General features: G+C 37.7%; 1 protein-coding gene across 1 annotated transcript; it reads left to right on the top strand.

Moving 5' to 3' along the window:
* Positions 53420 to 122970, top strand: LOC100523114 (suppressor of SWI4 1 homolog). The gene is given in 5 exon segments (XM_021083173.1): positions 53420 to 53721; positions 53724 to 53964; positions 53966 to 54150; positions 59136 to 59236; positions 114389 to 122970. Coding segments are annotated over 5 exon segments (840 nt in total). The 5' UTR covers positions 53420 to 53531; the 3' UTR covers positions 114512 to 122970.

Genomic DNA, 144179 nt, shown 5'->3' with positions numbered 1-144179 from the left:
GAAGAAGAGTATCTGTAATGAGAGTGGAGAAAAGATCCTAAGTTCTTAATAGAAAATGAGGATGTATCAGTCAGGACATTGTCGACTACATGCTGGTAACAAACAACCCCCCATATCTCAGTGTCTTAATAAAAGTTTATTTCTCTCTCCTGTCCAAGATGGGTGAACAGGATGGTCTGCTCATTTAGGTCACTCAGTACTCAGGCTGATAGATACGCCTGATTTCAAAAGGGGAAGGGAATCAAATCAAATGCCCAGGAGATGAACTCTAAGAAACATTTGGTGAACAGCACTAATTACTACTCCAGAGCATAATGACAGTATCTAGTCCCAAGGGTTTTTGTGTGTATTTAATGAGATCATGCTTAGCGATTACCAGTCACATAGTGTTAGCTATTAACGATAGTAATAAGCAATCCTCTTTTCTCACAATTATTTCTCTTTCCTTAAAGAGGAAAAATATAATAGAACACATTATACACAGCATGTCAAATTGCAGCCCAGGCTGATCCAATTTAATTGGTGAGTGGAAGTATTATCCCCAGGCCTTTTAACACAATTATAAATTGATTCTTGGCTGCTGTGGACAAAGTTTTTAAAAACGCCTAAATAATATCATAATAAATGTACCATATTTGCTTGGTTTGAGGTACTTTAACATTTTAGTATTTCTTAGTCTGTGTTGTATTTTATAATCAATTGAATGTAAATATGATATTCTTTTTCCACTAAAATTATTTTGCTCCTGAAAAGCTGCTAATGAATGATTGGTGTATCTGAAAATTTTTGAGGGGATAGTTCTTGCACTAAGAAAAAAAGAGCTGAAAAAAATAAGTGTCAATATCAAAAGAAATGAAATAGCTTTCACCACAATGCTTCTTATGAAATGGTAAGCCCATACAGGATTTGGACTTCAGATGTATAACTATTTGTGTTTGATCATTCTTCCCCTTCTTGTTATTATACCAGGTTTCTTTGTCTGTTTCACAAGAAATGTGATGCAAAATGGTTATTTTTGCCATACTGAGAAATGTCTCCCAGTAGAATTTTCTTAAAAGGTAGCTATTGCGTTCTGAATCATTAGCTGACAGCAATACAACTTTGAGTGCAGCAAGGAAACAGCTTCCTCTCACTGGTGTGCAAAAAGGAAACAGCAGGGATTTCCATGTGCAGTGTCAGTCTAGGTAAATGACATCTGTTATAAAACTGTGTCTGTGACCAAGACATCCATTAATGGATGCAGGCACACCTTGACTACAGAAGGCAGCTGCCTTATACAGCAGCAGGGTTCACCAGCAACAACCGAATCAATAATAGCAGCAATTTATAAATCACATCAAATTAAAACTACATACCTTGTGGCTGACTTAGAAGGTTCTTTAATATGCCCTAGCTTGAATTTTCTCACTTTTACTTGATTGAGGAAACACTGAAGGGGCTGACCTGCCCAAAGACAATCCAAATGCATAAACATTTATTTACTAGGGCAGAACATCTAACCTGGAAGATACCTAAGCAATGGATTTCCTCTATGGGTAAGATGAAGGCCAGGTAGCCCCACATCAGGGGGGGTTACTGACGAGGGAGACATTACCAGCACTTCTGCTTGTTGCCTCACTGGGAAAGAAAATTTTCTGAGACTTAAATTTCATTTAAGTCTTAACCCTAGGACAATGAATCTCAAATTTTGCTGCGCAAAAATATTATTCTGGGAAATTTGTTAAATTTCCCAGGCCCTATCCTTGGACATTCCAATTCATAGACACTAAAGTTGATTCTTGTATAGAAAGCAAGTGAGCCCTTCTGTGATGAATAAGGCCCCCACAAACAAATTTATTAGCTCTTGAGTGGGAAATCAACTGTGAAGCTAATTAAAATTGTACCTATTTTGGCTCGACCCATAGAAGGTCACAAAATTCAGTGGGTATAGCCATCTGTATTTTATAAAAAATGCAATGATGATTCTACTGCACACTTTACAAGGGCTAGTTATATACTAACCATCTATATTATAGAACTAAATTATAATTACCTCATGAAAGATCATTAAAGGCATGGGATATGTGATATGAATCCTTATAGAACAAATAAAAAATCAGCTAGTATTATTGAGGCTCAGCTATCTATTTCTTGGTTGGCAGCGTAGTGCTATAATTAGGGAAGTGGATTGCCTGGATTTGAATGCTGGCACTATTATGTTCTAGATATGTGAATATGAGCAGGAAAGGTCTGTTTGCTTTATTTTCCCCATGTATAAAATGGGTATCATAGGGTAACTGTATTAAGAATGTCAACCAAGAAAAACAACTGAAACACACCTATGACAGAGCAGATGCTCAATGATTCTTTTTCCCCATTTTATAGTGCACCTGCAGCATAGGGAAGTTTCTGGGCCAGGGGATGAATCGAAGCTGAAGCTGTGGCCTATAACACAGCCACAACAACACTGGATCCATGCCACATCTGCGACTATGCCAGAGCCTAGGGTAATGCCAGATCCTTAACCCACTGAGGGAAGCCAGAGATTTATCCCATATCTTTACAGAGACAACATCACATCCTTAACCTGCTGAGCCACAATAGGAAATCCTGTTCAATAATTCTTAGCTACTAGTATTATGTGCCAGACACTTGATTGTGTCATTGAATTTGTAACAATTTATAACGTAGAAACTGGTGATAGGCCAAGATGGCAGAATAGCAAGACCGTGAGCTTACCTAATCTGGTGAGCACATCAAAATCACATCTATCTGCAAAACAACCATTGATGAAAAAGACCAGAACCTCCCGGAAAAGTTCTTCTACAACTAAATATATAAAAAGGGATGGCAAAGAGATGGGTGAGAGAGGTGGACTCTAAAGTCCCATACCTCCAGGTGGGCCATCCACAAACTGGAGAATAATTACGTTGCAGAATTTCTCCCACAGGAGTAAGAGTTCTAAGCGTACATAAGGCTTGCAAGCCTGTGGATCCTGCACCAGGAATATAGGTCCCCAGAGCATATGGGTTTCAGGGCCAGTAGGGCTTAATTTTGGGAGTCTCAAAGGACTGGGGGAAATAGATACTTCATTCTTTTTTTTTTTTTTTTTTGTCTTTCTGCCTTTTCTAGGGCCACACCTGCAGCACATGGAGGTTCCCAGGCTAGGGGTCTAATCGGACCTGTAGCTGCTGGCCTATGCCAGAGCCACAGCAACGTGGGATCCGAGCCGCATCTGCAGTCTACACACAGCTCACAGCAGTGCCGGATCCTTAACCCACTGAGCAAGGCCAGGGATCAAACCTGCAACCTCATGGTTCCTAATTGGATTCGATAGCCACTGAGCCACGACAGGAACTCTGATACTGCATTCTTAAAAGGCACACACACAATCTCACACTCTTCTGGAACCAGGGGAAAAACAATAATTTGATTAGCGACTGGACCAGACCTATATCTTGGAGAGTTTCTGGGAGAGGCAGGGGGTGGCTATGACTCACACTGGGGACACAGACACTGGCATCAGCCATTTTGAGGAGCTTATTCAATCACATGGACTCTAGCGCTGGTGGCCACCATTGTGGAATTTTCCTTCTAGCTCATTAGTACCAAAACCTAATCCTGCCCAATAACCTATAGGTGCCAGAGTTGGGACGCCTAAGGCCAAGCAACTAACTGGGCAGGGACATAGCCCCAACCATCAGCACACAGGATGCCTAAAAATCTCCTGAGCCCACAGCTGCCTCCAGGCACAGCTCAGCCTACAAGAGGTCCAGGACCCAGCTCCACTCACCAGTGGACAGGCATTGGTCATGCCTTCTCGCCTCTTGATTGGCCTCACACACCCAGAGGCAGACACTGGACACAATATAACCACAAACCCACAGCCTGAGGACCCAGCTTGCCTGCAGAAGGCCAAACCCTGCTCTAGGACAAGCTGGGTCACAGCCCTACCCACTAGCAGGCCAACAAGTGTTGGACATCCCAGCCCCAAACCCAACTATATCAGGAATCCCATCCCCAAGCAATCTGACACCAGCTCTCCCATCACTAGGAGATTGTCTGGCACTAACTCTAGGACCTGGATTCACCCAACAGTGGGCTTTCAACAACCCTGAGTCTTCTGGACCCTCACTCCACCCATAGTGAGCCAGCACTAGTCCCAGAGTCTCAAGGGATTTCTGCAGTCATCTTTCTCATGATCAGGCCATACCAACAAGCAGCAGGGAGACTCAGTACAAGGCAGGGTCTGCCAATCAACCAGAGCAGGGTCCAACCAAGCCTACCAGACTGCCCATATAGTCAGCATGCCACAACAGAAGTGCCTATGCAGTCCTCAAAGGAGAAACACAGAGAGCATACAGCTTGGGAGTGCACTGATGGGACACACAGGACATCTCCTATAGAAAGCAACTTCTCCAACATGGAGAATGTATCTAACCTACACATACATTTTATAAAAATAAAAACAGCAACTTAGGCAAAATGAGGCCACAGAGGAATATATTTCAGATGAAGGAATGAAATAAAGCCCCACAGAAGGATTACGTAAAAGGGAGATAGGCAATCTATCCAAGAAAGAATTCAGGGTGATGATTGTAAAGGTGATTAAAGAACTCAGAAGAATGCACAAATAGAGAGGTCAGAAGTTTTTAACAGAACTAGAAAATATAAAGAACAACCAAGCAGGGATGAAGAATATAATACTTGAAATGAAAAATACACTATAAGGAATAAACAGAACACTAAAATACAGAGGAATGCATCAGTGAGCTGGAAGACAGTAGTGGAAATCACGGACTCAGAACAGAAAAAAAATGAATAAAAAGACAGTTTAAGAGATTTCTAAGACATCATCAAGTGTATACTAATATTTACATTATAAGGATCTCAGAATAAGAGAGAGAGAGAAAAGGGCTGAGAACATATTTGAAGATATAACAGCTGAAAATTTCTCTAATCTGGGAAAGCAAAGAGTTGCCCAAGTCCAGGAAGCGCAGAGTCCCATATGGATTAACTCAAGGAGAAATAAACCAAGGCAAATTATAATTAAAATGACTAAAGATAAATAGAAAATAATAAACACAACAAGTGAAAAGCAACAAGCAACATACAAGGCTACCAGCAGAAACTCTGTAGGTCAGAGGGGAGTGGCATAATATATTTTAAGTGATAAAAGGGAAAAATCTGAATATCAAGAATACTCCACCCAGAAAAGCTTTCATTTAGATTTGATGGAGAAATCAAAAGCTTTACAGACAAGCAAAAGCTAAGAGAATGTGGCACCACCAAACCAGCTTTACAATAATGGTAAAAGAAATTTTCCAGGCAGAAAAGAAAAGGCCATGATTAGAAACAAGAAAATTATGAAATGAAAAAGGTCGCTGGTAAAGGCAAATATGTAGTAAAGGTAGGAAACATTAATCACCCCACTAATAGGAAGGTTAAAAAATAAAAGTAGTAAAATCATCTGTATTCACAATAAGCAGTTAATGGGCACACAAAACAATTATATATGAAATATTACATCAAAAACAATAATCATGAGGGGAGGAGAGTATGGATGCAGGGTTTTTAAAATGCATATATACTCTGTTTATGATTTAAAATACTACTATATTAAAAATAATATCTATCTATATCTCTTGATGCTATGTAAAAATCTCATGGTAACAACAAATCAAAATTGATGACACAAAAAAGGAAAAAGGAATTCAAAAATAATACTAAAGAAAGCCATAAAGTCACAAGAGAAATGAACAAAAGAAGGGGAAAATATATCTACAAACACAACCACAAAATAATTAACAAAATGGCAATAAGAACATGTTGATAATTACCTTAAATGTAAATGGACTAAGTGCTCCAATCAAAAGACAGAGAGTGTCTGAAATGATACAAAAATAAGACCTGTATATATGCTGCCTACAAGAGACTCATTTCAGATGTGAAGACACACAGAGACTTAAAGTGAGCAGATGGAAAAAGGTATTCTATGCAAATGGAAATCAAAATATGGCCAGAATAACAATGCTTATTATCAGACAAAATAAACTTTAAAATAAAGACTTTTATAAAAGACAAGGAAGGACACTACATAATAATCTAAAGCTTAATCCAAGAAGATATAACAACTGTAGATATATATGCACCCAGGATAGGAACACCTAAATACATAAGGAAAATATTAAGGGACATAAAAGGAGAAATTGATAGTAACACAATAATAGTAAGCGGCTTTAACACCCCACTTACATCAATGGATGTATCATTCAGATAGAAAAATCAGTAAGGAAACACCGGACCTAAATGATGCATCAGAACAGATAGACTTAATTGACATTTATAGAGCATTCCATTCAAAAGCAACAGAATACACATTCTTTTCAAGTGCACACAGAACAGTCTTCAAGATAGATCACGTGGTAGACCACAGAACAAAACTTAGTAAATTGTAAAATCTGAAATGTCATTAAGTATCTTTCCCGACAAAAAATACTATAAGACTAGAAATCAGGTATATGGAAAGCTGCACAAACCACAAACACATACAGGCTAAAAATATCCTTCCAAATAACCAAAGAGTTATTGAAGAAATCAAAGAGAAAATAAAAAAATACATAAAGACAAATGAAAATGACAACATGTCAATCCAAAACCTGTAGGACACAGCAAAAGCAGTCTTATTGGAATTTACAGCAATAAACAAGAAAAATCTAAAAAAATCTAACCTCAGGAAACGAGAAAAATTTAAAACAATCTAACATTACACGTAAAGGAACTAGAGAAAGAAAAAATGAAATTCGAAGTTAGAATCTCATAAAAATCAGGGCAGAAATAAATGAAATAGAAACCAAAAAAACAGAAAATATCCATGAAACTGAAAAATAGACAAAACTGATAAACTTTTAGCCAGGCTCATCAAAAATAAAAGGAGAGGATCCAAATTCATAAAACTAAATAATAATAGAAAAGAAAAACTTACAATCCATATCACAGAATTAAAAAACCAATGGGTCAGTAAGGAAATCAAGAACAAAATTAAAAAATACACCAAGACAAATGATAATGAAGACACAACCATTCAAAATCTATTGGATGCTGCAAAAGCAGTGCTCCAAGGGAAGTTCATAGCAATACAGGCCTTCCTCAAAAAAGAAAAATCTCCAATTGACAACTTAACCCAACACCTAAATGAATTAGAAAAAGAAGAACAAGCAGAACCTAAAGTCAATGGAAGGAAGGAAATCATAAAGATCAAAAAGGAAATCAATAAAATAGAGATTCAAAAAATAATAGACAAAATCAATCAAACTAAGAGCTGGTTCTCTGAAAGCGTACACAAAATAGACAAACCTCTTGCTAGACTCACCAAGAAGAGGAGAGGAAAAAAACCCAAATAAAATCAGAAATGAAAAAGGAGAAGTCACAAAGGATACTACAGAAATACAAAAAGCCATAGGAGAACACCATCAACAATTACATGCCAACAAATTCGACAACCTAGAAGAAATGAACAACTTTCTAGAGACCTAAAGCCTGCCAAAACTGAATCAAGAAATAGATCAATTGGAGAGACTGACCACTAGAAATAAAACTGAGTATGTCATAAAAACACTCCCTACAAATAAAAGTCCAGGATCAGATGGCTTCACAGAAGAATTGTACAAAACATACAAAGAGCAACTTAACCCATTCTCCTTAAACTTTTTCAAAATGTTGAAGAAAGAACACTCCCAGAGACATTCTATGATCAATATATAAGGAAAATGATCATCTCAATAGATACAAAAAAGCATTTGACAAAGTCCAACATCCATTCATTGTAAAAACTCTTACCATAGTGGGTATAGAGGGAACATTACTCAACATAATCAAAGCCATTTATGACAAACCTACAGAAAATATAATACTCAATGGAGAAAAGCTGAAAGCCTTCCCACTAAATTCTGAAACAAGATAAGCATGCCCACTCTCATCACTGTTATTCAACATAGTACTGGAAGTCCTAGCTTTACAGCAATCAAAAAAAAAAAAAAAAAAACAAACAAAAGAAATAAAAGGCATCCAAATAGGAAGAGAAGAGGTAAAACTGTCAGTGTATGCAGATGACATGATACTATATATGGAAAACCCTAAGGACTCAACCCAAAAACTACTTGAACTGATCAACAAATTCAGCAAAGTAGCAGGATATATATTAACATTCAGAAATCAGTCACATTTCTATACACAAAAAATGAAATATTAGAAAAGGAATACAAAAATACAATACCTTTTAAAATTGCACCCCCAAAAATCAAATACTTGGGAATACACCTGACCAAGGAAGTAAAGGACTTATATGCTGAGAATTATAAAACATTAATCAAAGAAATCAAAGAAGATGTAAAGAAACAGAAAGATATTCCATGCTCCTGGGTTGGAAAAATTAATACTGTAAAAATGGCTATACTACCCAAAGCAATCTACAGATTCAACGCAATCCTTATGAAATTACCCATGATATTTTCCACAGAACTACAACAAACAATCCCAAAATTTATTTGGAACCACAAAAGACCTAGAATTGCCAAAGCAAATCTGAAGAACAAAAATCAAGCAGGAGGCATCTCTCTCCCAGACTTCAGGCACTATTACAAAGCCACAGTCATCAGACAGCATGGTACTGGCACCAAAACATATATACAGACCAACGGAACAGAATAGAGAACCCAGAAATAAACCCAGACACTTATGGTCAATTAATCTTTGACAAAGGAGGCAAGAAAATCAAATGGGAAAACGACAGTGTTTTCAGCAAGTATTGCTGGGAAACCTGGACAGCTGCATACAAATCAATGCAACTAGAACACACGCTCACACCATGCACCAAAATAAACTCAAAATGGCTTAAAGACTTAAATATAAGACAAGACACCATCAAAATCCTGGAAGAGAACATAGGCAAAACATTCTCTGACATCAACCTTACAAATGTTTTCTCAGGTCAGTCTCCCAAAGCAACAGAAATAAAAGCAAAAATAAATCAATGGGACCTAATCAAACTGACAAGCTTTTGCACTGCAAAGGAAACCCGAAAGAAAACAAAAAGACAATTACAGAATGGGAGAAAATGATGCAACTGACAAGGGCTTAATCTCTAAAATATATGAGCAACTTATACAATTCAACAGCAAAAAAGCCAACAACCCAATGGAAAAATGGGCAAAAGACCTGAATAGACATTTCTCCAATGAAGATGTGCAGATGGCCAACAAGCACATGAAAGAATGCTCAGCATCACTGATTACTGGAGAAATGCAAATCAAAACTACCAGATACCCCCTCATACCAGTCAGAATGGCCATCATTAATAAGTCCACAAATAAGAAGTGCTGGAGAGGGTTTGGAGAAAAGGGAACCCTCCTGCACTGTTGGTGAGAATGTAAGTTGGTACAACCACTATGGAGAACAGTATGGAGGTATCTTAGGAAACTATATATAGAAGTACCACATGACCCAGCAATCCCACTCTTGGGCATATATACAGACAAAACTTTCCTTAAAAAAGAAACATGCACCTCTATCTTCACTGCAGCACTATTCATAATAGCCAAGACATGGAAACAACCTAAATGTGCATTGACAGATGGTTGGATTAGGAAGATGTGGTATATATACTCAATGGAATACTACTCAGCCATAAAAAGAATAAAATAATGCCATTTGCAGCAACGTGGATGGAACTAGAGACTCTCATACTGAGTGAAATGAGTCAGAAAGACAAAGACAAATACCATATGAGAGGGCAGAAGACATGAGTAGACATTTTTCCAAATAGGACATGTAGCCAGCCAATAGGTACATGAAAAGATGCTTAACGCTGCTACACATTAGGGAATTAGAGATCAACCCATTATGAAATATCACCTCATACCTGTCAGAATGGCTGACTCTAAAAGAACATAAATAACAAATGTTGGTGAGCATGTGGAGAACAGGTGCCCCAGTGCCAACTTACCACTAGGTCTGGGATGAACATAATGGAGAAACAGATGGAATATTGGGTTGCATCTGGACAAAACAGTGGATGCCTGAATGGGCAGCTCATAGGTTTGCTGTGACCACAGGGGCCTCACTTGCTTCAGAGCTCACTTCTTGGGGACAGAGAACAAACTTAGGGTAATAAAGCCTTAGTGAACCTTATCCTCAGGGCTTCTACTCCAACAACTGGGGATCAGACCCCACCCCCAACAGGAATATGACAGGCACAGAGCAAAGAGGAGGTCTTACCCAACATCCAGTGCACACTCTGGTCACCACAACATCAACCATATGTATTATCAATGGTATAAATGCCAGCACAATCTGAGGACAGACATGGCAGGAACCCATACTAAAATCAGTCTTCACACCAAAAATAGTGGACTCTCAGTTTACACAGTGATGCTCCCATATAAAAAGAGTCCTTCAAGACCACAACAGATAACTGTTTCCCTAACTTCATAGTGATAAGGAAAAAACATCATTTTTAAAATGAAAAAGAGGAACTACACCAAAGTGAAAGAACAAGAGAAATACCCTGAAACAACAAAAAATGAAATAGAGCTCTCAAGTCTACTAGATCCTGAATTCAAAAAACATGTAATAAAAATGCTAAAGGAATTAAGAAGATACAGATAACTTAAATAAGTAGCTAGAAAAACTATAAAAAGGTAACAATCAAAAAGATAACTATTGAGATTAAAAAACCAAGGTAGAGGGAGTTCCTTTTGTGGCTCAGTGGGTTAAATATCCAACCAGTATCCATGAGGATGCATGTTAGATCCCTGGCCTCACTCAGTGGGTTAAGGATCTGACTCTGCTGCAAGCTGCAGTGTAGGTAACAGATGCAGCTCAGGTCTGGCATGGCTCAGGCATAGGCTGGCAGCTGCAGCTCCAATTTGACTCCTAGCCCAAGAGCTTTTATATGCCACAAATGCAGCCCTAAAATGAACCTTTCTTCCCAAAAGAACAAGGTAAGTAAGTGAACAGCAAGCCAAGTAATGCAGAAGAATGAATAAGTGATTTGTTAGATAGAATAATGGAAATTGCCCAATCAAAACAGCATACAGAAATACAAAAGAAAAAAATTAAAGGAACATAACAGGAATTCAACACCCCATTAACCACAATGGATAGATATTCCAAAAAGAAAATCAATAAGGTAACAGAGATCCTAAATTACACAATGGAACAGCTGGACTTAACTGATATCTACAGGACACTACATCAAAAAAAGAAAAAAAAATACAGAATACACAGTATTTTTAAGCATGCACAGAAAACTCCTTAGAATAGACCACATTCTGGGACACAAAACAAGCCACAACAGATTTAAGAGGATAGATATTGTTTCAAGCACCATTTCTGATGATAACAATATAAAAATAGAAATCAATCACGGAAAGAAAAACAGAAAAAAAAATGAATAATGGAGATTAAACAGCTTCTAAAAAACCAGTGGGTCAACAATGAAATCAAAGAATAAAGAAAATACCTCAAGAAAAATGACAATGAAAATACAACCTTACAAACTTATGGGATGCTGCAAAAGTAGTTCTAAGAGGGAAGTTCACAGTGATATAGGACTTCCTCAAGTAACAAGACAAATCTCAAACAAACAACCTAACATACTACATAAAAGAATTTAAAAAACCAAAAAAACCCAAAGTCAGCAGAAGGAAATAATAAAGATTAGAGAGGAAATAAAATAAAGATCACACTAACAATAAAACTAAGTGGTAATGTTTTGAAAGGATCAATAAAACTGATAAACTTCTAGGCAAATTCATCAAGAAGATAGAAAGGGGATAAATACGGTAAGAAATGAAGGAAAAGAGAACTTATAGTTTGGTGAACCCATGGTAGCTCCAAGGAGGCAAGGGGCTCACAGCTCTGCTCATAGTCTTGCCCAAGCATCTTTTATCATAAACTGAGGTTCTGAGTTTGGAGACAAGATGTTGGAATAGAAGGGTTAGTTTTCACTTACACTCAGGAAAATACCAAAACCAAACTAACTGCTGAATACCCATCCATGAAAAAGCCTCAAAGCTACCAAAAAAGGTATTCTAAATCCAATGACAAAGAAGAAACTAGAACAAAGTAGTAGGAAGGGTACATTCACGATATAATCAAGTTCCCTACCTGCTTGGTAGGCGACCTACAAACCAGAAACTAATTCTATCACAGATGTTCTCCCACAGGAGTGAAGAGTTCTGAGCACAATGACAGGCTCCCAGATGGAGTGTTTGGCATTGGAAGGAAGAGCCTGCAGAGCATTTGGTTTTTAAGGCCAGAGGGGCATGAACTGTAGGAACTCCACAGGACTGTGGAAAACAGAAACTACACTCTTGAGGGTATACACAAGGTCCTGTGGCAACAGGACCCAGGGAAAAAACTGATTTCAAAGATTCCTGGGAAAGACCTGCCTGCTGATCTTGGAGGGCCTTCTTGGGAAGTGAGGGGCAGCTATGGCTCACCGTGGGGATACGGACACTGGTGGTAGACATTGGGGAGTACTCAACAGCATGAGCTTTCCTAGAGGCTGCCATTTTGACACCAAGACCTGGCCCTCCAGCAGCCTGTAGGCTCCAAATTGGGATGCCTCAGGCCAAACAACCAACAGGACAGGAACACAGCTGCACCCAATCAGCAGACAGCTTCCAAAAGTCTTCCTGAGCTCAGGGCTACCTTGAAACACAGCCCTGACATGGTCCTGCCCACCAGAGGTGGTTGCAATGACCAGTGGGCGGGCACCAGTGCCTCCCACCAGTAAAGGTGTATAGGTCTCTAGCACAGCCTCACCTACCAAGGGCAGACACCAAAGAAAGAGGAATTATGATTCTTCAGCTTGTGGAATGGAGACTGCAATCACAGAAAGTCTTCCAAAGTGAGATAGCAGCAGAATATTTCCCAGATGAAGGAACAAGATAAAATCCCAGAAGAACAACTAAGTGAAGTGGAGACAGGCTATCTACCTGAAAAAGAATTCAGTGTAATGATAGTCAAGATGTTCAAGATCTCAGAAAAAGAATGGAGACATAAACTAAGAAGATACTATAAATGTTTAACAAAGAACTAGAAGATTTAAAGCAAAAACAATTGAAGAATATAACTGAAATGAAAAATATACTAGAAATCCATAGCAAAATAAATAAGGCAAAAGAATGGAGAAGTGAGCTAAAGACAGAATGGTGGAAATCACTGCCTTAAAACAGAGTAAAGAATGAAAAACAATGAGCACTGTTCAAGAGATTATGGAAAAACATTTTTTTTTTTTTGGCTTTTGTCTTTTTAATGACCAGACCTGTGGCATATGTAGGCTCCCAGGCTAGAGATCAAATTGGAGGTGTGGCTGCCGGCCTAGGCCACATGGGATCCGAGCCGCATCTGTGACCTACACCAAGCTCACAGTAATGCTTGATCCTTAGACCACTAAAAGCAAGGCCACTGATTGAATCTGCATCCTCATGGATGCTAGTCAGATTCTTTTCCACTCCTGGAAAAACACTTAATGCAACAACATTCACCTTATAGGTGTTCCAGAAGGAGAAGAGAGAAGGGCCTGAGAAAATATATGCGATAACAGATAAAAACTTCCCTAACATAGGAAAGGAAACAGATGTCTAGGTCCAGGAAGTGCAGAATCCTGCATAGAAAAAAGACCAACAAATACAAATCCAAGACAATGAACAAAATGGCAAAAAGAACATATAATTAACTTAAATGTAAATGAATTAAATACTCCAAGAAAAAGACACAGACTGGTTGAACAGATTCAAAAATAAGACCTGTATATATGCTGCTTACAAGAAACCCACCTCAGATCTAGGGATCCTACAGACAAAGTGAGGGGATGGAAAATGCTATTCCATGGAAATGAAAATCAAAAGAAATCTGGTGTTGAAATGCTCACATTAGACAAAAAGACTTTAAAGATAGTTACAAAAAACAAAGAACTCTACATAATGATCAAGAGATCTTTCAGAAAAGACAGAACAATTGTCAATATATATGCACTGAATATAGGAGCACCTAAATAATAAGGCAAATGTTAATGAACACAAAGAAGACATTGACAGTAACATAATAAAAATAGGGGACTTTACCACCCCACTTACATCAATTGGTACAGCATCCAAATAGAAAATCATTAAAGAAACAGACATTCAATAACATATTCAGCCAGATAAATTTAATAGATATTTACAGAGCATATATAGCATTCCATGCAAAAACAGCATAATGCGCATTATTTTCAAGTGCACATGGAACATTCTCCAGGGTAGGTAACATGCTAGGCCACAAAGCAAACCTCTGCAAATTTAGGACAGTTGAAATCACATCAAGAGTCTTTTTTGACTACAATGCTCCAAGATCATAATTCAACTATAAGAAAAAACTGTAGGAAATCCAAACATGTGGAGGCTAAACATATGTTATTAAAAACCCAACAGGTCACTGAAGAAATCAATGAAGAAATATAAAAAAATACATTGAGGAGGCAGGATCAAGATGGCGGAGGAGTAAGACATGGTGCTCAACTTTGCCCACCAACACACACACACAAAACCTATCTACATCAGAATGATTTGCACAGAATATCTACTGAATGCTGGCAGAAGACCTTAAACCTCCAAAAAGGACAAGAAACCCTCCACATAACTGGGGAGAACAAAAGGCAAAAGAGAGAAAAGAAACAAAAAGAATTAGGATGGACCAACACTACTGAGAGGGAGCTGTCAAAGAGGAAAGCAATCTACACCCCAGGGAAGCTGCCTAACTGATGGGGAGATCAGCGGAGATGGAGGGACCTCAAAGTACTGAAAAAAGGCACAGCAGCCAGACTGAGGAGGGTAAAGCAGAGAGAGCTGCATAATCCATTAGTAGCACCTCCCTGGACACCACAGCCTGAGATGCTCAGGAGGAGGCATGGGGCATGAGACTCAGGATCCAGAGGTCAGTTCCAGAGAGAAGACTAGGGTTGGCTGTGTGGAGACAGCCCAAGGGGCCATGGGCTGGGTGTGGCCTGCCATCACTAGGGATCTGTGAACAGGCACGACCTATGGCCCCAGTCGCTTCAGGGATTGGCACAGAGGAAGGCACTGCAACCAAGCACTTCCCATTGTTGTTCTCACTCATGTGGGAATGCACACATTCTGCTGCTGCCACTGCCAAACACTCCAGGTGCCACCTACACCTCCATGTGGGTCGCTGGCACTGTCAAAGGCTCAGAAACCAGGCACTGGCTACTAGCTTTTCCCATTGCCTCCATCTGCACATGCAGGCCATACAGGAGGCATAAGGATACAGCCTGTACACACTGCGGAAAGAGTAAAGATAAACCAAAAGCAGCCCTCACACTGAAAAAAAAAAAAAAAGTAAGCCCTCACAAAATAGCCAGGGGCACTCTCACATATAAATAGTGTTGCAACTACAACAGTTTTCCCTAATTCACAGAGTAAGAAAAATATAAGCAAAATGAAGACGCTCAGGAACTATATCCAGTTAAAATAACAGTAGAATTCACCTGAAGGAGCAAACAATGAAATAGACCTCTGCAGTCAGATGCTGAATTCAAAAAGGAGAGAGTGAAAATACTAAAGGAATTAAGAGCAAATATGAAGGAATTAAAAGTGGTAGGAACAGTAATACAGATAAATTTAGAAACGAACTAGAAAATATAAGGAGGAGGCAATAAAAATTAGAAAATTCATCTGCAGAGATGCAGTATGAGTTAAAGGCACTGAAGAGCAGAATAAATAATGTGCAGAAATGAATTAGTCATTTGGAAGATAAAGTAATGGAAATCATCCAATCAGGACAGCAGACAGAAAACCAAATGAAAAAAACATGAACGCAATATTAGTGGTCTACGGGATAACATGAAGTGGGCCAATCTATGGATAATAGGGATTCCAAAAGGAGAAGAAAAAGAAAAGGGGATAGAAAATATATTTGAAGAAATCGTGGCTGAAAACTTTCCAAACCTAAAGGAAACAGATATCAAGATACAGGAAGCACAGAAGGCCCCCCCCAAAAGTTGAACCCAAATAGACCCACACCAAGACATATTATAATAAAAACTGCCAAATTTAAGGGACAGGATTCTGAAGGCAGAGGAGAAAAAGAAAGAGTTAATTATAAGGGAACCCCCATAAGGCTATCAGCTGATTTCTCTACAGCCTGTACACACTGCGGAAAGAGTAAAGATAAACCAAAAGCAGCCCTCACACTGAAAAAAAAAAAAAGTAAGCCCTCACAAAATAGCCAGGGGCACTCTCACATATAAATAGTGTTGCAACTACAACAGTTTTCCCTAATTCACAGAGTAAGAAAAATATAAGCAAAACTGTGCTTCCCAGTGCATCCCCTCCCCTAACCTCCGCCAACCCCTACACGCTCACCAGACCTGGGGCTGCCTTCCATCCGGGAGGCTGTCCACAACAATTGCCTGAAGCCTACCACCACAGGGGCTGTCCCTGCACAGGCCTGCGTGCCCTTTGGAGGGGCTACACTTCCACATAGCAGCACCAAACACCACCAGCCCCCGAGAAAAGGCCTGCAGCCCAGAAAAGCTAGAACAAGCCTAGCCAGGCCATGAATAGATCTGCCTAATTCTCAGACACTTAATCTGAGTCAGGCTGCCCTGGGGAGGAGCCTCTTGGGATTTCAGCGTCCCTGCTACCCGCCCAAGACCCCAGGGAGTGCCGAGACCTAGCAGATCAGCTGCATAGGACTGCCAGCTCCAGGCAGGACCCCCTGCAGCCCAGAAAAGCTGCAACAAGCCTGCCCAAGTCGGGAAAAGATCTCAGACGATTTTTCTGAGTCGGGCTGCCCTGGGGAGGAGCCTCTTGGGTTTTCAGCGTCCCTGCTAGCCATCCAAGCCCTCAGGGGGTGCCCCACTCCCGTGGAATAGCTGCTCAGCACCCACAGCCACCGGGAGGACCCCCTGCAGCCCAGAAAAGCTGCAACAAGCTTGGCCAGACTGTGAAAAGATCCGCCTACATTCTCAGGCCGTCCTTCTGAGTTGGGCTGCCCTAGGGAAGAGCCTCTTAGGTTCTCAGTGACCCAGATAGCTGCTCCAGCCCCCAGGGGGTGTTGCACTCCTGAGGAACAGCTGCCCAACACTGCCAACTCCCTGCAAGAACCCCAGAGCCTAAAAATACCAGAGCAAGCGCTGCCTGACCAAGTGAAATCTGCTACCATCGTGGTGTGGACCTCCCAGTCCTGTCTGCCCTAAGAAGTCCTCCTTTGCTTAAAAGAGACCCTGTTAGCCCCATCAACACTCCAGAAAAGCCACACTGCCTCAAAAAAGATTGACCAACAACGCCAGCCCTCAGGAAATATTCCACTGCAGTGACAAGGCAAACACTGCCCGATAACGGAGAGTACAACTCCCTCAGGAGAAAGAAAACAACAAGCAAGATGAAGAAGCTGAGAAACCACCCCCAGTCAAACCAACAGGAGAACTCACCTAAAACAGTCAACAATGAAACAGATCTCTGCAGTCAGACAGACCTGGAGTTCAAAAGAGAAATAGTGAAAATACTGAAGGAATTCAGAGAAGATATGAACAGTAATGCAGATACCCTCAGAAAGGAACTAGAAAATATAAGGAGGAGCCAAGAAAAACTAGAACATTCATTTGCAGAGATGCAAACTGAACTAGGGGCAGTAAAAACCAGAATGAATAATGCAGAAGAACGAATCAGTGATATGGAAGATAGAATAATGGAAATCACTCAATCTGGTCAACAGACAGAAAACCGAATCAAAAAACTGGAAAGCAATATAAGAGACCTATGGGATAATATAAAGTGGGCCAATCTACGCATAATAGGAATTCCAGAAGGAGTAGAAAAAGATAAGGGAATGGAAAATATATTTGAAGAAATTATCGCTGGAAACTTCCCAAATCTCAAGGATACTGGGTTCAAGATACAAGAAGGACAGAGGGCCCCAAACAAACTGAACCCAAACAGACCCACACCAAGACACATCATAATAAAAATGGCAAAAGTTAGTGATAAAGAGAGGATCCTAAAGGCAGCAAGAGAAAAACAGAATGTTACGTACAAGGGAACTCCCATAAGAATATCAGCTGATTTCTCTACAGAAACACTACAGGCCAGGAGGGAATGGCAAGAGATATTTAAAGTGCTAAAAGGAAAAAATATGCAACCTAGAATACTCTATCCAGCAAGAGTATCATTTAAAATAGGAGAAATAAAAATTTTTCCCAACAAACAAAAACTTAAAGAATACAGCAACACAAAACCCAGGTTAAAGGAAATATTGAAAGGGCTTCTCTAAACCAAAAAGAAAGGAAGGAAAGGGAAGAAAAAAGAGAAGAAAAAAAAAAAAGAAGAAGAGGAAGAACTAGGACTGAGGAAACCACAATCAGAGAGCAGTCACTCAAATAAGCCAGCATACAGATTTAATCATGAACATGCATCAAACAAAATAAAATTAAAAAGAAAAAAATAAAAAAGAGTCATCAAAACCATAAAATGTGGGCAAGGGATGTTAGGAAATAAATAACACTTTTTGTTTGTTTGTATGTTTCTCTTCTTAATTTTAATATATTAATGAAGTGTTTGAACTTACAGGACCATCAGGCTAAAACACACAATTATGGGAAGGGGTTAGCATACTTAAAAAACAGGGCAACCACAAGCCAAAACCAAATAGTGCATTTGCAAAAAATGAAAAAAAAATACACTCAAGCAGATAATAACAGGAGACCATCCAACCAAAAAAAAAAAAAAGAAAGGAAGAATGGAGAACCATAGAATCACCTGGAACACGAGGTTCAAAATGGCAATAAATAATCATCTATCAATTATCACCTTCAATGTCAATGGACTGAATGCCCCAATCAAAAGACACAGAGTGGCTGAGTGGATAAAAAGGCAAAAACCTTCAATATGCTGCCTACAAGAAACTCACCTTAGGACAAAAGATACAGATAGATTGAAAGTGAAAGGGTGGGGAAAAATATTTCACACCAATAGACATGACAGAAAAGCAGGAGTCACAACGCTCATATCAGACAAAATAGACTTTAAAACAAAAGACAAAGAGACAAAGAAGGACACTACTTAATGATTAAGGGATCCATCCAAGGAGAGGATGTTACTATTGTCAACATATATGCCCCCAATATAGGAGCACCCAGATACATACAACAAATATTAACAGACATAAAGGGAGATATTGATGAGAATACAATCATAGTAGGAGACCTTAATACCCCCCTCACATCAATGGACAGATCCTCTAGACAGAAAACCAATAAAGCAACAGAGATCCTAAAGGAAACAATAGAAAAGTTAGACTTCATTGATATCTTCAGGACACTACATCCAAAAAAATCAGAATACACATTCTTCTCAAATGCTCATGGAACATTCTCAAGAATTGACCACATATTGGGACACAAAGCGAATCGCAATAAATTTAGGAGCATAGAAATTATCTCAAGTATCTTCTCTGACCACAATGCCATGAAATTAGAAATCAACCATGGGAAAAGCAAAGAGAAAAAACCTACTCCATGGAGACTAAACAACATGCTACTAAAAAACCAATGGGTCAATGAGGAAATCAAGAAGGAAATTAAAAACTACCTTGAAACAAATGAGAATGAAGACACAACCTCTCAAAATCTATGGGATGCTGCGAAAGCAGTGCTCAGAGGGAAATTTATAGCAATACAGGCCTTTCTCAAAAAAGAAGATCCCAAATTGACAACTTAACCATCCACCTAAATGAATTAGAAAAAGAACAAAAAACCCCTAAAGTCAGCAGAAGGAAGGAAATTATAAAGATCAAAGAAGAAATCAATAAACTAGAGACTCAAAAAACAATAGAGAAAATGAATGAAACGAAGAGCTGGTTCTTTGAAGAGCTAAACAAAATTGACAAACCCCTGGCCAGACTCACTAAAGAGAGGAGAGAAAGAACCCAAATAACCAAAAGTATAAATGAAAAAGGAGAAATCACAACAGATACAGCAGAAATACAAAAAACCCTAAGAGAATACTATGAACAACTATACGGCTACAAGTTTGACAATCTGGAAGAAATGGACAATTTTCTAGAATCTTACAGCCTGCCAAAACTGAATCAAGTAGAAACAGACCAACTGAACAGACCTATCACTAGAAATGAAATTGAAGAGGTCATAAAATCACTCCCTACAAATAAAAGTCCAGGACCAGATGGCTTCACAGGTGAATTCTATCAAACATATAAAGAGGAATTGGTGCCCATCCTCCTTAAACTCTTTCAAAAGGTTGAAGAAGAAGGAAGACTCCCAAAGACATTCTATGAGGCCACCATCACCCTCATTCCAAAACCAGACAGAGATACCACCAAAAAAGAAAACTATCGCCCAATATCATTGATGAATATAGATGCAAAAATTCTCAACAAAATCTTAGCCAACCGAATCCAACAACATACCAAAAAAATTATACACCATGACCAGGTTGGGTTCATCCCAGGTTCCCAAGGATGGTTCAACATACGCAAATCAATCAGCATCATACACCACATTAACAAAAAAAAAGTCAAAAATCATATGATCATCTCAATAGACGCAGAAAAAGCATTTGACAAAGTTCAACATCCATTCATGATCAAGACCCTCGCCAAAGTGGGTACAGAGGGAACATTGCTGAACATAATCAAAGCCATTTATGATAAACCCACAGCAAGTACAATCCTCAATGGGGAAAAACGGAAAGCCTTCTCACTCAAATCTGGAACAAGACAGGGATGCCCACTCTCACCACTGCTCTTCAACATCGTTTTGGAAGTCTTAGCCACAGCAATTAGACAAACAAAAGAAATAAAAGGCATCCATATAGGAAGAGAAGAGATCAAACTGTCACTGTATGCAGATGACATGATACTATACAAAGACAACTCTAAGGACTCAACCCCAAAACTACTTGAACTGATTAATAAATTCAGCAAAGTAGCAGGATATAAGATTAACATTCAGAAGTCAGTTGCATTTCTGTATACCAGCAATGAAATATTAGAAAAGGAATACAAAAATACGATACCATTTAAAATTGCACCTCACAAAATCAAATACCTCGGAATACACCTGACCAAGGAGGTAAAGGACCTATATGCTGAGAACTATAAAACTTTAATCAAAGAAATCAAAGATGTAAAGAAATGGAAAGATAATCCGTGTTCCTGGATTGGGAAAGTCAATATTGTAAAAATGGCCCTACTATCCAAAGCAATCTACAGATTCAATGCAATCCCTATCAAATTACCCATGACATTTTTCACAGAACTAGAACAAACAATCCAAACATTTATATGGAACCACAAAAGACCCGGAATTGCCAAAGCAATCCTGAGAAACAAAAACCAAGCAGGAAGCATAACTCTCCCAGACTTCAGGAAATACTACAAAGCCACAGTCATCAAAACAGTGTGGTATTGGTATCAAAACAGACAGACAGACCAATGGAACAGAATAGAGTACCCGGAAATAAACCCTGACACCTATGGTCAATTAGTCTTTGACAAGGGAGGCAAGAACATAAAATGGGAAGAAGAAAGTCTATTCAGCAAGCATTGCTGGGAAACCTGGACAGCTGCATGCAAAGCAATGAAACTAGAACACACCCTCACATCATGCACAAAAATAAACTCCAAATGGCTGAAGGACTTCAATATTCGACAGGACACCATCAAACTCCTAGAAGAAAACATAGGCAAAACACTCTCTGACATCAACATCATGAATATTTTCTCAGGTCAGTCCCCCAAGGCAATAGAAATTAGAGCAAAAATAAACCCATGGGACCTCATCAAAATGAAAAGCTTTTGCACAGCAAAGGAAAGCCAAAAGAAAACAAAAACACAACTTACAGAATGGGAGAAAATAGTTTCAAATGATGCAACCGACAAGGGCTTAATCTCTAGAATATATAAACAACTTATACAACCCAACAGCAAAAAAGCCCATCAACCAATGGAAAAATGGGCAAAAGACCTGAATAGACATTTCTCCAAAGAAGATATACAGATGGCCAGGAAACACATGAAAAAATGATCAACATCGCTGAATGTAAGAGAAATGCAAATCAAAACTACCATGAGATACCACCTCACACCAGTCAGAATGGCCATCATTAATAAGTCCACAAATAACAAGTGCTGAAGGGGCTGTGGAGAAAAGGGAACCCCACTGCACTGTTGGTGGGAATGTAAACTGGTACAGCCACTATGGAGAACAGTTTGGAGATACCTTAGAAATCTATACATAGAACTTCCATATGAACCCGCAATCCCACTCTTGGGCATCTATTCAGATAAAACTCTACTCAAAAGAGACACATGCACCCGCATGTTTATTGCAGCACTATTCACAATAGCCAAGACATGGAAACAACGCAAATGTCCATCGACAGAGGATTGGATTCAGAAGAGGTGCTATATATACACAATGGAATACTACTCAGCCATAAAAAAGGATGACCTAATGCCATTTGCAGCAACATGGATGGAACTAGAGAATCTCATCCTGAGTGAAATGAGCCAGAAAGACAATGATAAATACCATATGGTATCACTTATAACTGGAATCTAATATCCAGCACAAATGAACATCTCCTCAGAAAAGAAAATCATGGACTTGGAGAAGAGACTTGTGGCTGCCTGATGGGAGGGGAAGGGACTGGGAGGGATCGGGAGCTTGGGCTTATCAGACACAACTTAGAATAGATTTACAAGGAGATCCTGCTGAATAGCATTGAGAACTTTGTCTAGATACTCACGTTGCAACAGAATAAAGGGTGGGGAAAAAATGTAATTGTAATGTACACATTTAAGGGTAACTTGATCCCCTTGCTGTACAGTGGGAAAAAAAAAGTTAAAAAAGAGAAATATCAACAGATACTGCAGAAATACAGAAAAACATAAGAGAATACTATGAACAAGTATATGCCAACATATTTGACAACCTAGAAGAAATGGTCAACTTTCTAGAGACATATAGCCTTCCAAAACTTAATGAAGAAGAAACAGATCAACTGAACAGAACTGTCATTAGAAATGAAATTTAATATGTAATCAAAAACACTTGCTACAAACAAACGTCCAGGATCAGATGGTTTCAGATGTGAATTCTAGCAAACATACAAAGAGGAACTTATACCCACATTCCTTAAACTTTTCCAAAAGTTTGAAGTAGGAGGAACACTCCCCAAGACATTCTATGAAGCCACCATCACCTTAATGCCAAAACCAAAGATAGTACCAAAAATGAAAATTGTAGGCCATGATCTTTGATGAATATAGATGCAAAAATTCTCAACAAAATTTTAGCCAACCAAATCCAAAGACATATAAAAAAAAGATCATACACCATGACCAAGGGGGGTTTGCCCAAGTTCAAAAGGATGGTTCAATATATGCAAATCAATTAGTATCATAGACCACAATAACAAAAAAAAAAGTCAAATACCACATGATCATCTCAATAGAGGAAGAAAAAGCATCAGAAAAAAATTCCACATCCATTCATGATAAAAACTCTTACCAAAGTGGGAACATACTTTAACATAATCAAAGCCATTTATGACAAACCCAGTCAATATAAAACTAAATGGAAAAAAGCTGAAAGCTATTCCTGCTAAAATGTGGAAGAAAACAAGGATGCCCACTCACACCACCTTTATTCAACATTAATACTGGAAGTCCTAGCCAAAGCAACCAAACAAAAGAAATAAAAGATATCAAAATTGGAAGAGAAGAGTTAATATTGTCACTCTATGAAGATGACATGACGCTATATATAAAAAACCCTGAGTACTCCACAGAAAAACTATTCAAATGAATCAATGAATTCAGAAAAGTAGAATACAAGATTAACATTCAGAAATTGGTTGCATTTGAAATATGCAACAATGAAATATTAGGAAAGGAATATAAAAATACAATACCTTTTAAAAATATCACCAAAAAATTAAATACCAGGGAATAAACCTGATTAAGAAGGTGAAAGACTTATATGCTGAGAACTATACAACATTCATCAAGGAAATTAGAGGATTCAAAGAAATGGAAACATATTCCATGCTCCTGGATTAGAAGAAATAATACTGTTGAAATGGCCATAATACCCAAAGCAATCTACAGATTCAATTCAATCCCTATCCAACTACCCATGACATTTTTCACAGAACTAGAACAAACAATCCAAAAATTTATATGGAACCACAAAAGACCCAGAATTGCCAAAGCATTCCTGAGGGAAAAAACAAAACAAAACAACCAAACAAACAAAAAACAAGCAAGAGGTATAATTCTCCCAGACTTCAGACAATATTATAAAGGTACAGTAATCAAGACAGTGTGGTACTGGCACAAAGAGACATACAGATCAATGGAACAAAACAGAGAATCCAGAAATAAACCCAAACACCTATGGTCAATTAATCTTCAACAAAGGAGGCAAGAATATAAAATGGGAAAGAATTTCAGCAGGTGGTGCTGGGAAAACTGGACAGGTACATGTATATCAATTAAACTCCAACACACTCTGGCACCATGCACAAAAATAAACCCAAATGGCTTAAAGATTTAAACACAAGACAAGAAACCATAAAATTCCTAGAAGAAAACATAGGCAAAAAATTCTCTCCTATCAACTGAACAAATATTTCCTTAGGTCAGTCTCCCAAGGCAACACAAATAAAAACAAAAATAAACCAAAGGGACCTAATCAAACTTAAAAGGTTTTGCACAGCAAAGGAAAACATTAAAAAAGAAAATGAGGAGTTCCTGTCATGGCACAGTGGAGATGAATCTGACTAGGAACCATGAGGTTGCGGGTTTGATCCCTGGCCTTGCTCGGTGGGTTAAACATCCGGCACTGCCATAAGCTGTGGTGTAGGTTGCAGACACGGCTTGGATCTGGCATTGCTGTGGCTCTGGCGTAGGCTGGCAGCAATAGCTCCAATTAGACCCCTAGCCTGGGAACCTCCATATGCCATGGGTGTGGCCCTAGAAAAGACAAAAAAAGAAAAAAGAAAAAAAGAAAATTTAAAAACCCTAAAAAAACCTATGGAATGGAGAAAATAGTTCCAAATGATGCAACTGACAATGGCTTAATCTCTAGAATATACCAACACTTATATAATTCAAGGGCAAAAAACCCCAACAATTCAACTGAAAAATGGGCAGAAGACCTGAATAGACATTTCTACGTATAGAAATGTATGTATGTATACATTCTTTACATATGCAAATAATTTGTGTGTGTCTGTATATACACACACAAACACACACACATACATACATATTATGACTGGGTCTCTTTGCTGTGTAGCGGAAATTGATAGAACTTTGTAAATCCAATATAATAAATATATTTAAAAAATAAAAAAATACAAGGAGACAAATGAAAATGACAACAGAATGATCCAAAACCTATGAGATGCAGGAAAAGCTGCTTTAGGAGAGAAGTTTATAGCAGTAAAATCTTGTCTCAGGAAATAAGAAAAATCTCACATAAACAAACCTAGATGTAAGGTTATTAAACTTAAACCAATTAAAAAATGAAGGACGAAAGAAGGGAGTTAGTTGAAGGAAAGCAATCTTACACATCAGAGCAGAAAAAAAGGACATAAAGATGAAGAAAACAACACAATATATCAATGAAACTAAAAACTGCTTCTTTGAAAAGATAAACAAAATTAATAAACTTTTCTCTATACTCATCATAAAAATATGGAAAGGAGTCAATGTAAAAATTAGAAATGAAAAAGGAAATGTTATAACTGACCCCACAGAAATACAAAGGATTCTAAGAGACTTCTATAAGCAACTATATGCCAATAAAATGAACAACCTAGGAGAAATGGACAAATTCTTAGAATGTTAAAATCTTTGGCGACTGAACCAGGAAGATATAGACAATATGAATAATCACAAGTACTGAAATTGAAACTCCCAACAAACAAAAGTCCAAGATTAGATGGCTTCAGAGGTGAATTTTATCCATCATTTAGAAAGACATTAACATCTATCCTGTTGCAACAATTCTGAAAAATTGCAGAGGAAAGAATACTGCCTAATTCATTCTATGAGAGCATCATCATACCAAAAACAGACAAAGGTTCAGCAAGAAAAGAAAATTACAGGCCGATATCAGTGATGCACTGAGACACAAAAATCCTCAAAAAAATACAAGAAGCCAAATCCAAAAATACTTTCAAAGCATCATACAAGATAACTGAGTGGGATTTATCTCAGGGATGCAAGGATTCTTCAATATCTATAAATCAATGAGTGTGATAGACCACATTCACACACTGAAAAATAAAAACCATAGGATCATCATGATACAGAAAAACTTTTGAAAAATTCCATGCCAATTTGTGATAATAATTTTCAGAAAGTGGGTATAGAAAGAATCTATATTAATAAAGGCCAAATAGGATAAACCTCCAGCTAACATCATTTTCAACAGTAAAAAGTTGCAATCATTTTCCCTAAGCTCAAGAATAAGACAAAGATGGCCACTCTCACCACTTTTATTCAACACAGTTTTGGAAGTCCTAGCCTCAGCAATCAGAGAATAAAAGGAATGAAAATGAATCCAAATTGCAAAATAATTGTCACTGTTCACAGATGACATGATACTATATATATAGAAAATCCTAAAAATGGTACCAGAAAACTACTAGAGCTCATCATTGAATTTGTAGGATACAAAACAATAACACATAAATCTGTTGCATTTATCTGCACTTAGCAATCAAAGATCAGAAAGAGAACAATCTCATTTACCACTGTGTCAAAAAAAAAAAAATATCTAGGTATAAAGTCACCTAAAGAGGTAAAAGACCTGTATTCTGCAAACTATAAGATGCTGATGAACGTAATAAAAGGTAGTAGCACAAACAGATTGAAAGATATATGAGGTTCTTGAATTGGAAAAATCAATACTGTCAAAACTGATTACCACCCAAGCCAATCTAAAGATTTAGTGCAATCCCTAATCAAATTACCAATGGAATTTTTCAGAGATCTAGAACAACAACAACAACAATAAAATCCTAAAATTTGCATGGAATCACAAAAGACCCCAAATAGCCAAAGCAATCTTGAGAAAGAAAAATGGAGCTGGGAGAATTACAGTCTTTGACTTCAGACTATAGTGCAAAGCTACAGTAATCAAAATGCTAGGGTACTGGCACAGGGACAGACTTATAGATCAATGGAACATGACAGAAAACCCAGAAATAAACCCATTCGGTCAATCAATTAACAAAGAAGGCAAGAATGTGCAATGGAGAAAAGAAGCCTCTTCAACAAGTGGTTCTGGGCAAACTGGACAACTACATTTATAAGAGTAAAGCTAGAACATCCTCTAACACCATTCACACAAATAAACTCAAAATGGATTGAATACCTAAATGTAAGACTAGGACTATAAAACCCTTAGAGTAAAACACAGGCATAACACCTTTTTTAACTTTCTGAAAAATAAAACTGGAGTACAGTTGACTTACAATGTTGTATTAGTTTCAGGCATACAGCAAAGTGAATCAGTTATACATACATTCATATCCATTCTTTTTTCCCATATAGGTTATTATAGAATATTGGATATACTTCCCTGTGCTATGTAGTAGGTCTTTGTTAGTTAACTATTTTATTAACAGTAGTGTGTATATGTTAATCCCAACCTCCTAATTTATCCCTCCCCCTACCCACAGTTTCCACTTTGGTGACCATAAGTTTGATTTTAAAATCTGTGAGATTGTTTTATAAATAACATGCTGTGATATATATTACAGCAATATATTTTTGGATCCACCTCCTAGAGTAATGAAAATAAAAACAAACAAATGGGACCTAATTAAACTTAAAGCTTTTGTATAGGCAAGGAAACCATAAACAAAATGAAAAGATAACACACACAATGGGAGAAAATATTTTCAGATGATGCCACCAACAAGGGATTAATCTCTAAAATATACAAACTGTTCATGCAGCTCAATGTAAAAAAAATCCAATCAAAAAAATAGGCAGAAGGTCTGAATGGACATTTATACAACGAAGACATACAGATGGCTGAAAAGCAAATGAAAAGATGCTCAACATAACTGTTTATTACAGAAATGTGAATCAAAACTGCAGTGAGGTATCATCTGACACCAGCCAGACTGGCAATCATCAAAAAGTCTATAAACAATACATACTGGAGAGGGTGTTGAGAAAAGGGAACCCTCCTATAATGTTGTAAATTAGTACGGCCACTATGGAGAACAGCACGGAAGTTCCTTAAAAAAACTAAAAATAAGGCCACTATGTGATCTAGCAATCCCACTCCTGGGCATATACCCAGATAAAACCACAATCTGAAAATACAAATGCACTCCAATGTTCCTAGCAGCGCTATTTCCTAGTTCTTAGTAGCTAAGGTACTGAACCAATCTAAATGTCCATTGATGGAGGAATGGATAAAGAAGATGTGGTACATATATACAATAGAATATTACTCAGCCATAAAATAGCATGAAATAATGCCATTTGCAGCAACACAAATGGGCCTAGAAATTATTATACTAAGTGAAGTCATACAGAGGAAGACAAATATCACATGCTATCACTTAAATGTGGAATCTTAGAAAAAATTATACAAAAGAACTTACAAAAGAGAAACAGATTCATAGACTCATAGAAAAAACTTATGGCCACCAAAGGGAAAAGATGGGGAGGAATAAAATAGGAATTTGGGATTAAAAAAATAAACAATACTGGGAGTTTCCATTGTGGTGCAGTGAAAATGAACCTGACTAACATCCATGAGGATGTGAGCTTGATCCTTGGCCTTGTTCAGTTGGTAGGGGATCTGGCATTGTCATGAGCTGTGGTGTAGGTTGCAGATGCAGCTTGGATCCCCATGTTGCTGTAGTGTAGACCAGTGGCTACAGCTTCAGTTCAACCCCTAGCCTGGGAACTTCTATATGCCATACCTGCAGCCCTAAAATAAGGCAAAAAAGACAAACAAACAATACCATATATAAAATAGATAATGAACAAGGACCTAATATATAGCACAGAGAACTCTACTCAATACTCTATAATAACCTATATGGGAAAATAATCTGAAAAATAAAAGATATACATATAACTGAACAATTTTGCTGTACACCTGAAATTAATACAGCACTGTAAATCAACTATACTCCAATGCAGAATAAAAAAGAGAAACAATAATTGATACTGTAGAAATATAAAAAATAATAATACAATAAATAGTTAATATGCCAACAAACTGGGTAATCTAGAACAAAGTTTGTAGAAACAGTCTATCAAAATTGAGTCAAGAGGAAACAGGTTATCTGAACACATGGTTAATATCAGTGAAATGGAATTAAAAAAAAAACACTAAACAAAATTCTAGGACTAGAAGGCTTCACTGTGGAATTCCAACAAACATACAAAGAAAAACTTATATACCATATTTCTCAAACTCTTCTGAGAGAATGAAGAGGAAGTCATGCTATGAAGCCTCCATCACCCTAATAACAAAACCAAAGACACTATAAAAAAAGGAAATTACACGCCAATATCTTTGATGAATATAGATGCAAAAATTTTCAACAAAAATTTAACCGAGTCCAACAATACATAAAACATATATAGCATGATGAAATCATATTCATCTAAGGTTGCAAGGATAGTTCAACATACATAATATCAAAGTGACATATCACATTAAGGAAACAAAAGCCCCCAAACATGTAATCATCTCGATAGACACAAGAAAAGAATTTGATAAAATTCAACAACCATTCACAATAATAACTCACACCGAAGTGGGTATAGAGGGAACATATTTCAACATAATAAAAGCCATTTATGACAAACACACAGCCAACATAATACTCAAAAGCTGAAAGCTTTCCTGCTAAACTCTTGCAAGTCCTACCAACAGCAATCAGACAGACTAAAAAAAGTTATACAACTGGAAAAGATGATGTATAACTGTCATTATATGCAGATGATATGATACTCTAGATAGAAAACTGAAAGATTTTAAAAGTATTAAAAGTAATAAATGAATTCAACAAGATAGCAAGGTATAAGAAAAATATACAGAAATCCATTGCATTTCTTTATACTAATAATAAAATAGCAGAAAGATAAAGCAAAGGAGTTCCCTTGTGGCACAGCAGGTTAAAAAATCTGGCATTGTCACTGCAGCGACTCAAGGGTTCAATCTCTGGCTCAGGAACTTCCACATGCCATGGGTGAGGCAAAAAAAAAAAAAAAAAAAAAAAAAAAAAAGTTAAAGAAAATCCTTTGTAAAAATCATGTCAAAAAATTACACTTAACCAAGGTGAAAGATCTATATTCTAAGAACTATAAAACATTAATATAGGGAACTAAAGTTGATTCAAAGAAATAGACATCTGATTATATCCAATTAGAATGATTAATACTGTTAAAATAGCCATAGTACCCAAAGCAATCTACAGATTTAATGTGATCACAATCTACAGATTTAATGTGATCCCTATCAAATTATCCATGAAATTTTTTACACAACTAGAAACAATCCAAAAATTTATATGGACCCACAAAGGAGCCAGAATTGCCAAAACAATCCTGAGGAAAAAGAACAAAGCTGGAGACATAACTCTTCCAGGTTTCAGACAATACTTCGAAGCTACTGTATTCAAAACAGCATGATATTGGCACAGAAACAGACATATAGTCACTGGAATGGAATAGAGCCCCAAATAAACCCATACCCCTACAGTCAATTAATCTTAGACAAAGGTAGCAAGGATATACAATGAAGAAAAGTAGTCACTTTGGCAAACGGTGCTGGGCAAACTGGATGGCCACATGTCAGTCAGTGAAGTTAGAACACTCTCCCACAGCACACATGAAAAATTAACTCAAAATGGTTCAAAGATCTACATGTAAGACATGACATCATAAAGCTCCTAGAAAGAAGAGAGGCAAGATATTCTCTGACATTAATTATAGCACTATTTTCTTAGATCAGTCTCTGAAGGCAAAATAAATAAAAGCAAAAATAAACAAATGGTGCCTAATCAAAATTTAAAAACGTTATCATAGCAAAGAAAATCACCAGCAAAATGAAAAGACAACTTAGGGAGTGTGAGAAAATATCTGCAAAAGATGCCTCCAATCAGGGATTAATTTCCAAAATACACAAATGGCACATACAACTTCAGTATCAAAAACCCAAATAACAGAATCAAAAAATGAGCAGAGACCTAAATAGACGTTTCTCCAAATAACATATACAGATGGCCAGCAGGCACAAGAAAAGCTGCTGAACATCACTAATATTAGAGAAATACATAACAAAACCACAGTGAGTTATAACCTCAAACTGGTAAAAATATCATCAAAAAGCACAAATAATAAATTCTGGAGAAGGTAGAGAGAAATGGGAACCCTCCTACACTGTTTATAGGAATGTAAATTAGTGCAAACAACTTATGGAAAACAGTATGGAGGTTTCTTAAAAATCTAAAAATAGAGCTACCATATCATCCAACAATCTCACTCCTAGGCATATATCTGAAGAAACCACTAATTTCAAAAGATACAGGGAGTTTCCGTTGTGGCTCAGTGGTTAGCAAATCCAACTAGGAACCATGAGATTGCGGGTTCAATCCCTGGCCTTGCTCAGTGGGTTAAGGATCCGGTATTGCCGTGAGCTGTGGTGTAGGTCACAGATGCAGCTAGGATCCCGTGTTGCTGTGGCTCTGGTGTAGGCCGGCAGCTACACCTCTGATTAGACCCCTAGCCTGGGAACCTCCATATGCTGTGGGAGCGGCCCTAGAAATGACAAAAGGACAAAAAAAATAAAATAAAAAATAAAAAGATACAGGCACCCCAGTGTTGATAACATCAGTATTTACAATAACCAAAACATGGATGCACTGTCTATTGACAGATGATTGGATAAAGAAAATGTGGCATATATACACAATGGAATACTACTCTGCCATAAAAAGAATGAAATATTGACATTTGTAGCAACATGGATGGACTTAGAGAATATCATAGTAAATGAAGTCAGACAGAGAAATATAAACATGATGTCACATATACAGATTCTAAAAAAAATACAAATGAACCTATTTACAAAACAGACTCACAGACATGTAAAACATACTTAACGGTTACCAAATGGGAAAGGGATGGGGGATAAATTAGGAATATGAGATTAGCAGATAAACACTACTATTATAAAACAAAGAAGTAATAGTGATTTACTGTGTAATGTAGGGAACAACATTCAATATCTGGTAATAATCTGTAATGGAAAATAATCTCAAAAAAATATAACTGAACCACTTTGCTATGCACCTAAGTGCAACATTGTAAATAAGCTACACCCAAATTTTAAAAATGAGGTATAGAGGCAGAGAAGGGCAGTTTGAGAACCCATGTGACAGTAGAGACAATTTAAAAATAACTGCTAAGGTTCCTGATAGCTTTCTATTTGCTCTTCCCCCATTGTGACACCTACCTGAATACTTTTTACTAGACCGAGTTTGCAGAATGTCTTTAACAACTTTCATTTTATGCCCACACTCGTTGAAATGAGTTCCTCTACTTTGATACAAAATAAGCCTGGCTAAAATAGTGACCTATGAAGAAGAGGAGGAAACCAGTACTTGTTAAGCACTTCATTTAACTTTAAAAGAGCCATGAAATATAGGTATTGTTATCCATATTTTAGTGGCTAAGAAATTGAGATTGAGAACATGGAACTTGTTTATGGTCAAATTTCTCTGTGTTATAGAGTCAAAGGTCTTTGTGACATCATATGGTATTTTCATTACCACCTACTATGTAGAAAAATTCCTTATACCACATAAACAATGATGTGCTAAAATAATTCAAGGTCATCTGGGGAAACTGAGAGCAAGCAAAGGTCACTATATGTAGGAATGGTCTAATAAGGATATCATTACACAACAAAGAATATTATATGAAGTTTCTAATGAAAGGAAAGGTCTAAAAATACAAACAAACTCATTGAAAAAATATACGAAGACAACGTAGAAATTTAGAATGAAAAGTTCCTGGTCTTCACATTGTTCTCAGGAAAGTTTTGTTTTACTTTGTTTTCCTCTGAGGAAAATGAAAACCTGAAGATTTAACTAAATATTTTAACTTAAGAGTCCTTTACCTTTTCTTTTCAAAAGAAAATTACAAAACATTATCTAGTTTTTTAGTTTTGGGATGTGTGTGTGTGTGTGTGTGTGTGTGTGTTTAATTTAGAATTTCTTTAAAACAGTTGTTTTAAAGAAGTTCCCTTTATAGTTTCCTTTAGGAGTTCCCTTTTGGTGCAGTGGGTTAAGGATCTGGCATTGCTACTATAGTGGCCTGGGTTGCTGCTGTGGCAAGGGTATGATCCCAGGCCTGGGAACGTCCACATGCCATGGACACAAGCAAAATAAAAATAAATTTTAAAAGAACAAGCTGTTTAGCACTCTGGAATTGCAGGCTGATTCAAAATATTTGCTATCATGTAATAATTATATTGCTCGTCCTCTGGAAAAAGATGTTTAAATATATTCTATAACACATACTGCAAGGGTGTTAGCATGATCAGTAGAGAACATGAGATCAGAAATAATCTCAATCTTCATTCTGTTACTCAATAACTGATTTTAAATAAAGAATGTGAAGCTCAGTTTTCATCTGTTTAATACAGAAGAAATACAACTAGGAATTGTTCTTACACCACAGGATGTATTAATGGCTTCTTAGCTAATTCAGATAGTTAGTTGCTATGCAATGCATGCTTTATGATGTAATGGTTAAGCATCCAGGGCTTGTAGCCAGAATGACTGGATTCAAATCCTAGCCCTGCTACTTACTAAAATATGAGATCTTCAGTAAGCTATGTAACCTTGCAAGCTGTGTAACCTTGACTTTGTGAAATGCAAGTAATTTTATAATCTACATTACAGTGTGGTTGTTTCACTGATTTCATCTATGCAGGAAACTTGAAATAATGACTAGCACATAGTAAGTACTCAGTAGATAAAAGCTGTTGTTATTAAAACAATGCATTTGCAATCCCCATTGTAAATGAAGTTAGATACACATCTGGTACCACACCAGAGACTTCAGAATGATAGCTTTCATGTGACCTAATGATTTGGAGAGCACGACTAGGGGAGTGAGGACAGGGGAAGAAATTGAGACTGTGTTTGGAACCAAGAGTATGTGGGTAGCACGACTAGGGGAGTGAGGACAGGGGAAGAAATTAAGACTGTGTTTGGAACCAAGAGTATGTGGGTAGGTCGGCCCTTAGAAATGGTGGAAAATTGAGGAAGATCTCTGAGTAGAAGGAGAGGCCTAGTATATTCCAAGCTGTTACTGATGTTAATGTCTGCAAGAGTAAGTACAATCTCTAGGGTTGGTATTCCTCAGATGATCACAGAGTGACCCCTGTCCTGGTGTTCTGCTGCCCTTCTAGAACACGAAGAAAGCTTTAGGTGAGCAGATAAATCAACCAATCTCTAAATATCATTATTTCTAATTACCTTCAAAGCAAAAGAGGAACCTGGAATTCCTGTCATGGCACAGTGGAAACAAATCCAACCAGGAACCATGAGGTTGCGGGTTTGATCCCTGGCTTTGCTCAGTGGGTTAACAATCCAGTGTTGCTGTGAGCTGTGGTGTAGGTCACAGCTGCGGCTCAGATCTGGAGTTGATGTGGCATAGGCCGGCAGCTGTAGCTCTAATTAGACACCTTGCCTGGGAACCTCCATGTGCCATGGATGTGGCCCAAAAAAAAAAGCAAAAGAGGAATATATGTGGAAAATACTGAAAGTGAAATATGGCCAAATTATAGAAAATTACTTTTTCTTTTAAAAGTTGGCCAAATTTTCAAAACATGATGAGAAAATGGTGGTGGGAAGAAGTCAGAGATGCAGGTAGGTGAACTACTACAAACAATTGGGAAAAAGGCAATTATTCATCATGAGGTGGAATAATAGTAGAAAAAAAAATTGAAGCAAGATAGCTCTAGGCTCACATTTTGGGTAACCTTTCTCAAATTATCTCAGCTTTCTGATCTGCAGTTTCTTCATCTAGAAAATGTGGATTTAAGTATATATAAATGTATTGAGAGTAGATACATGATTGAATTAATATATATAAAATGAGCCCATTGCCTGACAATAGTAGGTCTTAAACATACCACTTTCTTTCATCCCTCTCAAGGGTGCTAGACCCTGAAATATTAAATGAACACAAAGGAAAGTATCACTAACTGGAAGCAGGAAAGTAACAGCCTCCCTCTGGTCTCAGGCTTCTATCTTCAAGTCCCTGACTTAACACAATGAAATGGTTATGCAGCTGTTCAAGGCTGATGGCAGAATAAGAGACAGTGGAGTCTATGGAGCTTGGCTGTGATACACATCTTCCAACTTGGATTGTCAAGGTCTCTGTCAGCCCTGGCCTGGCAGCTAAAAGAAGCCTTTTCTTCTCACCTGGGCTCTTTCAACACATGTGCCATGGTGAAAAATTCTCCCTTTCCAGCACTGGACTAAAGGTTTCGTATCTGCCTTAACTCTTGTTCCTCACATTTCCATAATGTTGGATAATCGCACACCACCTAAAAACATTTTGATGTACAGCCATATATATATATGGTAATCTCACTGAGTGACATTTGCTCGGCAGCGCTGCACTGCTGTTGATAAATAATACATGGTATTACATTTATACATTGAGGAAGAGGAATTAGAAATTTCAGGGAAAGAAAAAGCCCTATTCAGCTATCTCAATCATTGCTTGCTATGATGTGCTGCTGAGTGGTGCACATGTTTTAAAATGAATATATGAAATGTAGGAATTTTGTATTTCTGATTCCTGTACAAAATGTATTCATAAAAATGCCAAGATAGAATGTAGGGTATATCTTGATACCTGGATATAGGATAATATAATGATGACAACAGTTACCAGGAAGCACATCTGCTTATCCTTATACTGAATGGCAGATATGTAGCATAAATGTCATCACTTTTTACTAAAGTACCAATACTGGCATCACTAATTGACTATGACATCCTTTCAGAATGAATCTTGAGGTAGGTGGAACAGGAAAAAAAACATCTTAACACAGTGCCCAGGCAGTCCCTGTTGGCAAAGGAAAAATTCTTTGTTATAACTGACCCACAAAGTTGGAGGATATGGAGGAATGCAGGAGCCTGCAAGTCTGAGGTCAAACAGCAACTGTCTGACCACACCTGTAACTGTGTAATTTCTTAAGTGTCAAAACAGTAGATAGACTTTTAAAATCCAGCAAACTGATATCCATTATCTCATCTTATCATATTGTGATCAATTTCCTGGTGGTTCTCCTATGTGTCACCTAATTTAGTTAACAACTCTATTGACTGTCTGTGATATTAGATATGTCAATCAAACACCTGTCCTGCAAGCTGCTCCTTCAAAACTTCCAGGTTAAGTTTATTTCTTACTAAATGGCTCAAGGCAGTGGTTTCCTGTTTTGGTTGCCATACCAAACTTTCCAGGTTAGAGATCTTAATATGTGCATCTACAGAAATTTGTATCAGTATACCTGTGTGTTTAAATCATCTCTTGCAATTGATTGTTACATTAAATCATCCCATAGAGTCTAGGAAGAATTAAACATGCACCTATGGGTAGAATTTTGGAAAGGGAGTTGGTAAGAGAAAGAGACTGGTGTCAACAATTGAGTGAGTTAAATCATTTTTACCTTTACTCCAAAACATTTTGTAAATATATCCCTCTAGACAAAGGCAAAACAAGACTTTGGGAACCTCAATCTTACACAATTTGGGGACCATATCTAAGAAAACAAACAAAAAATTACAAATCCACAACTAGGTGGAGAGCCTTGGAAGGGGCACATGCAAGTAAAGAGACATGAACCTGAAGCATCAAAAACTTCATAGTAAACCTGCCTCTGATTCTAGCAAACTAGAGACAGAAGAGTAATTTGCATAAATCCATGTACCAGAATGAGAGCTATTACCTTTATAGTTGCCCTGGGATTTGACTACTACTCCCCAAATTGAGTAAATTATGGAGTGTCCCTATGTTTAAACAAGAGTGGCTACAAACATCTCTGCTGGACTAACTGAAGAGCAAACAAAATCTATCTTATAGAAAATATTCATTTTCCACATATATGAGAAAAATAGAAGAGTACTCCAAAGAGACTTCCTTGATGAAAATATGTGAAAGACAGGGTTTTGGGGGCACTTCCCTCCCCTTCCAATTAGTGAAGGGCTGTGTTTTCCCTTGTTTCAAGCCAAGTCATTAAGAGCAAATGGAAAACACTCATAGAAATAGGGAAGGAGGGGAGGAAAGGAGGAGAGAGGGAGAGAGTTTCTTGTAGGAGGAGGAAGGACTCCTCTGGGTGTTGAGATGTGAGGTGAAGTCAGAGAAGAGATGGAAAAGTTTGAAAGAGGTCAGCCATATAATGCATCACCATGTCAGAATGGTGCAGAGTGAAGGCTCCTATGAATAACCTCCAAAAATCTTCCAAAGCACATCTATGAAGGATCTCTGACTCGGCAATCGCTGCAGGACTATAACCAGGATTAAGTAAAAAGACCTTGTTAATCTCCTTCTCATCCCTTTCTCTCCTCTCCTTTACCTCACAAGGTCTGTGGAGTGGAGAGGAACCATGCTATCAACCTTCTTTCCCCTTGCTGGTTCCCAAATATTTGGTCAATCTTGAACTGGGGTAGGAAGAAAAATGTTTGAATTGTGTGCGAGGTTAGCTTTGACTCAGATTATACTAGACTGAAAAATGACACTCTTTAAAGAAGTTATCAGAAAAGCAATATATTTGTCAAAGATATCCAGGGAGAGGGAAGAGAGATCTCAGCATATTTGAAGGCCCGGGTGGTAGAAAAACATAATTATTTTCTGACTGGATCCTACTAAGTTTAGTGTGTTTACTAAGCCTGTTAGACATCCTTATTTCCTTTTATGAACTGTTTTGCCACAGAGCAGTCAATTGTGTCCAGTTTTCTTCTCCAGTGGAGCTATGTTCTGTTGCTCTGTTCTGATGAAAACTCATTATATATAAAACACAGCAGATAAGAGCTACTATTGAAAGTAAAATACATGAACTTTTGGAGTGTTTTATTCACTATTGGAAGTAAATCCTCTAAAAAGCCACAAAGGAATTGAAAAAGTACTCCTCTTCTCTAGTGTATTAAGAAATGATTAAATTTGCTGATGTCACCAAGTTTCATTCTTTTCCCTCACCTTGGCTAATTCAACGTTGTCATTTCACTGAAATTATACTGCTGTGCATCACTCTATGTGATAAGCATACAGTAGGGACAGTTTTAGTATGCATAACAGGTTATGTAGAAAGTAACTGTGTTAACAAAGACTGTTTCATGATTCAAAGAGTTACAAAATGACATTTACTACTCTTTATTGTTCTTGTATATGAGCAGTACTAAAGAAATGTAGTCTTTTGTTAGTTGACATACCTGATTCTTTATTCATTCAAGGAAACCCAGTTACTCAACATTTTGGTGTTCTATATTCTTCAAGGTTCAATTTTTAAAGTAAAAAGCAAAACAGAATTTATTTTAGTAGTAAACATTACCCTTCAGTGTCATGAATTTTGTGTGCACATAAATATTCCAAAGAGAGATAATTTATAACTACCATTAAAAAAAGCTTAGTATAATTTTACCTTATGAGGTATTAGGATGATTATAAAGATGTTGTTGACTCACCCACAATACTTTAACTGATACTATTATGGACCCTTTATTTATGGATTTGCTTTATCCTCATGACAACTAGATATATAGAAGAAGTTGGTCTTATATACTTTTTATAAATTTGAGATTTGACATTCTGAGAGGTTAGATAAATTTCTAAGACTATGTGGTTTAGAACTAGAAAACAGCCGAGCCATTTCTAACACTAAATCTCATGAGCTCCTAAAACTGAATCCCACGCTCACTCCCTTTCACCATCACAATATACCCGCCTTTAAGGAACTTGTTCTAAACAAAGAATATTAATCAAAAACACATTCTTCCTCAAGGTCAGGTTACTAACTAAAGGGAGATCTGCACAAAGAGAATGTCTGGATAACTGTTGATACTTGGTAGCAGGAATGAGGGAAAGTTTAGCAGCCTTTAAAATAAACCTTTGAGAATATTTTGATTCCTTAAAAGTGGAGCATCAACGACCTACATTTTCCTGCCATAAAACAGGGAGGTGAAGGCTAAAGCAACTCTGTTTTCTAAGCTGAGGATTAAAAAAATGGGAGTTGTGGACTGCTTAAGCAGCTGGAATTTGCAGGACATACATAGAAAAAGAGAGCCGTACAGAGAGATGCTTTGGAAGTCTGTCTGGTTGTTCATTGTGGACCCCTGGCCAAAAGCTAGGCTGCACATCACAAGGTGAGATACCCTGCTGTGAGGCTGACAGCTGAATGGTACCAGAAGCTGTGCAGTGCTGGGAGTGGAGGTCATGCAGTCCTGACAGACACTGGCATTCCGGTTCAATCAGAATGGAAAGGACACCCTGAGCACCTCAGGCATACAACATAAGTCCTAGAAAGGTCACTGCAGTGGCGAAGATGCCTAAGGAACTGCTCTAAGGTCACATTCTGAATGGCAACAGAACTGCCATAACAAAAATATAACTAAGCCTGGGAGGACCAAAAAGACGTGTGTGTGCCTGCCAAAAGAGTCATCCTATTTTTAAAAGGTGGCATAGTTATGCTCCTTTCAATATATGACACAATGTGAGGCTTACATTAAAAAAAAAATGGCTAGCCAATAAATTATGAAAATGAGCATTTCCAATTATTTTAAAAAATAATAACTATAGATGTTGGAATTGGCATACAAATATGCTAAAAGCATATTATTAGTAGTAGGTTTTAAAACCTGAAGGAAAAAAGTAAGTGGTGATAAAGAAGAGTAAACAGGTGGCAAATCTCAAAATTGGGAGAGAAGCCATAGAAAGAACCAGGCAAATTCTAGAACTGAAAAATACAGTAACTGCAAAAAACTACAGGATGAACTTATTTTGCAGTCTGAGGAATACAGGGGAAGATGTTGGAAAAATGAACAAACCAAACATCAATTCAGTGACCTGGAGTTAATCTCAACACAAGGTACCTAGTGTAATTTAAGTCCCAGAAGGAGATAAGAGAGAGAATGGTCAATGAAAACATATGAGAACCTAAGCGCTGAAACGCCTGAATTTCTAAGAAACATCAGTTTATATACTAACACTTGTTGATTTATAATCCTAAGAAATATAAAGAAATAAAATTATGAGACAGCATATCGTACCAAAGTATGCTGAAAATTGAAAATAAAATCTTAAAAACAGGGAAAAAATTATAGAAAAACAGTATTATGAAGGATTGCTGACTTCTCATTGGACACAAGGAAGGCAGAAGACAATGGACCAAAATCTTTGCTGAATATTTAACAGTGCTGAATGGCCAACCTGAAATTCTAAAATATCCCTTAAAATAGAGAAATAAAGCCATTTCAATTTTGACAGCTCAGAATCTGTCAGTAGCACACTGGAATTTCAGGAAATGAGGAAGTTTTCAGATTAAAGAGAAATTATAGTGGATGGGAACTTATATCTTCCAGAAGGAATGAAAAACATAGGAAATGGTAAATATGTGGATAAATATTAAATACATTTTTCTCTTAATTTTTCTAAAGATGACTATTCAAAGAGCATAATATGATATTGCCATATTTCATAAGCAGATACAAAATATATGAAAAACAACAGTACTAAGGCTGGGGGATAAATGAAATTTCACCTTTGTTTTGACATTTTACCTGCAATTTTACAACCCTGAATCTAGGTAAGCTAGGGTAAGATGCATATCATTACCCCTAAGAAAACTAAAAAAATTATACCGTAAGGAAAAACAGCTAAAAAGTCTATAAGACATAACAAAATATATGTATTAAGTATACTAATTAAAAGGCAGAGATGGTCAGACTGAATAAAAAAGATCCAACTATTTTATGGTATCCAGAGTGAGCACTTCATGTACAAAGACAGAACTAGGTTGAATGTAAAAAGGTGGGACAACATCCTAGGCAAACATTAAGCCTAAGAAATTCGGTATGGTTGTATTAAATATCAGACAAATTTGACTTCAAAAGGAACCTCTCAACCATAAAATGGTTAATTCTTCAGGAACTGTCTGTCTAAATATATATGAATCTAATAACAGAACTATGAGCCACATTAAGAAACCACAGGACTAGATAGTAAAATAGACAAATGCACATTCACAGTTCCAGATTTTAACACCCTATTTTCAGTAATAAAAGAGACAAAAATATCAATATCTATATATACATATATATAGAAGATGGAGTAACATGATATAGAAGAAATGAACATGCAATCACACAACTTGATTACATTCGGAAAACATTAAATCTAATAATTGTTAAATGCATTCTCTTTTCAACTGTACATGCAATGGACCCCAAGATGGACCATGTACTGGGCCATAACATGAATCAAAATCAAAATATTGTGCATGGAGTTCCCGTCATGGCTCAGTGGTTAATGAATCCGACTAGGAACCATGAGGTTGTGGGTTTGATCCCTGGCCTTGCTCAGTGGGTTAAGGATCTGGTGTTGCCATGAGCTGTGGTGTAGGTCGCAGATGCAGCTCAGATCCCGCGTTGCTGTGGCTCTGGTGTAGGCCAGTGGCTACAGCTCCGATTAGACCCCTAGCCTGGGAACCTCCATATGCCGTGTGGGAGCGGACCTAGAAAAGGCAAAAAGACAAAAAAAAAAAAATATATATATATATATATAAGTGCAAAGGTATCTGGTCTGCCTGGATATTTCCATGAAAATCACAGTGGCCCACTCATTTTAAACAGATTAGACTGAATGAGCAAAAAGTGGCAAGTGTGCTGGAGGTCTTATACAATCCTTAGGATAGGACTCCTCTCATGGTGCAGCAAGGTAAGGATCTGGAGTTGTCACTGCAGCAGCTTGGGCTGCTGCTGTGGTGTGGGTTCAATCCCTGGCTTGGCGGCCAAAAAAAAATCCTTATGAGATGAACTCTATATGAATATTTAAGAGCTTACCACATCAGTGAATTTTTCTAGATGCCCAGTGGTATGGGGCATGGTGAGATAATCTCCTCTAAAGGGGCACCTTTCACCTGCCTAAAAAAGTGGCAGGGACGTTAGGGACTAAATTCATAAGTAAGCAGAAAGACTTGGCCAGTTGGCGTTAACCAGTTTCTTCATTGGTCAGCTCAGTGCTGGGACAGTGGGCACATAGGAAAGAGGAGCCATGGTGGCAGGAATGAATGTTATACACAGGCCCAAAAGCATGGGATCCAAGGGTGAGTTGGCTATTATTGCTGCCATATTTTCAATGCCATTAACAGAAACCCATACAGAGTTCCCAATATGGCACCATTCTTTAAAGGAATGGTGTTTTTCTTACCTCCTTACAGAGTTTTTCTCAGTACCATTTTCTAAGGATTTACAGCATTTAGCTCAGTCAGGATTAAACATAAAACTGCAGTACACTAAAGGATCTATTATATGGCTATCTTTGTTATCTACTGCTGCATAAAAATTCCCCCAAATGTAATGGCTTAAAACAATAAACATGTACTTTTTACAGTTTTTTGGGGGGTCAGGAGTCTGGGAATAGCTTAGCTAGATGGTTATGTAGCTAAAGTCATACTCAGCATGTTAGCTGAGGCTTTAGTTATCTGCATGTGGAGATCTATTCCACCAATGTCTTAATCATGTACCTGGCAAATGCGTGCTGGTTCTTCATAGGGGTCCCTGTACAAGGCTACTGGAGCAACTTTAGAAAATGACAAGTGCATCCACATGAGCAAATGATCTAGTAGTGAGCAAAGTGAAAGGAGCACATTATGTGGAATAGCTCTCCAAGTCACATAGTATCATTTCCACAATATCCTATTGTTAACAGAGGTTAGCTCCATTGAGGGTGACTGAAGACTACAGAAGATGAAAAATACATGGAAATAAAAGTCAGTGGGTACCATTTTGGAGGTTGGCTCTCATAAGAGCCAGTATGTCGAAGCAGTGGGCACATGGATCTACTTTTTCTTTTTTTTTGGTGAGGGTAGAGAATTTTAATACCAAATTAAATGAAAGAACAAAACATACTGAAGACCCAAATTAAGATGATTTTGAATCATAAAATGTGAAACTAGTAAATTCAAAATTTTGATAAAGAAAATTTTACAGTAAATTAAAATTTTGATAAAAAATTTTATAGTAATAAAGTAAAACAGGCTCCTCCTTTTCTAAAAATCAAAAAAAGCAATTGCATAAATTACAGCAGATGGCCATGGGATTCACTGATCTGTCCTCTTACAATATTCCATGCTGACAAGAGTGATAGAATGGTATTTTAAAGGTAAAGATGAGATTCTCACTTTGAGATGTTACGCTACAAGAATGATACTCCATTCAACCAGAATGCAGCATACACCCTAATTCAATGGCCTATATGATGCTGTCTCCCCAAAGAAGTAGAATACCTGTGTTCAGTAACCAAAGTACAAAAGTACTAGTAGCCTCACTTGTTGTAACGCCTAGTGACCTGTTCGGGGAACGTGAACTTCATGTTTCCATGAATCTAGCCTCCATGGGTCCATATTCTTCACTGAAATGACTTTTCCACTGGATTGTTTTGGTCAAAAATCTATTCACTCTATGATGTTATTTCTAGTCTCTCAATTTCATTCAATTGAACATGTGTTTTTTTTGCACCAATACCAGCATATCTTGATTATTGCGGCTTAGTATCAAACTTGAAATCAGGTAGTGTAAATTTCAGCTTTTTCTTCCCAAAGAAAAACTAGAAGATCTTATACATTTTTATACCCATTTTTAGAATTAACTTGTCGTTTTCATCAGAAATCTATTTGGATTTTATTACAATTGTATTGAATCTACAGATCAACTTGGAGAAAATGGGACATCCAACTTAGGTGGGGTTCTCTGTGATATGGGTTCTGATACATTGAGATTTGCTCCTATGAGATTTATTGGTGAGTGCTCTTGAGAACAATTCTTCAGGGGAAATGAAGCACGTCTGGGCAACACAATAGGCTAACCCCGATATACCTCCAACAGAGGGCTCAGTTGTTTTGTGACCTCTATATGGAAATGTATATTCAGAATTTGCTTGTAATTGTCAAACCATAGTAAGTCCATATTGCTGCCAAATACAGATGAATTTGTTAGAAAAATAAATACAGAAGAAAAATACACTGAATTAGAGTTAATACTGAGCAGATATTTTTAACTACAAATACTTTTAAAACCTTAACTTCCACACTGGTAAGAAAAAAGCCTAGCTGACTGTTAGGGAATAAGCATCATTTAGCCAGATTTGTGATGCATATCTTTCTCAGAACTCTATTTCTTCTGTTTTGTTTGTTGTTGTTGTTTTTCAGGACCCAATCCTCCTTTTAGTAATCTAAGGACTGGTGATAGACAACTAAGCTTTCAGCTGTTTCTAAGAACTTACATCTCGATTTTCACTATAAATTATCTCCTTCTATACTCTCAAATTCCAAGAAAATAAAACACCCTGTTGTTGTTCCAAAGTGAAAAAAAAATGTGTCAAATTCGAAGGTTTAGAAGTAATTTATTGGGGAGATGATTGCAAAGTGTTTTATGATTTGCTACAAATTCTGTGGTTACGGCCAATTAGAGCAAAGTGCTTACTCAGTATTATTAAACATTGGATATTGTCACTTTGCCCATTGTTACAGAATTGGGTAGACAGAATGATATTTCCCCACAGAGCAATCTATCCCAAGGACTGCATCACTGCTGATTTATTTCCATTTAATATGGTGTTGGTTGTACCCATGGCCTGCTTATTTTCAATTATCACAGTTGGAGGGAGGCATCTTCTCTGCTCCCTGTAATTGAAAAATAACCTGTCACTCTGCATATCCCATTCTTAAATTCTGAGCTCAGATATCACATCCTTCATGAAGCTGTCACTTTACCTCTTTTCAAGTCTTTCTCTTCTGAATTCCAGTATATTTGTAGATAACTCTATTCCCTACAAACTGATTGTAGGCATCATAAGCTAGGGATGTTGTTTTCCAATTAGTATGCTCTACAATGCCTAAAAAAATACTGTAGGTTTATAGACAGACCCTTAATGACTCAATTAATCTTATCCAAAGTATAGATAATACATAAAAAAGAAAAATAAATATAAATTTGTTGGGTACTATTGTTTCTCTATCCAAACATGTCAAAAATTTTAGGTTAATATTTTTAAATTGAGCTAATTAAGGTATTAAAGTTGATCATAAATATGTGAACTAGGTGGCAGAGAATTTTGGTTACTAAAGATTATAGGAGGAGAGATTCATGTTAGGAAGCAACAAATCTACTATGTATTTCAGTTCAGAAAATAGTGTAAAATATTTATCACAATTATGTTCATATGTAATCTGATCAAATGAAGCAAATCATTTGGTTAAAATGTTTTTCAGATATCTGAAATGCAAAAACAAGCCAAGATTTTATAGGCAAAGATCTTGTCTAGAGCCATTTTGTAAAAATGCCTAAGAACTGTTTTTTTTTGTTTGTTTTTTGGCTGCATCCATGGCATGTGGATATTCCCAGGGCAGGAGCAGTACACATCACAGCAGCAACCAGAGCTGCTGCAGTGACAACACCAGATCCTCAACCTGCTGCACCACAAGGGAACTCCACGTGAGAACTGTTAAGCTTCTCCAACTGAAACATTTTTCCTGGAGGGCTGCCTCTCTAGCAGCATCTGTGCCTCCTCCATGTTTGGGGCTTGTGGACCCTGACCTTCCTTCTCAGCTTTGGGTCTCACTGAGTTCTGGAAACTATTTTGTCCACTTGCCCCTTCAGTCCTCAGCATAAAAGTACCTACTGACTTGTGCTAACATGAGTTGTGTGTTCTCTTAATCTTTTCCACACCCCTAATTATTCCTTAAATCCATGCCTTTTTAATATGTGCTATGTTATTTTCTGGAACTTTAAATCAGAAACAATTTACCCCTATGGTCATAGATTATATTTCCTGTTTAAAAACTTTCTATACTCTGGAGGGGGTATATTTCCACATTCCCTATTTTCATTCTCTTGCCCTGGAAATATCAATCGGTGAGCTACTTTTAATTCAATTTCCTCTCCTACGCAAAGACACCTAAGGGCCAAAATTTGAGTCAGCAGGTCATTTAAAGCTTGAAAAGTGGTAGACAAGTTCCAAATTAGAGATATGCCACAGATATTAAAACACATTGAAATAAAACTTGCAGTTACATAAGAAATTTTCTGTTCATGGAAGCCCCCAAATATGATAACCAAACCTAGCAGTTTCTAAATCTTTGCAGAGATTACAGGACTGTATGTCAACACTGTTGCTTCTATTACTGCTCTTAATACTTGCCTATGAAATATAAAGGTTTCTGTAAAGTATTTAGGCATTATATTTTCAGATAACTTGAATAACTCCTTTCAAAAATTTCATGTCCAGTGGAAAGTTGGGTCTGCTAGTTCTTTTTTTTTTTTTGTCTTTTTGCCATTTTCTTGGGCTGCTCTCGCGGCATATGGAGGTTCCCAGGCTAGGGGTCGAATCGGAGCTATAGCCACCGGCCTACGCCAGAGCCACAGCAACGCTGGATCCGAGCCGCGTCTGCAACCTACACAGCTCACCGCAACGCCAGATCGTTAACCCACTGAGCAAGGGCAGGGATCGAACCCGCAACCTCATGGTTCCTAGTCGGATTCGTTAACCACTCCGCCATGATGAGAACTCCTGGATCTCCTACTTCTACCTCCTACTTTAGCAGCTGTAACCTGCCTCTCACACTCACCTATTTTGACTCTTCCAACAGAAATCATTTCCAGCCTACTCAGTTGCTAAAAGGAGCCATGAATTTTTCTTTGTCCTCTTGGATTTGCCATTAGCCCTGCTCCTCTTTCATGAAACTATCTCCTTCCCCATTGCCTATGAATTCTATGAATCTGTCTTCTATCCTTGTCACTGATATCTCCATACGCATGTGACATTCTCTTGCTACTTTCTCCCCTTCCACTGCATAGTTCTGGGTACACATTTTTCAAATACTATTTCAGCTTGAGTTACAACCTCATGAGAATGACTCTTAAATATTTACCATTACTGACTTCTACCTTAAACTTTAGTTTTGCACTTTTGTCTGGCTGCTGGCTATCACTTTTTGATGCCATAAAAATCACTTCATCTTCATTCTTAATTTCCTTGAGATTTCCTTGAAGCATCTCACAACTGAAACACAAATTTTAACACTTTCCTGGTGTCTAAGAAGCACGTTTCAGTGCAGAGGTTGAAAAATTGCAGACCACGGACCAAACCCTGTCTGCCAACTGTTTGTGTACAGCATGTAAGTGAAGAATTTGTTATAAATAGTTGAAAAAGGGGAGGGGAAAATAATATTTCATGAGGTGAAAATTTTTATGAAATTAAAACTGGGTCTTTAAACACTATTTTATTGGAATACAGCCAGGCTTATTTATTTACATGCTGTCTATAGCTCCTTCTGTCCTGTAATGACAAGAGTTGCAACAGGGTACAATATGGGCTGTAAAGCTTAACATATTTATATCTGGCCCTTCTGAGAAGTCTGCAGACTCCTGGTTTAATGGATGAAGTCTGAGTTTAAAGTAGATAATCAAAGTATTAATCTTAGACATTCTCCTCAATTAAATGAAATTTCAGAGAAAGTTACTTTGTCCTAATGAGCCTTGGGTTTTATTATCTGTAAATTAGAACTACCAATAGTCGGGGTTCCCTTCGTGGCTCAGTGATTAATGAACCCAACTAGGAACCATGAGGATGAGGGTTCGATCCCTGGCCTTGCTCAGTGGGTTAAGGATCTGGCATTGCCATGAGCAGTGGTGTAGGTCACAGACCTGGCTCAGATCCCAGGTTGCTGTGGCTGTGCCGTAGGCTGGCAGCTGTAGCTCTCATTTGACCCCTAGCCTGGGAACTTCCCTATGCTGCCCCCCTAAAGCAAAAGCAAAAACAAAAACAAACTACCAATAGTCAACTCCTTCTATAATGCTTATTTTATCTCAAGCCTAAGACTATTAGCATAGACTTTTAATTATTTTCTAAGTTTCTTCTAAGACATTTGGCGAAGCAGTGTCAGACAGAATATATTTTAATATGGCATCATCTCAGAAATACTTCATACACCTTTGCCTTTCAACTTGTTTCAGCTTCAAGTCAAAGAATCTAAGCTTGAAATAACGTCACCAAATGACATATCAAACAATTGTTTATAATTTTAGAGTGTACTTTTTTCCTTTTATACATAGTGCATATATGAGCATATATGATATATTAAGTATTATTGCTATACAGTGCATTACACATATGGTGTAATAAAAATGGCTCCTTTAAAGTGATGTTGGAAACACTGCCTTACCATCCTATTACTTACAAAAATAGAATCCAGTTTTATTTAAAGGCCTAAATGTGCAAGTTACAACTCTATGACAATAGGAAAACCTCTATGATCTCTAGTCTCATAATTTATAAAATAATTTTCTTCTAATGCTTTACAACAACAGGTCATTGTCAACCAGAAGTCATTTTTTGTTCCCTCTAACAGTTTTTAGGGCACCACAATTTTGTTTTACTTGAAGTTGTTTTAGACATAACATTTTTTACATTTTATGACAAGCCTTAAGTATCCACTTATCTAAGATGAAGACTATATTTAATCTTCTACTAAAAAATTACACTGCTTGGAGGTGCCATCGTGGCACAGTGGAAACAAATCCAACTAGGACACATGAGGACGTGGGTTGGATCCCTGGCCCCACTCAGTGGGTTGTGAGCTGTGATGTAGGTCGCAGACGCGGCTCAGATCTGGTATGGTTGTGGCCGGCAGCTGTAGCTCTTATTAGACCCCTAGACTGGGAACCTCCATAAGTTGCAGGTGCAGCCCTAAAAAGACAAAAAAAAAAAAAATTACACTGCCTTAAACTTTACTGATCTTTCATTTTATTTTTATCATTAGTTTTCCTGTTCCTCATCCTCTTGACTACTTGTGTTGGGCTGCACTCTGCAGGCCTGCAAGCCTTGTAGGTATCCAGCCTTGAGAAAGAAGAGATCAGAGATAGTAACACACAGCAATTTTACACATCTAAACCCAAGTTCCTGGAGTGACACCTACCATGGACAGCAGATGGCAGGTAGGACAGGCAGAAGTCTTCACTACTTGGGGAAAAGGAGACTACCTTTTATAGAGGGAACTGATATCAGGTTGGCTCATCAGTTACCAGGGAAACCAGCAACTGGGGCAGAGGGCAAGTAGATAAGTGGTAAGTAATAAAGCCCTATAATTAATGGGAATCAGGTGAGTGAAGCAGGGACTGGTCAAGCAGGGGATGTATTGAGAGCAAGAGAAGAGCGAACTTGAATGGCCTAACCATACAATACGTATGAATGCACATGAGTGCATATATACTGTTATCTCGTTATAAATGCTGATCTCTATATATGCATATGCTTACACCATAAATATATACACAGTGTACATAAATACATATGTAAATACTAGATGTACTTTTGGGCACATATTATGGATTCTTTAAAGCAGCAAGAAGCAATCAATTAGATACATAATTGGCAACACAGATTCTTAAACATTTTTTGAATTAAAACAAGACATATATAGGGAGTTCCCGTCGTGGCGCAGTGGTTATCGAATCCGACTAGGAACCATGAGGTTGCGGGTTCGGTCCCTGCCCTTGCTCAGTGGATTAAGGATCCGGCGTTGCCGTGAGCTGTGGTGTAGGTTGCAGACGCGGCTCGCATCCCGTGCTGCTGTGGCTCTGGCATAGGCCGGTGGCTATAGCTCCGATTAGACCCCTAGCCTGGGAACCTCCATATGCCGCGGGAGCGGCCCAAGAAATAGCAAAAAGACAAAAAAAAAAAAAAGGCATACATATATATGTATATATATATATATACATATATATATGTCTTTTTTTTATATATGTATATATATATATACATATATATATGTCTTTTTTTTTATATATGTATATATATATATACATATATATATATGCTGAGACCAGCTCAGCAGGTGAGGGCTGAAGAACAGGTGCTGTGAAAATTAAGAAAAGTTTAACATAAAACAAAACACAGAGACATTTATCTTAATTAAAGGTGGAAACCTGGGGACTCAAGGTCTCAGGGACAAGAGCGTAGCCTCAAGAAACCACAGTTTTTATTGCGCTTTTTAGGATTACCTCAAGTGAGGAGGGGGTTATAGGTGCAGGATATGGTTCTTTTATGATTTTAAAAGTCACATAACTGGTAGCTGGTTAAGCTTTTATTCTGACCTTTAGGCATATAACAGTCATTAGCATTGAGGAAGCCTGGCCTTAGCTGTCTATGCATAGCATCTAGAGAATCATCATTGTGCCTCCCATCTGTGGCAACCCTGTGTGCCTAGGTTTACACCTCATTCTCCTTGCTGATGCATATCTTGCTAACGACCCCTCATAAACCCCCTGGGGCCATGAGGCTCCTCCTTCTCTTGTTTTAACAGGACATATCATGCTGTGCAAAGGGTGTGCCAATCTGCACAGGCCCAGCATGCCTAGACCAAAGCATTATGTCCTCATTCAGCATGATTGACTTATGCCTTTTGGTATTTGTTCTTAAGCTTAAGTTATTTACCAGCATTGTACTGTTTTTCAAGCAGGAATATGCGGTAAAGGTAAGCAGGACAAGATGGAGTTTTCGGCATAGAAAATAGAAGCAGAGAGGCTAAGAAAAGATTGCAGAAACATGTCTTCCGACACACACACACACACATATACTGTGTGTATCACACAGTATATATGAATTGATAACTTGATAACTCACTCTCTTGGTCCTCCAAACTTACAGTTCAAAAGAAAACGGGAGTAAAAGTCAAACGAAAATTAGTATTTGTGCATAGGTATATCTTTCATATACAGTATATATAAGCACAGCAATAAGTTCATATTTATAGGTACTTGGAATCACAACCAAAAGGAAATTTTAAGTACTTTCTCAAAGACCTACAGAACATAAACAGTTCTGTCATGACGTTATGGTAGAAATTAACATGAATATGGAGCTAACACAGTTCATGTCAAGTGCATAAATTGTATAGTTTAAGTCTAGTGCTAAGTGTTCCCCTGACTATCATTTTGTCAGTGTAACTTCTAACAAGGACTGTGGTATTCAGGCATTCAGAGGATATGGAAATAATCTTTGTAAAATTTGACTATTCTAATGAGATTTCAGGGAAAAATATTCAACTTTTAAATTGACTTACTTATAGGTCACTTAGGTTTTCTTTTTATTACTGTGCTTCCCTTTTTTGCTTTTCAATTCTTCACTTTAAAAAACCCCTCTTCCCCTCCCCAAAGCTATTTCCACCTGTCTCCATTTTAATTATATCTATTATTGACTTAACCTGCGCTTATGTTACATAATTTCTCTTCTGTGGAATTGGAAATTGTGTTTAATTCAATAATCATCAAAGGGGTGATTTGGAGATGCTGGTTTTACTGAAGTGTGTATGGAGGAGTGTTTCATGTCAAGGAGATCAATCTTTAGTTCAGGCTCCTTTCAGTATATCAAGACTCAGGAGTTGTCTTTTAAATCAAGTTGAAAGAGAACCTATTTACTGGCTGGCAATCATAGACTAAGAATTTGGAGCTCTTGTGGCTTGATCTCACTGTATATTATTTGAATAGGATGCATCAAATACGGGGAAAAGCAAGATAAATAATCAGCAAAGACAAAGTTAAAATATAAAGATGACATCTGCATCATTTGCTTTCTCAAAAACAATCATGACTCTGATATACTCCAAATGTTTTGAAGAATATATTCAAAGTATTCAGTAGTTTACGAGTAATTTAGTGGATCAGAATTAAAGTAATGTTCCCCTTCAAATTACTCTAACTTCATAAGAGGAAGTTTCAATGCTGATAAATACAGAACTTTTAATAATAAAGTATTGTTTCAACTATATATCTTTGGATCATGTGCATTTCCTTGATGAATGTAACCAATACTTTTCCACGCATTATGAAGCAAGGAGTGGGGGTGGGTAATAACATTAAAATCCCTTTACATTTTACAACCTTCTGTTATATACATTTCTCGACAATCTCATGGGGGTGTCTGGGCAGGTATTATTAGTCTTCTGTGTCCCAGTTAAAATTTGTTGCATACATTAGTAGCCCAGGAGGCAGGCAGGGGCCTTCCTGGGACACAATTCCCCTACCCCCGCCCCAGTGTCCTCTTCTTGCCCCCTGTTTGCAGAAAAACTTTAGCTCCCTAGGCCTTCCCTGAGTTCCAAAGAATGAATTTAATAAGTAAGAAAATGTGGAAACAAAGGAAAACAATCAAGTAAGGCAAAATAATAATAGTTTACCTGTTCAAGGAAATCAAGGACTTGTAATTCCTCCTCAAAGGCTATAGATGATATGCTGAGGCACTATTCTTAGAGCTATTTGCAGAGACCAAAACCCCTCACCAGGTGTAACAAGTTAACTGTATGCTGCCCACAAGCACTGAGATCCCAGACCAGTTGGAACCAGAAGGCTGATAACTTAATTCCCAACTATCTCATCACCAGCTAATCAGAAGAATGACCAGAAGCTGATCAAGTACCCCACAATCAACCTCCCTCACCCCGTCCTGAAAATCCTTTCCCTGAAAGCCTCTGTAGGATAGGGGACTTTTAAGCACTAGCTGCCTGGACTACTTGCTTCCCACTCCCATGGAAAAAACACTACAATTTCCTTCACCACAAACCAGCTTCAGTAGGTTGGCTTTCCTAGTTCAGTAACAACAGCCATTTTAAACACTGATTAAGAGAACCCTTGGAAGGGTGACGGACCTCCAAGAGAGAAATTCTGTGCTAGAACAAATTGCCAAAGGCCAGAGTTTGAAGGAGTGAAAATCCAAAGGAAATACTTTGTCCCATGCAGGAATATGTGTCATCAGCTGCTTAGGGCAAAATGGGGGCGTGTGGATTCAGAATAACTTGCAAAAGTAATCAGAAACGAAAGCATCTGTTCTAAGCATTTGTCAAGGCAAAGGGATTCCGAGCCTCCCAACAGCAATGCCTATTTCACAACTTTATTTCACTCTTACCCGTTCTCTGCAACAGAGCCCATCCTAAACCCCAGTCAGAAAACAGAAATCTTAGTTTTCTCAGATTTTTAAACCTCTATGTGTATATAGCACAGTGGGTTACCTGCTACTCTTCGCCATGGTGCAGAAAGTGATCAGGTCGCTGCTGGAAACGACGGCCTCAGGCAGGAGCCCACGTTATGCCACAGTGAGGATGGTTACGCTACCTCAGGAGTGCACGCATGCGCCCAGAGGCACGCGGCGCCGCAACCCCCCAGGTCCACGCTGCGCAGCCGCACTGGGTGTTTGCCCCAGGCGTGCAGTGGCAGAAGCGTTCGCGGTGGTATAAAGTTAACCTGCATCTGCAGCGGCTCAGAGAGACACGGGCTGCTAACTCTTTGAAGGATTGTGTGCTCCTGGCTGGACCCTTTGGGCCACATACTACCTGGTCTTCAGCGAAGTGGAAATCAATGTTTATGTTAAGCCAGTGCGCTTCTCAGCAGTCTCAGTCTTGACCTTTTCGATCAGCAAGTACACACTATTGTGTGCCGTGGTTTCTTCGCTGGGCCAGCACCACACCTTTGAGCTATATTGTGCCCACCTGGTGCTGAGCAGCTTTGGCCTTCATGGCATGCACCTGAAGCTCATGGCCACCACTTTCCAGAGTCTGTTCCCCTATCAACGTACTCAAGGTGAACCTGAAGACTATCAAGCAGCGACGTCTCATCAGCTACAGTCCCTACTCCCAGGACCTGGATTCCTGCCATTATAGCATCAAAATCATTCTCGTGGGCACATGTTGTGGAATGATGGAGCTTTCCCAGGAGAAGTTCACCAATATAAGCTACCTCCAGGACATGGGTAAGCCGGTGGCTATGGTCTTGGGCTGTGGAAGCAGAACCCGATTGGGAGCACAATGCTAGCCAGCAGTTACCTAGTGAGGCTGAACCTGGGCTTTGGTTAATCTACAGCTCATTATGATTCAGGAGGGTGGTGGGGAGGAGAATATGCTGCTTGTGCGGTTTGGCGCACAGGACTTTGGAGGGGCTACAGGCCACCCTGGCAGCCAAGAGAGAGAAGCCGAAGCTTAAGGCTCAGAGGGAGAAACAGCAAGCCCAGAACTTCCAGCACAGGAGGGAGCAATGGGTGGCCCACTAGAAGAAGAGCCTGGGGGGCCTGAAGAGGGCAAGAGCAGAGGTCAGTGGAGACTGTGATGCAGAGGACCCCCTTGGGGGCTCCTGGACGCAGAGGGGGCCGCCTAGCAGAAGAGGAAGGATGAAGCACAGTCTTCCCATCAGTGGTGGCCAAGGAGCCTGACACAAGTTCCTGAAAGTGGTCAAGCAGAGACGGTGCTTCAGGCTAGAAAGCAGCCAATAAAGATGCTGAGGTCAGACCCGGGCCAGAACCTATGTGGTGGTTGGAGGCTACTACTAAGAATATTTTTACACTTTTGTAAGTTTTTTTTTAATTGGTTTCTTTTATTTCCCCTCCATTTGGCGATGATGTACTTGGCTAGTGGGAGGTAAAGTGATAGCTGTATAGGCAAAGTTAACTACTTCATGAATGGTAACTCCAACACCCCCCAAGTCTGATTATGTTAAAAAGATTTATTTTTTATTTTTTATTTTATTTTTTTGTCTTTTTGTCATTTCTTGGGCTGCTCTCATGGAATACGGAGTTTCCCAGGCTAGGGGTCTAATCAGAGCTGTAGCCGCCGGCCTACACCAGGGCCACAGCAACGCGGGATGCCAGCTGTGTCTGTGACCCACACCACAGCTCATGGCAACGCTAGATTTAATTTTTAATAAGATTTTATTATAATATAGATTTAGATGTAGTTCACTTGGCTGTCGTCTCCCATCCTCTAAACAAGTTTCTTAAGGATGGGTGGAGGACAGCAGGAAGAAAAGGAGAAAAGTTTGGCAAGACCAGGTGGAAACACAAAATAACCCAGCTAGGTTCACATGGAGGTCAATTGTGGATCCTAATGGGATTCTCCTGGGACCAATTAAAAAGCAACTTTCTCAGATTCTACCTACCCATGGAACCTAGAGTTATCACTATGGGTATTTAAATTATTAACCTCCCCCACAATGGTCCAGAAATCAAGGAGGATTTAAATCCTGTAGCCAAAACAAGGATCTCTATCAACCAGAAGTTTGTTTCTTATTCCCATAGCATTTTATGAGATTGAATTTTCGGGTCTTACATAGTGTTTTAAGGAAGGGTTTTACTGTAGTTATAAAATAAATATATAATAGAAAGCTCAGGTTGCAAACAGTTAAACTGTGTAATAAGACAGTTTATAAGGAAGAAGATGAATAGCTGTGGGAACACTGGGTCTGTGCAACATTTCCAGGAAGCCATGATTAATTGTTCGTAGGGCTAAATTCCTATTTTCTTAAGAGAGCAGCATTATGTGTAGTGGTCTTAAAATATCTGTGAGGCTCCCTAAGGGAGATAGATTATATTAAGTTTAATGCTGAAACAGAAATAGATAGTAATAAATCAATAATGAATTTATATAGAAAAGTATTGAATTTATTTTCCATTTAATTTTCATGTAAGTACTTGTATGATCTTGAAACATGTTATCCAGTTGATATAGAAAGTGTTTTTGCTTTTGTTTTGATTTTTTTAATGACCATTAAGATATGTGAGGATTTTAATAGTCACTTAATTATGATTAGGAAATTGATTGCAGTGCTATGTGTTTTAGCTAATAATTACTCAGATTACCTCGTCTTATTCAATTACAGTATTTAAATATATTGAGGAATTACAGTTTATTATTTATTTATTAGACAGTTTTTATTGAGAGTCTCCTGTGTGCCTGGCACTATTGTAGGTCCCCAAAATATAGCAATGCAACTATACAGAAGTACAATAAAATTACAAAATACTTTTCACTCTCTCTCTCTCTCTCTCTTTTTTTTTGTCCACTCCTGTGTCATGCGGAAGTTCCTGGACCAGGCAGGCTTTTCTTCATTTTGCTTATATTCTAGAAGGGACAAAAATTACGAGCAGTTAAAAAAGTTAATGCATATTATTTGGTAGTAAGAATAAAGTTAGTTAAAGGGACAGGGTGATAGAGTGATATGTTAGAGGGCTCAGGAAAGGGATTCTTGAGGGGGGGTGTCATTGTCTTGAGTGAAGTGAGGGAATTAGTTCTTTGACTATCTAGGAGAAGAATATTTCAAAATGGTAAACCAGAGGGGAAAATACTTTAAGATGCAGGATATTCTGAGTTTTAGGAATTGTAAGATTGATTCAGTCATCAAGGAGGATATTGGTAGGAATGAGGCCAGAGAGATAGTGGGGAGGCAGATAATACAGGGATTTGTAGGAGACCCCCAAAGTATTTTAGAGGAGGAGAGTGACATCATCATCTTAGAAATGTCTTCTACTAGGTGAACAATAGTTAATAGGAAGCAAAAGGGAGAAGCAGAAAGGTAATTCAGTAGCTATTTTAGTTGCATAGGGGAAAATGGTGCTCTCGGATTAGGGAGATTACTCGGGAAGAGGTAAAAAGTAGTCATATTTCAGATTTATTTTGAAGTGTGAAAGACTGTGGCAAGTTCTTTATAGGTAATAACTAATTTAATCTTCAAAAGAACTGTATGAGGGAAACATTATCACCTCCACTTCTAGAGGAGGAATCTGTGGGTAAAAACGTCAAGAAGCTGTTTCAGTGCCTTTGCACTAGTAAATGGTAGAATTAAAAATGATTAGTCCTGGACTTGGCTGTCTCCACGAATTGGGTTCTTGCCCACAAATATTACATTGCCTCTTCAATCTCATCTGTAAAGGAGGCCATGACAGTAGGACAACAGGAGAAAGTAGCCTCAAATGTCAGATATAGGTAGGCATAGAGGCAATGAAATAGAACTTTTTTTTGTTGTTGGGTTGGTTACTTTGTTGCTGTCAAAGATGGGTTCCCTGCAGGACCTTTAATCCTGGAACTGAAGAGGAAAGTTTCTAGGAATTGTGGACAGTAAGCCTGTACATAGAGAAGGAAAAAGAATGTCACCTGTGTATCCTTTCTGCCTCCAGCAATCCACCATGAGAACAAGGACAAATTAGGTTTTATTTTTCTTAGAGTTTATTTTCTCAGTGAGTTGTTTCAATTAGTGATCAATTGGTAAGTGTAAATGCACCGAATTTAGCAATAGTCACTGCAAACTTCAAAAATGTTATAATTTAAACTTATATTTGTACAACCTTCATCATAATGCGGTCTTAGTACATGCCATTTCTTGGTTAATCCACACTCCCACACCCAACTCTAGGAAACCACTAGTTTTCTTTCATTCTTTATAACTACCTTTTCTGAAATATATAAATCGTGCATTGTAGTTTTTTACATTTGGCTCCTATCACTTAGCCTACTGGTTTTGAGGTTATCCAAGCTGTAGTGTGAATTGGTAGTTTGTTCCTTTCCATGGCCAAATACTTTATATGGATGTACTACATTTGTTTACTCTTTTCTCAGTCGATGAACAATTGGGTTGTTTCTAGCTTTGGACTACTAGGAATAATGATGTGATGAACCTTCACACACATTTTTATGTGGCTTTAGATTTAAATTTTTTTTGGTTGTATTCCTACAAGTGAAATTACTAGGTTTGTGGTAAATAAGTGTTTAATTTGTAAAGAAACATTTTCCAGTGTCTCTACCATTTTTATCTTCTCACTAGCAATGAATGATAGTTCTAGTTTTTCAGTGTTCTCTCCAACAATATTGAAAAGGATTTTACGTATATGAACAATAGGGATATTTGCCTATAGTTCTTGTGGATTAACTTTGTCAGATTGAGTAATGGAGTAATACTAGTTTCAGAAAACAGTTTGATTGTAGCCATTATAATGGGTGTAAAGTTGAATCTCTTTATAAATTTAGCATTTTCCTAATGATTAATAATGTGAGCATATTTTCACATTCTTATTATCCATTCATATATTTTCTCAAACGTCTTTTCAAATATTTTGATGATTTTTCAATTGGATTGTTTGTGTTCATTGAGTTGTAAGAGTTATTTACATATTTTGCACATAAGTCCTTTATTAGATATATGATTTTCAAATGTTTTTCTGTTTGTGGCTTAACTTTTCATTTTCATTATGATATTTTTGAAGGACAAAAATAATTTTGATGAATTCCAATTTATCAGTTAATTCTTTTCTGGATTGCGTTTGAAGTCTAAGAATACTTTGCCAAGCTTAGGATCACAGTGATTTCCCTTCTTTTCTAGAAGTTTCATAGTTTAATTCTTACATTTAGGTCTGTGAGAACACTTGATCCATTAACATGGTTGTCTTTCCACTTATTGTAAATGTTTTGTAGTGTTAATTATAAGTTATGCATTTCTTTGAATATAAAATATATCTGGAGGTATTTTATTATTTGATGTTAATATAACTGGAATGGTTTTCTTAATTTCATTTTTGTATTGTTCACTGCTAGTGAAATAAAGTTGGTCTTTTAGCTTCTGATCTGGAATTCCTTCATTAATTCTAAAAATATTTTGGTGGCTTCCATAGGATTTTTCTATATAGAAAATCATGTCATCTGCAAATAAAGCAATTTTATTTATTTATTTATTTATTTATTTAGTATGTTTCTAGACAGAATGCCATGGCAAGGATATCCAGTACAAGGTTGAACAGATGTGGCAAGAATGCACTTATTGGAGTCATTCCTCATCTTTGGAAGAAAGCGTAAATTTTCACCACTAAGGATTATGTTAGATGTGAATATTTCTTAAGAGTGTAGCCCTCATGATGAGATTAGTGTCCTTGTAAGAAGTGCTGAGAAAGCTTGTTTCTCTCTGTTTTCCATCATTCAGGGTATAATGAGAAGACTGCTATCTACAAACCCGGAACAGGGCTATCATCAGGAAGCAAATCAACCAACACCTTGATTTTGCATGTCTCAGACGACAAAACTGTGAGTAATGAATTTCTGTTACTGTATTCTGTTTACAGTATCTCATTAGAGTAGCCCGAACCAACTAAAACAATTGTGGTATATACTGCTTTATTTAGTTTACTAATATTTTGAAAAGGAATTTACATACCTGAACAGAAGGTGTTATTTGTAGTTCTTGTGGATTATCTTTGTCAGATTGAGTAATGGAACAATACTGGTTTCAGAAAACAGTCTGGTAAGTTATGCCTTTTGTTAATTTTTTTTAAAAACAATCTGTTAAGAATTTATAATTCCTTCCTTTGTTGATAAAATTCACCCAGGCTTGGGGTTTTCTTTGTGGGAATATTTTGAATTACCAATTTAATTTCTTTATATTTGTAAACTATTCAGATTTTTTTGTTTCTTCCTAAGTCAATTTTGATAATTTATTTTTTCAAAGTTTTTTTCAGCTTCATCTCAATTGTATATTTTGGTGGTATGAAGTTTTTCATAATAATCCCTTATAAAGTATTTTTATTTCTCCAGGATTATTAAAGATGTCTCCTTTTTTTCCTTCTTGTTTTTGGTAATTTGCATTTCTAGAGTTTTTCGAACCAAAAAACTACGTGTCATTGATTTTCTAATTTGTTTTTCTGCTTTTTATTTCTTTAGTGTTTCTACTAATATTTCATATTTCTTTGCTTCTGATTGTTTGGGGTTTAGTTTGCTCGAGGATATCTAGCCTCTTAATGTGGAAACTGAGGTTGTTATTTAGAGATTTTTTTCTGATGTAAAAAATACGGTTACAGATTTTCTTCTAAGCACAGTTTTAGTTGCATCAAGTAAATTATGACATGTTGTGTTTTCATTTTCATTCATTTCAGGATATTTTATATTTTTCCTGTGATTTCTTCTTTTATCCATGAGTTATTTAGAATGGTATTTTTAAAATTAATGATATTAGGGGTTTTTTCATATTTCTTTCTGTTGTTGATTTCTAATGTATTTTGATTGTGGTCAGATCACATATGTGATTTCATTACTTCTAAATGTATTGTGACTTGTTTTATTGCCTAATATGATTTATTCTGGAGAATAATGCATGAAAATAATGTGGATTCTGCTACTGTTAGGTTTATACTGTTGTTTAAGTCTTCTATATAGTTTATGCTTTTTCTGATTAGTTCTACCACTTATAGAGAGGAAAGTATTCTACTTTCTCACTGATAGTGTTGTATCACTCATTTCTCTTTTCAGTTTTGTCTGCTTTGTGTTTCAAATGTTTTGGGCCTATTTTGTTAGGTACATATAAGTTTATAATTGCTGTATCTTCCTGGTGCATTGACCCTTTTATCATTATGAAATTCCTTCTCATATTTTCTGCCTTTAAGCCTATTTTGTCTTGTATTAAAACGGCATTCTGGCTTTCTTATGTTTACTATTTGATGAGTCTTTTTACATCGTTTTACTTTCAATCTATTTTCGTCTCTTTGTCTAAGATGGATATATATAATGGTTTATAGTTGGTTTTGCTTTTTTATTCCTATACACCCTGATAGTCTTTGCCTGTTGATTTAGACCATTTGTATTCAAAGTAATTATGGGTATGGTTGGATTTATATTTGTCATTTATAATTTGTTTCCTAGATGTCTTATATTTCACTTATTGCTTCTCCTTGATGGCATTCTTTAGTGATGAATAAGTATTTTTAATATAGTATTTCTGTCCCTCTGTTGATTTTTAAATGAATGGTTTGGTTGTCTCCTAAATGATTGTTTTAAGGATTATAATATGCATACTAATTTTTCACAAGCCACTTCATATTAATAGTGACTCAATTTTGATTAAAGTATCAAACTTCATTCTGATATACTTCCATTTCTTCACCCGTTCTTTTTGCAGTTATTTTCATATCCATTATGTTTGTAGGTATCATGAACCCAGACAACAGAGTTATAATTATCACTTTTTATAACCCTTTGCTTTATGGAAAAGTTAAGAAAAAAGGGGAAATATATTTATATATTTTTATAAATCTGTAGAAAATAGATTTTTATTTACATTGTTTATATTAACTCATATATTTGCCATGTCCCACAATCTTAATTTATTCCTATGGATTTTAATTACAGTCTGGTATCATTTTTTGTCAGCAAGAAATTCCTTTACTGTCTCTGGTAAGGTACATCTGTTAGCAATACATTTTCTCAATTTTATTTCACTTTTATTTTTGTATAATTATTTTGCAATTCATAGAACTCTTTTGATCATTTGCATTTTTTTTCACCACTCTGAAAATACATCTAACTTCTGGTCCCCATTGTTTCTGATGTTCTCCTGTATGTAATGAATTGTTCTCCTGTATGTAATGACTTGTTCTCTCTAGCTAATTTCAAGATTTTGTCTTTCTCAGCAGTCTGAATTTAGTGTATCTAAATATGGATCTCTTTGTGTTTATCCTACTTAGGTTTGTTGAGTTTCTTGATTGTATAGATTTTTGTTTTCATTACATTTAGGAGTTTTTAGTCATTATCAACTATTTTGTCTGCTCTTTCTTTTTTTTTCCTGTTACACTGATTCAGTCTCAGGAATACACCAATCTTCTAATTACGTAATATCAAGCTTGTAGACATGTGATGATGTCCCCCATTCACCTATCTCTAAAAGTCACATCCACTGCTGTGTCGCTGGTCATGGGTGACACCTGTCACTCCAGATATAGTAAGCCCATTTTGCCTTCTTCAGAGAATCTTAGAGCCCTTATGGCTTTACCCACCCTGGCAGAACTGCCATGCTGAGTTGGGGTTAGGGGTGGGGAGAAGATGGGAGAGCAAGCCAGGATATCAGAGATCTCCATTTTTCTTACTCAATGTCCATCAATTTTGAAACCATAAATACTTTTCAGATTGTGTTCTACCTTTAGGTGATTTTTACAGCACTGCAATTATTTTCTTGGTTTTTGTCTTGTCATGTTTTTGGTCTCTTTGTTTGGCTTTTCAATTGCTTTTCAAGGAGAGGATACCGTTCTTTTAAATCAGCCATAGCCGTAATTCCTGCCACTCTTCAGAATTACCAACAACTGCAATAGCTTTGTTTTGACTGATGAATGAACTGGGTTAGTGTTTGGGCCTGTGGATCAAACATTTTTTCCTCCAGACTGCATGACACACTGCTTTGTGATGAGGAGGGCCTATTAATTAGGGCACTTTGAGATGAAAGTTGACTTCTCACTCAAATCTTTGTTCAAATACAATGCAAAGCTTATTTAAAGTATCAGAAAGTCACAGCTTGTACCACATACTGTGGAGGCATAGATTCTGAGAAAAGTTGCCATTAAGGAGATTTTTAAATTTGTCTTTAAAACACAGTAGTTCAAAAAGTTATTTACTGTTTTGTTTTGTCTTGTTTTCCTTTTCATCTCATGCAAGGAGATTCATGCTAGGCCAAATTACACCTTCAGCTGCTCAAAAGTTTGCTGTGCTTTCCTGCCTCCCTGTCAGGGGATAGCATTAGCTACAGCAATTCAATTATCATACTCTTTACTCAAACCCTGCCAGAACTCAGAAGTGAGTTAAATTGGGAAATTTGATGAAGGAACAATATCTTAGAGAGAATCGTCTTGCTTCAACGAAATGCCTCTTTATTTTAATGAGCAGGATAAAAACTAACATGCATTTTAAATGCCCTCACCTGTGTCACTAATTGCATCATAGTTGCTTAAGTGAAACGATCGCTACAATTCTGGTTGTCTCAAGTATTTCACTAAACTTGGCAAAGCTTCCTTTTTCAACCAGAGTATTATGATTATGAAGCAGTAACAAGAGTGTTACTACTGTTTATCTGAAAAGTTATAAGAGAACTATAAAAAAAAGTATCAATAAGGCATTCTATCTTTAAAGTATTTGAATTTATAGTTTTAATTTTTATTTCAATGGAAAAGTCAATTTTTATAGCTTCCTATGACAGAAGCTGATACTTATACCCAATATCAATTTTTATCACCCTCATTTTAATAATAGTATTATCTTAGTTTTATCTGGGTTTATACCTGCTCGGTTGTAGGCTACCTTTTCTTATATCTATATCACATATCGGAGTGATTGTGAAACTCAGCCTCACAGAGGTTAATTGACATGGACAAATCTCACAGAGTAATTTCTTATAGAAATCTTAAAGCGGAGACTTGAAACCTTATATTCAACCTCTAATAAAAACTTTGGTGCTAAAATAATCTAAACTTAGGGTATAGGTTAACTTAAAATTAGCCACAGTTTCCTTTTACTGTTTACTTCCTTCTTAACAGCCACTGATTGTATTATTTATGTTAATATTTGTTTTCGTTTAGATATTTAGGAATAAGGTAAAAACTGTTCGCAGTTGGGGAGAGTTTATTCATATTCATTTTAAACCTAATCATGTTCAGACTGGGTAATAATAATGAAATACAAATGGCCAACGAAGGACTCACTCTTAAAATGGTCATGGAGTTTATGTCAGTCATAAGATAAAATACCAGACAATAAGGTACAACTGCAGTATAACAGCTGGGCATACAGTAGAATCAATAGACCATTAGTTCAGTTTTATACACAAATGAAAGGAAAAAAATTAAGAGATCGTAAACTGGTCAACCTTTGAAGCAAACATGATGTTGTCTATAGGGTACATGTGGCCCATTTAAAATGATTTGGTGTGAAGGATCAATATGAAAGCAGACATTTTTATTTGAAAGTAATTTAGCCATTTTATTATTTTTGTTAGATCATGTTTCTATCTCTGTCCTCTACCTCACATACTTTAGAATGGAGGCTGCTGTTTTGGTGGGTGATAAATGAGGATATGACTTAGAAAATATGAAAATGGAGGCCTCTGTATTGACCATTAACTACCTTAGTCACTACACTGAGGTAGCTGAGTCTTTTACTAAACCTGGTTGGGTTTACCTGAAAAGTGAGAACACTTTATCAATTCTAAGACCTACTTTTCTGATTCCAGTTTTAACCTTTTTTAAATTAGAGCACATCTAACAATAAATAGCATCTTGTGAGTAGCAGTATGTTTTCATTCTTAGTTGTACTTAAGATGATGGTATATCTTTTAGTTGATGGTGTCACTGACTTGGTTAGATCACCTTGAATCTTGCAGAGAAAATCTAGAAACAAGTTAAACAATTGGGATGCTATTTTAAGATACCACAAATACTTAAGAGATATTGAATTTCCACTTTTCAAAAACCCACTTAAACAGGTGCTTAGAAGCAAAAGTGGCCATAGTGTTTGTTTCATAATGTCAAAGTTATATATATATTTATTTATTTATATATTTTTTTGCCATTTCTTGGGCCGCTCCCACGGCATATGGAGGTTCCCAGGCCAGGGGTCCAATCAGAGCTGTAGCTGCCGGCCTACACCACAGCCACAGCAACGCAGGATCCGAGCCACGTCTGCAACCTACACCACAGCTCACGGCAGCACTGGATTCTTAACCCGCTAAGCAAGGCCAGGTATTGAACCCGCAACCTCATGGTTCCTAGTCGGATTCGTTAACCACTGCGCCACAATGGGAACTCCCAAAGTTATATTCTTGAAATAAAAGTGGAATCTCCATTCAAAAAGGATATACTGTCTACCGATGAGTGGTATGGAAATAAAACTGAAGGTCAAAATCAGGATATATTTTGACTATGCTGATCTTTAAGGACAAATAAGAAAGCATTGTAGGCAGAAAAAGCAAGTTACCAATGAAGCCAAAAATACAAGGTTGGTTTTTTCATCCACAGTAGTATATATATCAGAAAACTGTGTGACCATATACATCCTCTTCTCTTTTAAAATTTTATTGGTGTATAGTTGACTCGCAATGTTGTATTTTAGGTTTACAGCCCAATGAATTAGTCATACATATAAATATATCCATTCTTTTTTTACCAATAAGATTTTGATTTTTTTTTTTTTTTTGGTCTTTTCTAGGGCCGCACCCACAGCATATGGAGGTTCCCAGGCTAGGGGTCCAATCAGAGCTGTAGCCATCAGCCTACGCCAAAGCCACAGCAATGTGGGATCCGAGCTGTGTCTTCGACCCACACCACAGCTCAGGGCAATGCTGGATCCTTAACCCACTGAGCGAGGCCAGGGATCGAACCTGCAACCTCATGGTTCCTAGTTGGATTTGTTAACCACTGAGCCATGAGTGGAACTCCCCGAATACGATTATTACAAACTATTGAGTAGATTTTCCTCTGCTGTACAGTAGGTTCTTGTTAATGATCTATTTTATACAGTAGTGTGTATATGTTATTCTCACCTTCCCAATTCCTCCTTCCTCCCAGCAGTGTCATCTATGGTAACTTTAAGATCGGTTTTAAAATCTGTGAGTTTGTTTCTTTTTTATAGGTTCCTTTGTATCATTTTGATTAGATTCCACATATAAGTGATATCATGTGATATTTGTTTTTCTCTGACTTAAGGTCACTCAGTATGACAATGTACATTATCTTTTGAATAAAACAAAATATCACAAACAACTGAAACTCAGCCAAATTGTCCCTACTACTGAAACAAAGCCAAGAGACAGATATTCTCAAAAGGCAAGAATTCAGCAATTATAGCACATATCCACTTTTTGATGAATAAAAAAATTTTGATGGTGAAATCCAGCCCACAGAGGAAAAAATTCATGATAAAGAACTTAGGACTGAGTATGTGTGTAAAGGACTGGTACTGCATATATAGTCAATTTTAAATAAATTTAAAATAATGATTACAGAAAGTAATATATATATTAAGAATACTGACAGTTTTAAACCCCAGTGTAATTGAGAAAATTAAAAGGGGAATAAAATTCTTCCTCATCTTTCATAGCAGAGTCAATTGATACAGTTTAAGCTTGATTAAACTTGTAAAATATAGTTAAAAACAAATTATTTCAACCTCCATATTTCTCATGGTTTTTAATTAAATTTCATGTTGAGATATTTTAGTAATAATTCCTTTTATTGTTAAGAAATACTTTAAATTTAGTAGCTATTTTAATTCAACTAAAAGTCAACATTTTTGTTAAGTGTATTAATTTTAATTGAACTAATAACAGTATTTTATTTTTAAACTATGGAAGATATGAGTATAATATGAATTAATAATACATAAATAACAATCTTGATTAATGCTGTCTACACTGATAAAATGATTTACGAGATCACAAGATAATGTATATTATCTTAATATCCTGAATGAAATACACTGAATATTGGCAGTTGTTTTTTTCTCAGTGACAGGATTTGGAGTGATTTTTTTACTTTCTTTATTCTTTTTTTTTTTTTAAATAACATGTCTATTTATAAATCTAGAAGTGACAATAACATTAAGTAAAAGTTTGTATGTACACATATATAAATCCTATCCATCACCCATATACCCCATCACACTTTTTACAATCTGCTTCTGTCTTGTGTGGCTGTACTCCTTTGAATTCTGCTCTCTATAGCTGCATTCTGTAGTTATCCCTTCATAAGTCTTATATATAGTTCATACCAAGATGTGGAGGAGTTCCCACTGGGGCACAGCAGATTAAGGATCCTGCATTGCCTTTGCAGTGGCACAGGTTCCATCCCCAACTGAGCACAGTGAGTTAAGGATCTGGCATTGCTGCAGCTGTCTTGTAGGTCACATCTGCAGCTGGGATTCAATCCCTGGCTTGGGAACTTCCATGTGCCATGGGTGTGGGGAAAAAAAAAAAAAGACATGGACAGCTTTCTTACATTGCATTCTTTAACTACCCCTAAAAAGCAATGGCAAAGGCCTTTGAAAAAAATGCAGCATTAACTTATCAACTGAAAAGTCAGTTTTGCATAGTGGTTAAGGTCATGTCCATTGAGGTCATATAACCATTAGGGCACTACCAATTTCAAAGTACGTGACCTTGAGCAAGCTACCTAACATCTCTCAGACACATTTTTCATTTCTATAATATTGATTTAATAAAATATCTTTGAGCTCACAAAGTTATGGTAAAGATTATATTGTAAAACATTAGCAAAGCACTTAGCATAATGATACATGCGTAGAGCTTAGTCAGCAAAAGCCACACAAGTAATCAGTTGCTGTTGTCCTAAGTTCTGCACAGGACATGTACCGAATGCTGTGGGAGCACATAGCAGAAGATCCAGACCTAACCTGGAGATGATGTTACTGTTTATAATACTCTGTGAATTATCCATCTATAGCAGCATTTGCACAAATTACCTGGAGTAGTAGGATCACTAAAACTCTGTGAGTTTTTAATGGTGAGGAAAAATGACTTCAATAAAATGATGTCAAAATTAGTTGTCCTTGTTAAAAAAAATATCAGGAGATTTCATGTGAATTCATAGGCATCACTTGCTTACGTGTAACTCCTTAAGAAATGAGAGGCCAAGGAATCTTTCCTATATCACAACTTACAATAACTTTAAACATAAAAGTATTTTTCTCCTTTCTTTAAAAAAAAAATTAACAGGAAGTTAAGAAGGAATTTGAAAGAAAACTGACATATACCCTAAACAGTGCAATTCACGCCCCAAAGGAAAAGGATTACCTTCCCTAACCCTCCAGCCGCCAAAAAAGAAAAAACAAAACCAAACATCACCACACACAGCTGAAGATACTGGCATTTAGAAATGCAAATCCTGATGGCTTTTCAGGTATCAGTGAGTTTAACTGGTCTGACCCAGACACCTGCATTTGATATACTTTTGGAACCATGCGGTATGTTTTACACTCTTCCACCAACTAACATATTAGGAAACACTGACAGTTATGTTGATAACACTAAATGAGTCCTGCTCAGCATAGTACTAAGATGCCTGCTGGCTCTTCTTGCTGGAAAAAGTAGTCTGCATTCTGCATGTGCCACAGTGGGTCAGAATAATATCTGAGAGGTGGTACAGCTGCCTTCCTGGAAGACTGTCTGGAAACAGCTGTTAGAACGACCATGGCAAACAGAGGTTTCAGCTTTTACAACAACTGTCTCAGGCACCATGCTTTAGAAGGTCTGAACTGACTTTCCAAGTCACAAAGCATTGACTTAAGACGTGAGGCAGTTGAGGAAAGGCAGTGAAATTCAAAAGAGATGCTTGAACAGTTTGAAAAACTTAAGTCCTCTCCACCAAAGCACCAATAAATCTGCAGGGCAAACTGGAATTACTTAGCACCTTCTCAAACATGCTCCCAATGCTACATTTTGTTTTGTTTGTTTCTGTCTTCAAACTTTGTTTCATCATAGCTTGCACATAACTTTCTCAGTACCATATGCTGGAAATAAGGGGCGGTAGTGGTCATTGCTCCAGGTGCCCTTACATAAGCAATGAACAAAGTAACTGTGCCTTGAATGATACACATTTCTTGTAATCCTCCCTCTCTCCCACCCAGGTTGGTAGTTGCAACAACTGAGCTATGTATTTGATGGTTTTCAAAACTGGCTTAAAGAATCTAATAGGTTGAAAGAGCAAAAACATCATCAAGAGTCATTTTATATCCATCCTCCACCCGCCCTCGATGAGACAATTGCTGTAATTGCTTCTCTTGCAAAACGTTTTCTAAGTGCCAAGTTATGTAGGGAGTGAAGCGTTACCTAGCAATATGGCCAACTTTCAATTATCCATGGCAATGGGATACAGGGATAGTAGAGATAATTAAAATTCACAGACTGTTGTCAGACTTAGGTTTAATCATTTACATCCTGCTCCTCTTGCACCAAGCACACAAGAAGTGCTACCTGGAGATGATGTCTTTGATCTAGGTTTCATCTCTTTCCATGTTCTTGTCCTCTAAACAGAGGAAACAATAGAAAGCCTTATTTCATTTTTCTTTCTTCAGGGCCTAATAAAAGATTTGGATCATAGTGGATGTTCAAAAATATTGAGCTGTTAGAATGGAATGAAATAGAAGGAAAGGATCTTTGTTGTTTCTGAACTGAAAACTGGATATGAGCCTGACTTATTTTTGCAGGCGAGACCAGCAAGACTTTAATAGTATTCAAAGAATGCAACTAGCTTTGCTTTTAAAGTTATTATGCTTACACCCATTCATTCATTCACAAATATTTATTCACGTTTACAATGTACTAGTCTTCCTTTTTGAGTACTGGATACTTAGAGTAATATAAGATTCCTTCCTTCATGGAGCTTAGATTCTAGTTGGAGGAGTTGGATTAATAGTAAATGAGGAGAATGTTAATAGAATGTACTAGTGCTATGAGGAAGATAGATGGAGACATTAGGCATTATAATTTGGGTTGGGAGAGGCACTAATAAAACATGAACAGGAATTCCTCTCTGTTGGAAGATGAGATAGTCCCTGCCACAGAGAACATCAGAGAAAGAGTGTTCTAGGGGAAAAGGACTTCAGCAGAGAAAGAATTTTGAATCAGGGAAAAATATCAGGGAAGATAAAATCTCAACTCTTACATCACTCCTTCAAACTGGGATCAGCCGTGCACCAAAGAGTTACTCTCTTCTGGCAGTTTCAGATAGGAAGCTTTAAAATCTTAATTCCTAGGCTAAGACAGGTGATTCTTTGTCATTTTTAGGCCACAAACCTATTTAAGACTCTAATTAAGTGCTTGACTTTTTTGTCTACTTGTAATGCACACACCACACAGACACATTCTCTTCTTTTAGACGTGCAGAGTAGACATGTGGTGGCCAAGGGGATGGGAGAGGGAGTGGGATGGATGAGGTACTTGGGGTTAATAGATGCAGACTATTGCCTTTGGAATGGATTAGCAATGAGATCCTGCTGTGTAGCACTGGAAACCATATCTGGTCCCTTATGATGGAGCATGATAATGTGAGAAAAAGGAATGTATGCATGTATGTGTAACTGGCTCACCACGCTGTATAGTAGAAAATACATATATAGCTGGAAAATCCATTATAGCTGGTTTCAGAGAGAACACTGAAACCAGCTATAATGCAAAAAATTAAAAATCATAAAAATTAAAAGAAATGAGTAATTCTGGGCTTCAGTGAAAGAAGATCATTTTGTCATTGGATGTTCAGAATACTGTGTTCAGTCATTTTTTTGAATGCCACAGTGTACTACTCTATGTACTGGGGTTTAACACAAAGACTTTTTTTTTCATGGAGCCTTGTCCAGGGCACCATTTTTAGGTAGATTTACAAATGCCCATGGCCTTGTTTTCTGTTGTTATGCCTTTGGAGCCAAACACTCTCATAATTGCCCACTGCCAGGAGCCTGCTAGTATGTCCATGTAATCTCTTCTGAAATATAAGAGATAAACATAGTGTTTTTCTAACTTGGAGCAATTATGCTGCTGTTGTGTTGGCTTGCCAAGGAAGTTGTGCCCATCTCTAATTCTGGTACTTAATTAAGAGAGCTGAGTTATATATCCCTTCCTTGAATTTGCTTAAGTAAGTAAGGTCTACTTTTTATCCCTCTGAACAGAAATGAGTTCAACATGAATTCGTATGGCTGGCCACCAACTGGTGACTCTCAAAAGCCTTTCATGAAATTCATTTTTTTTTCCTTTGCTCACAGTCACATATCCTGGCCCATGTGAATGTTGAGGTTGCGCCTCAGCACAGAGGAAAGTGGTGAGTGATTTGTAACTCCAAGGGGCCAGGAAGTTGATGCTCTGGATGAAAGTCCCTCCATTTCCACAGTAGGAGGCAGAAGCCTTGCTCGGAGAAGGAGGTGGGAATATCCACCACTCTGCCCTGTTCACAGGCAAAAGACAGAGGCTGGCAGCTGTTCCTGGTGGAGATTGGAGACCTTCCTTAGGATACATATTTCATCTCCTCCTAACCAGGCATGAAGTGGACAGTGGAGGTTCTGATGAGGATGTCCCTGGGATAAGATTCAAGTTTTTATTGTCCTTCTCTCTGTCATCTGTGTGAGGATGGTGGAGGTGTGTGAAGAAGAGATTAGTCAGCAGCTGAGGCTTTTGTGATTGAACAGATCTGATTTTGAGGCTCAAGGACTATAGACATAAATTTCTTAAAGCGATTGCTACTCAAGTCCAATTTATCTCATCATAAAAATTATACGAACCAAAATGTAAATAGTGATTTTCTAGGTTTGAGTGTCTCCTCCCAGTTGTTGGTTTACTCACCACCAATAGGTTCAGTACCTGTTTTTCCGTAGTCACTTGATTAAGAAATAATCGACATAATAAACTGCACATATACAGTTTATTAAGTTCTAGCCTATGTATACAATTGTGGAACCATCATCACAATCAAGATAATGAATATATTCATCATCTCCAAAGTTTCCTCATGCCTTTTTTAATTTCTTTCTCCTCTCACACCTGCCATCAGGCAACTACTGATCTGCTTCTTGTCACCACAGATTAGTTTGCATTTCCTAAAATATGTAAATGGAATCTTTTTATTACCCTTTTTTTAGTGTAACTTCTTTCACTTATAATTATTTTGAGATACCTCAGTGTTGTTTAATGCATCAACAGATTATTCGTTTTTATGACTGAAATATAATTCACAGACCATAAAATTCATCCTTTTATATAATTCAGTGACTCTTTTAAAAAGTATATACCAAAGATTGTGCAGTCAACACAACTATCTAATTCCAGAACAGTTTGGTCTCTCCAAGAAAAGATCGTACCCAGTAGCAATCACTCCTACTATTTTCTCTTCTCCCAGGCCCCTGGCAACCATTAATATACTTTTTGTTTTTGTGGGTTTACCTATTTTGGACATTTCATTTAAATGGATCATGCAATATTGCGGCCCTTTTTGTGAGACTCCTTTCACTTAGCATAATGCTTTCAAGCTTCATCCCTGTAACATGTGTCAGTGTTTCATTCCTTTTTATGGCTGAATTCCATTGTATGGATATATAATGTTTTGTTTATTCTTCAGATGATGGGCAGTAGGGTTGTTTTCACTCTGGGACTATTACGATTAATGCAGCTATAAACATGCTTGTGTTTTTGTGTGAAAATGTGTCTTCAGCTTTCCTGGGATATATACCTAGGAGTGGAGTTTCTGGGTCATATGATGAATCTTTATTTAATTTTTGAGGAACTGCCAAACTATTTTCCAGGTGGTTGCACCATTTCACACTGCCATCAGCAATGTGTAAGTGTTTGAATTTCTCCATATCCTTGACAAAACTTGTTACTGTCTTTTTTTTTTTTTAATTATAGCCATCCTAGTGGATGTGAAGTGTTTATCTTGTTGATTTTACTTGCATTTCCCTAATGACTAAAGATGTGAGCATCTTTCCTTGTGCTTATTGGTCATTTGTGTATTCTTTGGGGAGATGTATATTCAAATCCTTCATCCATTTTTTTAATTGAGTTCTTTTACTTTGGAGTTCTTTATGTACTTTGGATACAACACTTGTACTAGATATATGATTTGCAAATTTCCTTCTCCCCTCCCCTCCCCTCTCCTCCCCTTCCTTCCCCTGTCAATTTTCATGACCGCATCTCCAGTATATGGGTTCCCAGACCAGGGATTGAATCCAGTCACAGCTTCAGCCTATGCTATAGCTTTGATAACACCAGATCCTTTAACACACTAAGCCAGGCTGGGGATCAAACCTGTGTCTTTGCAGTGACTCAGGCTGCTGCAGTTGGATTCTGAACCCACTGTATCACAGCAGGAACTCCTAATTTGCAAATATTTTCTCCCATTTTTTTTGTCCTTTCACTTTTTTGATAGTGTCTTTTGAAACAAAAAAAAAAAGTTTTTTTAAATTTGATGAAATCCAATTTATCTGTTTTTATCCTTGGTTGGTTGTGCTCTAGGGGCCATATCTAAGAAACCATTTCCTAATCTTGGTCACAAATATTTATATCTATTTTCTTTTAAGAGCTTTAAAGTTTTTTCTCACTTTTAAGTTTTTTGATTAATTTTGAATTAATTTTGCATATGTTGGGAGAAATTTGGATATGTCCAACTTAATTCATTGTAAATGGATATCCAGTTGTCTTAGCACCATTTGTTGAAAAGACTCTTCTTCCCCAGTAATTTGTCATGGTGCCCTTGTCATAGTCATTTAACTATGTATGTATGGGTTTGTTTCTGGAATCTCATTTATTTACCAGTGATCTATATGCCTCTTCTTATGACAGTACCTTAGTTTTGATTATGGAGAATAAACATGGAATTTTGGCCACTTGGTTGGTACAGTAGACAGAACAAATGGGGCAACAGGAAAGGTAATAAACAAATGAATTTGAAGTGTACACAAAACATTCTTAAGGAAATGCAGCAAATCATTGACTGAGAGAAGAGAGAAAGTTATGAGAGTATTCAAAGTCTAATTATGTTTACAATTTTATTATGATTCTACCTTTTTTTTTTTTTTTTGTCTTTTTGTCTTTTTTTGTCTTTTGTTGTTGTTGTTGTTGTTGTTGCTATTTCTTGGGCCGCTCCCGCGGCATATGGAGGTTCCCAGGCTAGGGGTTGAATCGGAGCTGTAGCCACCGGCCTACACCAGAGCCACAGCAATGCAGGATCCGAGCCGCGTCTGCAACCTACACCACAGCTCACGGCAACGCCGGATCGTTAACCCACTGAGCAAGGGCAGGGACCGAACCCGCAACCTCATGGTTCCTAGTCGGATTCGTTAACCACTGCGCCACGACAGGAACTCCTGATTCTACCTTTTGATGTCTAAAATGTAAAATGTTTCAAGAATATATTTTCAGTGTGAAGGTCATTCCTGGAGCTTTCCCTTACCCATGGATTGTAGGTTGAACATCTTAGTCACAATCTGATGGGTAAGCACAGAGATGCTTTCATCAGTGAAATGAATCAGCTCTTCAGACATAAGGAGTTGTATGCCATTTCCACATCCTACAAATCAAGATAAAATGATGATGAAGAAACACTAATTTGTTTACAGTAGTGTTCTGTTGAGGAGGACCTGGCAGGGGATGGCAAGAAGCAGCAGCATCTGAATTTTTATGCATGTTCTCTTAACTCTTTTTTTTTTAATGTTGAAATTGAGCATGATAATTAAGTTCATGGGAGCTGGTTAAGATTGGGCAGCCAATTCACAGGTGTGGGAAACATCTGAGTCAACCCCTTCCAGTGGTGAGGGTGCCAGAGCGAACACCTGGCTATGCATAGGAGTTGCTTTGTCTGCCAAAATCATTGCTGTGAAATGATCAGCAGAATGAACAGCAATCCAAAGACTGAGCCCAACTGAACACTGAATAAAAAGAGGACCCCGAGGAAAAGAAATCCAAGGTTGGGAACTAAAGGTTGGAGCAAGCACTGTTTAAATGCAGCAAGCAGAGTAGCTTTTTTTGATTATTCCTGTGTAGGATTTTTAGCATTAAGGCTGGAGAATCACTGATATTGTTTTAGAGCAACTTTACTCCAAACTCTTGTGATAATACAATGCTTTGTGCTTAACATTAGGGTAGGAAGAAATTTTAGGATCATTTAGATTAAATGGATTGTCTGGTATTGGAACATCCCTACCGCCAGGAACTAAACTAAGCTTTGGTGTACAGAGGTGAATATACTGTGCTCATCTTCAGAGAGCCCATAATGCTGTTAAACTATGGGTTCACAGCACATTTATGATAAATTACAATAAATGTGTTTCAGTCTTATACACATTCTATAATAAACAGCCAAGATAGGAAGCGAAGTTAAATTAGAGAGGAGAGAATGCCAAGCAGAGCTTTGCAAAGGAGAGTATCAATTGTGAAGGACAGGCAATTTCAGGTAGAAGGCAAGGGGCGTACTGAAGCATGGCATGTTCAGGCACCTAGATGGAGATATTCCATTTATGGGCATATCACCTTTTATATAGGTGTTTTTTTGTTTTCGTTTTTTAAGTCCTGCTTCTCTTCTGGCAGATCTTACTGTATGACCTGAATAAGACAATGTTTCCAGAATTTTTATTGTGTAGCCATATTTAGATCACTCCCCAGTATTCTAGTGCTTAGTTTGTAGAATTAAACTTAGTGAGTATGGTAGATTGTATTAGTTATTAAAAATTCTTCCTTTCCTTGCTGCCTTTGCAATGGCTCACTGTGATTGGCATATACTTTTTCATCCAATATGTTAGGCTTGACCTTGTGGCTTGAACTGATCAAAGGAATTTGAAGGGTAACGATAAGGTGCCATTTCTGAGCCATGTCCTTGAGAAGCAGGTTGCCACACATCACTTTCAAGCTTTTCTGATCCATCCCGAGATCAAAAGTCTGTCATATTGAGAACGTGAAATAAAAAGTTTGTTGTTATAAGCCACAGAGCTTGTGAGGTTGTTTTTTATGTGCAGTATTGCAGCAAAAGTTAATAAAGCAGCCATGCTCATTGTTAACAACTATAGTCACCTGGTTATTGTCATTTTAGATGAAGAATGTGAATTTGAGATTTCGAAGCACCCCAATACTATAAATATTTAGGTGTACCTAACCTAATAACATAAACAAATTTAAAAGGTGGAGTAAATGCTGCAAAATAAGATCATGCTATAATCTTTTGGGACAGATTCTTTCCGTGCAATATGATGGTAATGTAGAAGGTCAAAGTTAAAAGGAAGATAAATAAAATGAATAGGGTGATGAACTCACGTTATCTTGGACTTTGTAATAAACTTTTTGGCGATATGTGACAGAAACTTAATGCACAATACTTAATACACAGTATGAAATTTAAACTTCTTTTCACCCTCAACAGCATTCATAATTCCTACTCTACTTCCTTTTTCTTAGCATATATCACTACCTAACACACTTTATATATAAAGTAATTCCTTACATACCTTGTTCACTGTATCTCTCTCTCCATTAGAATGTGAGTTCCATGAAGGCAGGGCTTGGTATGTTTTGTTTGCTGGTGTATGGGCATTATCTAAAAAGTGGCCTTACATGTCATAAACTCTGAATAAATATTTATGGAGAAAAAAATAATAATGGCTTGAGCAAAAAGGAAATTACTTACAAGTTTAGCTAAAAAGGATGCAGTTCACCTAATTCAAAAATGAATTATAGGAGTTCCCATCGTGACTCAGTGGAAATGACTCTGACTAGCATCCATGAGGATGCTGGTTCAATCCCTGGCCTCACTCGGTGGGTTAAGGATCTGGCGTTGCTGTGAGCTATGGTATAGGTTGCGGATGCAGCTCAGATCTAGTGTTGCTATGGCTGTGGTTTAGGCTGGCAGAGACAGCTCTGATTTTGACCCCTAGCCTGGGAACCTCCATGTGCTGTAGGTATGGCCCTAAAAAGCAAAGAAATAATAAAATAAAAAGAAACACTTTGAACTTGAAAAAAAAGAATTAATTACAATGAAATACATTCCTCAGTGGGAAGAATAGGAAAATTATTAATGCCTCTAAAATACCCTCTCTCTTCCATTTTTCAGTGCTGCATTTCTCTGCTGCTTTGGGGTGTGTGTGTGTGTGTGTACTGGCCTTACTTGTTTCTCCTATTAATGATCTTCCTTCATACAAGAAAAGATGGCTGCTGGCAGCTTCAGAAACATCATCTCATAGCAGCTTGACAGGGAAAGAGAATGCTTCTTCCTTCTGAATATCTTGCATCTGTCTTCAGAGATGAATATGCTTTGGGGTCATTTGCTCCCACTGTCTAAGAATTACTTAGGTGGGAGGACAGGTCATGTGATTGGAAGGCCTGGAACACATTCCCTTCAATGAGGTGAAGAGGTGTGTTTAGTAGTACAAGAATTGAGGCTGCAGCCAAATGGACGAGGGAGAGGCTGTTCTCTCAAGTGAAAAGAAGCTGAGCAGAAAACATTCCATATGTGCATTATGGGTTCAACGTGGAGACAGAGGGAGATTCTACATCCTCTTCCATTGTTGACTCATACTAATCAATAAATACGCTATGTATCACTGAACCTGGAAGTGGCCCTGGAATTCATCGTATCGGGCATTGATATGGCCTTGAAATCCATTTCTGTGTCGACTTCCACACATATCAGCAGGTAGATTTTGGACCTTCATATAAAATCTGTTTTGTATTAGGTCCTAAATAAATGTAGATCTCCAGAAAGACTACATTAGCAAGTGTGGAAATACATGGTGTGTCGTGAGCAATAAATCTATCATAGAAGAGGCAGTTCTAACCTAGAATGGGCAATGGGAATGTGCCTAATATACTAGATGGGATCTCATTGTTTATAGTAGCCAAAAGGAGTCAAACTTCTCCTGGGGATAATAATGTAAAAAGTGGGCAAGAGGCATGACACCACAGCTTGAACAGGAATGTTTATTCAGATTAAGATCTAGAGATAGGAGTTCCCATTGTGGCGCAGTGGAAACAAATCAGATTAGTAACCATGAGGTTGCTGGTTTGATCCCTGACCTCGCTCAGTGCATTACTGTGAGCTGTGGTGTAGGTTGCAAATGCAGCTCAGCTCCTGCGTTGCTGTGGCATAAGCTAGCACCTATAGCTCTAATTTGACCCCTAGCCTGGGAACCTCCATATGTCGCCATTGTGGCCCTAAAAAAAGCAAAAAAAAAAAAAAAAAAAAAAAAAAAGATCTAGAGATGGACATAGCCATGATAAAATTCAAGGTGAAATCAGGGATGCCGGGAATTCACAGAGGAGAAGCAATTACATGGTCAGTAGGATATTGACTGGACTTTCCTGAAATTGCTCTGACACATTCCAGTTCATCTTTTGAGAGCTGCAAGTCAGGACCTGTTGAGAGGCAGCTGAATTGAACATACACTTCCCCTCCGTCTATTGGTCTGAAGCAATACTTAGGTAGCCATCTCTAGCACATAACCTCAGTTCAAAAAAATTTTTTTTCTACTTTTCAACTCCTTGAGTGCCCAGACATTTGCTTGATGAATTTGATTCAGTTGATTATTATTTTGGATGTCAGCTAAGGCCACATGAAGTGCCCCACCCCCAGTTACCAGCATTACCACTTGATACCTGTTTGTTTCTTGATCATTTTTTGGGGAGCTCTTTCCACAACCCCTGTTTCTCAGCTCTCAGAGAAAGAGCCCATTGGGGAAACTGCCTCCTTTTCATTCTGGTTCACCATAGTCACTTGAACCAAAATCAGGAACCTTCAATTTAAGCATTTAATTACCTATAATATCTAGTCAATATTAATTCAGCAATATTTAAATATTCTACCTTTTTTAAAATTTAAAGATTGTTATTATTTTTTTTCCAAGCGGCAAACAAAAATGAACATCATCTGGACAGAAATACTTGTTGTAAAGAGCTTTGAGAATATACCATGACCTACCTTAGTAGGAATGTTTAATCTATTGAAATCAACTGCCTCAGTTTGTGGGGCTCCTGTTAGTCATATTCCTTTATGTTTCATGTTAAATACCACATAATAGATGCTAGTGATTCAGCTGTATAGCATTTGCATGCATCAATTAGTAAACTTTTATGGAATGAAGCATTAATTTTTCCAAAATAGTTATATTCCACTTAGGAGGCAGGACTGTCTCCTGGCTTGCAGGATCCTAAAAAATCTTTCATTAGTTCATTTTTTTTTTTCAAAAATAAGGATAAAAACCAAAACAACAACCCATTGTTCTTTATCTTTTTTTTTAAACCTCCAGAAATGGAGATTCTGAGTTAAACATTTTTTTCTCTGGCACTGAACAGGTAGTGTAAAATTTGAGTCACCTTTGGCTCAAATCCTTGCCCTGAGGGTTGTAACTACATAACCTAGATTCTATGGTCATTTGAGAGAAAGCTCTGTCTTGCCAGCTTAACATGAGGGTTGTGGACTGCAGATTATTTTGTTAACTAATTTGAATACAAATTGTGTAAAGTTGGTAGACCTATTGTCTCACCGGTGTACCTACTGTGCTCCTATTCCTTGGCCTGACTTCCATGATGCACTTGGATTTGGGGGAGTGGTTGCTCCAAATCTAAATTTTCTAGCAACCTTGGCAAAGATATTTGCAGTTATTCCCACATGCTTTGTATGCAGAATTTAATACCTGGGTTATTGTGGGTAGCAGGTCCTGTTTCTGCTTTTGTTTTATTTTATCTTTTTCTTGTGTTCTTTATATTATTAGAATAGTCTACAGGTATTAACTCCGCACTTTTTGCTAGAAGTTTGGCTTTGGTTTCCACTCATCCTTGTGTGCCGTAGTGCTAGCTGTTAAGAGTGTGTGACAGGAGTTCCCGTCGTGGCGCAGTGGTTAATGAATCTGACTAGGAATCATGAGGTTGTGGGTTCGATCCCTGCTCTTGCTCAGTGGGTTAACAATCCAGCGTTGCTGTGAGCTGTGGTGTGGGTCGCAGACGTGGCTCGGATCCCGCATTGTTGTGGCTCTGGTGTAGGGCAGCGGCTACAGCTCCTATTAGACCTCTAGCCTGGGAACGTCCATATGCCTCGGAAGCGGCCCAAGAAATAGCAAGAAGACAAAAAATGAAAAAAAAATAAAAATAAAAAAGAGTGTGTGACAGAGTTCCCTGCAGGTTCAGCGGGTTAAGGACTCAGCATTGTCACTGCTGTGGCTCAGGTTCGATCCCTGGCCCCAAAACTTCTGTATGCTGTGGGTGCCCCCCCCACCCCCGCAAAAAAAGAGTGTATGACAAATAGTGAGTCTAATGGGCCAGAACATGAGCTTGATTACTCCTATCCTGGACTAGGCAGCGTGCAAAGGATTTATAACTCTTCCAAATCCAAACTTTGGGTTATAGAACTTTGTTGACTTAGTTGCCAGGAGGGGCTCTGAAAGCTCTAGAATATATACTGGCTTTGGTTTATAGAGACACAGACCATGATTCACATACCTGGAGACCGGCTGTGAAAACCTGTGTGCCTAGGTACAGATATGTTTGGAGGCCAGACAGAACAGGCTGGATTGCACATCAAGATTGACCCTGGCAGGACTGCCCCCACTGGGAATATGGACCTATCAGATGAGCCATTCTTTCTCCACTGAGGAAAAGCCGAACAAAAAAAGGGCAAATCAAAGACCAATATACATACATATTTTTTTATCCTGACACTATCACACTATAGGAGATAAGGGGAAATACCCTGATTTTTCAGGGAAATTTCTTTGCTGTGTTGAATCTTTCTATTTACATATAGATAAGACCTGGTATAGAACTTAACAGACTAAAGTAAGGATGAGTTGGAGGTGATCTGATAGAAAATGAAGGTATGCTGTCCCTGTCTAAAAGGAAAATCCATAATATAAACTACTGATATTTGAGATATCTATATTGATTTTTGAACCATAAAAGGTAATACTCTTACATTGTTAACAGTCTAAATTACTGTAAAATATATTTATGTGTAACACCTCTTTAGAAACTTTTGCATAAGTTAGTATTCCCTGGCTTTTGTTCAGAGTAAACCCTAGAAAACAAATCTGCACATTTGAGTATATATATGTTTTGTCGTCACCATTACTGAAATCAGAAGTAGAAAATCAATCCCTATAACATACTCCACTAATCCTCATTTTTTACAGAAATTCCTTTTTAGGTTTGAAATACAACTCAAGGCAAATATACTCAAATATAGGACCCTGTTATTTTTATGTATAGTGGGAATCACATTTCCAAGAATCTTTATAAGCTATGGATCTTCTCCCCCCAAAAATTATGTTACACACATATAGAAAATTTAGCATATGTTATACTGAGGTTTATTGGCAGTCCAGGAGCTCACTCATATTTGTCAGTTTTAGAGTTCCTAATTGGAGAGAAATCATCCTTAGGTGAGATATGTGAGTGATTATTGCCATGAAAAGAGATAATCATTTTTTTCTGAGTTCCTCAGCCATTTAAAATACAGCACTTAGAAAAATAAACTCAAAATTGCTTAAAGACTTAAATGTAAGACAAGACAACATCAAACTCCTAGAAGAGAACACAAGCAAAACATTCTCTGACATCAACCTTACAAATGTTTTCTTAGTTCAGTCTCCCAAAACAACAGAAATAAAGGCAAAAATAAACCAATGGTACCTAATCAAACTGACAAGCTTTTTGCAGAGCAAAGGAAACCATAAAAAAAAAACCCAAAAAAACAAAAAGACAACTTACGGAATGGAGGAAAATAGTTTCAAATGATGCAACCGACAAGGACTTAATCTCTAGAATATACAAGCAACTTATACAACTCAACAGCAAAAAAGCAAACAACCCAATGTAAAAATGGACAAAAGACCTGAATAGACATTTCTCCAAAGAAGATGTGCAGATGGCCAACAAGCACATGAAAGAATAGTCAGCATCACTAATTATTAGAGAAATGCAAATCAAAACTGCCATGAGGTATCACCTCACACCAGTCAGAATGGCCATCATTAATAAGTCCACAAATAGCAAATGCTGGAGAGGGTGTGGAGAAAAGGGAACCCTCCTGCACTGTTGGTGGGAATGTAAACTGGTACAGCCACTATGGAGAACAGTTTGGAGATACCTTAGAAATCTATACATAAAGCTACCACATGACCCAGCAATCCCACTCTTGGGCATATATCCGGGCAAAACTTTCCTTGAAAACGACACATCCACCCGCATGTTCATTGCAGCATTATTCACCATAGCCAAGATATGGAAACAACCTAAATGTCCATTGACAGATGATTGGATTAAAAAGAAGTGGTATATATACACAGTGGAATACTACTCAGCCATAAAAAAGACCAAAATAATGCCATTTGCATCGACATGGATGGAACTAGAGACTCTCATCCTGAGTGAAGTAAGTCAGAAAGAGAAAGACAAATAGCATGTGATGTCACTTATATCTAGAATCTAATATACAACGTGAATGAACCTTTCCACAGAAAAGAAAATCATGGACATGGAGAATAGACTTGTGGTTGCCAAGCGGGGGCGGAAGGGGAGGGAGTGGGATGGATGGGCTTCTTGGGGTTAATGGATACAGATTGTTACCTTTGGAATGGATTAGCAATGAGATCCTGCTGTGTAGCACTGGGAACTTATGTCTAGTCACTTATGATGAAGCATGATAATGTGAGAAAAAAGAATGTATACATGTATGTGTAACTGGGTCACCATGCTGTACAATAGAAAATTGACAGAACACTGAAACCAGCTATAATGGAAAAAATAAAAATCATTATCATCTAAAAAAATAAAGTAAAATACAGCATTTGCTTCTCTCTGCCTTTTCCTATGTGATGTATTTTGAAAACAGAGTTATAACCTTGGAATAAATGTATTGCAATGATTATGTAGATTTAAACCTGGTGTAATGGTGTCTACAGGTTCAAGTGCTTCATACAATTTGATATCCTGTTCTGCATTGTGGGCACTTATGGTTATCGCAGTCACAAAGAACTATCTGGTTAAAGACTTAAGTTATTTCTTATGTGACTTTCACTGATACACATACACAAAGGAGTTCCCAAAATATCATGTAATATCTAGAAATCTACATATACATATGTATTACCTAGTACACAAATAATACAAGTAACATTACATATATTGTATATCTCATTCTTTTTTTTTTTTTTTTTTGTCTTTTTGCTATTTCTTGGGCCGCTCCTGCGGCATATGGAGGTTCCCAGGCTAGGGGTCGAATTGGAGCTGTAGCCACTGGCCTATACCAGAGCCGCAGCAACACGGGATCCAAGCCGTGTCTGCAACCTACACCACAGCTCACGGCAATGCCAGATCGTTAACTCACCGAGCAAGGACAGGGATCGAACCTGCAACCTCATGGTTCCTAGTCGGATTTGTTAACCACTGCGCCACGATGGGAACTCCTGTATATCTCATTATTAACCGTCTCTGATGTGTATGTGTGTAGGTGTGTGTGTGTGTATACGCACACATATATGAGCTATCTATATATCTATATAGATCTGTCTGTCTACAGAGAGAAAGATACCGTGAATTTAAAATCTAAGTACACAGCTTTCCAAAAAGGGAGGCAAACTCGCTATAACCTAAAATTCATGATATGGAGGAATTTTTTAATATTCTTCTCTATGGCAGCAGGGAAGTACTTTATTGGCAGTTCTTTTCAATGGTATATCAGAACATTAAAATGTATATGAAATGGCATGAAGCAAGGTGATTTCACATATTGCCTCCACTTTTCCACAGCTCAGCTCCGAACTCCCTCATATATTTCCCAACCAGAAGCTCCCCAGCCTTAATCTTGTGGCAGCGATTGCAAGAAGGTATGACTGTCCTGAGACTGAGCCTTATGTAGGAGCCTATAGTTAAGACTTAATATACACAAAAATAGGGTTTAGTGGGCTTCTTCCATTTCATATGGTTGACGGGGGGAGTTAGTTCGTGAAGCTGCACTACAGCTGAATTTGTCATTGCAAAATGAAAGGAGTCACCTTTTTTAATTTTTATTTGGGACATTTCCTCACGGGGGGGGGGAACTCAAGTTGTCATAACATCGTTTTGATAAAATTACTAGTAATCATATTTGTTTTTAATCCTTTCTTTTTTTTGGACTGACCTGCTCCAAAAATCAAACCAATGTTTATTTGAGGAATATGCCATTAAATGGCTCCTGAATCTATTGTGCATAGTTTGCCACTTTCTTTCAACACAATATCCCCACAGTGGATGAGCCGCTTGAAGCTCAGTTTTTCCCCCAATCCACATCAAATTCTAGACCCAGTTTTGTTAACATTTGTGGGTAGTAAAATTCTGTAATAGAACCAAGCATTTATTTAAGTCCACTTATGTGCTAGGTGCCGGATGAGGCTTTTTAAATATGCCTTCTTTTTTTTTTTTTTTTTTTTTTTTTTTTTTTTTTTTTTTCCTATTTCTTTGGGCTGCTCCCACGGCATATGGAGGTTCCCAGGCTAGGGGTCGAATTGGAGCTGTAGCCACCAGCCTACGCCAGAGCCACAGCAACGCGGGATCCGAGCTGCATCTGCAACCTACACCACAGCTCACGGCAACGCCAGATCATTAACCCACTGAGCAAGGGCAGGGACCGAACCCGTAACCTCATGTTTCCTAGTCGGATTTGTTAACCACTGCGCCATGACGGGAACTCCCTTTTTTCATCTTTAGCTTATCCTTGCAGGGAGTTCCCGTTGAGGCTCAGTGGTTAATGAACCCAGCTAGCAGCTATAAGGACACAGGTTTTATCCCTGGCCTCACTCAGTGGGTTAAGGACCTGGTGTTGCCATGAGCTGTGGTGTAGGTTGCAGACACGGCTCAGATCCTGCGTTCCTGTGCCTGTCAGTAGCTAGAGCTCCTATTCAACCCCTAGCCTGGGAACCTCCATGTGGTGTGGGTGCAGCCCTCAGAAGACAAAAAGACAAAAACAAACAAACAAACAAAAAAACATATCCTTGCAGAGTAAGTGTTCGGATAGTAGTTTACAGATGAGGAAACTAAAGTTCAGAAAGGCAAAGCAACTTTTCCATGGTTACACAAATAATAAGTGGCAGAGCTAGAATTTGGCCTTGGGTTTTCAGGTCTTTTGCTTTCCAAAGGCAGCACTCAGAGGACTAAGGCAACATGGCTGTGGGGCCAGCTCTGCTTTAGGGCCTAGTTTTGTAATTTGAGTTTCTGCCTCATTCCTGAGACAGAGCTACTCTGTTACACCCTATTCACAGACAAGTAAGTGCTTGGACACTTGTCTTAGTACCATACCCAGATTTTTAAATGCCTGCTTTTGTTTCTAGAATTTTTCTTCCTCATGCACCTACTGAAAGGTGATCTATTCAGCTACCTTCCTGCTGGCATAGATCTCTTAATAATGTTCTGTCATAAGCTCTCTAATATTAGAACATCAGCATCAGATTATCTTTAACTAGACACTACGGATTTCCATAATTAACCTAGATTCCTGCTTACTGCAGCCATAGCATTCTGTAACATTACAGAATTTCTGGTTGTCTGACCTTCCCAATGTGCATGAGGTTATAGAGATTTATTGTTCATATAACCAACAGAATCAGCTTAGGGGATGAGCAGAATTTGGGGAAAACCTTCATACACCCTTCAGTGTTTGAGTTTGAATATTAAATTGTGTCTGGATTTCTATTTATAAATTTTCATCTTCAAATTTTTAAAAGATTATCTCTAATTGCAGAAATGGTATGTTCTATATACATCTAAGATAAAATTTTTATTTTGGAAGAAAACTCTGAAGTTGTCGCATTGTCCTTTCCTCTGATAAATTATTAACAACAGTGTTTTGTTTTGTTCCAGAGGATCATACTTTCTTGAGTGTGTTTGAGTTTCCAAGTGTGGTGATACTACTATGATAGTGCTTGGGAAACATTTTATTCCAAAGTGTATAGAAAAGATTGCCACTAGGTTTCATCCAGATCAATCCTTATTGATTTGTAGTATCTGCCTGTTTTACTGGGTTTCAAAGGAATCGAAGCATCTTTGAGCTCTTATGGGGGACATCACTTTCTATGGTAAGTGACGCCTACCATAGAAATGGAAGGAGAAAGAGTGGCAATATCCTGACCTTGGATTTTGCTCAGTCAACACTGTCTTCTACTTATATTAGCAAACTTGTTCCCATTGCTTTATGTGCACTTTCTCACCATCTTTGTTGCATTCACTTGGACACAGGTTCTAGCCTCTCGAATCTTTCCTGTCTGACTGCATTTAATCCATGTCTCCATGGATACAGTAGTTGTTGCACCAGTTGGAGGATTCTGAGATAACTGTTTTGTCTGTATTGAGAAAAGCCCTATTTTCATCCACATCGGATCAACCATCAGACAGACTGTTTAGTACCTGGTTGTAAGAACCAGCAGTGGTCACGGCAGAGATACCATGCATTTAATTTTGACTGTACAGAACAGTTCATACTCCTTGCGTTAATGAGGCCCTCCCTGTTCCAAATGCAACCCATGCCTGCAGCGCTATTTCCTCATCATTCCTTAGGCCTTAGTACTAAACAAATTGAGTTTGCTGCTTCCAGAACCTACTTTAATTAATTAATTAATTATCAGGACCTTTTTGTGGATTAGTTTCAAGTTGGGTCCAAATCAGACTGTTTCTGTGGGACTGATCCTCTCTTGAGTCCATCTTATTATCAGGCAAACGGTGTCTCTGTTGTAATTTCCGTTGATTCTCTGCTAGCTTTGGATGTTTGGCACTTCTAATCATCACTCTTCTAATCTATAAATGTACGCTAATATTTTAACTTGTCTGATCCTCTATTCAATTATTTTTGGAATGGAAATAGTAATAATAATAAGTATCACCTATGTTTTTCGTAAGTGACAACGGAGATAATGCACATAGTATGCTTAGTACCTAAATTAAGCATTCATTCATGATATAAAAGTGTGATTTTTACTAGTGAATCTGTTGAGCCTAAGGGTGAGAGTGAAGTTTCTGAAATGCATTTGATTACAAAACCAAAAATAGATAACTGAAAATTTATATGGTGAAGCATACTTTATATAGTCAACTTATGGGATATTTTATGAATGAAACCAGTGAGGCAACTTCCAAGTCTTCGTGTAATCAGTTCTCTCAGAGGCATTGTTTTCTCTGCAATATATAGCATTTAGTTAGTTTTTGTATAGTTTTCTAGGTCTCAATTCAGCATCTGAAAATTGTCCTTTCTTCAGCATCTCCTCTCTGCTGGGCACCCAATATGTGCCAGCTCTATTCCTTATAACAAGTTTACAAGAGAGGTTTTATTAACATTTATATCACCAATAAGGGAACTGGGTTTCAGAGTTGTGAAAGTAATATATAATTATATGATTATATGTGTGTGTGTGTGTGTGTGTGTGTGTGAAGAGGAATTCAGATTGATTTGGTTTTGGCTTAAAACTTTGCATTCACTACACCAAATTTCAAACTCAAGGTCTTCCGGTGAAATAGTTCTACTCAGGTAGTCACTCATGAATACAACTTGGACACTCAGGATCATTACGAGACAGTCATTTTGAACCATAGCACATTTATTTAAAGTTCCACATATTGAGTCTCCTATCACATTCTCATTAGCAATAATTAGTGTCATTATGATTGATATGAGTTCATCAAGGCACATTGCATAGCTCACCTGTTTGAGGCCAGATTGTGGCTGTACCACAAGCTAGTGACTGGACTCCATACAAAATAATTAAGGCATTTGCTTTAATAACTGCTCTGTTAATTTAAAATCGACATAAAACAGACAACTACCCCCAAGACAAACATATAACAACATAAACAAAGGGAAAAGATACCCTAATCCTTAACTGTAAGCAATTAATTAAATTAATATTTTGGGAAATGAATTTAAATATAGTGTTTGAGTTAATAATACTCCCATTTCATGGGAAGAAGCTTACGTAATACTTAAACATTACAAGTCAGGGTTTTTAATGAAGTGAATATTTGTTTATTTGGTGTATGTGCATATCTATCTATATGTATACTTTTAAAAATGATATGTATGTTGTATGTATTTATACACATCCACACACATCCACACTTAACTTTATGTCTTAAATATCTCTCAGTTTTTATGGTGAAGCAATCACCTCACCCAGTTATCTCCCAGTTCATTTTTGAGAGAATGAATCCATGATGGAGAATAACAGTCCTAATTACTCAACAGCTTAGAACAACCAAGACATTGGAATTGGAAATTGAAAAAGTCAAAGGAGCTGTAATAATTGTAATTAAGAGGAAGGAATGGTATCAGCAGATGCTGAATGTGCTAATAGAATTCAAACCATCCCAATTATTGGTGGCACATACATCTTTAAGCAAATTACAGAGCTTTTTCCAAGAAATTTGGAAAGTTGCTCACAGCAAATCTGTTATTCATTTGGCTTTTCTGGGGTGAGCATCAGGCTGGTGAAGCTTACTCTGCAACTACAGAAGATAATTTTTCCCAGTTATAGATAATCTCTTATAATTGAAATGGAATCAGTAATTCAGTTTAGCTTGGTGTTGGGTTATTTAACTGGTTGTCTGAAGAGGAACTGCTTTGAAATCCAAAGCACTGAATGGTAACAGGTTATTATTTTCTACATATTGGGCGTTTTTTCCTCTTTTGGGTGTTTTAACACAGGATGAGGAAGGTATCGTCTTATTTAATATCCCCAGATTTTAAACAAATAACCCCCCCAAATTGTCAATTATAACCAGTATTCTTAATCATTTCAGTCTCTCTAATAGCATTTTACCATTAGATAAGTGTGAGTTGGACCTAATTTTGATAATAATAGTTTAAAATTCCTTAGTTTAGATAATACCTTAGTATTATTTAATGTATTCTTCACAACCCTAAAAAATAATTATTAATTTTACTTTAAAGTGCAGTTAATGTTTAGAGTCATTAAATGCTTTTACCCAACCTAAAAACCAAAAGAATGAATATTTAAGCATAGAAACTAATGTTTGTTATTAATCATTACACTCTCCTGCTTTTTCTAGAGAGTCTAATGGCTATACTAACATGAAAAAGCTAATGTTTTATATATATAAACAGCTTTTTAATCAGCTGATGTTCATTCAGCATCTAGATATGGCAGGCGTAGGAACAAGGAAGAATACAATGGTTTAAAAATACACCTGTTCTTTAAAGAGCACAGACTGTTATATAAGAGATAACAAGTGTTCAGCTGTATCTACAGTATTGAATGCCAGGTGTAAGGTACAGAAAAACACAGATTTCAGAAATGAGAGCCAATACCACTAATCATAAATATCAGTAATAACTGTAATGGAAAAAAGAAAATCTGGAGACAGTGTGCAGTAAAGTACCCGGGCTTGGGTTTATTTGCTTAGTTTTTCAGTAATTCACGTATCTTTCATTGATGAAATTTTTCTGACTTTTTTTGTTACTGTTAAACAAAACACGTGGTTTTCTTCCTGAGACATTGCCACCAAGATTGCTACTCTCATGCCAACTGTATTGATTACGTTTGTTAAAGGCAACCTGACTATGAATGTCTTTCCTTTAGCAAGCGATGGGTGAGTGCTTCTATAGCACTTAATGAGATGCAGTAAATTCCATTGCTTTGGCTTTGATTTGTTTTTCAAATGTAGCCACAGTAGAAATAAATGTTCACCATATGGAATGATCTATCAGGAATGATTCCCCATGAAGTGAAATGTAGTTTTAGAATTTCGTTAAGTGAAACTCTTGATTTGCATGTTTTGAGATCTGTTGATTGAAAGAGTAAGGCCATGTCAAAGTTGGTGTCCAGATTTCTTCCCAGAATAGGAACTGGACTCCCTCCTGACAGTGTGATTGGAAGGCTACGAGGAAGATGTTTCTACCTCAAAATATCCCAGGGCTCTCAACAGTTGCTGAGATTCTTCAACAACATTCATCCATATAAATTAATAAGCATTACCTTTGAATATAACCTCTTTAAAAATCTGAGGTCTTCTGAAAAGCCTTTCAACTGAGATTCATCTGATTCAGGGTCAGCAGTCTCTTTAATATTCTAATACACACGTGAAGTAGAAAGAGAGTAAAAATATAGATAATATATGTTGCCAATATAATATATAGATACTACATTGTCAGTAAAATCTATAACATTTATTATATAATTAATATAACAGTATTATTATGTAAATAATATACAGCATGATTCCTGTTACCCTCTTAATCTGTTTTTATTCTATGGAATCTTATGGTTGGTAAGTAATTTTTGAAATTCTTTACTCTATTGAGTTCAACCAATACATAATCTCAATATAACGTGATATATAAAGTAAAATAGAAACATGGTTATAAAAAATGAGAAGTAATTTCAGATGGGGTAGGAATGGGATGTGGCAATTTTGGAAGGAAGGAATATAAAAGAGAGAAGGTGAAATTTGAATTTGGGCCAAGAAAAATGATCACCACAGAAGCCAGAGTTTATTGGGGATTCCCTGAATGCTAATCAGATTAGAGACCAAATCATTAGTACGAGGAGTCTATTGCATTGCTCTGAATCCTAGTTCTAAGAGTTGCATGTTATAATGCCCATTATTTACCTTAGGTGTAGTTCTGCATAACTAGTTCCTTCATTAGTTCTTTAGAAACCTGGCAGTGGGATCCATCTAAGCCTGTTTTTTTCTTGAATTTTCCCCTTTTCAGCTTTGTCAGTGGAAATAATGGCATGAACACCAGGTGATACAAACACAATGTGGGCTCCGCATTCTAGCTCATTGAAAAGAGCAGGCATTTATGATACGAGGCAAAACACTTCAGAGCAACTGTAGAATTTTCTGTAGTAATGGAAAGGTTCTGTAATCTACATGACCCAACATGGTAACCACTGGTCACACTTGAAATGTGGCTGGTATAAATGAGGAACTGAATTTTAAATTAAATTTCATTTCAGTTCATTTACATTTAAATAGCTCTGGGTGGTTAATGACTACTCTTTTGGACACTGCAGTTCTAGGTAGAGTGAACAGTAGGCACAGAGGGAAAGAGTCATGTGTATTTGAAAATCACATAGAAATTTGTAAATGTCAGAGTGTAGGTGAAGGCTACAGTGTATCTGAAAATACAGGGTGGATAAGAGACTCTTCAATAGCAAGTCAAGTAATAAGTTTGACCAGCAACATTGAAGCCAGACAGTGTGACATGAAGAAATCTCTTTTAGGATAATTTTCTTGGCATATGAAGGGATGATGCAAAATAGGGGCCAGGGAGTAGGTATGGGATGGATATTACAAAGAAACAAATTTGGCATTGTGAAATCTTAATTTAGAATACTCAGAATAGGAATAGAGTAAAACAGTTAAATATTGTGTTAGTAGAGTTGATACTGCTTATAACTGATTTGGGGTGTGTGTGTGTGTGTGTGTGTGTGTGTTGGTGAAGAGGGAAAAGAATAAAATCATTAAGATATTTAGTGGATTAATAGCTTAGATAATTAATAGATGATGATAACATGGAGGCTAGAGGGAAATCTGGTTTGAGAGAGCATCATCAGCTATTAAAATACTACATAAAATTTAGTAGGCTGCACTTTGTCTTAGAACACCCATTTGTTATTGCTCAGAAGTTTACTGGTTGACTGTGCTTTGGCTAGGCATTTTTTTTAGAGACAAGAAATGATGATATTACTTAGGGACACTTATCTGATGTCTGGAAATTTCTTGGCTAATTAACAAAATTCTCCGCTTGGTTTAATATCTCTGATAGTTATATCCCAACCTCTCTCTGGCAAGTCTGAACATATTCTAATGAAAAAATCAAGAGGATAGAAGTTCCCATAGTGGCTCAGCGGAAACAAATCTGACTAGCATCCAGGAAGACACAGGTTTAATCCCTGACCTTGCTCAGTGGGTTAAGGATCTGGCATTGCCATGAGCAGTGGTGTAGGTCTCATACAGGGCTCAGATCCCACGTTGCTGTAGCTGTGGCATAGGCCACTGGCTACAGCTCCAATTCGACCTAGCCTGGGACCTAAAAAAACAAAAATAAAAATCATAGGGAGAAGAAGCATAAACCTCTGTGACAAGTTTGCTAAAGGCCTTTTCGTCAAAGGAACTCAGGTGGCTAAACCCAGAGTCTGTGTAGAAGGTACCAAAAAGAGCATGAACAAAGAAAGACATGAGGATGTAGGGGCGTAAACAAAATGAATTTTTCATAGTCTGCCCTCTGGCCAGTTAAGTGTGTCTTTTCCACATGCAAATACCCTTTGTTTATATCCATTTTCCTTCAATGATCCATGCAACCATTGATCATTATAGTGGACTCAGAGGCCAGGAACTCATGATTTGCATGAGTCCAAATAGAGTTTAGTTTCTCATGATCCAGAGATGTATAAACTAAAAAGACAAGTTATCTATCTTCTCAATTCCCCTCACACTCCTAACATAATAAGGGCATGATAACTGCAATAGGCCGTTTCGTTTTAAAAAAGGGGAAGGATGGAAGACACATAGCAGTCATTGCTGCATAAAGTTCATGGAATCAGGCTGGAACGGTGTTACAGATTCCCACGACCCCAGGTGTGGGGAGGTGAGTTTTTGTTTCTCAATTAGACCTGGTCTTTGCTGCTTGGGAAGTGGTTCCCTAGGCCATAGTTCTCTTTATGTAAATGAAGCCTGTTTTGTTTTGACTGTTCTTCCGGAAAAGAAAAAAAAGTTTCTCTAAGCTTTGGTTATTAATTTTTATTTTCCCCTATTAAAATCATACTTTTAAGATGTGGCTTCGATTCAGTTGTGTACTGGAACTAATTCAGACTGACCTGAATTCTTGTTTCTGTTATTTCTTTCTGTGTTTACTAGACAAAGAATGAGAGGAGTGTTTCTCCTTTAGCGGTAAGTGTTGCAGGTGTTTAAAAACGGTCATTTGTCTCACTAAGGTTGAACTGACAAGCCCGGAGTGCTTTTCTTGTCCATTGTGAAGGTCTGAGGGGATGTTTGTCCCATTGTAACGAAATCATATTGCAAAGAAGGAAGACTATCAAAAGATATTTGTTTGTGAAATAGTTCAAATGAAAGAAATACACATACACACATACATATTCTTTTCTATGAGAAATTTCATCACCTATTTAGCAGTTACATTAGAAAACGTGTGTTTTGGGGAAATGGAAGCTTAGCTTTTTTTGGACGTGATTTTGATAGCAAAGAAGTTCAAGAAGATGGAAGCCTGATAGAATGTCAATATATTGAGTGAGGGCCCTTTTAAAATGAAGTTTAGGGAGTTCCTGTTGTGGTGCAGTGGGAACAAATCCGACTAGTATCCGTGAGGATGCAGGTTTGATCCCTGGCCTCGCTCAGTGTGTCAAGGATCCAGTGTTGTCGTGACCTGTGGTGTAGGTCACAGACAGCTCGGATCAGCCTTTGCTGTGGCTGTGGTGTAGGCTGGCAGCTGTAGCTTCGATTCGACCCCTAGCCTGGGAACTTCCGTATGCCGTACCTGTGGCCCTAAAAAGCAAAAAATAAAAAATAAAATTAAGTTTAAAAAAGCAAACTTTACAAGAAAGCAAAGACATCCTCTTTTAAAATATTGTATAACTCAAGTACACACTTCAGGTTGCCTGTTGTAAAATGCGTTATAGGCCTGGTTATGGAATGTTTTCTGAGGACTTACTTCAGTTTATATCTCTGTATCTACTGTTGCATATTGTGAATTTAGATGCACCTGTTCACGAAACACTTTTAGGAAAATCTCTATCCCAGAACATAACAAACAACCTTTACCTTGGAGTCTGATGAAATGATTGATGTTCAAATAGTAATTACCAGGTTAAATCATCAGCATTAACAAGTGTGTTAGATAAATACACATCTGCTATGATTCTCAGGCTATCTGCGTGAATGCTTTTTTGGATCCATTTCTTTTGATGTTTGTTTTTCATTTTACCTTTTGTCCACTCCTATTTTGTATCACTTCGAAATGAAACTTAGAACAGGAGTTATCCTGAATCTCCATGGATTAGGTTGAGGAGGTGAAACATCGCCTTTGTTTCTTACAAGAACTGGCAGAGCAAGGCAGATACTGTCTTTGCTGGACACTCTCCATGGAGAGAGGAGCAGGGTCCATGACTGTGACTGTCTCCCAACTTATGTATTTCAATGTTTCCCATGCATCTTCCTTTTCTGTGTTAATTCGAAGCCTTGGGAAATTGAGTTTCTCAACTCTAGCAAGGAGAATGTTCCTTTGGTTTTATCTCAGGCTAAAAGCAAGGCTTAGGAGCTTGGCATCTGGGGCACCAGACTAGAAGAGGAGTCTCAAGCCAGTCACCAGCCAGACTCAGTGAAGAATGAGTCCAAAAAGACTGAGATTGTCCAGCAAGCTCTCGGCACCTTACTGCACTTAAAAGTTGTAGTTACAGGAGAGAAAAAATAGGGCCAGAAGGGAGAAATGGCAGTAGGTCCTATCATTAAACAATGGCGTGGTGGGTTAAAAATGGCCACTCATTCTTTGCAGCTCCTTCCATCAAGAGATGAAGTTTCTTTCTCCACTTCTGGACTCTACATTGAAATTTGTTAAGAGTGGAAATCTTACTTGTTCTTAACACCCCCACGCCCCCCCCAACACACACATAACACAGAAGTAGACCATGTGAGGCAATGGATATGTTAATTAGCTTGATTATAGTAATCATTTCATAATATATAGATTATGTTATGTACCTTAAGTATATGCCGTATTTATTTGTCCATTATACCTCACTCAAGCTAGAGAAAACCCAACTGGGTAGTCATAGACCTGGCCAAGAAATCCTATGATCAGTCTCCATGGTATATGCTCTTAGGTACCACACTGTACTGCCTTTTAGCGGGATTGCCAGAAGTATTAGAGGAGTTTGTCTTCATCTGAAAAACATTTGAAAAGGCCTTGTGAAGACTTTTGAGCTGATAGAGGACACAGTGATCTCAATATATTATAGTCATGCTGTGTATGAGAAAATTAGACATTTTTCATTAAATCTCTGATGTGATTGCATTGCTACTTAAATCGCCATCTGAGAATGAAACAGCAGTTGTGTGTGTGTGTGTGTGTGTGTGTGTGTGTGTGTGTGTGTGTGTGTGTGATTCAAAGCACACCAAAAACTGATGTGGAAAGAAGGATTGCTAAGTGATGAGTGGCAAGAGGGGCTGATTTAGTAATGACACACTTTGTATGCCTAAATTTTTTCTTAGGCTTCCTGGAATATACCAGGTATTAACCTGTTAAATCAGTTTCATTTATAAAAAATTTACACCACTTATTCTTCTTCTCTCCATATAATTCATAGCTGTGGTACAATTGATAACCCATAGTGATGTCTAATAGTATGTACATTTTGTCAAACGTGATGGGAGCTGTAAAAATAACTAAAATGTACCATGAAAGTATATTAATAGAGCCCACATTGTGATCCTGGATTCTTGATTGACTTTTATCATCTTTGTTTGCTCACTCACCGCAGGGGAAGAGCCAGCTGTCACCATGAAATTAACAATGTTCAACCATATTAAATGAAACTTGAAGAGTTATGGATTCTGAAGGTTACACTAATACCATTTTATGACTAAAACCTTATAATTCATTTCCTTTGAAATAATAATAATTTCAAATTTGCATTTAAGTAATCTTTTGATCTGAGTGGTTTTTTTTTTTTTTTTGCCTCTAGACTGTAAGATTAAGTCTTTTTTTCTTTTTATGGCTGCACCCCTGGCATATGGAAATTCTCAGGCTAGGGGCCAAATCAGAGCTGCAGCTGCCAGCCTAGGCCACAGCCACAGCAATGTGGAATCTGAAGCCCATCTGCCACCTATGCTGCAGCTTGTGGCAGCACTTTATATGTCACCCACTGAGAGAGGCTAGGGGTCAAACCTGCATCCTCATGGATATTAGTTGGGTTTTCAACCTGCTGAGCCACAATGGAAACTCCAAGATTAAGTCTTATAATTTTAACTGAAATGTAAAAATCCAATTGTAGTCTTTTTGATTTTACAATTTGGAACTTGTTGTAGTTTAGGGTTAATCAATTTCCTTCATGTTTTTATTGACGATGGATTGAAAGAGGAAAGACAGTGTTTCCATGATTGAATTCTAGCCCCACCTACGTATGCCTTTGTTGGATGTGTTCTTTGCAAAATCTCTTGTTCTGCCCAAAGTAACAATAATGTAGAACTTCTGAAAATGAATAAAGCATTCAAAGAGAATAGGTCTATCTTTGTGTGTGTGTATGTGTGCGTATAAAATAACATTTATTGAATGCTTGCTGTGTGCTGGAGATAGTTCAAAATGTTTTACATGCACTATCTGGGTACCACTATCTGGGTATTGGAAATCTACTCTAGACCCCTTACTCTTGAGATTTTACTTCTTACCATCCTAAAGGATGAGAGTAGGTTAGCTGTAATGGCCCTTATAGTCTTAATTTGATCAATAAGCACAGGCAAGGGGAAAAAAAGCACCTGTCTTTCTTTTTAACAGACTCACAGGGAACTTAGAGAGAGGAGAGGGGACTGGGTAGTTAGTAAGAAAAGCCTTATCTCTAGTATCCCCTGTGGTTTAATGCATGGATGCTAAGTTTAAATATGATATGTGTTTATTCCATTCTTTCTTTGGTTTTATCCAGTAATTTTAGGAAGGAAAAATACAATCATAAAAATGATGGTAACTTGTGCTTTTATTATAGTAGTAAAATTAGACATCTTTAAATGGAGGAATCATTATTTACAGCATTTAAAAATAAGGAAATATTACTTAGAAATAAGGACTGCTTACAGTCTCAAAAAATTTCCTGTAGATACTAAGTGGGAAGACTGAAATATCTGAATATGAACATGTAACTATACAAAATTACCTTTGTATCATATGAGTAGGTGAGTGACATAGAAAATTAGTGTATATTTTTTAAGGAACTGGAACTTTGGTTAAATTTATCTCTTTGAGACTTTACTCGCAAGTACCAAAGTAAAAATTTGAAGGAAGCATTATTTCAGAAATTAACAATAACATCCTGTGCATGAATTTCCTCATTTCTCTATTTACTAAAAATAAAGCAAATGGTTTCTAACCAAAACATGATTTTGAGTGAACAATACACGGTGGTGTTATACATTTAAATCTCAAGTTTTATTTTTAATGTGTCACTTGCTATAGTCCATTGGTCAAAGAGAGCATCATGGGAGGTTCCCAGGTGGTTAACCCTGTGTGGAATAGTGGCTCTTTCCTTACAACAGTTTTAGCTTATCTTGGAACAGTATAATCCAGAAAATCTCATTTATTAGGAAAAGTTTCCCGTAAGTCAAAATTTCCCCAGGATATAGTAGGTGTTTTCCCTAGGCGAGCCAGAACGTTCCATCTTAGTTAGCTGTACCAGTCTGTGATTTGCTCTATAACTGTTTAGTTACACCTCCTAAAAAGTGCATACATTTTATGAGAAAGTGGCATCCACAAGCTAGAATATCAGCATTCTGGCACAGCTATGAAGCAAAGGAATTTTTTTTTTTTAATCGAAAAAAGAAAATCACTTAAATCTGCCATTTAAACACCACTAGGGAGTGGCTCAGTTGGGACGGTAAACAGCACCTCCACCCACTGCAGTTTTGTCACATTTAGAAATCAGCAGAGAATTTAAAGGGCTAAAGATACACAATGCATTACGTATCTGTATTTGCAAAAATGCTGCCAGGATATTTGAACCTTCAGCAAAGTTACCCTTCATTCCACAAGGTGGGGTTGTTTCAGTATGAAAGAAAAGAACAAGAGCCTCAAACAGACATGCTCTTACCCTCTTTCCAAAGTAAGAAAATATTATTTTGCCATTAAAGAAGAGGGAAAGATAGAAATTTGCAGTTGCATGTGAGAAAAGTTCTTGATTTACTTTATTTTACTCATTCTTTTATTCTGAAAAAGGCTTTATCCAAACAAATTTGAAAATAAAGATTATTCTTTTGCTGACTCAATAATTAAATGACGTGATTAAGTAATTTGTTAATTCAACAAATATTTATTGGTTATCTCCTATATGCCAGGCAGTGTTCCATGGCCTGAATGTAGGGAATTGACCAAATCATTAAAAAATAAACTATTACAACAAACCTGCTCAGGGAGCTTATCTTCTAATAGGGCTGTGGTGGGGCTTGCAGAGTTGAAGGTGGAACACACACACCAAATACATAAATTGGTCATGTAGCATATTAGGTGGTGATGTATTTTACGTAGGAAACTTTTAAAAAGGATGGAGGATGCCCAGGGCTGGGAGTAGTGTATTACAATGAAATGATTTGGTCTCTGAAGATTTCCCTAAAGAGGTGGCCACAGACTGCTTGTGTATCAGATGTTCTGGGAAAGGAATAAAGAATGACTCCCAGGAGTTCCCATTGTGACACAGCGGAAACGAATCTGACTTAGGAACCATGAGGTTGCGGGTTCGATGCCTGGCCTCGCTCAGTGGGTTAAGAATCTGGTGTTGTGTGAGCTGTGGTATAGGTTGCAGACATGGCTCGAATCTGGCACTGCTGTGGCTGTGGCGTAGGCCGGCAGCTGTAACTCCGATTAGACCCCTCGCCTGGGAACCTCCAAATGCTGTGGGTGCGGCCCTAAAAAGCAAAAAAAGAAAAAGAACAAAGAATGACTCCCAGACTGATAGAACTCAGGTTTGGCTGTTCCCTACTCGAAAGGCAATACTCAGGTATCAGTTGGAAAAGGAAAGTTTGCTTTATTCAGGGGGTCCGCAGTCTGGGGAAAAGGCAGACCCATGTCTCATAACAAACTCCAAAGATTCTGCTGGGCCATGAAAGTTTTTAGAGAAAAAGGGGAAGTAATCTCAGTTGATCCTCAGTGATCTCAGATGACAAAGAGATCAGATTCTTTGTCATCTCCCACTGCCTGTAGGCTTGTTGACTCCACATGATCTTTCTTTAGAGGCTTTCTTGTTAACACTGCTCACGAGATTGCTGAAGGGTAAGCTGAGGAAATGATTTAGTCTTCTGTTAATTATTCTTCATTTCTACTTTTCTAAAAAAAGAATCAGCAGGTTAGGTGAGGCATTCTTTGATCAAAGCTTTGAAAGATGTGCTTGGCCCAGAGATTACTTGAGCATGGGGGTATTTGGGCTGAAGGTTAGTTAAAGTATAATATTGTCAGATTTACGCTGTGGCTCAGCAGTAATGAACCTGACTAGTATCCATGAGGATGCGGGTTTGATCCCTGGCCTTGCTCAGTGGGTTAAGAATCCAGTGTTCCTGTGAGCTGTGGTGTAGGTTGCTGACATGGCTCGGATCCTGTGTTGCTGGGGCTGTGGTGTAGGATGGCATTAGCTAAAGTGGCAAGGCAAAAGCACTCCTGCAAAGAGCTGCTTCCTGCAATGAGCTGCTTGAGAATGGGATTAATATCATTGCTCATAATAATCTATTATCTCTGTGGACATCAAAATAAGTGTAGCTTGGAGTTCCCACTGTGGCACAGTGCATTAAGAATCCAGCTGTAGTGGATTCCCCACTACCAGACATCATTCCATTTCTGTGAAATAGTGGGCAAAGGTCCATCTTCTCTAACTTCTTCATTCTGACATAGAGCACCTTTTTCTTACAGTGAAAGATGTTGCCATGGGTCTGTAGCATCTCTTTCTTTGCTGACAGTTTTAGTTGCCCACTGACATATATGGGCAGTGCAAGCTACAATTGTTTTTTAATTTTTTTTTTTTTTAATGGCCATAGGACACGGCAGTTCCCAGGCCAGGGATTAGATCCAAGCTACAGTTGCAACCTACTCTGCAGCTGTGACAATGCCAGATACTTAACCCACTGCACCAGGCTGGGACTTGAATCCACGCCTCCTCAGGGACCAGAGCCACTACAGCTGGATTCTTAACGCACTGTGCCACAGTGGGAACTCCAAGCTACACTTATTTTGATGTCCACAGAGATGAAAGATTATTATGAGCAATGATATTAATCCCATTCTCTTGAGGCCAGTTCTTGGAATTATACTACCTGTAGATTCATTGATGCTCAAGATGGAGCCGTTATGTCATTGCTACAGTCTGGTTATCAGACAGGTGGCTTTTCCCCTCTGCTGGCAGTGGATTTGTGCATCAGGCACTGAAAGATTCTTTGACTCCGTTGTCCTAATCATTAACTACTTGAGCTGCTCCTTTGTGACTTAGGGAGGCCCGGGAGACTTCAGCTCTTCTCTAAACAATAGGCAGGGGACATAGAGGGGCCTTTCTGTTTGGGGGAGGGGACCACAGGGTTCTGCTAAGTTTCAGGACCTTATAGCCTATTATATTGTCAGAGTGTTTTTTTTTTTTTCAGTCTATAAAAAAGGCTCTTAGAAGTTTAGGGAATGGCCCTTCTATATCTGGTTTGAGACTATCATAGACTACCAAGATAACTCAGACATCCTTGAAGTCATGGGACATTCCATAGAGTCACATTCTTGCCACTATTTAGCTGAGGGAATTGGAGCAAGTTGCTTTTCCAGAAAAGATGAATTGAAGTGGATGGCCATGGTGACAAGTGATCAGATGTCTATATGTTGCCCTGTATTTCCCATCCTCCTTTGCTATTGTAGGAGGATTTATGAGTGACGGCCAGTGGAATGAAGGGGGGAAATATAAATCTTTTTCAGATTAAAAGGGGATTTTACTATGTACAAATAGCTATTGCTTGTGACAGTAAGACATCATCATAGATTAATTCACTGTATTTTTTTCTTTTAAATGCATATCAGTGGTATCATAAGATTCCGTGAAATAAAAATAGTTTTTTCCTGACGACATGACAGTCCTTAACTTATTCGCATAGAAAATTCGGGTTTATGTATTTACTTAGGTATACAATCCTTACAATATAAAGACAGAAAACTATAATTTGTTTTTTTTGGGTTTTTTTTTTTTGTCTTTTTTCTATTTCTTGGGCCGCTCCTGCAGCATATGGAGGTTCCCAGGCTAGGGGTCTAATCGTAGCTGTAGCTGCCGGCCTGTGCCAGACAACTATAATTTGTAAAGTGGAAACAAGTTTCTTTATTGTGACGATTTTCCAATGAAGACAAAAAGAAAGCTCAATTTTATTGAATGTTTTTCTAATTGGGCTTGGTGTTTTCATACTAATTTTCTCATATAATTTAGTAAGAGTAGGCAGCTTTGATTCTATTCACCTTGCTTGGGCAGTGAGACTGAAAAGGTTACAAATCTTGTTCAAAGACACAGAGCAACTGGGAAGTGTAGACCAAAGATCTAGTTCTTCCCAAATTAGCTGTGAGGCCCCTCTCTTTGGGCCCTCACTGAACCAAAGCTCCTCTACCCCAGCCCACTGAGAGGGTTCTTCCCTGTTCAGATTCATGCTGCCAGTGATGCAACTGAGTTTGGTGTAATCAAGTCAGTCTTTTATACAGTGGTCAGAGAATAGAGAAGGGCGGCTCATATGCTAGAGTCATCTTATCTCAGAAGGGAAGAAAATGAGGCAAAAGTCAGGTGCATCATCAGAAACTGGGGGAAATGGTGGAGGGTTCCAGCTGGCATATTGCAGTTCCTCTGGCTCCCTTGCACAGAGCACACATTTTGCCTAACACAGGGTAGATCCCCTCTTGGGGCAGAGATCTTAGCATGGTAATGAAGCAACAGTAACTTTCAGAGACCTCTAGGTTTCCTCTGTGCTGGCATATTCCTGTGGTCAAGTCAGAGATGGTTTAGCGATGCTGACCACTGTATATCTCTCAAGCATATATCTCTGAAAATACAGCTGCAAAACATCTCTGCCAAACACCAGGTATTTTTGAAACAGAGATAAATCAGGGCAAATGTCCTTCAGCTGTCAGGAGTTTGTATGGAAATGCAGAGATAAACCAAGGCAAGGAACATAGTGACCTTTAGCCTACTCTGCTCCCTATCTTGGCCCTAGCCTGTTCAGTCTGGTTTTACTGCAGGCTTTTGTGGCATCCCATTGATAAAGCACAGTTAACCTGCTTGGTTAAAAGCAGTTTCTCCCTCTGGGGCCTGGGCTGCATAGTGTGGGTGACTAGCCTTGGTCCTTTGTCATTAAATCTTATTTACCAGAAATAATAAATACAAGAGATTCACTGGGAAGATGTTTGTAAAAGAAATTATATCACATTGCTAAAGAGCACAGAGTTAAGAGGCTGAGAAGCTTCAGTTTATATCTTAGCTCTTCCGTTTGGTAGTTGTGTTATGTTGGGCACCTTCCTTAGCTAATGTGTGCTTTGACTTCCTCATCTGTAAAATGTAGAAAATACTAGTATCTAGCACATGGAGATGTTTTAAGGATAAATGAATACATACACACACACACACACACATATATTCATACATATGCACACACATGTATAAATGCCTTAGATCATGTAGTTTAATTTTATTATTATTATTCTTTGAATTCTTTTTTTTTTTTTTTTACCTTCATTTTTGGCCACTCTGTGGCATATGGAGTTCCTGGGCCAGGGATCAGATCTGAGCCATGGTCGTGACATAAGCCGCAAGTGCGGCAATGCTGGCTCCTTTACCCATTGTGCCTGGCTGGGGATTAAACCTGCCACCCAGTGCTCCCAAGATGCTTTTGTCCCACAGTAGGATCTTCATTTGAATTCTTGACATCAGAATCTGCAGTCAAAATTTCTCAGTCTGTTATGAAATGCCTCTCTAAATACTTTATGACAAAAGAATACCTCAAACAACTAAAGTTCAAATAAAAAAAAGAGAAGTATTGCTATACTGACTGCATTTCCAAAGCAGGAGAACATTTGGAAAGAGTGTGCTGTAGAGGTAGGAATAAGAAAGAAGAAACAGGTTGGTAGAATGAGCAGCTGATTCTACTTGTTTCTCTATTGCCCAGACTTGTTTCTCCTTATTTCTTGATCAGGGCTGAGAAAGATTCCCAAGAGAACTGATCTTGCTGCAAACTGGACAGGATCTCTGAGAACTTAGTTCTGTACTTGAAATGGCAACATCAACCAGTCACAGTGTACAGAAACTGATGGAAAGAGTTTCTGTGCAGCTATGACAATAGCAGAGGTAGCAATAAAAAAAGAGATAGCACGTTGAAACATCAACTTGATCTATGGTCTGTAGGCCAAGACTAGCAAGAATTTTCCACACTATTACTTTTTACCTTCTTCGAACATTGCTTTCACCACATATTTTTTCATAAATGAAATTGATTCTCCTACTGAAACTGACAAAGGTCCGTGTGCTTCTAAATTGAAGAGATTGGAAAGACATAGGTTGAGTGGTAGTGAAAATGGTTCAATTAACTTATATATTTAAGTACCTATTATGTGATTTAGATATTTTACATGAACCAGATCTTGAAATATTGAAGGGAATAGTGCTTTGAAGACAGAATAAGATGTTACATGATGACAGTATGGGAGCACCATAAAATAGTGCCCCCCAATTTTTTGTGCATTGTCATTCAAAGGGGGAAATATCATATCTGTCTTACAGAATTGTTTGAGACATTATGGAGATGTGTTTGAAAGGGGTATTGAAGAATGATGCAGTCTAGACAGATGGGGAGAGAAGGTACTGAGCTCCTTCCGAATCCTCACCTTATCACAGTCAAAGATTGTAATGCTCACTGTACAACAGGCCAGGAAATTGAGAGACCAGTTGTTGGGACAAGAAAGAATGACTTTATTTGGAAAGCCAGCAGTCTGAGAAGATGGTAGATTAATGTCCCAAAGAACTGTCCTCCCCAAATTAGAGTTCAGGCTTCTTTTATACTAAAGGGGAAAGAGGTGTGGCTGGTTGCTGCAAAATAATTGGTTCTTGAATCCTTTGTTCTTGCAGCTGTCCACCTGGGTCAGATCACAGTGTTTGTATAAATCTCCAAGACAAATGTTATTCTGTGTTTTGCAACTTTGCATCTCTGTATGAATGGAAAAGCATTACTCTTTAAAGGTCAAGGCCTGGAGAATAGGTTAGTCTGTCTATTTCAGGCTATGGGCAACAACATTCTTATAGCAAGAGCAATTGAACACAAAGGTTAAAGAAAAAAGATCCAATATGGAGTCTTTTGTTCTTCCCTGTTACAGCCTCCATATTTATGGCTTTCTTGGGGTGGAAGTTGTAATAGCTGAATTTTAGGACCATTGGAAAATTTGCTGGATTCATGTTAAATATCACACAGATATAGACATGGTGACATTTTAAGTGAAGCTGAAATGATATATTTTTATAAAGATTTTTATTTGTTATGATCTTTTCCAGATTGCAAGGTGTTTTCGTAGACCTTCCTCATTTAAGGCTTTGCTTTCTTACATGTATCACACTAGCCAGCATGTGAATATTATTAAAAGAAAGTGTGAGCCTGCACATGAACTCTTTGTTCACAGTTTGAAAGTAAAATTCTCCTAGCATAACAATTGCTAACCTTATTGGCCATGGACATGCAAACAGATTACTGTTTAAAAGCTCTCTTCAGGGAGTTCCTGTCTCGGCACAGTGGTTAACGAATCCGACTAGGAACCATGAGGTTGCGGGTTAGGTCCCTGGTCTTGCTCAGTGGGTTGAAGATCCGGCGTTGCCGTGGGCTGCGGTGTGGGTTGCAGACACGGCTCGGATCCCGCATTGCTGTGGCTGTGGTGTAGGCCGGCAGCTACAGCTCCGATTAGACCCCTAGCCTGGAAACCTCCATATGCCGCCGGAGTGGCCCTAGAAAAGGCAAAAAAAAAAAAAAAAAAAAAAACCAAAAAAAACCCCAAAACTCTCCTCAATATTGGGAAAGTCTTACATTTTGCCTGTAATGCTTTTGCTCAGTCACATAAATATGTTTACGATGTCCAATATCAATACTTAAAGCCTTCTTATAAAATATAGGAGGATAAAAGAATCCAACTCTATGAATATACACAAATTAGAATGAAAAGACTTGAAAACATCTTTGGATTAAAAAAAAAAAAAGTGTGAGTTATCACTGAACACAGTATGAAAGCCAGGTCTTAGAAAGTGCTATAAACAGAAATGGAAGGAACTAATGTGAGATGAGGGAGAAACAACGTTGAAATATTCATTGACCACAGACTTCTGCTCTTTTGGCTGTGTGTCTCTCAGCCTCTTCATGAATGTGTTGTTGAACATGAATTTGGGTTCAGCAGGCCATCCATGTGGAAAAATCCAATGTGGAGTTTGAACTGCTGCTAAAAATTGCTGCTGAGGTGTTCCCGTTGTGGCGAAGTGGAAACGAATCCGACTAGTAACCATGAGGTTGTGGGTTCGATCCCTGGCCTCGCTCACTGGGTTAAAGATCTGGCGTTGCCATGAGCTGTGGTATATAGGTCACAGGTATGTGACTCAGATCCTTCTTCACTCTGCCTGTGGTGTAGGCCAGTAGCTAGCTATAGTTCTCCCTAGGCTGGTTACCTCCATATGCCATGGGTGAGGCCCTAAAAATAAATAAATAAATAAATCTCTGCTGAGAAGTCAAAACTTGCAGTGCAGATGTGAAATTGAGATGACCAGGGACCCTTTACTGGAGTGCTCGCACCTCGACAAATGTCTCAGAATAGAAAGAAACTAAGGGACTAAAAGTAATAGCATGCATGCAGCGTTTGGGAAAATTATGAACAGTAAGACACAAAAAAGCCACAAACCAATGACCATTTCCCAAAGATCGAGGAGCAACAGCAGGATATTGCGCATTATACCTGCACATAGCACCACTAAGGGGGTGGCACACCACCTAAGCTTCACCTCTGGCTCAACCTACTGATCACCCTGTTGAAGGAACCAGCCTGACCTCTTCAGAGAACAAGCAAGTGAACCTGTTACTTCTTATCACTCCACAGGCGAACCTATTACTTGTGCTCTCTCCCTTGTGCTGCAGCGCAGGTCCCAGTAAAGCCTTGCCTGAATTTCTCATCTACCCTCTTATCAATTTCTATTGATTAAAAGAGTCCAAGGACCTAAGCTGGTTACAAAATCATCTATACAGAGATGATAGTACAACTATGAAGTGGTTGGCATAAAAGAGAGATGTTACATAGTTTAGAGCATTGATTATCAATCTTAATGATTTCCAGAGTCACCTAGCAGATATTTTAAGAACACAGATCATAGGCTGTATACACGACAGCTTGGATCAGAATCTGGGGGAAAGGGTTATTATTAAAAATTAACTCCATGTACACATGTAAAAGTAAACTTTTAAAAAGTACTGAGGAAAGGTCCTAGAAAAATACCCAAAAGTTAAAAACCATTTTAGAAGCCATTTTTATCTTCTTATACATAAAAACAAATCCATTTCTGTGATCTGTAGCCTAGGCATTATTAGAGTCATAGGAAAGGTGAATTAGAAGTGTTTCTGTGACTATGGTTTTAACTAATGAATTGTTTAACTTGTGCTAAAGAATTATTTTCGGACACTCTTCCTCATTCTCTTTTACCAAATATGTGTTAACTATGGTCTCTATAACTAATAAAGGGAAATAACCAATTTCTCATATAATTCATAAATAGCTTCACACGGGATCTACTTATTAACAACTAGCCTCTCACCACCCTCAAGAGACTAATCACTCAACAATACAAAAGGGTATTATTAAGAATTGGAAATATTTTTAATGAAGAGTGTTTTGGCTACTTTAATGATACTACTATAATGATTTTATTACATATATATATATTTTTTTCTTTCTGTTTGTAGGAGAACTTTGAACTAAAGGATTCTACTTTGAATCCATATGACATACTCTTATTGCTAAACCTCTGCCTTTTTAGAATTTGAAAGTCAAGTTTCTCCCTCTTGCCTAAAGGTGCAAGTACTTAATTTCTCTCAGTTATAATGGTTTTGCTCAGGTCAAAGAAAGACCCACTTGGTTTTCAACTCTCAGATGCCATGATCTAGGTTCCTCGTGAAGTGTGCCTGCTCTTCCTGACCTTCTCCTCCACTAAGGTAATGGCCATGCCTTTGGTAGAATCATAGATTCTGAAGGATTATGCTGTGCATTAAACCAAATGAATCATGGCTTTCTACTAAACTCTGGGAAGTAGTGCCTGTTCAGAAGTGTGTTCAGAGTCACCTATTTTGATATTTGCTCCTTTTGTGTGCCTGTCATTTACCCTTCTGTTTTAAGAAATTGTCAAGACACAGTTTTCATCACCCCGGAGAAACATAAAGTTCTTTTTGCATTATAATATCAGCTCAGCTTGTTTCATTTGCAATCCTGCTGTAAAATACAGGCTCACATTTAGAGTTCAAGAAAGTGGGGGAGGGGCAGAAGGAAGAAGAAGTGCGTCTGTGCAGGAGAAGCAGTAGCCTAAATGTATGATTGTGCATGATTGTACAAAAAGAGTTAGACACCAGAAACTTAACAGATCTAAACAAGGAAAGGTATAATAGAGATGAAGCATTTCCAAGCAAAGGGCTGATAAGACCATAGGGTGGAATGGATAAGAAAACTATAAACCTAAGCAAGCAATAACATTTATCTTGGTACTGATGAAAATATGTATAATTCCTTTCAATGCAACAGGATTTGCCTTGGTGCTTTATTTTTATTTTTATATTTATATAAAGCTTTTCAAAAGAGAGAAAAACCACCTTAAAGCATATAATGATATAAAAAATATGTTGGAAATTCTGCCAATGCACTATCAAGACATTGACAAATAAGTTGAAAAAAAATTTTTTTTCCAATGTATTGTCTTAACTACTTATTGAGTTGTTATTTTGCATTGGGCACTATTCTGAGTACTATGTGGCAGTCAAGGTGGATGTAATCACAGTTCTCATGGCATTTTCATTCTGGAGAAAGAGATAGATATGAAGCAGGTCATTTCCAGAAGGTCTGATGAGTGTTAGGACAAGAAACATACAGGGTACAAAGACAACTCATAGCAATGCTGGAATATACCAACCGCTCTGTCACGGTGGGAAAATCTGGAGGATATCAAGTAGAAAGGAAAAACACATCCAGAGTTTTGAGGCCTGAAAAAAGCTACAGTTCCAGAGAATGATGGGAATTCAGAACAGCTGTCAAGGGTACCAGTCATGGAACCTTTAGAGATGGTGCTGGCGCCTGGAAAATCACCCACAAGCAGGTGGAAGTGTGAAAGAGAGGCAGGGCCAAGGTAGAGTTGGGCTGACCACTCAGAAGCCTTGGGAGCACGTTAGATTTCTTTAGAAATACACTCTTTGTGGTGGTGGAGCGATTGGAGTGAGGCAGATGAAGGTGTGAGAAGGTGAATTAGGAGACTGATGAAGTGAGCGAAATGAGAGAGTAGGTGGCTTAAGCTAAAAAGGAATCAGTTGGATGGAGGTCTAACTAGCTCTCCCTGCTCCACTTGTCTGAGAAACTTATACATGTCTGGAGTCCTCATTTTGGAGGTGGTTTATCAGCTAAAATTGGTCACACTAGTTTGTATTTACTATTTAGCAAGTCTTCCATAAATAGTCTCCCTATCTCTTTAGAATATATGGCCACACAGTATTCTTGGCTCCCATGTTTGAGAACTCAGCCGTAAAGGAATTGGGAAAATTCTTATCCTAACTTAATAAGCACACGTTGCCTGGTTACTCCTGTTGCTTGTGTAAGACCTTCATTCAGGTACCTCCCAGTGGCCATAAGGAATGTAAAAGTAGATGAAGTAGATGGTATTTCCATAAAGTAGCTGGACTCTATGTCCCATTCCTTGTGATCTTTTGAGTTTTACCACTCTGTCATCCAGAAGTAGTCCCTACCTCTCCTCGAATTGGACTGGCTTACAATTAGTTTGTAACCAGTTGAATTTGGCAGAAGTGATAAAACATGGCCTCTAGAACTTGGTCATATAGAGCAATGCAATCTTTGGCTTGTTAGCTGGGAAACTTAGCTTTGAAGACCTGAGGCATGATGTAAGGCTTATCTTAAGGGTGTCATGCTATGAGGAAATTCAGGCCTTATGAAGAGGCCATGTGAAATGTTCTGATTGACTGCTCCTGCTTTGGTCCCAGCCAACAGCCAGCATCAAACATCAGACATCAGACATCATTACATAATCCCAGACTCCTGTTTCAAATCACCTTAGCATTTGCACCTTTGCAACTGAGGCTTCAGATATGGGGCAGATAGAGTTTGCTTCTGTTATACTCTGTCTGTATTACAGGTATGCAGAATCCATGAGCTTGATTGTTTAAAAATATCATTGTTTGGAGTGCTTTGTTATGTAGTAGTGATAACTAGAATGGTTAATGTGATTCACAAACCTTGTGTTTACAGGGGAGAGTTAATACGTACAATAATATTTAAATGGGAATTTCTGTCTTATAATAATTTAAGAAATACTGTGGTAAGGACTCTCCTGTCTATGGGTTTTCTTATTTATATAATTGGGTCAAGATGAAATTAGAAATATAGGAGAAAGTGATGTTACTGGCACTAAATAAATTTATTTGAATTTAACCTTTTCAAAGAAACAGGAAAAACTCCTTCCTTCCTAGGATTTCTTTATAAGGACGTGATTAATTTTCAGGCTTTGGAAATTTGTTTTGTCAGACTTTGCATCGAAGAGGGAAAAAAGGATCCAACATTAGATAACCAATGCTGTGAAAGATAAAGAATAAGTTCTAGGATCTGAGAAACTCGCTGAATTTTTCATTATAAAATGCAGTTGCTTAATTTCTCATCTCTTTTTTCACTTCTGGACTTTAGAGGAACATAACTATGTGCAGGTTGTGTTGAGAGTGAATCAAGAGAAAGGAAAGCACACACTCACATAAACTTAACAATCCAAATTGCATCATTTTCCCTGCGGGGCTTTTTGGACGTTCTGATGTTCAGTGTGCTACCCCTTCCACGGCACCGGAAGGCCTGCAGCTTCTAGTTGCTTAGATCTAGTTCATGATCATCAGGCTTGCGTTATGTCCCTTTCTTACTGCATGGAGATTTACAAGCAGAAGGTAAGGTCAGCCAAAATCATGCATATCAATTAAAAAGTTACGGATGAGGTTGGGCTGCTTCCTTTTTACAAAGGAACGAAGTACACTTTGAGCAGAGGAAAGAAAGTTGAAAGGCGGCTTGTGTTTCTTGTCACTCATCTCTGTTGAGCAAAGTTATGTAATTATTTAAATACAGATTTTACAAAGCACATGCATGTCAAATATGCAAATTTCGTTCATTGGAAGCTTCACAAAATCCTGTTAGTCTGATGTAAATACAGCGCTGTGAACGATTGCCAACATAGATAATGAAAGAGTATTTTTCTATAGAACCATGTATTCAAGTGGTCATTTAATAAATATTCCTCTTTATACTACTATCACACGTTGGTGGTAATCTGTATTGCTTTGCCAAGTCTTTTGATAATGTCATATCTCTAATTTGAAAGGCTTTTTATTCAAAGCAATGGAAAACTTGTTAAAAATAAAGCAATTATTTAAAAAAATGCCACATTAAAGTACACTAAAAACTATGGGTATTCAGTTGTTTTCATAATTGTTATTCTTTCAGAAAATATTTTAAGAAGTGAGAGAATGTGGTAAGGACTTCAATGGGTAAACAATCTGACTGGACATTGTCCCTGACCTCAAGACCCTTTTAATGTAGAAATAGGAAGTGTGATGGGTGTTAATAACCATAAAACAAGGAAACAGAAGAATGAATGCCCTCCACAGCCTCTAATCTTCTTCCTTCTGTTCTCAGGTCACTTCACTCTGTTCTGCACACAACATCTAGAAATATCTCAAAGCAAACATGATAATGTCTCACCCTATTGGGACCTGTCAGTGGCTTCCCACTGCCTTCTGCATAAAATCCAAATGTCTGACAGAACCTTCAACACCCTGTGTAATCGGGCCTCTGATTGCTTTTTCGACCTCATTTCTGGCCATTTTTTCTCTCATTCTTTCCTCTTCAGCTCTGTTTGGTTCTTGCTCCATAAGTACACCAACCACAGTCTTGCCTCAGCCTTTAAAACATTTTCCTTGGGTTTCCCCATGGCAACATCCTCAGTTAATTCGTCTACATGTATTACCCTTGGAAGGGCATTGTGCAACCCACACAGCATCCCATTGTCTCATACCTCATGCTTTTCTTCACCCCAAATTAATGAAGTAAGTTTAAAAGGAACACCTAGCAGAAAAGAAGTTATGAAAGAGAGTAGAGGAAAAGGTTTATGTGGGATTGGTTAGTGCTACCACTTTGAAAGGATTAGTCGCATTGGTATAATGGGATGGATGAGGGTATCTGAATTCCAATTGTTTTCTTGGCTCTAGAGATTGGAGCTCCTTCACCTAGTGATAAATGCTTTCTAGAGAACAGGGTGTAAAATATTAAGGCCCTGTATAATGACCCAGTTGTAAGAAATATTTTACACACTTGTGTGTGTATACACGTGTGTGTGTGTGTATATATAGAGAGAGACACATAATTTCTCAGTCTGTTCAGTGAATCCTACTACTTCAGTGGTATTGAATAGAAATGATATGTATATATTTTCTCATAAAATCATTATTCATTGAATAAGTACTTGGTGAGTACCCACTGTGGCATCTAAAATACTGGTAAGCTATTGTATCGTAAGTTTATATGAGTAGGGGTGAGCTCAAATAAAATGCACTGAGTGCTTGCACTTGCTTTGAGTTTGGGGCCCATTCCTTTTTTTTTTTTTTTGCTTTTTAGGGCCGCACCTGTGGCATATGGAGGCTCCCAGGCTAGGAGTCTCATCGGAGCTGTTGCTGCTGGCCTATGCTGTAGTCACAGCAACCTCAGATCTGAGCCTCATTTATGACTACACCACAGCTCATGGCAACACTGGATCCTTAACTCACTGAACAAGGCCAGGGATCAAACCTGTGTTCTCATGGATACTAGTCAGATTCCTGTCCCCTGAGCCATGATGGCAACTCCAGGGCTCATTCTTTTAACATTATAGCCATTATTCGTGTGTCACTGTAAGCAATTACTATTGGTTTTGCACAAGTCAGAGAAGGTAAAATCCTTAAAAAACAAAAGAAAGGAAACAGGTTCATGGAGACCCATTACTGCTTTACAAGAGGGAGTAAAGTAATTTAAGCATTTGGGAGATGATATTAAAAATGGCGATAAAGATGGTGGCAGTGGTGATGATAATTAACACATGGTAAGTATTTGCTATGTTCTATGTACTTTTAAACACAAATTATTAATTCCAAATAATTGTGTGATGGAGATATCATTATGATCCCCATTTTACTTAGGAGAAACAGAGAAGCACAGAGAAGTTAAATAACTTGACCGAAATTGCACAGCTAATGATGGACAGAGATAGGACTGGGGTTAAGGAAATCTTTCTCAAGATTCCAGAAATTATGGCAGGGAGATGTGTTCTGGATTATCAAAATGATAATGCATTTATGAAGTTCAGTGAACTTGAGATATATTGCATACATTTTGATAGAAATATTTACCCATTACTGTGTTATATATTCCCCAGAATCTAACTAGGAGAACTCTGAATTATGAGTATGGCCGGTTTTATAGAGAATTACAGTGATGAGGAGAAAGGCGGACTGTGGAGAAATGTTTGGCCAATCTGTGTGTCATTTCAAGTTCCCATGAATTTTTGAACTCTGAGGAAAAAAATTCTTTGAACCAGCTGATTTTGAGTGAGCCATTCTTTGGGAGCAGATCCTGAGAGATAGTGTCCATCATTCTTGGAGACAGAGGGACTGATGCCATTTGACAGATTCCTGGCGTGTTCCGAATCCTCATGCCTGTCAAGATGTGGAAAGACATCAAAGTAGTGTTCAAATATTCAAACCTGGACCTGGGGGAGACTCTGAGTCTCACAATATGAAAAGAAATAAATTGCGTCAAGTGTTTACCACTCGAATACTCCCTCTAAATTGGCATGTCAGGTACCCAGCAGAGGGTGGATCCTTCATGTCCATTTCCAGTAATAGGAAGGAAGGAGCAATTCAGATATGCAGCACTTGAAACCACAGAAAGGAGGAGATGGATGCTGCCCAGATTGGTGTCAAGACAAAAAGATAGCAAGGCAGTGCCAGCAAAATGATCGTATTTTTGTGAATTTGTCCAGCTTCCACTTTCCCTACTACACATGCTTTCAACCTGAAGGTACAGCAGGTATTTCACAAAATAAGAGTAAAAAGCGTTGACAGTGATTCCCAAGCCATTTGCCAGTATGCAGTCCTCTTAATGATCTTATTTTTTAAAAGTATTGTTGCATTTTCGCCTTGTGAATGATCCAGATACCACAAAGGCATGCAGACTAAACACAGTGTATCCATAAACTGCTGTTTCCAGTCATACTCTTCAAAGTATCCATATAGTTGCAGTTTTGAGTTTATCTTTGCAGGTTTTTTTCTACATTTTGCATTTCTATGAAAATGCCTATCCACGTAGAATGGCAGTTTTGTGAGCACTGATTTTTTTTTTTTGAACTTAACAAATGTGTCTTAGATATCTTTCCATGTCATTCTTTTAAAAGGCAAATGGATAAATATGAAGCAGTTTCTTTAACCAATTACATGTTCATGAATATTTAATTTTGTTTTTAATTTTTTGTTGTTCATGCTTTTGTTCTTGAATGCAATGCTATAGAAACTTCAGGCTATGTTTGGGGAGCTGGTTTCAAACTCACACTCTTGCCATAAGCAACGATAAAAATACACAAAGTGTGAGACAGTTCTGTTCAGGCATTGGACCACAGACAGTACAAGACAGGGATCCGTGGGAGATGGTCTCTACCTGTTCTTAGACTTGAAGCCTGAGAGCTCCTTCCAGAATGTTGTGTAGTGGGCTATATCCCAGAAGAGTAAGGAGGTCCTGCTAAACTGACAAATTTTAGGCTGCTAAAACAACTGCAGTTTGGCAAGAAGGGACATTCACAGGAAGAAGCTGTGCATGGAAGCAGGGCCAGGTGTCTGATGGGTTCCCAGAGGGTCACTGACCAGGTGCTGGGCTCGTTGACACAGGGCACATCTCCAAGAGGCCTGGCAGAGGGTGGCTGCTGAGGAGTAAGCACTGATGTTTGTGGTCCAGAAGTGCTGAGAGTTCCACCCCAGTCAGATGTCTGTGGTCCAGAAGTGCTGGGGACCATGAGGGTTCCACCCCAGTCACCATGGTGCGGCCTTGCTGACTCAGCACCGCAGACATCAGTTAAGACCCCAGAAAGGACACACCTTATCACTAAAAGATTGAACTACTCAGTAAGTCCAAGAATAAAGACAAAATAGACCAGCACAGGTAAAACATAAAACCAAGACCATCTGCCAGCAATTTTGTTCTGACAGGAAGATCAAAAGTCAACATCTTCTAGAGGAAAATAGCGTAATCCCGACTCCCTATGATGTATCATCCACAGTTTTCAGCATAAAAATGTTATTTTTCAAGCCCTGTAAAGAAGTTTCATGTATTATCAAAAAAAAATATATATATATGTTCAATGTAAATAGGCCCTGAAATGACTCAAGCTATTGTAGTTATCAGACTTAAAATTTAAAACAAGTGTGATAAATATGTTCAAAGACTTGCAAAAACAGATTAGGCAATAAGTGAATAGATTGGAAATTTTAGCTAAGAAATGGAAAGTGTGAAAAAGAACAAGTTAGCACTGCGTTAAAAGTAAATCAATGAAATCACCCAACCTGGAGCATGGAGCGGAGAAATTTTTGGAAAACAAATGGCACGGTCTCATGTTATCTAGCATACGTGTCCTTGGACTGAGACCAGAGAAGGGGGAGGGGGCAGAAAAAAATGACCTAGTGCTCTCAAAGTTATTCTCCCAGATTTGTTGAAAATATTAAGCCTCAGAGCCACAAGTATCAGAAAAATCCCAAGCAGGATAAATATAAAGTAGAGAAAAATCACACATAGATGAAATATATAATAAAACACTTAAAAATATTCAATTTGTCCAAATATTTTAATATTTTACTTTTTCTTCTACTTTCAGCGGAACTATGAATCCATCCTTGATTCTGCTCATTTCTCAGAGGTACCTGTGGGAAATAATTCACTCTGTGTAAGGAGAAAATATACTTCTGTAAAATACAATTTTTTAAGTCTTGCGTCATGAGTTCTGTGTAATTCCAAGTCTATTAGGGTTTTTCTTTCCTGGAAGCTTAAGACAAAAATCTGATGTTAGGAATATCTGGCTATTAACTGAAAGGCATGCCTTGTGAATAAAAAATACTGCCGACAATGAACTATATAAATCCAGCAGTTTTAAATGAGTGCCCCAAAACTAACTGATAAAAATGTTAAAACAACTTTAGTTTTTCAAATGTAATTATTTTTGCATGCTAAAATGGACCGGTAGCCACATTATTTTGCAGTTGCTGTGATTTAATTATGGGAAATTGTTCAGTCATTGGCACATCAAACATTATGCATCCCATAATCTCTTATTCCATTAGATAGTTGCCCATGGAAAATAACCATTTTAAGTATGGTATCTATGTTTTTACTCTCTTTACTTCATTTTGGTTGATTTCCCGAGACACCAAATTCAGTGTAATAATTCTTTCTTTAGCTTAGTGTAATTTACTCTTTAACCTATACATTGTTCTTTTACTACACATTACTCTATTTTACATTTATGGAAATCTTTATTGATTCCTCTGTAAAAATCTACCTATTCTGGTTAATACTATTTGGTTTTTTGATTTTGTTTTCTACTCCTTATTTTATGTCTTTAGTTATTTTAAACAGAGTTTTAAATAGTGTCGTTCAGGGTACTCTATTATTTCAAGTACTTTTCCTGCATGTTTGCATTATTTACTGTCGCTTATGAAAGATCATTTATTCCTGCACGTTTGCAATTATTTTCTCTGGTGCTCAGAGCTGCTGAAGGAATTATCTTTCTGGGAGGCCCATGGGCCTTTAGCAAGGAAAGAGTTTCTATAGGAACAGCTTCCTGGTTCAATCAGATCAATAGATGTTTTGACAGTTTGATACCAGTTTTGTCAATGTCTCAGCAATATGCTCTCATTTCCTGGTGTGAATTTGTCCCTCACACCGATATGTCTTTTTACCTGAGGTCTAGAAAAAGCAAAGCTTTGGAAGAGGACTGACATGCTATTATTTTAAAGGGAGTATAATTAGAGAAAGTGTGGTGTGGGGCGAGGGAAGGGAAGCAGGGAAGGACAGAGTCACTGTGAAGATGTTCTGTCTCTCTGGTCACTGCCAAGTGTGACCTTGGCTTCATCCTTGGGTCAGGCCTCTGAGCAGCCTTATGAGTCACCTATCAGTAGCATCCCAGTAAGTGTCTAGGGCAGAGCAAGGAGGGAGAGAGTTTGTTACAAAGGAGAAAGGACTTGTCCGTTGGATCCACTGGGTTCTGTCTCCCCTTGGTTAAAAAGTTCAGCCCATGCAAGTGAACTTGCCTGCACTTTGAAGTTACATAGGCACGAGTGCCCAGAAGGATTGTACAGAATTCTGTTCCTCATGTTTAACAAGGAAGACCAGGGATGCAGGCAGGAACTGTCAGAGCAAGTGCCTGTGCCCGATGGAGCACAGGGAGGCCAAACACAGTGAAACGCTGGTGTTTGGAATAGAGAAGGGTTTACTGCAGGCCATGTAAAGAGATGGGTAGCTTGTGCATCTCCCCACCCCCTAACAAAAGCCTGAACTCCCTAAATGAAACCGTAAAGCATTTTTAAAAGCCAGGTGAGGGAAGGGGTATGTCCGATAAGAGATCAGCTCTCTCACAGTTCTTGGACTGACTGATGGTGAGGTAACAGGGAGGTGTCACTGGTTGGGAGTGGTGGTGGTTAATGTTATCCTTAGGCTCCCGAAGGCCTGGGGGCTACTTTTTCCTTACCATCAAGTAATTAACATCTTCCATTTTCAGGGGGTGGGGGGTGATGGTTTTACATTTGTGAAATAACTCAGGGAATGTGCTCCAACTGCAGTTATCTAGGTACTTCAGAGAAGAGCTAAATCGAGGATATGGGGGAAGGGCATGTCTCCTGAAGGCTCAGTTCCAGAACCTGGCAGCACACAGGAGAGGTGTTATGTGGCCAGGAGGTGAGGCTCAGTTAGGTTCTGTCCTGGTGGTCAGGAGCTACCAGGGGTGTAAATACCTTGAGCATTTTCACTCTAAGATCCTCTTGATAGCCTGGATTCTGGACCTTAGGAAGAATACAAATCATCATACAGATGGTTTGATCAAAAGGCAAGTGTGTGATTCTGGGGATGATGTAATACAATCTAGCATATTGTAGTTTCATTTTCCTGAGGGTACATTTTTTCCCCCCTTTTCTCTTGATAACTTCATATCAGTTCCTCAGTGCATGCATGGTGGATAGACATATGTCTAGTTCTTTTATTTTCATGAAATAGTAGTTTTTTATATTCTAGGTCTTATGCTACATGTCTGCATTCCCTGGTCTCCTGTCTCATCTCAGGCACAGGTACATTTGGCAGGCTATTGTAGCAATCCAGGCGAAAGATACTCATATGTACGTATGTACATAAAACTTTACTACTTCACAGGGAAATCAGCTAAGAGATGTGAAATAAGATAGGTTGATCTTATAAAAAAAATATGAAATACTATGTAGAGCTTATTTTTATATTGGTATTTATTAATTCATGAAGGTTCAAAGTCATTTTTTAACCTTCTTCAATTCCAGTGACAATGGCTTAGTGCATGATTTTAAGCATTAAATCACCCAGTTTCTAATTGGATGATGTCACTTAGACTTTAAAAGTAACCATTATGGGTGCTTAAAAAAAAATAAACTGAAGGAGAATACATAGAGAATCTAGACAATATTTTTTTAAGAACGATTTTTATCATGCTTTTCATATTTAAAAGTTTTGCAGTGTTTCCTTCTTGTGGGTCTCATTGCAGATACATCTGCTTCTGTTTTGTGTCGGAATTGGAACGCTTCCCACAACTATGTAAATCGTACAGCTTCCAACATTGTGGACTGAAAAAGTATAATTTCGCTTTCTCATTAGCGTAGGTACAAGTACATTTGATAAGTTTTTAAAGTGAGAATCAGCTAAATTAATATTAAAATATTTAAAATAGTGTAGTTGGTGGGGAAATATGACAGACATTTTAGTAGTTATTTCTTTTGACTATATTATGGCAGAGAATATAGCTGGGAAGTAGCTCAAAAAGACAGGAAAGTGATCATTTGTCATAAAGCTAAGGTTAAAAACAAAGCAGAAGTAGATTGATTGACCTTCAAGTAAGAGCAATAAAGTGATTTCCTCGATAATTACCTGTTGATGTCCCTCACATTAGGATTGGTTCCATATGCCTTGCAGTTCATCAAAATTCTTTATATATTTTTTTCTCCTTATTTAACCTGAGGGATGGCTTTGCAAAGTTGCCTCAGGGAGCAGTTCTTCCCTTGGTAGGTAGTCTGGGGTGAATAAGCAATTACAATTAATAAATACCAGATTACTGTGCTCTCCTGAGACAGCTGCCTTTCTGAGATGCAGGGATGGATAGCTTTGGGCAATAAAGGACTTAAAAGTCTATGGACACCAATTAAAAAATTAGAAAAAAAAATCTGACTGGAGAATCATGACAAGAAGACGTGTTGAAATGGAAATGCAAACCTAAATTAAAAACCTTGAAAGATTAATTGAAGGCAACAAAATCTTGTTTGGCTTAGTCCATATGGTTCGGGTTTTCTCACTTGGAAAGACGTTTCCAAGTTGAGATGAAGCTTTCCTATTTCACCCCTTCTTACTCACCCCTTCTTACTTCTCTTGCCAACGTCTCACAGAATCTTTCAGCATGAAGTTCTTTGTTTAATCCCATGAGAGCGGGGGGAAAATCAGTTTGTTCTTATGATTTAGTTGGCAAGACTTGAACATTTGCTCAGTAGCTTTTAATTTAAAAAGGAGAAAGAGACACAGAGAGAGAAACAACTAACCAGGAATATTCGACCTAAAAGAGTTCATATAGCATTCTACGAGAAGAAAGAGATAATCTTTATGGAATTGTACTTATGGACAAGAATTTTGCCCCTTACACAGAGCAAAAATTAGCACTCTCAAGTGGGCTGCGTTGAACCAGCAAATCTCACTTTTATCCTAAACAGATACCTGTACAAATGACTTTTCAACAGCATGACTCTGCTTAACACTCCTGAACTGTATGCTCTAAAATGATCAAGATAGTGTTATATGGTAGATGTAATTTGCCACAGTTAAAAGTTAAAACAAAATAAAATAAAAAACCCTGTTACACACTTGTGGTGCAGTTTTTGAGGGTCAGGAATGCAGATACAACTTCGCCGAGTGTTTCTGACTCTGGGTCTCTCGTGGGTTTGCAGTCAAGCTCTAAGCTCAGGGCTGCTGAGGCTTGACCTGGGCTGGGGGACCCATTTTCAAAATGACTCACTCAGGTGGCTCTTTATGGGAGACCTCAGTTCGGAGGCTTGACCTGGGCTGGGGGACCCATTTTCAAAATGACTCACTCAGGTGGCTCTTTATGGGAGACCTCAGTTTCTTGCTGACTCTTGGTAGAGGGTCTTGGTTTCTCACTGCTTGACCTTGTTACATGGCCAGGAACTGTCTCCCTTCAGAGCAAGGGATCAAGAGTGAGGCAGAAGCTGCAGGGTCTATGTAACCTCATCTCAGGAATGCTGTACTATCACTTTTGCTGTATTCTCTTGTTCTAACAGACCAAACCTAAGGTAGGCTGAGGCCAGATGCCATAGGGGTGAGACTATCAGGGGATACTCATCTGGCAGGCTGGCTATGACCTAGTACAAAACTGACTTTTGTTTCTTTTTGTTATGATGTAGATATTGTATTGGACTAACTTACCTATCAAAATATTTCTAGAAATTAAAAAAAACCTCAAAAAATAAAAGATGTTTGAGGCTATTAGAAGACAAGGAGGCCAGGATTTGAGAGGCCAGAATACCTGAAAGAAAGGAAATACTTTTGTGCTGAGACCTGGCTTTACCTGCTTTCTCTCCTCACTGAATTTGCTGATTTGTGGCTTGAGCAGAGAGGACAAGTGAGGAGTGGTGCCCGTTTTCCTGGACTGGGGAGAAGAAAATTGTAGTCCAGGGGTACATACTCAACCAAGAGCCAGCACATGTCCAGGGTTATAGCTGTTAGCATTGGAGGATGTTCTCCCGAGTGTCAGAGTGATACTTTGTTATCAGGACATAACTTTTCTCTTTACCTAACTTACTTCTTTCTCTCTGGCATGAATATGGTTTGGATGCATTTTTGTATCAGACTAGAAATTATGAGAATTAATTTTGTAATTAGAAGGAAAAAGCACATACATTTAACAAGCAGGTCAAACACTGAATAATACTTCTACTATTTTTTGGTTGAGTTGGCCCATTCTGTGTGCTAACCTTGGAGACTTCATAAGGGGAGGAAGGATGCATGCAAGGTTAAGGTAGGTCTAGTCCAAGTACTATCTTTGTTTATGTAAACAAACAAAGATGTTGGCTTATTTGTCAAGGCAACAACAATGTATGGGTTTTCTCCAGATTTTGGAAGTATATTTGATACGTCATTTTTCATGGTCTACATGTTGATGTAGAATTCAGTTTGGAGGACCCTGGTGACACTTTGGAAGATTGCTGGCTGTATTTATATAGTCACACACTCAAATATGCATATGATAATATGTATACATACAATGAATATACATAAAGTAATTATATAGCAAATACATATATAATTTTATATGCATGCTTGTTTATTTAATGTGCTTATTATGGGCAGGCACTGCCAGCCCTTTACAGACATCTCATCATATAGTTGCTAGAAACATGCTTGTGAAATAAATATATCAGTCAAAGTCAGACTTAACTGCTATAACACATAGGAAAAAAACAAAGAATTTTCTCTCTCTCTAACACCAGTTCTGGGTGAGTGGTCCATCTCTGCAAGTGTGTTTTCACTCTATGTGGCCACGCAGGGACCTAATTCCTCACATTTTTTCCTCCTGTTCCTTAAATGATTGTCCACATTTACATAGAAGGGTAGATGTTTTAAAATTAAGGTTTTAGCTAGCTCAAAGGAAAGGTACAAACTGCAGAAAGAACCTGGAAGAAGAATACTTACAGTTTTAAAGACCTAGGTCCAGACATGGCACTTATCACTTTTACTCACATCTAGGTGGGGAGAATATAGTAAAATGGTAACATCTGAGTGCTGTGGGGTCTGGGCATGTAGTTTGTGGAAAACCAGCAGTCTTTTTTATGATAGGTATAGTAGGGATGCTAGTTGTATCCCAAAATATTATTCCCTTTTACTACGGTTAAAAAAAATCCTTATTTTTTGACTGTAAGTCCATCCAGCATGGATTCTTTCCAACCTCCCTTGCAGCTAGGTACAGCCACAAATGTAATTCTGGTCAGTGAGACATAAGTTCTTGTGCCTTTATCTGCTTTTTTTTTTAGAGTCAACATCTGTGTACTCTTTACCTCTCCATCCTTATTCCTTCCTTCCTCCTGGTCCCTTCAAGAAGATGTTGTTTTCCTGGAGTAGGAGCTAGAATAGAGCAACAAGACAGAAGGATTCTGGTCCCTTGATACTGTTAATCACCACGTCAGTCATGGTCTGCTTGCTCAGAGTTTAATATGAAAGAAAGTAAACTTAAGTTTAATGTAAGTCAGTCTTGCTTAAGCCCTCGTTACTTTCTGCATTTCTATCCCAAGCAGCTGGACATAATCCTACCTGTTATAATTGGTATTATCCTTATTCTAATGACACCTGTATTCCCAGAGAGGTAAATAATCTTTATTTAGGACACAAACCCAAGGCAGTCTTGCTCCAAGTTCAGTGTTTTCCCTGCACCATAATTACGCCAACACAAATGAAACCAACTCACAGTCTCTTTTAGTGACAGTGGGAATGTACATAGGACGTTTGAGGAGAGAATTTTAGCAAGTTGTTAAGCCAGATATATGTGCATGGAATCAGCTTTTTACATCAGTGTGTCAAAACAGTGCTTTTTTCGTGTCCTTATTAGGGAGCCTCATTCAAGCAGTTCTTGCAAAAGCTCTGGAATTCTGAGCCTCAAAGGAAGAGATGAAGAAAAAAGTTAAATTTGTTGAGCTAAAGGAAACATCAGGTAAAAAGCAAACAGAAACATCATCAGATCAGAGAATAAACAGTGTTATTTACTCTCATGTTTGTTTTGAATGCCTTAGAATGGAAGGATACAAATTGAATCTCCTCTCTATTTTCCTTTGTTGACAACAGATGTTGGGAAATCAAGTTTTTACCAGGAGTTAGGTTAGCTGATCCTTCCAAATGATTGACATCCTTGAGTGGCAGGTAACTGATTGAAGTAGAGGTGATCTAGTCTTTTGATCTTGAAGCTGTCATATTTATAATACTATGGAGTTTGCTTTGATTACAAGTTGCTGACCAGACCTGTTTTTTTCTTTTTTCCCATAAGAACTAAGATTATGCAATAAATGTGGAAAAATGAAAGTATAAGCTTCAATAAAGGGCTTTTTTCCTAATAATGACATCATTATTCTTAGTGCATTCTGAAATGCACATTAGCCATGCAGTTACTGATTAAGCCATCATGTTGGGTTATAAAATACTCTTTTATAAAATAGAAAGATAATATGGCAAGGATTCACTTTGGCAATGTAGAAGGATGAAGAGATGAGTTCTAGACCTAGCTATGTGACTAACTCACAGGGTGACCCTGGAGAAGGAAATAACTTGAACTTTCTGAATCTCATTTTCCTCATCTATAGAACAAGAGCTAAACAACCTCTAAGGGGTCTTTCAGCTGTAAAATTAGAAGAAGAAAAGTCTGGGATTCTGTTATCTCAATTTTAATATAAACTCTTTATTGTGCTAATTTCTGGGAGCAGGAATAACTACCAATAGAACTTTTATCAGTATTGTACATATGGAGTCATTTTTGTTGGTAGGAACACGATTTGATAACCTCGTTTTTTTTCAATTTCTGTAATGCTAAAAACTATGTAGTAATAAACACAGTGGATGATCACAGTATCTGCTAAGAGTTTTCTGCCCTTTTTCAGAAATTGAAGAAAATTATGTGCCTGTACCTTGACTGGCATATCTGTGTTAACAGTAAGAATAATTAGTCCTCAGATTTTTAAATGGATTATGTTTTAAGCATGCATTTTAAAAACATTCCTCCATGGTAGTTATGTTATGAATGGTTGCTATTATTTTAGTAACTAACCCTTGTTGAGATGGGAGTGAAATAGTAAATAACATTGTCATATGATAAGCATCTTACAGTTTCTAAGGATGAAGTCTTATTTTGAGACTCCTCCTCTTTCTGATTATGCAAAGATGAAGAATAGCAATACCCTCAAAACCTTCCAGGACTCACTCTGTAACATAGAAACTAGTATGATGTATCTTAGTTTATTAATCATTATCAATCATTATAGCTAATTTACATAGAGAGTACAGTGTATGGAAAATTACTTGAATTTATTTTAACCCAAACAATTGTCTCCACCACCATTTGTATTTTATTTGTTTTAGGTCTCTCTATTTTATTTTATTTTTTTGCTTTTTAGGGCCACACATGTGGCATATGGAAGTTCCCAGGCTAAGGGTCGAATCAGAGCTGCAGCTGCTGTCCTACACCACAGCCACAGCAGTACCAGATCTCAGCTGCGTCTGCTCACAGCAAAACCAGATCCTTAACCCATTGAGCAAGGTGAGGGATGGAACCCACGTCCTCATGGGTACTAGTCGGGTTCCTTACTCCTGACCCACTTTGGGAACTCCTCTTTATTTTTTTCTTTCTTATAACCTTACTCATACAGTTGAACTCTCCCTTTAACTCATGTGCTTCACTCCCCTCCTTATCTCCCAGACATAAACCCCATCCTAAAAGTGTTATGAATTACTCAACACCTACATGCAATATAGGCACTATAATTTTTTTCATTACGATGCATCCTTCTCATTATTCTTTTTCAGTGAGTATAATCTAGGGATGCTGTGCTTCATAGGTTATCCCCCATAACAAAGAATAAGTAGGGCTAAAACACTCCCCAATTCTGCTGAAATTGAGAAGCCCCGATTAGCCAAACTCAGTATTTTAATTTTATTGTATTATATTAACTGAATCGAAATCCTAAGTATGTACTATTGGTGGGGTTTTGGGGGTGGGGGAAACAGACATTTCTCATCATCTTCTCCCAACCCAAGAAACATAGTACCTCTAACTTGTGAAGAAAAAAAAAAAAAGTGTGTGAACATTATTGATGAGCACCTCTCAGAGCCTACGTATCTTGGAGAATATTCTAAACATTCAGTTTGGAGGGCTTTTTCCCCTAGTCTTGCTTTTAGCAAGAAAGTTGGAGTTTCATATTTAACTTTCTGTAACTATCTGTTTTAACTTAATTGTCAAAATGTGTTACTCTCCTAACAGCCAGGAATAATATGTGTTCTTTTATAGTAGGAACTGTTTTTCTTTTTATTCCCCCTCATTTGTGTCAACATCTGGATGTGTGAAGAAGTAATTTTGAGAAATGCTGGTTAGTTTCACTATTCAAACACAGTTTTAAAAATTTTTATATTTTATTGAGGTATAATTTACATACCAGAAAATTCACTCATTTTAAGTGTACAATTCAGTGACATTTTAGTAAATTTACCAAGTTGCACAGTCATCACCACAGTCCAGTTTGAGACTGTTTTCATCATCCTATTAAGATTGCTCATGTCCGTTTACAGTTAATCTTTACTCCTTTTCCCCAAGCTCTATTCGGCAGCTGTTAATCTATTCTCTGTCTCCAAGGATTTACCTTTTCCATGCCCCATAAATGAAATCATACAATATGTAGTCTTTTGTGCCTGGCTTCTTTCTTAGACACATATTCTTTCTTTTTTTCATAGGAAAGTGCGAAAACCTGCTGTTATGTTTTTGAGTATGTGGTCTTGGTGGAAGGCACTAAGTTTTAGGGTGAGGTTTTTGATTGTGATGGTTTAATGAGCTGAACTTGGATGGAGATGGCTGAATAATATTTGGAAGACATACGTTTGAATCAGCTGAGAGCTCATTGTGCTCTTATTTAGGTAGATCAATTTTCTAGAAAGTAAAAAAAAATAGTATTTTCATTATTGTCTTATACAAAATAACTTGGACCCTAACTTCATTCATTACCTGTGTTGAATGCTTGTTTGTAATTTTATATCAGTGTGTTTTATGCCTTTGCTGCTGTGCAAAGAAGCATATGATAATTTTCAATACATTCGATATTTCATTTTAATACATTTCAGAACACTCATACATGGTGAAGGTGTTTCACCAAGTATTAAGCATTTTTGAAACCATTATAATGCAAAATATGAATGACAATACTTTTAGTGCAAATAAAGCATATTTGGAGATTTGTGTACCCTGTCATTGCAGAGGTAAACATTAATTATGTTTGGTTCGTTTTAGATGCATCATCACATGATTATTTTTGTCTTTTTTTCCTTGGGTTAAAATTAAGAAATATAAAATTACTAACAAGTTGAAATAGAATAAATAGACAGCACGCATACAATCAATACATGGTATTAGAAATCCCCTGTTCAATTCTTTCCTATCCCAAGACACTAGCAGAGAGAACATTATAGGTTGTCACCCTTGAAGAAAGTAGAGGAGTTGTAAATTCAGTTGCCCAAATATTTTTATTTCAAATTATTCTTAGGAAAAATAGTGTATAATTTTATTATCTTATTACATGTACTGACTCACAAAAAATTTCAAAGAATTAAAGGAAAAAGTTTTGAGACGTAATATTCTTTTTTATGGACAATTTTTAAAAACCATTATACAATTTACATAAAACAAAATGCAGAGACTTTGTTTTAAAGGCAACAGCTCTTAGATTTCTGTGATCATATGAGTTTTTTCTGTCTTGAAACTTCATAGAAATTATGCAATATTTGATCTTTTATGATAGCTTTCCTATACTCAGCATAATTTCAGTGCTTATGTAATTTGATATATTTTATATAATTTATGTATGCATTCAACTATAGTTTCGCATGTAAGCATTCTGCATGTCACAGCAGTTTGCTTCCATGTACCACCTCACATACTTGAGTCTTATTGTCATATGTTACAATCTCACAGTAAGATTTTATGATTCTCATGTCAGAAGCCATGTATACACATACACATGTGCACACGCATACACATATGTGTACAATTGAATTAGATCTTTTCTGTCTGCCCATGTGTTCTTTTTCTAGTGCTCATTTCTTCTTTCAGGGACAGTGTTGTTGTGTGTGGTGTCATTTCCCTTGGTCTAAAGAGCAGCCAAGATTTATTATAGTGAGGATATATTTAAGATACTTCTCCCAGGTTTTGGTACCTGAAAATGTCATTTTTTCCTCATATTTGAAGGCATAAATGGTGTCTTCGCATTGTAGGTTGACAAGATGTTTTTTTTCCTCTTTAGCCCTTTCCTGATGTTATCCCATTGTCTCCTTGCATTCATTTGTTTCTGTGTGAATTAAGTTACTGTTCTGCAGTAGTAATCTGTCATGTAACAGTAGTACCGCAAACTTAGTGGCTTAACACAATCCATGTTTTTATCTGGAAGTTTCTGTGAATTAGGAGTTGAGGCCGGGGTTAGGATACTGTGCTTTACTGTCTGTCTTGGAACTTCCAGCAAGGTATTTTCCCTGATTATGGTCTCATCTGAGGCTCAAGTGGGGACACATTCACTTCCACGCTCATGAGGTCCTTGGAAGCCCTCAGTTCCTCCTACACCTTCAGACTGAGGGCTTTAGGTGTTTGCTGGCTGTTGACTGCATGCTGCCCTCAGTTTCTTGACATGTGATCCTCTCAACATGCCTGCTTCTTTCTCCTAAAGTCTCCTGGTGATATAAACATTGTATTTGAAAGTAACGTGCAACATAATCACACAGGCGAACCGTATGAGCATATTCACACATATCCTGTTGTCTTTTTCATAGTCTCTTGGGTAGAAGCAAGGTAACAGACCCTACCCACACTCCAGGGGAGGGGATTAGTGTGTGGATAAGACCCAGGGGTGGCAGCAGTCATCTGAGAGTTTGTTCACCATGCATCTTCCTTTTGCAGTTTCCCTATGCATAGTGTGTTTTTGCTATTGCATCCTCTCTAGGTTTTTCTTTGTTTTTAAATTTTTTTTTCTCAACAGTTTGAGTATGTATCTTTATTCCGGTTGGAATTACGTGCGCTAATTAAATGTATGAACTTCAGTCCCTCATTAATTTAGAAAATTTTTCAGTCATTATCTTTCAAGTATTTCTTCTCCTCTAATTTCTCTCTTCTTTCTTGACCACAGGTCACATTCTCCTGCTTTCCATACCTCAGATTGTTTACTCTGTGCCCCCATTATGCATGTGAGAATGGCGGGCACAAAAGGAAATGCACTTATCTCTGGAAAAGAACACATCTCTCCTCTGTCGGGTCACCGTTGTGCTCTAATTTGGTCTATGTTATGTTACAGCATTATCGAGGTTTGATCTATCACTGACGTAAAATGTTATGAGGGCGCAGCTAGCCTTAGCTTCTCCAATCCAGACTCTGGTTTTCTGAGCTTGTTGGGTTTATCTTACATCTTTTATCTCCCCAGCCTTCAGCAGCCCCCACATACTGTCCTGCATGAAGATTGGAGTTCCTCAGAGCATTTTCTTTCAGCCTTTCTCACATACTCGCTGTTTTTGGCAGCCAGCTCCTTGATCTCAAAAAGGTCTAGAGGGCTCTCTGTTAGTCCTTTTATTCTGTGCTCACATTGAAGCATATTCTCCACATTGACATGGTAAAGACAGGTGAAACTGTTGACCCCTGGGTGCTGGGAATCTAATCCATCCTTCTGGGCCCCCGTGTGGTCATTAACATTTTATGGAAAGCCCAGTGTCTTTTCCTTGCCTTCATTGGTGGTAGAGTCCTCCTTTTGCCTCTCCTGTCATCAGTGCTGAAAGCAGTCCTGTGTCTAGGAAGAGCCTATCACTCTGTAGAAGTCCGTTTATTCTTTGTGTCTTACACTTTGATTGGTTTAAAGAACTATGATGGTTTTATTTTCTTTATCAGGCTTTTTCTTGTGACTTTTTTCATGTTAAGCAGAAGTTGAAATACCGTAAACGAAGTTTTAACATTAGACCAAGGTTTTCAGCCTCAGCATTTTGAAGTAATTATTTTTTGCTGTGATGAGCTGTCTTGTGGAATATCAATATCCCTTGCCTCTACTGGCTGGATGCCACTAGAGCCCCTTATCATAGTTGTGACAAAATTATCTTCAGACATTGCCAAATAACCCTTGAGGGGCAGACTCACTTTTAGTTGCGAACCTGTGAATTAAGCACCTGATGCGTAGATTCTTCTCAATAAATGTGCCAAATAAAATTTATATATTTATAGAAGTATTGATGCAGTAGATAACACATGGGCTTAGAAATTATTCAATAGTAAAATATAATTCCAGTTTTTAACTTTCAAAGCTATGTTACACAGAACAAGTGACCTTCATCTTTCTATACCTCAGTTCCTCATCTTTATAATGTTTTAAGAGTATATTTTTATATGAAGATAATGACTATTTTTCTGGAAGTATTTTTAAATGCTCAGTAAAATTCTTCAAATAAGGAAGAGTTCAGAGAATTCTTGTCTCTTTAGAGTGTCTCTCCACATTAAGATCTCTGGAAGTTTGATGATAATGGTCAGGGAAGGCAAAGCAGTAGACTGAAGCTGGAGAGAGAAACACAGGCCACAAATTAGTGGACATAGATGGTAAAGCTATGAGACACGTAATAATTCGGAGGTAGTAAGTGTCATTTTGAAGGGCTAGTTGTCATTGTACACTTCACTACATTTACAGATACTTTTTTTGTTGTTTGTTTTGGTTTGTTTTGTTTTTTTGTCTTTTTTGCGGCATGTGGAGGTTCCCAGGCTAGGGGTCGAATCAGAGCTGTAGCTGCGACCTACACCACAGCTCACGGCAATGCCAGGGATCGAACCTGCAACCTCATAGTTCCTAGTCGGATTCACTAACCACTGAGCCACGATGGGAACTCCCATTTACGGATACGTTTAGCTCCCTGTAATCGCATTTGTGAATTATGAAGTGTCTTTGTCCATTTTGTTTTCAAATTGCAAGCTTTTTAAAAAGTTTTATTTTTCCATTTATGTCACAATGAGAGGAACTTACATACTCTTGAGCACATTTGCGTGTGACCTCTAGTTGACATTCCAAAGTGTAGGCCTGTTTCCCTTCTTGCAGAAATGAGGATTTCCTCATTCAAGAGTTCCTGAAAGTTGCACGGAAAATAAAAATGAGTTTTATTGGACTTTAAACAGACTCTTTGATTTAGGGCTTTTTGGATTTTGCCTAGAAAAAAGAAAGAAAGAAAGAAAACCCCTAAATTCAGTGACTTATTTAGGTTTTATAAACTTGGTGAACTCAATCTTTTTTATATAAATTTTCTCATCTATAAAGAGTATTTGCATCTCAAGGCCCATCTAGCTCTAACAGTATGAAAAAGTTAATGATATAACATCATTTATGGCTTTTTACCTCACATAGTAACCTTTGGACATTCTGCACTGAATACTGTTGCCACAATACATCATCGAAAAATAATTTAATGGAATTTTAGCACTTTCTATTATTGATTCATGTTAAATTAATTAAGTATGAATGTTTTAATTATCATCCAGCTATTTCACAGTGTAGCATATTGGGATATTATGTATAAAGGAGTCACACTGGGACATATTTCTCTATCACCTGCTTAAAAAATCAAAATTATATCCTCTAATAGCCTTCTTATTTGTGTATTATGTGTGTGTATATATATGTATATATATATTATATATATGTAATATATATTATATATATTTTTTTTTCCTAGCAACTCTTTTGAAAGTTATTAATATCCTTTGGTTTCTTGTACCGTTGGAACAAGGTGGTACAAGGGAAACATTCAGTAATGGAGGGAACATCAACCACTTGAGTTGGCTGTGGGACTGTCAAGGAAGACTCAGGTTTCAATTTATACAGGATGGTGAAGTGAATGTCTGAAAAGTGGCTAAAGATAAAATGTAAGATGACATAATTAGGTATAAGTGAATATATGAATTGAAAGTCATTTAAATAAGTCACTTAAAAATTCATGTTTTTCTCAACTATAAACTTAGAAAACCTATAAGATGGAAATTATAATTGCTTACATCTTTTCCTCATGGGCTTATTGTTAAGGTAGGAGAGAAATGGTTGAGCTAATGGACATAAATGTATTTTGTAAATTTTACAACATTATGCAATTATTTAGTTTTTTTTTTTTTTTTTTTTGGTCATTTAAGGGCCACACCTGCGGCATATGGAATATCCCAGGCTAGGGGTTGAATTGGAGCTGTAGCCACTGGCCTGCGCCACAGCCACAGCAGTGCAGGATCTGAGTCGGATCTGCAACCTATACCACAGCTCACGGCAACGCCAGATCCTTAACCCACTAAGCAAGGCCAGGGATCAAACCTGCATCCTCATGGATACTAGTCAGATTCATTTCTGCTGAGCCATAATGGGAACTCCCTGCAATTATTGAGATTATTGTTAGTACTGATTTTTTACTAATTTAATCTAAACTATAGATTATTGGTTACTTGATTTTTGAATTCTATAAGCCAGGATATATGCATGTGTGTGTGTGTGTGTGTGTGTGTATTAATTTGTTACTAACATATATTTACTAAATCATTATTTTTCAATTCAAAAAGGTTTACTTATCATTGTCTTTCCTACAATTTTTGAAAAGCAAAAAGATGGAGTTCTCATCATGGCTCACTGGAAACAAATCTGACTTGTATCCATGAGGCCACAGGTTCAGTCCCTGGCGTCGCTCAGTGGGTTAAGGATCTAGCATTGCGGTGAGCTGTGAAGTGGGTTGCAGATGCTCTGGGATCTGGCGTTGCTGTGGCTGTGGTACAGGCCGGCAGCAGTTACACCTGCTATTCGACCCCTAGCCTAGGAACCTCCATAAGCAGAGGGTGCAGCCCTAAAAAGACAAACAAACAAAACAAGCAAAAGGACAGGTTTAAAACTGAATACATTATCTCTATGAAAAAGATTCTTTCATTTTCATACTTTTCCTCATTCATCTTAGATGAGTGAAATCTCCATCATGGAGCATGAGACCAAAAGTCATTGCTTAGGAACTTCTGCTTTAGATGCTGCCTTTAAAGGAGTATAAAACTTTTATTGCTTTAGATAGTAATATCACAGAAGATGATTTTGTAAATTCGGAAAATGCTGAAACATCATTAAAATGTGACTTGAGTCATGACCTCTTAAATGCCTCATGCACTGACCTTTGAATACAGCCCTACCGTATGATTACCATTTTAAATACTGGTTTATTTGGCCAGTTGAAGTGTGAAAATATTCAGAGAATTAATGCATATGTATCTGCTTCTGGGGTAAATAATAAAAAGAGAAAATCTGCTCAGCTTCTACCTGAATCTATTTACATTTGGCTCTACATCTGAGCTGCCAAGTAAATTATGAGCTTTTGGAAGAATAGGACTGTATCTCAGTCTTTTCTGTTTTCCATAATAACAGCTTGAATAGTGTTTTTGTTTTTGCTTCCTTTTTTTTTAATGAAGGCACTTATGAGTTTTTTTTTTTTTGAAGCAAAATAACATTTAGGGTCAAGTTTAGATAATTTAAGATAGTATGGTAAGCTGAATTATGGCTCTACGTTCTACACTCTGGAAATCGTTGGTGTTCCTTTCTATGGCACAAGGGAGTCTGCAGATGTTATTAAATTAAGGACCTTGAGATGGAGAGAGTGTTCTGGATTTTCCAGGTGGGCCCCATGTAATTACAACTGTCCTCCTAAGAGGATGGCAGCAGAAGTTGGAGTAGAAGACGATGTGATGATGGAAGCAGAGACTGGAGTGATGCAGTTTGAAGATAGGAAGGAGTGATGAGTGAAGGAGCGATGAGTGAAGGAGCACAGGTGACAGCTAGGAAGTGAAATAGACAAGAAAAAGGATTCTTCCCTGAAAGTCTCTGGAGGAATCAATCCTGTCAACACTGTGATTTTTAACTCAGTGAAAAGTGTTTTTAGACTTCTGACCTCCAGAACAGTAAGAGAATAAATTTGTGTTAAGTCACTAAATTTGTGGTAATTTCTTATTGTAGCAATAGGAAACTTGTACACACAGTAAGCAATATTCAGATTCTTTCAAAATGAAAGCCGAGGCCACTTGCAAATGATGCTACTATTTGATGCCGTGGCATTCTTTTTCACACACAAAGCATTAGAGAACACTTAACATCTGGCTTTGCAACCTTAAGTGTCCCTAAACAGATGAATGAATAAAGAAGATGTGGTTTATATCTACAATGGAATTCTTCTTCGCCATAAAAAAAAGAATAGGATAATGTTATTTGCAGCAACATGGATGGACTTGGAGGGTATTATGCTAAGTGAAATAAGACAGAGAAAGACAAATACTGTATGATATCACTGGTATATAAAATCTGAAAAATGCAACAAATTATTGAATATAATAGAAAGAAGCAAACTCATAGATACAGAGAACAAACTAATTGTTACCATTGGGGAGAAGGAAGAGGAAAGGCGCTATGGAGAATAAGGGCGCAAGAGGTACAAACCATTATATGTAAAATAAGCTACAAGGATGTTTTTTACAACAGGAGGAATATAGCCAATATTTTATAATAACTATAAATGGAGTATACAGTTTAAAAATCATCAATCACTGTTGTGTAAACTGTAACATAATTTTGTATATCAATTATATGTACTTCAACAACAGCAACAACAACAACAAATCAACGAAAGCTGGCTTTGGCCATAGGGCCATATCTCAGAGGTTGATAAAGATTATCTTCCTATTCACCTTCTTGGTTTATTACTCCTTTAAATTTCTGGGGCAGAGGACATTGTATCCAATTAATGACTTAAATGTATAAGGTATGTTTAAGTGCACTAATTGGATTTGTAATATAAAGTACTTATAAAAGGCTTGCTGCATGGTTAACAGCTATTAATTTTTTATGATTGTTATTTTGCATCTTCCTAATTTGTGAGGCTTATTATCTCTCTGTATATTGACCAACTATTCGAGATTACTTTCCCGTGAATAATGTAGACTCCTAAGAGAAATATTAGAATGATTCTTTTTTATAATCATGTTGTCCTTTAATTCAATTTTATTCTCACTTTGCTAAGATTATTTTTTATCGTGAATGAGTGTCGGCTATTAACAAGTGCTTTTTAGCACCTATTAAGATGATTGTAATTTGTCTCCATAAAATCTATTAAGGTATTTAAGTGCATTTTTATATTCTTAAAAATTATGTCATATTTACATTCTCAGAATAAACCCCAGTTGATTGCGATGTTTCGGTACACCGCTTAATATAATTAGCTCATGATTTACCTAGGATTTTGTGTCAGTATTCTCAAATAAGATTTGGCTTTAATTTTCCTTTATAAAACTGTATTTGCCTAGATTTAGTATGAACATTATACCACCCTCTTTGAATCCATTATAAATTTGAATGTATTTTTTCCTTTTCTATGCCTTAGTAAAGGCTTTGTAAAATGAACGTTTTATCTATTACACAGGGATTTGAAAAATTTGTTTTCAAACTTTATGGATGTAGTATGTATGTATGTCACATATTTATGGATAGCTATAAGTGTGGATAGATAAACAGAGATATAGACATGATAGCTAGCTAGCTAGATTAACTTACTTCAATAGTGATTAGCAAACTGCAGCCTGCCAGACAAATCTGACCCATGATCTCTTTTTATAAATAATGCTTAATTGGCATACAGCCACGCTTATTCATTTATAAGTAGTCTGTGACTGTTTTCACCCTACAGTGACAGTACTGAGTAAAGGGAATAGAGTCTGTAGCCCAAAATGCACCCGCCTCCCATCCCTGACTACCACATTTAATACCTGTCCTTTTACAGACAATTTCTTTACTCCTGGATTACAGGATCCGTCTATTTCAATATTATTCATTTACTCAAGATTTTTATTTAATAATGAGTGAATTTAACAATGTATTTTTTTGGACAATTTTTTCATTACATCTAACTTTTCATTAAGTATTTCATGAATGTCTTCTAAGTAACAGATGCTTTTCTAGACAGTACAGTTTTAACAATGGACAAAACAAGAACACAACCTTGCCCTTGTGGACTTGATAGTCTAGAGGGGCGTGGAGACAATTAAAATATACTAATAAACATATACAGGCGCTTCAGGTAATGATCAATGCTCAGAAGGATACATTGGAAGATGATATTTTCAATAATGTGCAGGAACGGTCTGTTTGAGGAAGTTAACAATTTGAACAAACACGTTAAATAAAAGGCGGCATGCATCTTTGACTGTCTTGAGGAGTAACAATACAAGGAGAGGAAACTTCCAATGCAGAGGTCTTGATGTGGAAACATACTTGTATTTATTATATGGCAAGAACAGCAAGGAAATTCAGTTAGCTGGAACAGAATCACCAAGAGGTAGAATGTTAGAAGAGGGAGTCAGGGGTGATCGAGGGGTCAAGGTCAGGATTCATATTTGTCCGTGTGTAATGGGATGCCGTTGGTAAGTTTTGAGCGGATTTATGACATGATATGACACTCATTTTTAAGTGAACCCCATTGACTATGTGGGGTGAACATACCTTTGAGGGAAGCCAGCCTAGCCCAGAGACCAGTTAGGAGGTTATTGTAATTATCCAAATGAGAGGAGAAGGGGGTTCGACTAGGGTACTAGAAAGAATTACACGAATATATCTCAAAAGTGACATTCATTGATAGAACAGTTGTGAATTGTGAACCAGAGAGGGATCAAGGTTCTGACAACATTTTTGTCCTGAAAAACTGGGTGATATTAATGATATATTACAATAGGGAATGGTAAACGTGAAGCAAATTTAAGATTAGGGTGAGGGATTATGAATTTTGTTCAAACATGTTAAGTTTATGATGCATATTTAATATCCAAATGAAGACATAGGACAGATCATAAACTAGAAAATCTGGAGTCCAGGGAAGTACTCCGGGCTGGAGATAGATCTTGAAATGCATCAGGTTATACATTATACTGAGAGTCCACACACTGGTTAGGATCATTTGTGCAGTGTAGCTGGATAAGAGAAGCAGCCCAAGCTTGACTTCTGGAAGGGGAGAAGGAGCCATAAACAGATACTGCGAAGGAGTGAGAGAAAAGGAGAAGTAGAAATGTGTCTTGTGGAAGCAAAGGAAAGAAATACCTTCAAAGGGGAAAAAAAGGGTCTTCTTTTTCAAATACTGTTGAGATGTCTAGATGAGACCTGAACATCAGCATTGGGTTTGGCAGCTTGGAAGTCATTGTTATCTATGATGGCAAAAGTTTGTGACACGAAGCGGACCAGATACTGTTGGAGTAGGCTCAAGAAGAATGCTAGGTGAAGAAACGTAGCAGTGCACTTCCCTTGAATTTTAAAATCTCAGTTGTATCTGCACATAATTCCTCTGATTTTTTTTTTTTTTTGTCTTTTGTCTTTTTTAGGGCCACACCCTCAGCATATGGACATTCCCAGGCTAGGGCTGGAATCAGAGCTGTAGCTGCTGGCCTATACCACAGCCACAATGCTGGATTTGAGCCGCATCTGTGACCTACACCATTGCTTATGGCAATGCCAGATTGTAAACCCACTGAGCAAGGCCAGGAATTGAATCCGAGTCCTCATAGATACTGGTCGGGTTCATTAACCACTGAGCCATGATAGAACCCCTTCTCTGATTTTTAAAAGTAAGTTTATTTCAGTATTTTTTTTATCTGTCTTCTTTAGGTTATCTCTGTTGTATTTTCTAAGAATCAGTGTCCGTTTGGGTGTATCTCATTAATGGCATATTTATGTATGACAGTGTATGCTCTCTTCTTTTGTATGTTTTTCACTCAGCAGACATTCTGGGCATGGGAGCAGAGGTTTGAGAAGTTCTTAAGTGCTGTAACAATAGACTTCAGGAGGTTGACTCTCTGTGCACATCTATAACATATCCACTATACATATGATCCATTAGTAAAGCTGGATCTTGTACTGGCCTCGATTTTGATATTTTGACCCTTTTCTTGAAATAAGTGATAAAATTGCAACTTTGTGATAATTAATTTTATCATTTATCCAAATATAGACCAAAATATATCATGTCTCTTGTCTTTAATTATTTAACACAAGTTCTTCTCTTGGAGAACTAGGGTTTATTGTTGTTGTGTTTATGATATAGGAGTTAATTTCCATGTGATCAAAATATTTCACAATATTTCATATTTATACTTGTGATAAAATTTCTTAGTGATTAAAATATATCATATAAAATATTTCAAGTGTAATAAAGTAATATTGACTTAACCATCTTATATATGATTATTGAAGATGTTCTTCTTAACTAACACATCTTTTGATTTAAGTTAAAAAACTAAAACAAAAAGAGTTCTGATTCTGCACTTGCAGAATTAACTGCTGTAGAAACTGCAGTCTCACCAAAACCAAACCAAACAAAACACTGTAACATCACACTACCTATATGCAATGTCTTTTTCCTGACATTAGACAACTGGCAGTCAGGGTTTGATTCCTGAAAAGAACAGAAACAAACATGATGAGGCATATGGTTATAAAGATTTTTTTCCTGGAGTCATTTCCAGGCTGCAGGTGTGGGGTCCCAGATGAAGCTTAGTTGTCTGAGGAGACAGGAATAGGAATCTGGGGAGACCGAGAAACAGCTAGCATTTGCTGAGCAGAATAATGGAGAGAAAGGAACTGCATCGAGCAAGCTCAAGAGATTTTTGGATGGACTCCCTTGGGGTGACTTTTTTTTTTCCCCTGAAAACAGTGGTAGAGCTGAATTGCTGAGCAATTTGTTTAGCATCCTACAGAACCCTTGAGTACAAAAAAAAAAAAAAAAAAAAAAAAAAAAAAATCCTGTAGAACTGAATCTTTGGAGTTTGCGTAGCTTGGATTTAGTGTGTGTTAAATTGAGATCACCTTCACTGTCTTGTTACATAAGAGAAAGCCACAAAGAGCATCACTATGTGTTGTGAATAGTCACTTCAGAAAAATACCTAGCGTGTTGTCCATTGGCATTTTCATTACCTTTGGATGATTTCTTTTAGAATTTGGAAACCATGGGGTCTGTGTCTCTCTCTGCAAATTGATACGTTCTTTCTTATCAAATAATAAGAAATATGTAATCCATTTTGGTTCTCTTTTTCCCTCTCTTTTCAAAATACTTAGATCAGAGTCTTTCCTGTGTGACCTTTGGGGACCCCAAAATCCTCAGTCTAGATCTGGAAGAAGCAGGAGGGCACTTGCAGATAATTATCCTCTTCTTAACTATCATTTTATCCGTGGCAATTAAGTTTTCCCATATGAATTTTTATTTTTGAAAAACAACATTTTGTTTCTATTAAAACAGTAGAAATTACCGACTGTACAATTAGCTCCAAGTTGACTAACCCCATTTTCTTAAATTTCTGGTTAAGGTAGAGTTGGAAATAATGTAATCCAATTCAGGGTGTGTTTACATCTTCATCCCTTAATGTCATGACCTCTGACAGTTGAGTTAACATTGGTATGATGTGGTTTTCCCACTGTAAATGAGAATAAGACCTGCCTCCTAGTTGTAAGGCAATCGTGAGATGACTTGCTTGGCATTCAGCAAGGATGCTGTACACAGTAGCTTTGTGTATACATTTGGCCAGTGGTTTTCAGCCTTGGCTGCAGATTAGCATCATCTGGGGAGCTTTAAAATTTGAATGCCTGGGTCCATTCCTTCAGATGTTATTATTCAGATATTATATATTATTATTGGGGTACAACCTGAGGAATGGAAGTTTTAAAACTCTCCAGGTAATTTTCTTCTGTAGCCAAGTTTAAGAACAGTTGAATTAGGCATACTGTAAATTAGGTAATTTGGATCTATAGGTCAAAAAGGAAATTTACTGGAAGGATATGATGTGGCTGACAGAGTTGAAATAAAAAGTACAGCACTTCCTTGGGGTAGACCTCGTGGTCCAGGTGCCTGAGTTTAATAGCTGTCTCTTCAGGGGATGTCAGTCCTGGGGTATTTTTTTTTTTTAATATTTGTCACTGAATTTCAGTGTTCAAGCTTCCAAATTTGTAAAAAAGACGGAGCATAATTGAACTGGCCTGCGACATTTGTTGTCTTTTTGGCTAGGAAAAAGTAGACTACTTTGATTGATAGACTCAAAAAACACAAAGCACAGTGATGGTGAAGTAATTCCTTAAAAGGGACTGGGAAATGCTTTTAGGAGAAGAAAATGAGAGTGGATGCTAGGTGGTCAAAATAAGTAAATCAGCCAGTCAATTAGTACATACATATGAACACATGCACACTCTCAGGAGTTTTTAAATTCTATAACTGAATGTCTGCATTCAGTTCACAGCTCTTGGGAATAGCCCAGGTAGAACATAAGAAATGGTATTACATTATAAATAAGTTCTAATAAATAAAGCAGTGAGTGTCATGAGAGTGGCTGTCCAGGACCTCAGTAACTGCACAGATTCTCTGTTCTGATGGCAGCAATTCTCAGTGCATAAATGATAGATAATCTGGATTATGATTCCTGTTTTTATGACAATTGAGTTTGGGCATCCATGATTCACGTCTGGTGGAACCTGTGCCCTGAGGCACCAATACAGTATAGTACTAGTATGATGCTTTAGGAATCTTGAAAAGACAATGTTTTATAAGAAGGTACATGAACTATAGAAAATGAACCAAAGTCTTAGTAACCATGATGTAAATCTCTTTTAGTAGATATGTAAGGGGAAAAAAAAAAAGACGAAAATGGTGGCCTGATTTACCCACATACATATAGGCAGACTTGAAATAAGATTGAAAGCTTTTCAAGGATAAAAACACAGTAGTGGCCACTATTTTTAAGGCTTAGATAGAGAGTAAAGTTACAGTACTCTTAGAGATAAAAGTAAAGTTAGAGCTAAAAGGAATTCTAAATATCTACAAGAAGTTTCTTGACCTCGGCATTATTTAATCAAAAGAAGTAAAGCTAACACAATCAAAAGCTTACGGTGAAGTCAGTTTGGGATTATCTCTTATACATGTCATGCCGTGGTTACCTAATTGAAACAAATGCTCTGATAACAATGCAGCTAGTAACTAAGCCACATAAAATTTTCCTCTTTCACACCACATGGTAATTCAGCATTTTTAATTACCAACATGCAGGGTCCACTTTTAGTAATAAGAATAATAGATACTGTTTTGGGGGAAGAAATTAAATAGTCTCAGTATTATAGCTATAGATTTTATTTCACACATATTCTTTTTAAAGATAAAAATCCTGTAGATTAACAACAGTTTAGATGTGGTATATATTCTAAATGATAACAGAGAATTAATGATCAGTCATGTTTAGAATACTGGCATTTTGTGCGCAGGGGGATGAGAGACCAGAAAACAAGGAGGGGGGAGAGGATTGGAAAAAAATGTTTCCAAATCAAATTTGAGGCCCACTGCATATGTGTTGTTTAAGCTGTGTACAAGCTTAAGCACACACCTCTGTGGAACAAACCTGGAATAGGTCACATCAAACATGAAGTCCATTGGAGTTTTCAATATAAAATCTTGTTGGCTCTCTCCTCCCATGATCAGAAGTCCATCCTCTTTTTCCAGAAGTAAGCACATGCATTAGCTTCCTGAACTTCTCTTTCAGTATTGGAGTGTGTGCATGTGTATGTGTATTTTTCCATAAACTTAAAAAACTTAAAAAAATAGTTTTTATTCTAACTAGAACGGCATCCAACCCATCTATTAATTTTAGGAGATTTTAACATTCAATAATTTATTTTTAAATCCAAACAAACAAAAACTGTTTGAGTTCTCACACCAAAATACCTGCTATCAGGTTAAGCCGAGGGAAGCAAACAAAATAGGAAAACTGAAATGCTGTCACCGTTTTCCCATGTCCCTGTTAACAATATAGTTAAGTTATGATGTAAGGAATATGGAAAAAAGCACAGGAGAGGCTGCATGGAGAATATGAGACTTTCTTTAGATCAAGGGCAGGCAGACTTTTTCTGTAACATGTCTCTGTGGGTCATGCGGTTTTGGTCACAGCTAAGCAACTCTGCTGTTGTATTTGCGAATGACCATCAACAATGCGAAACCAAAGGGACATAGCTATGTTCCATAAAAAATCCTTCTTTACAAAACTGGGGTGGGAGGGGTTGTTTGCCTCACTGGCCGTACTTTGCTGACCTCTGATCTACGTCTTAAAGAATCAGATGGAATTAAACAGATGGTGAAGAATATAAATATTGTGTCAGGTAGAGGAAATAGAATAATCAAAGCACAAAGCAGTGTGCTGTGTTCTAGAAATGGCAGAAAACGTAGTGTCCACTTCCATGTCATATAGGAGGATAATAAATTAACCAATTGCCCTATTTAATTAACACAACAATTCTATTCTTACTGATGAGAAGTTTATTATTACTGTATTTTTTGGCTGTGCCTGAGGCAAGTGGAAATTCCCCGGCCAGAGACTGAACCAGGGCCACAGCAGTGACAATACCAGATCCTTAACCTGCTAAGCCACCAGGGGAATCCGAGAAGTTTATTTTTTAGTGGAGCAACCAGTGTTAAAAGATTCAAACACAGGCTCAACTTCAGAATCCTGCTATTTGCACTGTAGCTTGCTTCTTTTAGTTGGAGGGAATATTCGCTTGTTAAATACTAAGCACTTAGTAATTACAGGTTCCACCTTTGATATGGGAATTACATTTAGTGGCTCTAAAAGTAATTAGCATGTGTGGTGAGCGCCACTTGCTTAGAATGCCGAGGAAAAAAAAAATGAATTTACCTGTAATTGCATGGTTAGTACCATGTAAGTAATCTGCCCTGAAACACCAGTTAATTATGAATTAAAGGTTGCCAAACAGACTGAATTGGAACTCTATTCACTTTTTCATGTTCTTTTGTTCAACATTTTAGGTGAGATTCTGCTTTCGTTCACTCACCACTGGCTCCAGGAGGAAATGCATCTATTTCCTTTAACACTTTGCTATTGTATGCCACACAAACGTATGTTCATGTTGGAGTCTCCCGTCATTACAAGAGAAACTGAAGCACCCTCTGTGCACCTTCTAGAAATGTAAAATGCTATCATTTGTTTTTGCCCATTGCCTGAGGAAAATCAGTGATGCAGCATTAGAGCTAAAAAGATGGGAACATTATTAGGCCTCTGTGTTAAAAATAAATAGGCAAAATCACCATCAGGGCTTTCAAATTGAAGGTATTATAAACATACAAAATGGGATCAAGGAGTGACTTCTGAACATTTGTCATTCCTGTGTTTAAACATTTCATAAGATCAATTATTCACATCAAAAGTGAAATCTGGAGCCTGGTTATACTTCATTAGGTCCATTAACTGTGACGACAACATCTTAATATAAATTATTCTCATACGAGTTCTCAAGAAGAGAATTAAACTCTTTTCAAAAAAAAAGATGAAAATGAAAAAAAAATTAATAGACTGCACGGTTTCCAGTCTTGTGATCATTAATGAGCCACATATCTTTTGTGCTGTTAAATCACCTCTAATTAGTCTGGATGTTATAAGAAATAGACTCCTTGCCATTGATCTTTCCATCTTGTGAAAGCCTCGTTTTCACACAGAATGATAGAGCTGGAAAGGACTTAGAAAATTGGTTCATTCCACACCTTCATTTTGCAGAGAGGGGAATTGAAGGACCACGAGGTGGTCTCATAGTCAGTTAACACCAGATCTGAAGTTATCGAGTCCTAACTTAGTGGTCTTTACCCTTTAACCCATTTCTTTGCTCTTTTTTCTTTGAAGGGTGTTCTGAACTTGGGAATGCATTATTGTAGCATTCAAGTTTGATCTCATAGCAACGTTAATGTTTTTCTTAATTTCGTAATGTATTTTTTCCACGTTAACCTATGTTAATTTAGTCTTGATAGTATTTTATGTTCTCTCTTCTCCCCCTTACCCTCCACCAAAGACAATACCATCCCACCTTTAGAAATCAGATACTATGCCCTTAATGTCCAAGTTACTACTTTGTATCATCAGGTCAGATACGGGATGGATATTATTCACATGTAGAGCATCAGTATTTTAACTTTGATAAAATGTTCAGGTCTGGGTATTTCATTGAAAACTGAGTCTATAACCTAAGTAAAATACACACAATGACCTTTTGTTCTTTGCCTTGTCAACAAGCTCCAGCTGGCTACAGAAATGAATCTATACTTAAAATATTCGTAAAACACCCTGACCTTCCTTTGCAGTTTTTTCCTCCTCTACCCCTCTTCCCATCAACACCTACTCACTCTGCTTTTCCTAGCTTTGTTCAGCCCGATTTCCCCATTGACCTTATTCTTTTCAGTCTCTTCTATACACATTTTGCATGGCTCCACAATGAAACTTTCCTTGTCTAATCAACCACGTATGATCTTTCCTAGCTCTTTGCCCCTTCAAAACTGAAATTATAAGTTATCCTGAAATTTGTTCGGCGTGATATTGGGACTGAGATTCACCTCTTAGTAGCTGCGGCTGATTAGGCCTTTGAGTAATGCAGATTTGGGTCATCTCAGGGGACCTAATGAGAATGTTTGCTCCCTCACCATGGTATCCCTCTTTGGTACAAACTTGCAGAGGAAAGCTTCCATGAAAAGTGTATTACAGTACAGTACTCTGTAATACTCTGTACTCTGTAATACAGAGTATTACAGTACTCTTTTCTGTTTCATTCCCTCCACACAGGTATTCAGAACAAGTCAAATAACAGGGAACACCAAAGAAAGAGGGGATGTTGTGTTATTTTTTTCTTCTGGACCACCTCCAGTAGGACAGTTGGTACTTGGACTAGATCCCATGAAATCCTTAGTAATCAGAGAGCCAGGAATGCCTGGAAGATTCGTCTGTGCCTCTATAGAGGGTCTTAGCCAAGAATACCTAACTCAAGAATGTTGAGTTAGGTATTTCTATGACAATTTGTAGTCCAGAACCCTATGGGTCTGTTTTAGGATTAGGTTGGAGCTCTGTTCCCAGGGACATACTTGAAATGGCTCCCTTGCTTGGTGTCAGTTTCAGTGGCATGGCCTTGCCTCCTTTCTCTCTGATAGGTCACTTGGCTCCTTGTTTTGGAGGAATTGGCCTGGAGTCTTCCCTTTCTGATATCTGACCAAAAAAATCTAGTTTCTAGATATTTCCAGGCATACCAAGCCTTTTAGTAATAATGTCACTATACTATTTAAGCCCCTGTGTATTTCTGTAATGCCCAAAGTTCTAAGTCATGCTGATTTATGAAGGAAGAATTATATATTTACAAGACTTTGAAATTCAGGAAAACATGGAACAGTTATAACAGGATGTCAAATAGAATGATTCCTGCTTTCCACGGGGTTTTACCTGAGGCCTCCACTCTTATAAAATAAATAAATAAATAAATAAAAAAATAAAAGAGCTAAAAGTGCCCATGTATTCCAAACAGAAATAAAACACACACCTTTTCACAACTGGTTAAGACATAGCCATACTGGCTAGCAGTGATTACATCAACAGCCCTAGGGGAAAGGCTAGAAATTTCACTGAATATGAACTTTCTTTGAAGTGAATTCTTAGGAGTGAAATGCACTATGGAATTTCGCTCCTTTGTCCATGACAGGAGATGAACATGGAAAAAGGACAGCAAGAGGACTCCTTGGTGAAATCAGGAGGCAGCTTTTCACAAGAGAAGACTTCCACATCTTACTGCAATGAGGGAAGTTTTCTGGATTACTGGGACTCAGAGGCTCCACAGAGTTGTTACCTGAGGATAGACTGAAATAGTTCTGAATAGAATTTGGTGCGAATGTGCATTGGGGAGGGGCTGGTTATAACCTGACTCCACCCTGGGGATTCTGGTGGACGGAGGCTTTTTGGAGCTTTCTCATGTCAGATGTTAGACAGCAGGCATCCTTGGGACCAGCTACACTTGCACTGATGGGCAAGGCCAGGTTGCATGAATGTTCCCATGGGCAACATGGGTGCTGCAGAAGGTGGCTGAGCTTGAATCACCTGGGAAGGACCCCACAGAAGATGGCCTTGGGCTGTGCTCACTGAGGGGCACAGCTGAGGTGGTTGCCAGTGGAAAGTTGTAAAAAATGTGTGGAGATTCCTGTTGCCTGCATCAAGGAATAGTGCCAGGACCATATCCCACAGTGGGGAAGGTCCCAGAGGAATGCTCCTCAAGTAACTCATTTGTCGTGACAGAGGGCATTGGACAGCCAAGAAAGACCTATCATGAATGCTTGCTATTTAAAGGAAATTTTGCTCATTCAGTCATACCTTATCTTTAACCCTCTTTCCCTCCCCCCGAATGGGAAGATCTGTCAGAACAAAAGGAATTTGGAGAAAGGAGAGAGAGAGAATAAGCCATGCCCAGCTTCCCCACTGCTATGCCGTGATGGGAACTCCTTATTTTCATAATTTATAATAAAAGGTATACTACCCCCAAATAATGGGCATTGTGTCTATAAAGTTAACAGGTCTATCCAAGTAATTGTCCAGAAAAGAGCAAAGGGTATCTGATAAAATATGTTTGAGGGAAGAGGTGGAGAAACATTAAGGTTCTTTTTTTTTTTTTTTTTTTTTTGGTCTTTTTGCCATTTCTTTGGGCCGCTTCCGCGGCATATGGAGGTTCCCAGGCTAGGGG

This window comes from Sus scrofa, chromosome 2 (assembly GCF_000003025.6).
Source record: "Sus scrofa isolate TJ Tabasco breed Duroc chromosome 2, Sscrofa11.1, whole genome shotgun sequence".
In the NCBI taxonomy this organism is placed as follows: domain Eukaryota; kingdom Metazoa; phylum Chordata; class Mammalia; order Artiodactyla; family Suidae; genus Sus; species Sus scrofa.
Note: the sequence above shows the minus strand (reverse complement) of the source record. Positions and strands in the feature narration are given on the sequence as shown.